This window comes from Ctenopharyngodon idella, chromosome 1, assembly GCF_019924925.1.
Source record: "Ctenopharyngodon idella isolate HZGC_01 chromosome 1, HZGC01, whole genome shotgun sequence".
NCBI lineage: Eukaryota > Metazoa > Chordata > Actinopteri > Cypriniformes > Xenocyprididae > Ctenopharyngodon > Ctenopharyngodon idella.
The window spans coordinates 14,617,281-14,750,626 of NC_067220.1; the positions used below are offsets into that span (position 1 = coordinate 14,617,281).

At 37.2% G+C, this 133,346-nt stretch overlaps 1 protein-coding gene and 1 long non-coding RNA gene across 7 annotated transcripts; both read right to left on the bottom strand.

Annotated features, from left to right (window-relative positions):
• Window positions 1-10,822: 10,822 nt before the first annotated feature.
• Window positions 10,823-18,433, bottom strand: pcdh18a (protocadherin 18a). Of its 4 annotated transcripts, none has more exons than XM_051905412.1 (4): window positions 15,482-18,433; window positions 15,142-15,197; window positions 14,069-14,238; window positions 10,823-12,113 (listed from the first exon to the last, which is right to left on the bottom strand). In XM_051905412.1, the coding sequence occupies exons 1-4, from the start codon at window positions 17,969-17,971 to the stop codon at window positions 11,455-11,457; spliced, it is 3,375 nt and encodes a 1,124-aa protein (XP_051761372.1). In that variant the 5' UTR covers window positions 17,972-18,433; the 3' UTR covers window positions 10,823-11,454. The 4 variants fall into 4 exon arrangements, with proteins under 4 accessions (XP_051761372.1, XP_051761381.1, XP_051761353.1 ...); XM_051905421.1 differs by having other exon boundaries at window positions 10,823-12,110; window positions 15,482-18,432; XM_051905393.1 differs by having other exon boundaries at window positions 15,142-15,230; window positions 15,482-18,432.
• A 15,110-nt stretch (window positions 18,434-33,543) lies between these two features.
• On the bottom strand, window positions 33,544-117,380 carry LOC127520617 (uncharacterized). Of its 3 annotated transcripts, none has more exons than XR_007932166.1 (3): window positions 117,186-117,380; window positions 114,925-115,018; window positions 33,544-36,217 (listed from the first exon to the last, which is right to left on the bottom strand). It is a non-coding gene; the product is annotated as an uncharacterized LOC127520617 (long non-coding RNA). The 3 variants fall into 3 exon arrangements; XR_007932165.1 differs by lacking the exon at window positions 117,186-117,380 and adding an exon at window positions 116,644-116,740; XR_007932167.1 differs by lacking the exon at window positions 33,544-36,217 and adding an exon at window positions 98,813-99,603.
• Between the last annotated feature and the right edge of the window lie 15,966 nt (window positions 117,381-133,346).

The window sequence follows — 133,346 nt, forward strand, 5'->3', positions numbered from 1 at the left end:
ATTCTTGACATTTTATTATTGACTTTTTTCTCGAAACATAACGACTTTATTCTCAAAATGTAATGAGTTTATTCTCAACATTTTATTTTGACTTTTTTCTCGAAATTTAATGATTTTTTTCTCGAAACATAACGACTTTATTCTCAAAATTTAATGAGTTTATTCTCGACATTTTATTGACTTTTTTTCTTGAAATTTAATTAGTTTTTTCTCAAAACATAATGACTTTATTCTCAAAATTTAACGAGTTTATTCTCGACATTTTATTATGACTTTTTTCTCGAAACATAACGACTTTATTCTCAAAATTTAACGAGTTTATTCTCAACATTTTATTATGACTTTTTTTCTTGAAATTTAATGAGTTTTTTCTCGAAACATAACGACTTTATTCTCAAAATTTAATGAGTTTATTCTCAACATTTTATTCTCAACTTTATTCTCAAACATAACTTTAATCTCGAGATGGTTTAATTTTTTTTATTATTGCTTGACCCTAATCCTCTTCCGTACTTGTAATGTGTTACCACGTCATAAGTTATATTACTTCTATGAGGCATATTTGGATTTTCTGCACGAGGGCGCCCTCCGACTTCCAGTATGAATAAAACATACATGTGTTTATAGCGCTCAATAATGCTCACACCACCCTATTTTGGGTAAAAATATGAATAATAATACTTCTCTCTAAAGAAATATTAAGTAAATATATGATAATTCATATGTTTTTCTCCAGTGTAGTGTACTGAAGTGTTCCTTTCAAATGATTTATAGCTATAGGCAGCCTGTATGTTAACAGTTTTCCCATAAGGTTTTCTGTAAAACTATTATTATTTTAATTATTATATATATTTTTTCTTAAATATTTTGTTTTTTATTTTTAAAAACAAAATAGTGTTATTACAATAGTAATCAGTTTTATTTTTGTTTAATATTTAGTAATGATAGGCCCGGTTTCACAGACAGGATTAAGCCTTAGCTCAATAGGGCATTTAAGTAGCTTTTATAAACATTCACTAGAAAAAAACATTACTGGTGTGCATCTTGAGACAAAACAATGGCACTGACATATTTTAAGATCTGTCAGTACAAGTTACTTTCAGTTACAACAGCTCAAACATGCATTTTAGTCTAGGACTAGCTTAAGCCTTGTCTATGAAACCGGGGGATAATATAATAATAATAATTATTATTATTATTCATATTGATATACAAGCACAACATTTTGGGCCACAATGTGCAGCCACAAGCAGGCACAACAAACCTGGTGTTCTTTATCATTTAAAATAATATAATTTTCTATAAAATAAAAAATTATTTTAACCAGAAAAAAAAAAAAAAAAAAAAAAAAAAAAATCACAATTAGATTTTTTTTCCTCAAATCGTGCAGCCCTATGCAGAAGTCAAACACAAACGCACACACATCCTATAAACACACCAAAGGCCATCATGGATAAATAATTGTTCCATTATCAAGAACTGATTTTATCGATTTATTTCCTCTACTTGTGATGTTCACCAACCAGGATAGGGTCCAAACATTTTTCAACAGCCCTACTTTTGGCTACACATTATGTTTTGGATTAGAGCTGCAAGAAGCTGAATATTGTCCAAGTTTCTCATCTCTGAAGACCTGCTGAACCTGTTTTAACACTTTTTCTGCTCAAGTCCACCAGTTACTTTCAGAACTAAAATTAAAATTCAGCTCCATACAATTGAGTGTGCTTTACCTGACAGCGACACGCACCCATCCTGCCACTGTCATCTCAGGATCGATTATATGGCAATTCTCCATCAACCCCTTCCTCTGATCTGCACACGCCTGGCCTGACACACAAAGAGCACAAATGTACCATTTCTGTTTATGCTCAATTGTCTTTTTTACACAAAAGTAGAGCAAGCACCTTACAGCTGTGGAGAAATCATAGTAATGAGTCCATCTGGATAGCAGACACAAGGCTGCAGGGTGAATAAGGACTGCGAGGTGTGTGCGAAAACATACACGATCAAGTATGTGCACACAAAAAACAGCTATCAAACACTCATAGGTCTGCTCGAGAGCACACACACTCAGTTATCAATCACAAACACGTCTGTAATAGTCCAGACAAACAAATGTCAGAGCTGACAGCAGCACGGTTAGGTTACTCATCCATCAGACAAATAATGCACTGCTTCACGGATCAGGTACCTGAATGAGAACCCTTCAATGGTTCCTGAAACTGGAACTCTACACACACACACACAAACGCAAAGCCATGCAAAAGTTTGGCTGCATTGATTTTTCAACAAAAGTACAGTAAAAACAGCAAAATATTATTACAACTGTTTCCTATTTAATCCAACTTAATAAATAGAATATGTAATCTATCTTTCTGTAACTGGACATTTGATTCATGACCTGATATCTGAGACATAGCCCTTGTGAAAATGTCCCCTCTGTGACCACTAGCCTAAATCTCCCATAAATACAGACTATATTGCACTGTTTAACATTTACAATCTGCTGTGAGACATGTTATGTGTTTTTTTTTTTTTTTTTTTTGTCAAATGAATGACAGCTTGCAGCCAAGACAGAGACAGGAGACTTAAACCACAAATTTGATTTCTATGTGCTGAAAAAGGAATGGAAAAACAATAATTTATCTATATATCTGTTCTTTAAACCTCCAAAACAGCCGGGTTCTTTAAAGAAATAAAAAAACGACAGGCTCTGCAGAGTAAAAATTAATCAGAGAAAGATGTCTAGTTTAATAACAGATTGATACAAAAGAAAAAGAAAAAAAAAAACTGACATGCATATAAAATACCAGTCTGACTGAGCTCTGTACAAGCAGATACAAGACACAACCCCTTCTTCACAAAGACCCAGAGGGAACTGAGACAGTTTTGCATAAGAAAGCAGAACCAAAGCTCCCATGTGGCATTGACAGAGCGCCATCTGCTGGTGACAGCAAACAAACTATGGCCTCTATCAGTCACAGGTCCCATCTGCCACTGATTTATAGCTACTGATTGGAAAAAAATAAATAAATAGGCTGATTAACATATTTCCATTTTAATTTAAGTGTATCCAAGCAGCTATTTCTTCTCTCTTCTTTCATTGTTAATTTTGAAATAATAGATATTAAAATTTATTACTTCTAGTATTATATTAGTATGCTGCATCAACAGGATCATCGGTGAAATAGAGTATTTTCCTTAAAACAAGTTCTTGAGAGTTTACTGCCTTCCTTATACAGGCTCTGGGTGACTCAGGTGTGCTGACATGTGAATGAATTCATACTCAGAAACACCATCCTCCGCCCTCGCTGGGTCTCATTTACTAATAATTGATTCAACGTTTTCTTACTTGTGTGTATACGCACATAAAGGTATTCTTACCTTCGTTTTTATTACTTAGCAAAACATGGACGTCGCTTAACCTCGAACTCCAAATGATTTTGTCTGGAACTGCCAGGAAGTTAAATGTAACTCTAGTGAGAGTTACCTGAGTAAATGTCGGTTATGTTAATGTTACTCAGTCGTTTTCTGAAATAAGGATGGGTTGTTTGCTGGTTGATAACTTTATCCCTTTTCACACGGAAACACACGGAGTATAGGCGGACGGAGGGGAAGTTAAAATTCTGTTATAAGACGGATAGTTCTGACCCTTGATTCTGATTGGTTGAGCCACGTTCGAACTTCGAAGCCGTTGTAAAATTCCCGAAAACATACAGCTGACCGCATTTCCCAAGTATCGCTGCACCCCTGAATGTGTATGTTGCTAAAAACCACTCTTAGCAACGTAAACATATGTTTGTTCTTTATTGATTTTGTTCATTGAAGCTACTGTAGAAGAGTATTGTGAGAGAGATATAGAGTGACCGAGTTTATTACCTGCATTCAAATTTAGCATTTTCCTCCTGAGTCCTTTGTTAATTATAAAAAATCCGTATGAATGTCCGCTGCGATCTTGTCCTTTTAACATTTAATGAGTTTTCCCCGTGCCCTGCTGACACAGACAGCACTAGTCAAAGCATTTGTCATTGTTCTGTTGTTCACAACAAGTTTCAATATAAAAGTCTTTGCGTATCATAAATGCATAATAAATGTAACTTCTGTTTCTGATCATGGTCAGGGACTAGTTTTTTTTTTTTTTTTTTTTCAGCGAAAGGAAGCCTTTTAATGATTTTACTTCATGAAAGTTGCATTGATACATATTTTTTACCTTTATTATTTGTATTGTGTGGTAACCATTTTATAAAAGCAATAAGCCCCGTGAAGCTGTGGTTTACAGTGAATTTATAACAGCTAAGGGGGTTCCTCCCCTCCGCATCGTGCCTAACAACGCCCCTTAGCTGTTATAAATTCACTGTAAACCATGGCTTCTTGGGGCGTATTGCTTTAATAATAGCTAAATTCTGATTGGCTCAGTACACTAGTCCTAGAAAATTATTGGTTAAAAGGAGCCAAATAAGTATGTGCAGGAGCATGTTCGTAGTATTTGTGGGGTTTGGTTCTTTTGTTATTGTAGGTTTGTAAGAATCTTTTAATGTATGAAATGATTTGGCGAAGTGATATAGAACTATAATGCGGAACTATAAAACTTCTTTAGCTTTGCATTTTGACAAAAAAAGAAAAAAAATCACACAACTTAAAACTTTTGTCAACCAATCTAAATGAAGCATTCAACAGCCCTGTAGTATAATGTATGTACACAATTGACAAAATATGTATGGACAAAATAATCTATAATATTTGTTATTTTATTATTTTTTATAAATAATAAATTACATGATTTAAATAATTAATTACATTATTATTTTTATTTATTTATTTTTTTGTTAAGAATATTATTTTATAATATCATATTGATTACAAAACTTTGTCACATTGTCTTTTTTTCCCCAATTTGAAAAAAAAAAAGGAAAGGACAACTGGCCTTCCTTGAAATCCAATTACAAGTCGATGCATCGAGACACATGTTTAAACTAGGTGTAAACAGCAATCTATTTTGGCTGACATCAAGACAGATGTTAATACCAGGTGTAAACAGGGCCTCTGTCGGCTTCTCACTGTCCCTGTTTTTGCTTCCATCCTCTCACTATCCCTGTCTGGCTCTGTTCTCACACCATCTCTAGGGAGGCCATGTATGTGTGGAGTGTTTTGATATGAGAACTCATTTCCCTAGTTCCAGTCAGCACAGGGAGACATATATCCTCCCTAATATGTACTGTGTGTTATCCTCTACGGGGCCCCCGTAGGCCCCGTAGGTAATTTCCATAGTGAATTCATCAAACACGACAGAGAAAAGAAAAGGATAAAGTCAATTCATTAGCCAGATATGATGACAAATACCTCCTCTCTGAAAAATAAGGTAATTCTCATTAAAAGTTCAGGTGCATTTTTGCTGATTGTGGTTACTCATAACGCTGTGAACACTACCGGTTACAAGTTTAGGATAATTAAGATTTTATTCTTGTTCAAAAACATATTATTAATGGTTTTGTAAATGATTTATCTGTGTACATCATTATTTATTATTATTATTTTTAAACCATGTGCCCTCATAATCTTTAATCAAAATAACTTCCCCTCCCTCTTGCAACGACATCTCTTCTCTGATGATGCGTTTTTCAGCACGAGGGCGGGACAACCTGTCAATCACATGAGATCACAGCAAACCACAACAATCCAATCAATTCCAATGGACAAATCAAGGCTTTACATTTTTTCTTGTTCGAGAAGTCATTTTTACTCGGATATACATCGCAATAGGGAAGAATATTTCTGTTTTAATATTTTGAAATGTAATTTATTCCTGTGATGGCAAAGCTAAATTTTCAGCAGCCATTACTCTGGGCTTCAGTGCCTCATTAACCTTCAAAAATCATTGTAATATCACTGAATGTACTCAATTATTATCAATTATTATTGGTGCTCAATCATTAATTATGGATCTTGTTATTATCAATGTAGAAAACAGTTTTTGCTGTTTCTTGAGCACCAAATCAGCACATTAGAATGATTTCTGAAGGATCATGTGACACAGGAATATTTTTAATTAAATAACTGCAGCATTGGTGAGCACTTCTTCTAAAAACATTCTGTTTATTCCAAACTTTTGGCCAGTAATGTATTTGTATTAGTGAAGGGGTTTTTTTTTTTTTTTGCCTTTTTTCCGCAAACTTTGGAAAAGGGTGTAAAAATACACTGATACAAATCTAATCTACTATTGTGGGTGCTTGCCAAGGTGTTGCTATGAGGTGTTCCGAGTTGTTGTTGCTAAGGCATTCCCTTAGAAAGCCCCACTAATAATCCTCACTCATAAATTATAACTACTACAATAAAACCAAATATATTATGAATTCTATGAGATGCACAGTTTTAAAAATATATATGCATCATACCGACATAACAAAATAAAATCGAACTCAATTCTAACCAAAGCCCAGATTTTGTGATGCATCACGTCATTTAGTAAAGAATCGAATCTGTATTGAATTTTTGTTAAAGCAACTATTTACATCCTGTTGGATTGTGAACACTCAGTCTATGAGTATAACAACATCTGACTGTAAACCCACGCTGAAAGAAAAGCACAAATACTTACCGTTTCTGAAGTTTATGAAATTATAGTGCACGTAAAAATTCCATTACACACTCCATTATGCAAATAGTGCTTCAGTAAATATGATTCGGTAATGTGGCGTTAATCTCTTTTATGCATGCCCATGAAGCAAATTACCAAACATTAATAGCACCAATTCAAGATTCACAACATGTGACCTCTCTCTCTTTCTGTCACTGTTTTTTTCCCTCTGTCTTTCTCGCTGAATTGTGGAATTGTCTCAGGTTATGAATACCGATTTTTGCAGAGAGGTCACGGTTTCTCACAGACCAATGTAATTTTATCTAGCAACAATTCTTCCTGCAGTAATGTGCATGAATAATACATATGCTACCTGTGTAAGCTAGTTGTAGGGCTACATTAATGTGTGCTAATGGCTGCTTGTGGCATTTACAGAGATGCGGCATCTTTGACATTCTTAAGTCTGGTAGGATGATGACACTTTTTGGTATTAATTCAAAATAATACTGTTTCATTTGATATTTTGAATAATTTTGCATAGGCTTGCCATGATAAATACTGACTGTATTCAGACAACAGGAGATAAAGATGTGAAATTTTATAATATTGACAGTTCTGTTTTAATTTAGAATGACCTTTTATGTCTGACTTTGTGTAACTAAGACACAAAAATCAGTGGGTTACACAACATACATCCTAAGTGTGTATTAATAGAGTGAATCAAACACTGATAAGTTATCCATATAACCGCATTTAGAAGCCACATTGGAAATTATCGTGCATTATCGCGTACAGGATCTTGAGCAATGAAAAAATGCTCTAGAGCAGTAGTTCTCAAACCTGTCCTGGAGTACCATCAGCCATGCACATTTTGTATGTCTCCCTATATCTGACACACCCATTTCAGGTCTTGCAGTCTCTACTACTGAGCTCATGAGTTGAATCATGTGTGATAGATGAGGGATACATACAAAATGTGCAGGGCTGGTGGTACTCCAGGACAGGTTTGAGAACCAATGCTCTAGAGCAGGGGTGTCCAACCCTGCTCCTGGAGAGCTACCATCCTGCAGATTTCAGCTCCAACCCCAATCAAACACACCTGAACCAGCTATTTAAGGTGTTCAGGACTGCTTGATCATTACAGACAGGTGTGTTGGAGCAGGGTTGGAATTGAAGTCTGCAGGACAGTAGCTCTCCAGGAGCAGGGTTGGACACCCCTGCACTAGAGCATAGCTCCAACCTGCGGTATTACCAGTTGGTTTGAACGCGTATACCGCACTGGTGTGAAAATTACATTGTAGCATGTCTAGTGCTGCAACAATATTCATTTCACAAAGAGGGCCCTATCATACACCCGGCGCAATGTGACGCCAGGTGCGATGCAAGTGTTTTTTGCTAGTTTCAACCCAACGCAGTTATCATTTTCACTTCCAGCGCCCATGTTGTTTAAATAGCAAATGCACTTGCGCCCATCTGTTCACCCATGGGCATGCTGGTCTGAAAACGAGGTGTGTTCAGGCACATTGTTGGCGTATTGCTATTTTGAGGCAACTCAAAAAGGACTGTGACATTGACCAACAAAAGCCTGTCCAAACCAAAACCCTGAAGTCAATGGCGCAGTATTTTTATTTATTTATTTATTTATTTGTTATTTAAAGGGTGCGTTAGTAATATGTGCCTATAGGCGGGTGCACAACGCGCGTACACTCTGCTTGTTACACACACAGGGATGTGCAGCAGCACGCAAACATGCCAAATATTAAAAATAAAAGGATTACAATGTAAAAGATTATTATTGTTTACATAAAGATAAAAATGCCTACATGTCATAATGGATAGTCAGTGCATGTATCAGAATTACTTATTTGCCATAATGATGAATGACATTGGCTAATTATTTGACCAATCATGGCAATACACATGTTTTTAAACTGACTTTTTAGGTTGAGGGTGTCTATATTCAGCCATGTAAATAGCAATCCGCCATTGTGCAAGCGCACATGGCTTTTAAAGGGCATTGGAGATGACACTCTGATTGGTTTATTGCACGTTACACCCAAAACACACCCATGACTCATTAAGAGACTAGGTACAACCCTTTTGGACCATGCGCCTGGTGCGCCGACCATTTTTTTCCATTGTAAACACTAGCAAAAGTGGATTCGGACATGCCTTAAGTGCACCTGCACTATGCGCTTCAGACCATGCGTTTAGATCGTTAAAATAGGGACCAGAGTGTGCTTTTCAGTAAAGCAACTGAGATGCAACATGCTTCACCATTTCCCTACATCTTCTCCATTGTGTGAATATGAGAAACTGAAGGGTGTTAACAGAACACAGATACCCACCACCCACAGACATAAAAACAAATATACACTCACACCCTATAAATTTGTATTCCTCACAACTGAAGTGTTAATTAATAAAAACGTGACATGACTACAGAATTTACTTGTTGATTTAATTAAGCAATGGTGTGAAAGTATTGGCTATGGTTTATGGCAGTGATCTGAACATCATTCCAGAAACAAAATCTTTCACATTGACTGAATCCACAATATCTTTATCTTTTGCGTAATGAGACCGCAAAGAAACCCAAAAGGTAGGAAGTAAGGTGGGAAAAGTGTTGCCTTTGACACACTGGGGTTCTTCATGGTTCAGTGTTGGGCCCACTAAGATTTTTTTTATGTTTTTGAAAGAAGTCTCTTGCTCACCAAGACTGCATTTATTTGATAAAAAATACGGTAAAAACAGTAATATTGTGAAATATTATTGCAATTGAAAATAACTTATATACAGTCATCATGGCTTAAATGACAGTAAAGTTCAGTTCTGTCATCAGCTTTACCTCAGGGTTACTTAGCAGGAAAACAGGAACCTCACACCACAGGTGACCCTCAGCAGAGAGGAAGCGAATTAAACTGACCCTGAGGTGAATTAACACCCCCGCTGCATACAGGAACCCAACTTAGCTTAAATGAATAGGGTGGCGCTCACTGTCTGCAGTATTCATTCCTGATGATTAGATATTGTCGGTGCTGCCGACACTTTCATGCTAAGCAATTTACTAATTGTGAGGAGCATGTTGAGGTTAACTGCCCTGCACTTACAATCATCACGTTTAAAGCATGGTTTATGGTCAAAGGTATGAGGAATAAGAACTCAAGTTCAAGGTCGTACAGTCAAAGCGGTTTCCACCATGTGAGATTTCTGTATTCAAAGTCCAGAGTGCCAAACATTTACACCATACAATTACACTAACATGCATAGAGGTGATTGTGTGAGAATAGAGCCTGCTCCCCACTTGCTGCAAAGAATAATAAAGTAAAATCAATGCTGAGTGAGTGTGTGTGTGGATAATGGCCGCTCTATGCTTTGGTCAGGCCAGCGTAGATGATTCCACACTGCATCACATCGACTGGCTGCACTCCAGATTACTAATCCTGAACAGCTGCCTGCTGTTAAATTATACACACCGACAGGTGTTAACCACACATACACACAAAACACAAGCACACACATATAAACATGAATACATAGATCATACATAAACCCACACACATGCATACATTAGCATATTATATATTGATCATGTATGAAAGATCCAGTGGCCCATGTCATATAATACGTGTATATACGTGGGTGCTAAACAGACACCACTGATAACAACATTTGGGAGGCATGGTGTGTTTTATGTAAAGCCATAATCTTTCTATGAGCTAATTACTCAGGGTTATAGCTAATTACTAGGAGTTATAGCTGGGTAACCAGGGCAGAATTACACACTTTCTGGGTTTGCAAAGACAACTAAATGAGGCTTGACACATCAGGCATATAATCAAAATGTTATTTCTAGATCAAACGTGTTTTTTTAAGTACTTAATCAGATTTTTATGGACAAACAGGATTTGATTAGCACTCCTCCTGTTGGACATGCCATGAAACATTTTTTTTTGGCTGCAATACCTGCTCTGCTCAAAAGGGGGAGCTCTTAGTGAAAGCAGCAGTGGCGGAGGTCCATGAAAAGAGATTCATGTTTGTTATAAGAATCACTGGCTAGATTCTTTAGGGAGTTGATCGATTCTGTCTGGTTCATTTCCAACAAGTTCCAAGGCTAACAGGAAAAGATGCTTTCATAATGAAAGCTTACGAATGTGGATTTGCCAGAGGGTAAACATAATTACATCTAAGACCAATAGATTTACTACAGGATAAATAAAGAAGAAAAAACAGACAGCGTAAAAGAGATATTTCCAATTTTTTAATGCAACATTATTGTAAAATCGTAACAGAAAGGTCTTCTGACAAAGAGTAAAATTCTTATAAGGTCCCAAGAAACATTTCACAGTCACTCATGGATAAACCATGGAAAGAGAACCATTCTGGTCAAAGTATTTTGGTGTTCACAATAATGATAACAGAGAATCGGACCACCAACAATAGTTTGTATACACTGTGAAATCTGTATCGATTAAAACATTCTTACACACACACACACACACACACACAAACACACACGCATTCATTTTCAAATATACAAACAAATCTTGGTTTAATTTTAGGTACATGCAGTGAAATACTGTATAAAAATAGACATTTGAATTGCTTTCTGTACAAACACATATATACACATATATAAATACGGTGTAAAAAAAACATAAAAGGTGTTTACAATCACATTGTGTTCACTTTTGTACAAAAAGACCAAAAAGTCATACCAAGTAAACAATATTAACCGAAAAGCTTCCACATGCGACTCAATCAAGGCTACAGCGCTGAACTCTCTCCCTTTCTCCTCCTTTAAATGATTAGTTCACTCTACGAAAATAGAGCGAACGAAAAAGAATGAGATAGGGAAATGTTCTTTAACAGATTGTTGCTTAGCTCTGGCGTACGTCCTGAAGCAATTTGTTAATTTCGGCAACCAGTTCGCTAGCGTCGACAACTTCGTGTCTCGTGTCGTTGCGTTTTCCCTGCCGCTGGCTGAGCACGCTCTCCAAGTCGTCCTCTTCGTAGTTCTCTGGAATCTCCTCCATTGCCGGCAGCCATTTTAAATGCGCCTGCGATGCCGCATGATTGGTTGAGCCATGTCCGCTATTCACGGCACCACCGGGATTCTGAAAGTGAGTATTGGCCGCCCATACGGCAACGCCCTGTGGGTAAGTAGGACCTGTAGATGACGCTTTACCCGGCAGGAAGCCCTTTCTGTTCTCCATGCCAATGAAGGAAGGGGGCGGACCGGCGCATTCTTCGAGCTCTCTGACTTCAGCGTAAGAAGTTGGCAAGAGACGTTGGAAGACGTTGTTCATTTCTGACAGCAGTGAGCTGCCACATTCCTCATCGTTGTCCTTTCCGAAGGTAGAAAAGCTCTTCTTAGCTGAGTCGACTGACTGCTGGTCCTCTTCGAGGACCTGAGGCCTGCTCTCTTCTCCGGGGATGTACATGTTCGCACGGTAATCCGAGGACGCCTGAGATGGCATCCAGCACTGGTCAGAGTGACCCAACACACGGCACTCCTCCGTACACAATCTCATGACTGCTGAGAAAAAAGACAGAGAGATATTTCTCAGTGGGTTTTTAGAAGCAAAATCAATCAAACTTGGATTTTAAACATTATCCCCCGGTTTCACAAACAAGGCTAAATCCAAGTCCCAGACTAAAATGTATGTTTGTGCTGTTTTAACTGAAAGCAACTTGCACTGACATATCTTAAAATAAGCCAGTGCCATTGTTTTGTCCCAAGATGCACACCAGTAAGGTTTTAAGGCACATTTATAAAAGCTACTTAAAAGTCCTAATTGAACTAAGACCTAATCCTGGCTTAATCTAAGCCCTGTCTGTGAAACCAGGCCTAAAACTGTCATTTTTATACTGTACTCGGTTGCACTTTATTTCGATGTTCCACTTTAGACATTCTTCTAACTATAAGTAACTTTGCAACTACATGTCAGCTAACTCTCATTAGAGTATCAATAGACTATTAGTAGACTGTTAGGTCAGGGTTGTGTTAGGGTTTGGGTTAGTAGAATAAGTTGACATGTAGTTGCAGTTGACATGTAGTTTTGCTGTAGCCTACAGACTAAGTTAATACATTTAAAAGTCCAGTTATGGACGACAAGGATAAAAGATTTTCAAGTTTTTCAACTGCGAATCTCTTGTCGTCAATTTCTGGCCTCCTAGTGATGTTAAATATAATCGGGGGTCTACACAGGGTGTTTATTTTGACTTTATTTTGTATTTAAACTGCGCAGCTTGGATGCAGCGCCCGTCAAAAATAGACTTGGCGCCTATCTTTAGCGAAGTGGCAAGGTGAGCTGCTTCTGGGATGCTTTTGGAACGTGAGTGTAAACACAAGGATTGATTAGAGTGGTCGCGATCGACTCTGGTGGCTGTGTCGCAGTCGTAACGCGCCGCAGATGTGTGCAGTGTAAATAAAGGGTGAGACTAAGTTCATACTGTACTTAAATGAAAATAAATCTCCTGAGCTATGAAAGAGCAACATCTGAGCAATGAAATTTCCTCTGGGCATGTGAAAAATGGCAGAAAGGAAAGTGAAGAAAACAAAGGGATGAAAGAGAATGGGAAAATGAAGAGGAATGATAAGGTTAGGAAGTTAGAGAAAGGATTTCGGAGGTGGGCGGGTGGGTTGGGGAAGGAGCTCGAGAAGCAGAGGAGATTGAGAGTTTGTCATTCTTCCATTCCAGTTTCTCTTGTGGAGGCTGACATCCTTTGTTAAGCTGGATTATTATTCATTACTTTGGCAATGCTGCCTCACCCAAATCAGATATGACTGAATTTGAATATTAGAGACAAAGCAGCAAGGGGAAGAAAACGAAGAGGACAAACTGGAATTGGGATGGAGGAAAACGCAACTGAGAGAAAATTACATTAAACTGCTTTGGTGAGGAAAGGGTGAAACTCTAATCGATGCACACAGGTTGCTTCTTTCTCTCTATAAAAGAGGAAGAGCAGGGCTGAAATAGCGGCCCTCTGGGGAGAGAAAAGAGAGTGTGTGTGTGTGGAAGGGGGGTTTAACTGCATTGTGAAAGCAATTACGGTGAATTTTCCTCAGTTCAGATTTTGAAAGCATAGGGCTGTCACTCAGAGAAGAGAATGAATACAGGGAAATAACACTTCAGTCCACGCCTCCACACACGCACATGCACATACACTGTCTTAAGCTACCGATAAAACAGATTGACACTGCAAAAGGTAGTGGTTACAAAAATAACATGATTTCAACCAAGAACCACATAATTCAAAGGCTTTTTCCTTAATTTTCTCCTGCATATTGAGTATAAAAGCACAGCGCAGGTCATTTAATTTATACCTGCACCTGTTCACAAAGTAATAAAAGTAAGTCACTGTAGACTGGGTGTTAAACTGCATCATAAATGCAATGTGCTCGATATAATCAAGCTGATGAATGTCATAATTCAAGGTGATAAAAAGGTGTGAAACCACATGAGAGACCAATCAGACTTAATTTCTCACCTGGGTGGAGACGGTGGTGTCCATCGCTGTGGAAGAGGTCTCCGAAGCCGTCACCTAGCAACCGGTCGATGGGCGAATCGCGGCCCATCTCGCAGTCGCTGTCGCCCGCATCACTGTCGCCACGCCCACTATCTTTCAGACTGAACTTATCCATGTCCTGGAGGGCGTACCTGCACACACATTCACACAAACAGTTACAGGTTGATCATGATGCTCTGGAGTATACAGTATAAAATATATACTATATAAAAAATTCTAATTAAATCTCAAAACACAATTTGAGAAACACTAATTAAATCTCAAAACACCCCCTCCCTCTATTAAAAGGTGATTTGAAGGAGAAATCAAACATGTAACACATTCAGAATGGCATTACATGTTTAATTGTATGAATTCAGCTAAAATATTAAACTCAAAGTTTCCCAAAAGCATCTCTATGCATTGCATACAGTCTATGATCATGCATATGCAAAGCAGGCAAGCACATGCCCCACCCATCATTTGAACTTGTACAGACTATAATCTTTATTTAACTATCATATAAACAAATCTATTCATTGATGTCTCTTTAGCACCATGCATTTACCTCACACCCAAATAATGTCCCTTAAATATTTTGATTTATATCAGCAGAGGCGTGCAGGACAACAACAACAACAAAAAAAGTAAAACTATCTAAAGCTAGTGTTTTTAAAACATCAATGTGACAATATAAATGCATCATTGTATGGAACAATGGTTTCAACAATATGCATGAGATAAAATGACATGATCCAAGAACAAAACGCAGATGAGAGGAAAGAAAAAAGGCACAGAAAGCAAGCTATGACCTCATGTGAGGAGCAGTCCAATCAGGATCTGCGAACGTGGGTGACCACGGCAACAGGGAAGTTCTGTCCTATTCTACCACAAACATTTTAGAATACCTATCATCCAATCCGATCGAACCAGCAGCACACAACAGGTTGAGCATCACTACCCATCTACTCTACCATACTATTTAGAGCACATCATGTCCATATAAGGAGTTGGAGCTTGGAGCGTAGTATTTGTTTGTTTGTTTGTAAGTTTACCTGTAGCTGCGAGAGTATTTGTTCCCTCTGAAGCTGGGCCGCGGCTGATACTGACCCTGATGGAGTATTGAGAGGAGCTGTGAGACTTGCTATAGCAAAAACAGATGACATAAATAAAAATAAATACTGATGGAACACGACACTCGTTCACACACGCACACACACGAATGAACAAATGAAAAGTATTAGTGCGAGAACAACACGCGATGACGTGAATGTTATGTGTACATAGGTGAATGAAAAGATGAGTATAAACAGATGGACAGAGATTTTACAAGCTCTTTATGAAGATTAGCATCAATTACACTGTTTAAATTGGCATTCAAAGACTTGCTTTTACCTCCACAGGGGGCGTGGCATGTGTAAGTTCCAGGGCGAAGTTCTCAGGGATGTGATTGGAGGAAATAGTGACCAAGCTGTTTAGCGAATGGCGGCTGTGTTGGCTCTGCCGGCTGCCCATGTGGGCCCGTTCCGGTCCGGGCGAGGAGGTTGGCGAGCGATGGTGCGCCCGGATTGGAAGAGTCCCATTTCCGGTGGGCATCAGGGTGATGTCACCCTTATGGATCTGCCGTGAGGGTTTTTTAGGGTGCTGTTGGTAAGTAGACTCAGCCACCCTGCAGTTGTATGAGCGAGTGTCCTTCTTTTCACGTGAGCAGCGAAGGGCAAAGGCCACCATGATGAGAAGTAGAACAGCGCAGATCGCCCCAAGGGAGATGATGATGATCATTGACACGTCTAGAGGGCCGTCTCCAGTTCCTCCACCAGTTAGATGAGGGTTCATGTGGTTCTCAATGTTTTCATAAAGTGAAAGTCTTAGTAGGGCTCTGGCACTTAGGGGTTGGGCACCATGGTCCTGCACTAGGATGGTCAGCTCCACATGATCCTGTGGAATGTCCTGCATGCTGACATTGGTCCGAATTTCGCATGTTTTAGCATCCATAGCGAAGTAACCTGCCTCATTGCCTCCTACGACAAAACACGAAAGGTCACCGTTGGAGCCGGCATCACGGTCTATCGCACGGACGACAGTTACAACGTCCCCGACCTCTGCGTATTTGGATACCGGAACATCTGCCGTGTGGTTCCACAGTTGAGGCATCATGATGACCGGTCTGTTGTCATTCTCATCCAAGACGGTCAACACAACAGTCACGTTACTACGCAGCGGAGGACTTCCAGAATCCCGGGCCTGGACTAAGAATGAGATCTGACTTGCGTCTTCACGATCAAAAGTACGCAGCGCATAAATGTCTCCGTTTGAGGGGTCAATGGTGACGTAAGTGGAGATGGAGCTCCCATGGATCATACTTTCAAGTATTGAGTAGCTCACTTGTCCATTCGGCCCCAGGTCTGGATCTGAGGCCTTCACAGATGACAGATAAGCTCCTGGTGAGTTGTTTTCTGCCTTGGAAATCTCATACCTGCTCTTCTCGAACCTCGGCGCGTTGTCGTTCTCATCCTGGACCTGCACAGTGAAGTGTTTGATGGTAGATAAACTTGGAGAGCCTTTATCTTCGGCTATAACGGTCAAGCTGAACTCTGACCTCTTCTCTCGGTCCAGAGTGACATTTGTAACAATCATGTAGTTCTTCTCATATGTCTTCTGCAGCCTGAAATGACCCTGACCGTGGAGACGGCACTCCACCTCTCCATTCAACCCAGAGTCCAGGTCATCTACTCTCACTAGAGCAACAAATGAATCTACAGGAGCCGTCTCTGATATATAAGCTATCTCTTCGTTCCCAGTGGACATCAAATTGATACTAATGTCAGGTTTGTTGTCATTCACGTCCACCACTTTGATTATGACTTTACAGTGTGCTGGCATTGAGTTGGGCCCCATGTCTTGAGCTTGAACATCTATGTCATACGAATTTGTGCTTTCAAAGTCAACTTTCCTCATTAGTGTCAAATGACCATTATCAGAATTAATTTTAAAGGTCTCTAAAATTTTAGGTGACACATGACTGCTAAAAGAATATACTATTTTCCCATTGGTTCCTTCATCTGGGTCAGTAGCATTCAGATCAATAAGCAAACTGCCTAAAGGGGAATTTTCAAGCAAATTGATCACATAAGATGGCTTCTCAAATACCGGATTGTTGTCGTTCGAGTCAGCTATGCTGATTTTCAGGAGCGTTGTTCCAAATTTTGGGGGAACGCCCCTGTCTGAGGCGGTGAGCTGGAGTTCATAGCTCGCTCGCACCTCTCTGTCCAGTTCTTTAAGCACAACGAGCTCCGCGTACTTGGCGCCATCGGTTCTAGTTAGAATATCAATCATAAAGAAGTCAGATGGGGTCAGAGAGTATGTGTTCAGAGAGTTCTCCCCGACGTCTGGATCGGTGGCGCTGTCAAGGGGAATGCGCGTCCCCACGACGGCGGTTTCGGAGATCTCTATGGGAATGACGGGACGCGCGAATTGTGGCGCATTGTCGTTAATGTCCAAAATCTCCACTTCGATATGGAACAGTTGTAGGTGCTCCGTGGGGAGGGTGAGGACGTCAAATTCGATAGTGCAGTTAAGATTCTTCTCGCACAGTTTCTCGCGGTCTATTTTGGTCCTGATGCTGATCTCTCCATCCTGATCGCGCACGGAGAGAAGAGTCGCGCTGCCTCGCTGCATGGCTCTAAATCGTAACGGAATCGAGCTCGGAAGTTTGGACAAAACATCAGCGACATCTTCTCGAAGTCTGGCGATTACTGTCCCCACCTTCTGCTCTTCGTAAACTTGGTATTTCAGAGTTTTAGCCGAGACGTGTCGTGCCAATGTTACGAGCACAGCAAGTTTGAGTAAAGTGACACAGAACACTGTGACCTTGCTGGTATCCATGTTGGGTTCCGACAGACACAGAAATAAACTATCAGAATGATTGTCGCTTCCTTTGTTGTGCTGGCTCAGTCCTTTACATGCGTTGTTATGGTCTCAAAACATCCCCAAACGCGAAAGAAAACGTCTTCTCAAAAGGGTCCGACGTCAAAAATGGGTCTTGAAAAATAAGCAGAGTGCAGGAGTATAAAAAAAGCAATAGCATTAAAACCAAAAGCGCATATCCCTCTGTCACTAAGGAGAAATCTGTTGCGCGTATCAAGAGACTGGAAGCGCAACCTCCGTCTGGAGAGCCTGTGTGCGCGTGTATCTGTCTCCCGCTGTCTGAAGACACTCTTTGACTGACTAACCCAAAATAGCAAAGCCTTCTTTAGAGCCACGGCTTCAGACAAAACGCTTCTACTAAATCAAGGGCTGCCCCTTCTCTCTGCGACTGACCATTCAACACAGAGCCACTATAGATCCCAATTAAATGAAGGGGAGAAAGGAAGTGGATAACTCCGCCCTTTAGGGTCTCTCTCTCTCCCCCCTCTCTCTCCCTCTCCTGAACGCGCTTCAACAAAGGATGAGAGAGCAGAATTTAAGAATAACTCGAGCTGAACTTTCCCTCTAGATGACTGTCAATACAATGTATTCACTTCTTCACCTCTGTCTTAGATTAAGCATCGTAGAATGTTTGTTTGGTGAATTTGTGTAGCTACAGAAAAGATGCATTTATAATATGACCTCATTTATGAATCTAAATGTGTTAGGTGAGACCCATTTTGTTTAAACATCTGTAACTCAGTGTTTTAAGCACTTAATATAAATATAACAATCCAAGTTTTTTTTTTTTTTTTGCTATAAAAGAAGAATAGTGCTGTTGTAAAAATGAAAAGATGCCATTTAGGGATCCTGAGATCATCCCCCTGGAGATAGACATCTGTAAAATAAGAGGAACTTACAAGGTGGAACCCATACGTTCCTTCAAGAGCTCCAAAAATCCTAATGGTATATGAGATATTTTCAAAGTTTCATAAACGTTCTTCAGAGGATTCTGCCAGTGTGGCAAACTTATAAGAACCACTAATCGGATTGTAACACCAAATGAAAACATCAACATTAATTATTATGCACAGAGGGTAGTCTGTTGCTCTGACATATAAAGGGCTGTTGTGCTCATGGGGTCCAGTTCCACCTTTCACTCCATGTACATTTCTGTTGCTTCTTCATCATTCCATAAAATAGAAAAAATAAACAATGAAATTTATAAAAAATTAATCATTTAATGCAAAACTGGAAGCAAATATAGAACTATAAAACATAGATTTGAAACATAGGATTCGAAATGTATATATAAAACACATAGGATTCGAAAAATATAACAGCGTCTGTGTTAGTCTCATGATCATGTCCAATGCAGGTCCAGTAGAAGTACGCTGGAAAGTGTTGCAATCGTCCCCATATGTTCAGCCACAAAAGTTCTAATTTAACATATAAGGCTAGATAAAAAGATTGTGTGGATTCCATGGATGTTATGTATACCAACAAGACACCCTCCTGATTCAGATACCAGTTCTTTAACATGATCAATACAGACATGAAATTCTACTTTCTTAACTCAGTTATTTTTTCACAAGTAGGTTTAAATCTTACAACTTCTGCATTCACCTCATGGGAATGGTGTACATCTAATTTCATTTCATGAAAAAATATTATTATTATTATTATTTTTACAGTAGTCTAGTAATTGTGTCTGATTTTTAATTTCCAACCTATTTTTGGTTCATTTTAAGCCAGCCATATAATATTTTTTTAAACAATAGTTGGGTTAAATAAAGCTGCCCAGCATGTTGGGCAAACATTTAACCCAACCACTAGGTTAAAACAACCCAATCGCTGGGATTGTCCATTTTCAACACAACTTGGATTGTTTTTAACCCAGCATTTTTTGGCAACAATAAGAATCAAAAGGTGAACATTTATTAATAAGCAATTTAATAAACGTTTATTGTTTAATTATTATTCATTAAACTTATTAATAAATGTTTATTTATTAAACATTAATAAATGTTAATTTCCAACATATTTGGATTCATTTTAAGCAAGCAATACAGTAATTTTTAAACAATATTTGAGTTAAATAAATCTCCCAGCAGGTTGGTCAAACATTTAACCCAACGGCTGGGTTAAAACAACTCAATCGCTGGGTTTGTCCATTTTCAACCCAACTTGGGTTGTTTTGAACCCAGCATTTTTCAGAGTGTAAATGGTTAAAACAGTATACTGTATGACATTCTTTCATTACGGGCGACTAATCTAGATTAATCTTTACATCAGCTGTCGAATATGTTTAGAAAAACTGCTTAAGTATATTTCTTAAATCCTTTTATTGTCACCCGCTTTCCCTGTTTGGGGTTCAAGTATTCTCACGTGCTACTGACTCGTCATCTGCCATATAGATTTAAGTTTAAGCTGTGTGTCGAATCACTTATTCTGATGAATGAGTACAAAAAACTCACGCGCACAAACAGCTCTGCGCACGTGAATAATACGGTTTTACACGTCTTTTGGTGCGATTCCAGCAAAATGTATTAACATAACATCCATGTAAGTGCTTAAGAAGAATTTGCACAGTCTGGACCGGGTCGTCTGGACCGGGTTACTTGCATTTGTGCTTGGGTCATGGTTAGCCTACTCTTTGAGAGAATGCCTTCTCTGAGTCTAAACTATAGAGGAAAATTAGTTCAGTTGAAAGTGTAAAAACGGGGACAATTCAATTGCTCTATCACGCTCACGGGCAAACGGATGAATAAAATACATTAAATGGCCTATTTCCTGACTCTCACTCAAATTCCCATGGTGATATTTTAACCCGTGGAAATGTAGCCAACCATATCAAACGCACAGAAGTTGGGCTTGGATTAATAAAAAGCCCTTTGGCGACAGATTTGACACAAATGCTGCTCCTCTTTTCCCAAGCCTGGAGTTCCATGTGCTTTAACAAATCAAGAGGGCCCATACTGAGACACTGGGGTATTCTAGCGACTGTTTGGGAAAGTGATTACCGGGGAAAACCAGAAGGCGCACGTTTGACCCCGCCACTTTCTTTTGTTTAGTTTATTCTTTTCATAAGACACCGTGTTTGCGAATCGTCTGCATTTCGCCCGGCCAATTTTAGCAGGGCGATTTTAACCAGGTTTGATACGGCCGAGCGCTCTCTTTGGCTCCGAAGCCTTAATGCAATTACCTCTGCTCTAATCACATTGCCTGAACAAAGACGTCAAAGTCTTTGCTGAATTTCGGGGGTTCTGGAATGCCCGCAGTGTTGCATGAAAAATCACACAGTCTAAAAGAAGTGCGATAAGTAAAAACAGATGCATGGAGGCTAATGCACTTAGACACGGTTTGGCTTAAAAAAAAAAGGAAAAAAAAAAGTCCCTCATCTGACATAACCTATTTAAACTCGCGAACAAAGCGATAGTAAAACAAATATTTAAGTTGAAAGCCAACTTATGGGGCAGGTGCAACTTTGACACATATAACATATTTCTAATGTCGTTTTTAACCTTCAAAAAAGAAGGTCTATAGGCTCAAATGGCATAATGAACAAGTCAACGAGCAAAGAACATCTGCATTTTTGGTGCCAGTACAACTTTACGACACCATACGGGACCACTGCGTCTCAATCTCCCTGACAGAGTCGCATCCCTCCATGTGCCATAAAACCAAGCCACGGATTCAACTTTTGTCATTGATATTCTGCCCTTTCCCAGCCAAACAATGGCCGCAGCAGGTGGAACGCAGCCCAAATGAGGTTGGCTTCCAAACTCGCGCTCGAACTTTGCTTTTGGTGTCGCTGGAATGCGCGTGAACGAGCGCGCGCTGCCGTTGTAAAGGCACGCGAGCATCTGTCGCCTCGTCTGTCTCATTATCCCTCATTCGATTAGCGCTTTCTCTTTCAAGGCGGGCTGCGTCTCGCTTTCTCAATAGACCCCCGGTCACAAAGGTCTCTGACAATGCACATTGTTATTCATACCGGGCCAAAGAGCAAACTTAGTCCTCTCCCCCCGGTTGGAACGGTACTTTTACTGCTTTATGAGTCGTTGAGCGGGATAACAAGACTCAAGAGCCTGTTTGCTCGCGTGATACATGTAGTGTTCGTTCTTAAGAGCACCATATTGAGCTTCGTGTCGCGGTGAGGGCGACAAATTTATTGCTTTTCTTTAACAGTAGCCCACTATGGTGATCCAGCCCTGCTATAAAACCACAAGTTAGTGTATGTACAGGCTAATTTGTGGAAATGATATGACAGCTGCACTCGAGGGCCACCCTCAGCTACACTGTGTTGCTAATGTTGCCAGTGAGAGTTTATGCTTACAGTGCAGAGAGAGCTTAATACTGTCCATTAATATTTGACTGAAATCAAAGTTTGCATATTGTATGAATGAAAAGCCTTGGGTACATAGTTCCCAAGTCAAAAATCCTTAAGGAGAGTGATACGGATTCCTGCTGAAAATCTATCATCATTTGGAATAAGAGCTAAAGTATGTTCTAATGGGAATATCTGTATAAACTGAAATTCCCACAGGATTTTTGCTCTATTGGAGAGCCTACTGTGAAATCTTTATCAAAACCCCACTTGTATTAGAACAATCTTCCACTGCTACAAAGAAAATTAAATTATATCAGGCACTAAAGGAATCATTTTAATTCTTTTTTTTTTTTTTTTTTTTTTTTTTGATGTTCAAATTTATCATATTGTAAGTGTTTTATATATTATATAAATTTATATAACAAAAAGCATAGCCTTGAGTGCTTTTTTGCAGTTACTACATAAAAATGATAAATGGACATTTTATTGCATTGGTAATCATAATAGTCCTACTGGGAACCATGAGTTCAATATCTAATTTTTCTTGTTTAATACTGTGCACTAAGCCTATACCAGAAAAAAATGTACAGTAGGGCCTACATCTTGTCACTGGGAAAAACCCCTAAAAGCAAGCCTTGAGGAACTAATATGTACTCTTGGGGTTGTGTGTATGATAACACTTTAGTTTAGGGTCCAATTCTCACTATTATCTAGTTGTTTATTAGCATGGATATCACTAGGATATTGGCTGTTTATTAGTGCTTATAAAGCACATATTAATGCCTTTTTCTGCATGACCATATTCTACAGCCCTTAACCCTACCTAATTCCTGAACTGAACAACTACCTTACTAACTGTTATAAGCAGTAATTAGGAGTCTATTGTGACAAAAGTCATAGTTTATAGTTAGTTAATAGTGAGATAATCACTATTAACTCGTAATCATAGGGGAACTACTTTAAGCCGGGGACACACTTAACGATTGTAAGGCCGATTATGAATGTAAATTGATGCATCCAGTCAGAGCCAGTTGCATTCAGTCGGCGATTACAGTCGGTGTTCAAAGTATTTAATCTGCTTCAGTCGAGGGAAACAATCGCTGTGTGTTGAGCACAGTCTTAGAATGTTTTAGCTAGTCGTTAAATGTGTGCCCGGCTTTAAGTGCTGTATAGCACCAAATCTTGGTGCTTCAGTGGTTCTTCACCAGTTCTTTGGGATGACTGAGGTGCTGTATAGCACCGATACTGTATACAGAACCTGTTAAGCCCCTGGCCCCTGGTTCTTCAGCGGTTCTTCAGTGGTTCTATGGGGTGGTTAAGGTGCTGTATAGCACCACTGCCGTACAAAGAAGCTGTTAAGCCCCCTTAAAGGTTCTTTACGAGCCAAAAAAACACTGCTGGTGCTATTTAGCACCATTTTTGTTTAAGAAATAAAATGCGATTTGGCACGTCTTATGGCTTCTACATAGCACCATTTGACAAAGGTGCTGTAGAGCACCTTTAAAGATATGATGCTACATAGCACCAAAAGTGGTTCCCCTATGATTACAAGCCAAGAACCACTTTTAGTGCTATATAGCACTTTTGTTTGGAGTATATATATATATATATATATATATATAGTCACACTTTAGATTAGGGTCTTATATGCCCTTGGGGTAGATAAGGCACAAAGGTGTATCTTTTGAAGGTACTGACCCAATGACAGGCTGTTGTACCACAAAGATTTTTTTTGTGGTATGTTGCAATCTATTAGTATCCTATTAGTATCCTTTAGGATTGAGTCAAAGTAAGTATTTCTTTTCTCTGTTCTTGCAGAAATAGGTTACTCTTAATTCAGATTTTTTTAAACTGAGAGTCAATGTCATGTACCTCCCTAAAGCCATCCACACACACACACTCATGCTGGCAATGAGTAATACCAACCTCTCAGCCCAAGTTCAAGCACCGTCACCCAGGACAAATCACACTGACACTGATGTCTGCTGAGGTGGCTCCTTCTGACTAGTGAGAGAATGAGAAGGAGAGAGGGAAAAAGAAATGCAAGATGGACATAAAGATTATAGCTTATTCTCTAATATGTGTGTGTATATATATATATATATATATATATATATATATATATACAAACCCGATTCCAAAAAAGTTGGGACACTGTACAAATTGTGAATAAAAAAGGAATGCAATAATTTACAAATCTCATAAACTTATATTTTATTCACAATAGAATATAGATAACATATCAAATGTTGAAAGTGAGACATTTTGAAATGTCATGCCAAATATTGGCTCATTTTGGATTTCATGAGAGCTACACATTCCAAAAAAGTTGGGGCAGGTAGCAATAAGAGGCCGGAAAAGTTAAATGTACATATAAGGAACAGCTGGAGGACCAATTTGCAACTTATTAGGTCAATTGGCAACATGATTGGGTATAAAAAGAGCCTCTCAGAGTGGCAGTGTCTCTCAGAAGTCAAGATGGGCAGAGGATCACCAATAGTAGAGCAATATCAGAAAGGAGTTTCTCAGAGAAAAATTGCAAAGAGTTTGAAGTTATCATCATCTACAGTGCATAATATCATCCAAAGTTTTAGGGAATCTGGAACAATCTCTGTGCGTAAGGGTCAAGGCCGGAAAACCGTACTGGATGCCCGTGATTTTTGGGCCCTTAGATGGCACTGCATCACATACAGGAATGCTACTGTAATGGAAATCACAACATGAGCTCAGGAATACTTACAGAAAACATTGTCGGCAAACACAATCCGCCGTGCCATTCGCCGTTGCCGGCTAAAACTCTATAGGTCAAAAAAGAAGCCATATCTAAACATGATCCAGAAGCGCAGGCGTTTTCTCTGGGCCAAGGCTCATTTAAAATGGACTGTGGCAAAGTGGAAAACTGTTCTGTGGTCAGACGAATCAAAATTTGAAGTTCTTTTTGGTAAACTGGGATGCCATGTCATCTGGACTAAAGAGAACAAGGACAACCCAAGTTGTTATCAGCGCTCAGTTCAGAAGCCTGCATCTCTGATAGTATGGGGTTGCATGAATGCGTGTGGCATGGGCAGTTTACACATCTGGAAAGGCACCATCAATGCTGAAAGGTATATCCAAGTTCTAGAACAACATATGGTCCCATCCAGACGTCGTCTCCTCTTTCAGGGAAGACCTTGCATTTTCCAACATGACAATGCCAGACCACATACTGCATCAATTACAACTGCAGCTGCGTAGAAGAAGGATCCGGGTACTGAAATGGCCAGCCTGCAGTCCAGATCTTTCACCCATAGAAAACATTTGGCGCATCATAAAGAGGAAGATGCGACAAAGAAGACCTAAGACAGTTGAGCACCTAGAAGCCTGTATTAGACAAGAATGGGACAACATTCCTATTCCTAAACTTGAGCAACTTGTCTCCTCAGTCCCCAGACGTTTGCAGACTGTTATAAAAAGAAGAGGGGATACCACACAGTGGTAAACATGGCCTTGTCCCAACTTTTTTGAGATGTGTTGATGCCATGAAATTTAAAATCAACTTATTTTTCCCTTAAAATGATACATTTTCTCAGTTTAAACATTTGATATGTCATCTATGTTGTATTCTGAATAAAATATTGAAATTTGAAACTTCCACATCATTGCATTCCTTTTTTATTCACAATTTGTACAGTGTCCCAACTTTTTTGGAATCGGGTTTGTATATATTATTATTATTATTATACACACACACATTAGCATCATAAAACACAGTCATCTTTTACTCAAACCTGTAGTTTTCTTTCGTCTGAGGAAAACAAATAAAGACACTTTGAAATATGTCAGTTTTTTTCCGTACAGTTAAAGTCAATGTTGTTTTTGAGATTTTAAAAATAATCTTTAAAATATCTTTTGGAACGACATAAGGGTGAATAAATATTGACAGAATTAAAAATTTTTGAATAACCTATTCCTTAAATAACAAGTATATTAAAAAAAATATGTGTGATTAATGATGAACATGATGCTTCAGTTCCCTGACTGGACTCCATTCTTAATGACTGACAGCTCATTTTTGGAGCAGTGATCACCATGGAAACAAATCAGACAACCATAAATGGGATACACGTTGATGGAGTTGTTGCAGTAATGTTTTAATGAAGGTATCAGAATGCAGATGGTATTAGTGCCAACATGTGCAGCAGCAGTTGTAAATGGGTCAGTGCCAGAGCTTGGCAGGCAGATGAGCTAAGTAGAGGAAAACAGTGTTTTAAAACGTATTCTTAATTGTTTTATGCTTCCTTGACACACATTTCAGTGGGCAATCCCCTAGTTAGCCCACAGCATGTATAAAACGCCTCCAAATAAAGCTGTTTTCTCAGGACTGTGTCAATATATAAAGTAATACATCTTTTACAGTCGTGTTAATGGCAGCCGAGGCCTTTATAAGGGTTTAGGTCTCAGTAGACTGTCATGTTACATGATTGGAAAAATGTTCTGCCTTTAACAGTCTTTTAAACAAATGAACCACAGATTTTTTAGGTTTGTAATTTCTGGTGACTGTCTGTTTTTCATTACCGCCTATATTCCACCGGGGAGACGTGAGCGGCCAAAAACGTGAGTTTTGAAACTACAGCACATGCTAGCCGAAGGCGTTCCAGCAGAGGTAGTTAAACAGCGGGGGCCCGCACTCTTCTGTGTTTCCCGTGTGAGCAAAGGTTCATGGGTTACATGTATCAGGCGGTCTGTGTATTCCGAAGTTTGTTAGAGGCCAGATTTACGGCTGTGGGTAAAGGAATGGAGAGCAGCTCGGCAGCGGAGAAGTGGGGCTCCTCCGGGTAAATTTGGTTTAGGGGTCCCTAGGTGGCTTGGACAAGAGACAGAGACTTTATCATCCAGCTGCTGCACATGTTTCTGTTTTTAGATCTTGTCCATGTGTGGGCTGTGCAGTGTGGGTGTAGGACATTACAGTGGGAGTCAGGGTAGACAGCATATTTAATTTGATGTGAATTAAAACAACGGATAGAAGTACTGTCTGTTCAATATTTTGTAATATCTTGAGGTCCTAAGTCAAGTTCACTAAAGGCCCTGTTTACACCTGGTATTAAGATGTGTTTTGGTCAATCGGATCACAAGTGGACGAGGGAGACGCATTCCCATTTACACCTGGTGTTTAATCTGTCTCTTTTGTCCACTTTCGATCACTTCTGTCCTGATTTCTTCGAGTAGAGGGTCTATGGGTGGGTAAATGTATGGGCTTTTTAGATCTAATGGATGCAATAAGCTCACACAATTTATAAACGCGACCAGAGAGGATGGAAAAACACACAAAGAGCAGCAGCTTTTGTTTGCTGCAAGACCACGGCAAACACGGTGAGTGGGATAGAAATCAGGAATGGTGAGAGAACATTGTGCTTGGTACATTTTTCATCTTCAAACCAAACTTGGGTCTTCAGCCGACAAAGTTTAAATCCTGTCTGGCTAGCGCGCTTCCCATAATGTTTCCGTGTTGGGTCAGTAGGCCATCTTATGTGGCTGTTCCAACGCAGTCGACCACATGAGCATCTACACTATGAAAGCAATCCCGTTGGATGCGTTTTCGACTACCTCTGGAAGTGGTTGAAAGTGGACAAGCTCGAAACGTTTTAGACCCTGTTTACACCTGTATTTAGCGTTGTCCACTTGTGATTCAATCAATCAAAAAGCATCTTAATACCGGGTGTAAACAGGCCAAGAACACCCTGGCTCATGAATATTAATGAAGCAGTAGTTGTAACTGATTGGCTGAAAAACAAATGGGCAATAGCCATATTATCACATACAGATTTCTTGTTCATTCATTTAGCAGACTCTCATTGCATTACAATACAAGTTGCTGCAACTTGTGTCTTGACATGGCTATTTATTTTTCTTTGCACTGCAGCCAAGCAAAATATGGTGGTAGACAAAGTTAAAGTGCACCTATTATGCTTTTTCTTATTACCTTTCATGCAGTGTGTAATAACTGTTTGTGAATGTAAAAGGTCTGCAAAGTTTCAAAGACCAAAGTGCATAAGAAATAAAGTTGTCTCCTAAAAGAAATAATTGATTTTGAACTACTGAAACGAGTCATCAGCAATTCCAGTCTCACTTCTCGTTACAAACCTACCTAAGTTTGTAACAAATTTGAATGCCAGCCTTTGCTCTTCATTGGCTGCCCACGAACAATGTCTACTTTTATCCACCCTTAAACACTGTAGTTGTAGCTAAGGCCTGGAAGAGTTGGTTTGTGTTGTTGACTTGTTGAGAAGATGCTGTTTTCAGCGCTGCGAATCCACTTTGCATGCACTTCAAAAGGATGAGGACTTGGGCTCAAAACGGCAAACCGACGCCATTATTACTGTTCATATCACTGTTTATACAAATGCTGAAGAAGCCTCCAGAGCTTTCGTTTCCGACATGCGCTGTAAGTATTAAATCACAACAGACTGGGCCATCTGACCAATCAGAGCAGAGTAGGCTCTTGGAAAGGAGGGGTTTCATTTATCGAGCTGTTTCAGACACTGTAAGAAAAGAGGTAATGTGTAATGTATATTATGAGAAAATTAAAGTTTTTTTTATTTTTTTATTGTTATCTTGGATTCATTATAACCTATTGTTGGAGACCTCCAAAACAACATTAGAAACCTTTAAATAGCATAATAGGGGCACTTTAAAAAGCGTTCCTTGTCTTACTGTGGACAATACATCAATGCACATTATTACAATTAATGAATAAAAATAAATAAATAAAAAATTAAATAAAAACTTGTTCCTCCTCTGAAATTATATTCTTTTTCAACTGATACCACACACATCATATTTCAACCCCTTCCTTTCAACCGCGTGTCATTAATAATCAAATCAATTCCCAGTGGATACAATCAAGCCCTATCCTACATGTTTGTGTCTTGTTTCACTAGGAATTCTCACACATTCGAAAATAAAATGAGCTAACATAATTTCATATTGACTCTAAGGGATTTAAGCCAGCTATAGATACAGTTCTTTAATATACTGTTTAAAATGAATAATTCTCCCTCAATAATAACCCATTCCTCCAGATGTCGAGAATAATTCCATTATTTAGTCTGATGTGTAATTTGTAGATATCTTAGTTTGAATCAGCGGTTGATTGGTTGAGATATGCTTGGCACAGTTCTTATTCATTAGCAGGATGTTTTTTCTTTCCAATACCAACAAACTAAACAGATAATCACCTGAGGCATTAAGACACAACTGCATAATGAGTCTCTTTTTAAATGTGCATCATACAGTAAACATGACCTGAGGGTCAAATACGCTTTGCTGAAATACTGTGTACATGAAATTTCTATATATTATGAAAACAAAATCACCACCAAAATAATATTTCCGTGACCCACAGAGAAGTATCTCAACGCATAATGTTTCTTATAAACAAAAGTTACATTATAGGCAACCTGCATCTAACATGACCTCATTAACGTCGGAGAATATCAAACAGTATTTCACTGTGCATAAACTACAACATTCCTTAAAAGCTATGAAAGTTAAGAAACTGAATGTGTAGCCCATGAAAACACTGATCATTTTCAATTTTAATTGCATGCAATCATATGTGCCTCAGTGACAGTTCTCTTGGAAAAACTGCATCCAAATGTCAGCATATCCAATGCAGATGTGGATAAAAATGGCAAGCGTTGAAATGTGCATCATTTACATCAAAATGCTTGGCAGAGGAACATAAACAAATCTTAAGCAGCCAGAACGGCACAGAGAGAACATGCATGTGAGACCACAGCAGCCTATGTGATGATCTGCAGCGACTGAAGGAGCTTCACTTGAATCACGGCTCTTACATCAGGTCCAACTAAACGTTTTATTCTGAATCGCTATGAGCCTACTGCCAAACCCGATCCAAAGGCAACAATTTTGGGAAACATGCATCTTTGATCTATTAAAACAAGCTCTTCCTCTTTTGTGTCTCTTCTTCTGGGGTGGTATATGGATCTCTCCTCATCTCGTTATCCATGGTGAAAAGAGAACAGTGATCAGAGCCCCCTTCTGCTCCATTGAGATTGGCATGCTAGATGTTGAATAACAAAGGGGATGAAAACAAAACACGGCGAGGAAGAAAACAAGAAGTCTCAAACAAACCTTTCACACATATGAGGACCAGTAAACCTGAAAGGCAAAGAAAAGGAATATTGTTAGTATTAGGTAATACTGGAGCAATCTTTCAAAATAACTGTGTAGCTACAATATTAATGGCACAAATAACTATTTTGCTTCAAAACACAGATTTTACATTAGACATCAAGCGGCGACTCAACACTGTATGAAATATGTTTAGCACACCTGTTGACCAAGTTGACCAAATGTCCTTATTTTTAAATTGCTTTGGTTCGGTTCTTTGAATGAGCATTTTGGTCCCCCAAAACAATAAGATCAGACTAAACTTGCAGTTGGTACTTCCGGTGGAGAGAAAGTTGGCTTGCAATGCTCTGAATTTCTTTTGTATCTGTGAGACTTGGCACCAGCCAAATGACTTTATAAACTTAAATATGAGTGCTCCACCGGGATATACATAGAGTAGATAGCAGTGACTTGTGTATTAGTGATCATAAGCTTCTCACTTTTAATTTAAATGTTCCATTTTTAAGATGTGCTCACAAAAAAAAGAGTCATTAGTTTTAGAAATGTCAAGAATGTTAACTCTCATGTCAGATATCAGAGCACTCTACAGTTGAAACTGTTGATCACTATAATTATATTTTGTCATCTGCTTTGAACGTGTTAGCCCCTAGGAGAGAATGTGTTGTTTCATTTATTAAATTATCTCCTTGGTACACTACTGAGCTCAGGGCTCTTAAGGTGAAAAGTAGGCAGCTTGAACGCCAGTACAAGAAATCAGGTTTAACTGTTCATAAGCTCATGTATGATGAACATTGAGTCAATATGCTTAAACACTTAAAGCAGCAAGAACAAAGTACTACTCGTCTATCATTAGTGATAGTGCTGCAAACCCCAACAAGATTTATAAGACGATCAACAGTATTCTTGCACTAATTAAGCCACCAATTTGTTCCTCTGTGCAGGAGTGTAAAAAGTTTCTTAGTTTCTTTATGGAAAAAAACTGAAAACATCTATAAGTCTATCAGTTCGGTCCCTTGCTCTGCAGTTCCTGAGACCTATCTACTTAGTTTTCCTGAAACTGCATTCTCCAGCTTTAACACTATTGACTGTATTTTGAAATTAGTGATGGCAATGAATACAACTACATGTACTCTCGACCCAATACCAACATCTGTTCTTAAGAGGTGTCTCTCTTTAATTAGTCCCCTCATTTTGAATATTGTGAACACCTCCCTTACTACTGGTAAATTACAGACCTATCTCAAATCTACCCTTTCATGCTAAGGTTTTGGAACGTGTTGTTGTGGCACAACTCGACTCACACTTGTCTTCCAAGAAGCTTTTTGAACCTTTTCCGTCTGGGTTTAGAAAGGGACACAGTACAGAGACAGCCTTGGTTTGAGTTATGAATGACCTGCTTGTCTCAGCTGACTCTGGAGCCTCTACCATCTTGGTCTTATTAGATCTTAGTGCAGCATTTGACACAGTGTGCCATTCTATCCTGCTAAATAGGCTGGAGAGATGGCTTGCTATCACTGGTACTGTGCTTAATTGGTTTAAATCTTACCTCACTGATCGTTCCCAGTGGTGTTCCACAGGGATCTGTCCTGGGTCCCATATTGTTTAGTGTTTATATGCTTCCTTTGGGGCAAATCATTAGGAAATATGGTTTGGGGTATCACTTTTATGCTGATGATACCCAAATTTACATCAGCTCCAAGTCTGATCCTACTGTCACCTCTACAATTCTTTCAGAGTGTGCAGGAAATAAAAACGTGGATGCACTATAATTTTTTTTAAAACTGAATTGTTCTAAGACAGAGGTTCTACTTATTGGCACACCAGTGGCTATTCACAAAGGTAGCAATTTTAACTTGATTGTGGATGATAGTGTCGTATTTTCATCTCAAGCTCGTAACCTTGGTGTGATTTTTGACACTGACACTAGACTCACATATTAAGAGTATTGCAAAATCTGCATTCCATCATCTAAGAAACATTGCAAGAATTAGGCCTTTCCTCACTCCGCCTGATGTTGAAATGCTTATTCATGCATTTGTAACTTCCAGGATTGACTTTTGTAATCCACTATTTGTTGGTTTACCTGCTAAATCAATCAAATGGCTGCATATCCAGAATTCAGCAGCACGTGTTCTTACATATACTTCATCACATCAGCACATCACAGGTGTGCTTTATAGTTTGCATTGGCTTCCTGTTCAGTCGCATATTGTACTCTAACACTAACATACAAAGCTATGCATGGAATAGCTCCTTCTTATATCTGTGACTTAGTCACACTGTACATGCCTTCTCAATCCCTTCGGTCAGTGGATTCTCTTCCCTATGGGGGAGAGAGCTTTCTCTGTCGCTCCACCCAGGTTATGGAATGCACTTTCTCTTACTGTTAGAGATGCTCCCACATTAGCCAGTTTCAAGAAGCTGTTAAAAACTCATCTTTTTAAAATTCCTTATATAGATTGTCATGATTAGTAATCTGTTGTGTTGTACTGTAATGATTATTTTATGATTTATAGTTTATTTGTATTGCATTATTTTTGTATTTCTGTATTTTATTTGTTTTTATTTGTTATTGTTTGTAGCGATTTGGGTTTTAGAAAAGTGCATTATAAATAATTTTATTATTATTATTATTGTTAAAATGGATGAGTTGATTCTCAGTGAAACTGTGCTACTCTTCACAACTTCTAAGCCTTCTTTCATCGTGTGAGCCATCACATGCAAAATGGTCCATTTAATTATTAAAATCTGTCAGACAAATATATTACATAAATATGACATGGACGTTTGTGATGTCTGCTAAACTGGCAAATGTGTATGCGTATATACTACAGTATTGAATTTTGACAAGTAAACTTTTACCTTCAATTGAAATCTGTATCTAAAAAGCTCAATGTGATAACATTCTTGTATAGTATACTAAGCAGTCAGAGTCAACAAAAAAGTGAAAGATTTTTTTTAACAGGGTTGACTCCCATGGTGGGAGGAAAAAACAAAACAAAACATATTTTCACCAGCATGGCTCACATAATGACAAAATATCTTTTCATTTTGGTAGCATTGGCCAATTTATTGACACAAACAGGTTTTGAAGCATAAACTAAATGTTATGGGTGACTTACATTTTTGTAGACATGCAACAGAATTGTTATGTCCCATACAACAGTTGTGACAATTGCACTCAGTTTAGAGAACGCTAAGAAAAACAATAGCCAAAATGCAGTTTGGTGTCTAACTGCATAGACACCAAAATGTGCTAAAAGTCTCATGAATTTTGATGGATTCATTCCCACGACAGCCCATAATCACATTATGGTCAAATTATTGCCATTTAGCATTAGATTCTGTTTCTGAAGGCCTTAATAGTGCTAATATTCCCTCTTCCAGCTCTCGTTCACAAAGTTCCACTATCACCATTTCTCAACTGTACGTTTCCAATCAGTCTGGAACACACAGGGCTAGAGCTGATAAGATACAGGCGATAAGACTCCATTTTGTTATCTCCACCTCCCCCCACGTTCTCCTGCCCTATTTGCCCACACCGCCTTACTGATTGATGAATGGCAGCTAGCATGGACAGATGCTAGCAGCTGATAGCGCTTCCATCACAGGCATGGCTGAACTCTCTCTACCTGAAGATGTTTCACAGAGATAGCATATGGAGGTGTTGGGCTATGATAGAGCTTGTAGTCTCTATTGTAGTTTCAGTGAAACACACATGCTAACAGATGTTAGCAGACTGATAGTATTAGCATCACTGTTGTCTAACAGCTGCTGATGAATTGGGGCAGAAGTGAGCTACTGTTAGCACTGGCACGGACATGCTTACTTCAGCACTCTCAAAACTAGCTGCATTCAATTGCAAGAAAGTCTTACTGTGAGATATAAAGTTGCAAGATTACTACAGTTATTTTTATTACTGTTAGACTAATGTGAAAACAGTAGTGGCCAAAAGTGATGTCCGGAGGGGATATTTGCTGTTAATGACACTTTAGCCTTAATTAAATAATAATACTATGAGGAGCATGATATACATTAGAAGAATTCACTACACTTGGCTAAAATGACAATTATTTGGCAAGAAAGGCAATCTCCAGCATATCATGGAATATGGGTTTTACAGTACTATGCAGAAAAAGCATAGAAAAACAAAAAGCTCACAGAAAATAAAGCATTCATTGACTACAATGTAATAAGTTATTAATATTTTGTTGGTTCTCTCTTGTTTTTGATTACAGCAGCCATTTTTTTCAATACCCACATTCCTGGGTATTGACTCACTAAACTTTGCACATGCGTCATGCTCAACTTCTTTCCAATCCTCCTTAAGTTCTTCCCAAAGTTGAGCTTCATTGGAAGACCTGCATGACTTCTCACAATTCAGGTTTATAATTTCCCAATGATTTTCAATGCCTTTAAAGGGAAAGTTCAACCAAAAATACATAATTTACTCAACTTGAGGGTGAGTAAATGATGACAATTTTCATTTGCAATTTTCATGCAACTTTATTGCATTCGTGGTGTGTTTGGGATTATTATCATGTTGGAAAATACACATTTGCTCTCCAAACAGATCTTGGCTACATTGTGGTCAGCAGGATTCCCAAGTATTGGTCCATTTTCAAAGTGCCAGCAACTTTGTAGATCCTTCCAACACCTGCTGCAAACAAGCGTTCCTAATACCATTATGTAAATGGATCCATGCATGCATCTGGTATTAAAACACTCCAGTCGTTTCCTATGAACATACCTGACACCATCCAATGCTAGGTTGTTAAATTTTGACTTGTCAGACTGCAGAACACGGCTCCAATCTTTCACACTCCAGTCCTTCTGTTTGGCAAATGCAAGGTGTTCTTTGCAGTTGATGAAACTAATAAATGGTTTCTTTACTGGTACACAACCTCTCAATCCAGCCTCTTGTAGCTGTTGGCTTAGAGTTCAAGATGAAATTGGAGGCTCCTCAGAATTGCACGTCTCATCCAGGTCTTTAGAAGCTGTTTTAATTTGGTCCCACATTCAGGTCATTTTCATCCTTCTGTCAAAATGCTCACTAGTCTCACTGTGCTTTGAAATAATACTGTGGAAACTGTGACTATTCACAATATCCAAACCGATTGACCAAATTTTGCCATTTTAACAATATCCTCGTGGATGCAAAGGACGGCTTCTTTGCAACCATGCTCCAGCTGGCCATTTTCACTAAAACTAAAATAACATCTAATAATATAGCATACCAGCCACATGGTGATTTATTGAATTATAGGCTGGGAAAAATGAGTGCAAGCTTGGTATGACCAGTTGGTTAAAAATGATGTCCGCACAATTCGGTGTTTCATTGCATCATGACAAATGATACAATTGAAACATGAAATGCGTACATTAATATATATGTTTGTTTATTCATTTATTTATTAAAATGGACAGTAGAAAATGGACTGTAGACAGACAGACAAAACACTAGATAGAATGTTACATTATTCCAGAAAGACCAAATATTTAAAATAATGAGTGATTAAAAATTAAACATGATTAGACACCATGTGTCTGCTGCGGTGCAAGGGTCACATCTCCTCAGTGTCAGTGTGTTTGATGACCTCCAGGCTTTGGAACGCTTTACACAAACAAAATCCTTTCACAGGTCTGAGTGGAGAAAGGAGAGAGGAGAGGGACAAAGACAGATAATAGCAGCCTTTTCCCTCTCATTTTTTTTCTCTTCCTCTGTGGGGGGTAAAGATCTTTCAGTCTAGCTTGTTGGAGTGCTGAGAGAGAGAGAGAGAGAGAGTGATTAGAGAAACCCACCGTTAATTAAAACGAAATAGAAAAGAAAGAGTGAAATTAAACCTGCTGCGATGAATACTCCATTAACTATGAAAAGTGACTGAGGGGGGAGAAAAAGAGAAAAAAAGATGCTGTGAAACAGACAGTCAATTTTCACATCTAGAAGGGCACTGTGACCCGGTGTTTTTTCACCCAACTTGTGGAAAATCGAAGTTGCAAATTAGTCCTTAAGAACAGAAATAAGCTGTTCTCCGCGGTGGAGTGTTAATGCTGTGACATGGTGAGCAGGTTGCTGTTAATTCTTTTGCCCCCTAATTACATCATTTGCTTGTGTTTTGGAGGACATAATAAGAAGCTACTATCTATCTAACTATCTATCTATCTATCTATCTATCTATCTACTTACTCACTCACTCACCCATTCATTCGCTCACTTACCCACCCATTCATCCATCCACCCACCCATCCATCTATCCAACATCCATCCATTCACTCACTTACACACCCACCCACCCATCCACTCACTTACCAACCCACCCGTCCATCCATCCAACATCCATCCATTCACTCACCTACCCACCCATCTATCTATCTATCTATCTATCTATCTATCTATCTATCTATCTATCTATCTATCTATCTATCTATCTATCTACTCACCCATCCATTCACTCACTTAGCCACCCACCCATCCATCCATCCATTCACTCACTTAGCCACCCACCCACCTATCTATCCATCCATCCATCCACTCTAACTATCCGCAGGGAATTAACTTTGACTCAAGGAAAATTGAAAATGAGATTGAATTAGAAAAATCTAAATCTACATTTCATTTTAAATCTGTTAGTGAGGTAAAATTAGATGATCACACACTTGACAGTAGTTGTCTGTTGAATATTGAGTTTCTCTGCGTCTAGAGATCAGGCCTCACCACGGTCCACTAACCTTGGAGCTATATTGCATATATCTGGCATCATCTCTTTGACATCCAAACAAACGCTTGAACAAATATTCCTACATATCAGGTAAACACTTGTTTTAGTTAGACAGTATAAAAGATTCATATCGTTAAAGCTCAAGAAGAAAACCTTTAATAAATTATGACAATTTAAAGGTAAAAACACTAAGAAGTTAATAGCTAGCCATGTACCAATCCTTCTGCTAACCCAAGATAAACGGAAGCATTGCTTTACCTAAATATGTTGTTCTACCTAAATGTATTGAACCATGTTTTTTCTCAACATCACACAGATCTCATCAGCAGGGTTTGATCTCTGTGTTTTCCATCTCTTTCTCTCTCTCTCTCTCTGTGCTGTCTCACAGCTACTTCCTCTTGCTTTCATCTGTGGCGCTGTCAGGAGACTGCTGCAATAGCTACATGTGTGTTGCGTTTAGCACCCTCATTAACCACACTTTTGTTTTGCCGCACCGTGTTCAGACTTTACACTTTTGAGAGAAACACAAAATAACAATGGAGGGGGCACAACATTCTTTGAGGGATTAAATCTTTTCTCACCTCTCAATTCACCGCCATCGGCTGAGCCAGAAATAAGGGATCATACAGACATAGAGAGGAAGGAATATATGGAGAGCTGTAGCACGGTGCTGTTTGATCTGATGAGAGCTGATGGAAATGGGTCAGGATGGGTAGTCATGTAGGGCTGCGTGTCTTTTTGCCCTCCGGTGTGTGAATGACCTGTTGGGGCTCGGTGCACAGGTTTCACACCCTTAGGGTGAGCACAAACTCCTACTATCTGTCAAATGCAGTCAGATGCCCAGCCATGCAAGAAAGCACAAATGTATGTTGTATGAAACAGCAACATCACTATCACACGTGTGGGGGGGGGTATCACACACATTAATCTTGAGTACCTATAGAATAGTATAGCATCCTTCATATCGCAGAAAAGTCTTTAGTTTTATCATATTTATAATAGATACATACGCTGTACCGAGTCTTTCTGAAAACAGCCGAGCGCCTGGAGAGGTGCCGTGTGAGCGGAGCTAAAGAGCGACGAACACACGCAGCTTTTGCGTAGTGATCGTCTGCAAGCTATCAATGGTCAGCTAAACAACTGTATTTAAACACACACAATACACCATCGCATTATCCATGGATAACTTTTGAATCACTATAATGAATATAGTGTATAGTGAATGATGAATAATGAATTTATGAATTCACTACGTTCGTGTTGTTTACATTATATGCACTTAGGCGCCTATTGTCAACAAAACAGACATTTGATGCAGTTTTACTCACCACCTGCGGTTCCGACTCATGACTGGGATCATTACCGCTGTGACCGCTCCATCTTTCAGTTTCAAACAATCTGTAAATCCAGCGTAAAAACTGGGCCTTGTTTATAAACCCATAAGCGCTGATCCTGAGGACTTGAGCAGCCACGGAAAAACACGAGATATTCTCCATTCATTTTAACCAATAAAAAAGTGATTGCAACTATCAGTTTCTATGTTTGTTTTAATAACAAATATCGAGAGTGCATCAATGTAATGTGTGAGCACAAATCTCTCAGCTCCACTGAACACTGGGTTCTTTGGGAAGCAAGGTTATCTTTCCCTCACAACCAAAAACACACTTTTTTGGTGACATTGTTGATTGGTGACATTGGTGACATTGTTGTCAATCTTTCTTGAGCAGGGCTGCCGATAACTTCCATAAACCCGAACGAAGCACGTTGATGGGCGTGCTCTTGCTCTCTCGCTCTGGTCAACGTGTGCGTGCGCACTGTTCCGGGAGAAGCGCCCGTACAAGGAATTCCGATCTTCCTGATGTCACACAGGCACATACTCGAAAAAAAGATCCCGAAATTTAAGAGGATTTGGAAGAGTATTTTTGGCACAGAAATACTCCATCATACATCCAACTCGTGTTTTGAAACTTTGGCCATGTTTAGCATGAGAATCCAACTCTTTAACAGTGTAAATAAGTCAGAATGCATGAAATAGCATTATACCCCCCCTTTAATGTTAAGTGGGAGACTTAGTAGTGTTTAATGTTTTGCTATACTAATTTAGAAGAGTTTCTGTTATGTTGGGTTTTTTAGGGGGTTACCATCATGGTGACAAGTGGAGCATGAGCTTGGTTTAAGAACAGATATATGTAAATGTATGTTAAATTATATTGCTGTATTCATTAGTAATTACTAGAATTAGCCAGTTAAAGCTAGCCAAGTTTCCATTATTAAAAATATTTAAGTTGAGATTACATGATACTTTAGGTTAAACATATGAATTAGCTTACTCAAATTTTCAAGTTAAGAGCAATTAAAATGTAGGAGTACAGCAATAATGTATGAGCCATTTCTGCTTACTTAAACTTTGAATTTCTTAACTTAAAAATTTTGATGTAACCGATTACCTCAATTTTTTTGAGTTTTGCTAACTTATTCAGGTTTACAGTGTGCAGTAAAAACCAATCATATGGTATTTCCATATTGATATTGATTTAGTGGGAGAGTGAGTTGTAAACTTGGTAAAGTCTCTGAATGACTGAATTAATCTGATTGAAACTGCTAACTCACATGGGCTGTGTTTAACTCTACTTTTAGACATACATTCGCGAAATTCCCTAAGCACTTCCCCTCGGGGGAATCCCTGCCACCATTTTGAAGTGCGTTCAACTTTGTCAAGTGGTCGAGGGAAGTTTATTTGGACAGACAGTCTATTCATATGTACACTTCAGGCAGTTCCATAGTCAACAATGCAACCCGATTGTGATGTTACAGCAGCAACTCGCAGTGCTCACACTTAATTTACCCACACACCCTACATGAGTCAAATGATGGAGGGAAAAGTATTTTACTGCTGTAAGTTAGGTTAATTAAACAGTTTAGGAGAGTTATGCTGAGATAAAACAGCATGGCTCCATAGCAGATTCCAAGTGATCAAGGGCTTAGGTCATTCCATTTAAACCCATTGCAAGAGTTCTGCCAGTAGTGGGTACTCGTGCAACGTAAGCAATGTTGTACATCTGAGTGAACGAGAAGGAGGAAATTTAGCAAGGGAAGGGCATAAAAAAGTGAACTTAAAGGCACAATATGAACAATTTTTGGATTAAAATATCCAAAAACCACTAGAACAATGCTATATATTTTGTTGACTTGTCTACTTACATTATCCCAAATGATTCCAAATCCAGAAATATCTGCAATTTTAACCAGTGTAACGGCCATGTCATTGCGTCGTCTGTCAATGATGTCATATCCGACGTACCCTTGATAAAAGCTCCTGAGCTCCTCCATGGGACTTGAGACCAGTGTGTCGCACAAGTGTCTCTCATTAGCATTCGCGCCACCGGCCTCGTTCCGCTCCCATGGCTCTCGGTCCCACCCTGCTTTATATCACAGTAACGTTAATAAAACGTTAATGCGTTAGCTCATCCGTGAACATGATTTATGTCCCATGGATTGCTTTCCTTTAGCTGTGGAGGTGAAGACGACAACTTCCATGATCCCAAGTTCATTCACGGCATCATCAAACTACACCTTTGTTATTGTTTTGTATAAGCGATCTCTAGCAGCGAAACTTACATACTTTGCCTTTAAATGCAGCCAAGTGAATTAAGTGATTTTTTTTTCAAGTGACTCATCAAAAAGAACCAGTCATTTCTTCATGTATCGGGCACCACAGCTCTTGTTATGTTCCTTGTTGAGTGTAGAAAATACTGGCACACATTCCAAAGAGATGATAACTAATGAAATCGCAAAAGACACTAGATTTTACAATATTTTTGCAAATTTCACTTGTTTTTTTTTTTGCACCATTTTAGTCACATTATGCATTTTAAATAAGAATTCAAAACCGATTATTTGTTTGAAATATTCAAGCAGCTCATTAGGGAGTTTGATTAGTGTGTGTGATAATGAAGCTAAAAATTCAAGCTTCAATTCTCCCTACCTTCTCTTTCCCCCATTTTGTGAGTTGTAAGAGCCAGAAATAAAATCAATTTCATGTGCTGCTGAAGCTTTAGATCTTTTTCATTACTCTCTATTCTTCTCTCTGTCTTCCTCGATCTTAGTGGGGGTCTTTCGATGGAGCCATATGGTGAGTGTGAGTGGATCGGGGTGGTTGATGGGTGTTTCACCCCAACACAAAAGCGGGGGGCCTGCTGAATGATGCCCATGAATGCATGAGGACAAGCGGGGTGAAAAGGAACCTGTGGATGTGTCATAAAGGAGCGCCGGGGGAGGGGCCCCATATGACATCACAAAAAATGGACAAAAGAGTTTAGCAGGTCTTTCTCCTCGGTGCACTCCACCCCCTGCCAGAAAGCACCAGCTAATTATCCACCGTACTGACAGGAGGGAGTGTGTATGCATGCATGCGTGTATCTAGACTGAGATTGAGCAGCCGGGTTCACATGCTTTTGGCTCCAACTGAGAAACGAAACATCTCCACCGCTGTGATGGATGAGGCTTTGTATGCATGTGCATGTGATGACTTGTTTCAGAATGTTGCATAAGATATGAGATGCCTCTGTTCTTCTAAGCAATCATTAAAACAATCTATGTTTTTACAGCAATAAAATGAAACTAGATTTACTGAAGAAAATGTGAGTGGTGCTTGCCTGCCTGTGCAAACCTCCCCATGGTGGTTGTGAAGGCCTGAACTCAAAGATAAGGACGATAGATGTTCTGAGTACATTGTTATGTGGTTAGTTAGGTGTTGCTAGGGTGTTCTGGGTGATTGCTAGGTGGCCGCCAATAGCAAACCATACTAATGTTAATAAGAATATACTGCGTGTTTGTATGCAATAAGTGTCCTGGTCTCGAATTGCAATGATTGCTAAGCAGCTTTCTATGAGAGAGCGAGGCCAAACAATGATCGTATTCAGTGGTCAAACCCCTTTTTTTCCTCCTCTGTCCAGCTCTAAAACACATCTGTTTTCACGGTACTTGACTGACACACTATTGCCAACACCCTTTCAGTCGTATCCCTCCCACTCTCTTTCGAATGATGATGTTGGGTATGAATGTGCTACAGCACTAGAGGGAGAACAACATTTGGTGAGGGGTTTGGGTAAAGGAGCTCCCCATTCATACACACATCATTACCCCTGCAAACATTCACTCTACAGATGGACTCTCTGAAAACACATACATACACCCTATTGTCCAGTCATATACATTCTCTCTCTCATTCCCTTTGTAAAGCTTTCTTTTTCATCTCAAATGAATTTATATCCCTTTTTAGAGTCAAATGGCTAATCTGAAGATTTAACTTATTGCAGAACTTTTCTTTGCCTTAGAGCTCTTTTCAGTTTTTCCCACAAACTGTATGTATTGAAGGATTTCTAAGGCTGGAACCCAAATTTCTCACAAGCTCCAAAGCACAACATTCCATGTGCACATAACTACTAGGTCTAGACTACAGGTCTGGTGTTCTTAGGAGTTTTTTAAAAGTATCTCAGCCTGCTCAAATTAAATAATGTACCATTTTCTTTGCATTCTAATAAAACTTTTACATTTTCTGAAGAAGGGTGCATGAGTGATAGATTTTCTGAATAGAATGTAAATCTTTGAATAGAATGTTCTTTGCCCAAGTCAAAAAGTCTCTCTTATATTCTGGTGTAGATATGGCACAGGTCCTTTCTTTAGTTTAAGTCTATTAAATTATTGCCAGGCAAAAAATATAAATTTGATTCTCTAGTACAAATGGTGAGTGACTAGTTACCAGCGTTGGGCAACATGAATAATACACTACCGTTCCAAAGTTTGGGATCGATAAGATTTAATTGTTTATTTATTTATTTATTTTTTAAACAATACTTTCAGCAAGGATACATTAAATTGGTCAAAGTGATATTTAGAATGTTACAAAATATTTATATTGCAGATAAATGCTTCAACATCAAATCCTAAAAAAAGTTTTACAATTTCCAAACTGTTTTCAACATTGGTTGTAATAAGAAATGTTTCTTGAACACCAAGTCAGCATATTAGAATGATTTCTGAAGGATCATGTGACACTGAAGAATTCAGCTGTTTTATCACAGAAACAAATTTATTTTAAATTGTAATAATAATTCACAATATTACTATGTTTACTGTATTTTTGATTAAAAAAAAAAAAAAAAAAAACACGCAGCCTTGCTATTTCAAAAACATAAAAAAAAAAAAAAAAAATCTTAACAACCCCCCAAAGCTTTGAATGGTAGTATACAGTATACTGTATATTAAATTCAAAACTGTTGAAATAAATTTTAAAAAGCATTTTCAATTAAATTCTGAATGGTGCACGACCATTTTAATAATACTGATGCCTTAAAAATAACCAATAATAAACTCTGTCTCATGTGTATTTTCATTGTGAAACAATACTTCCATCCTTTTAACGGCTGACACAACACTTTATCTCAGAAGATGAAAAAGAAAAATCCTTATTTTTTTTTTTATGTTTGCAGACCAAAACACACTTCAACTCCCTCAAGTCCCTCTCAGCGTCAAAACTTTTCAGGTTCTTTCTCTGAATGCATATCAAAATAATGACCATGCCTGGCAGTGAGAAGAGGCCTGGGCCATTGTTGGGGTTGTCAGGGAGGTCTCATTAAAAGGGACCAATGGACAAATGGGGAGCCTGTAGGCCTTTGTCTGAATGGAATACCCTCACATTAAACTTCCACTCCATCACTCCGGGACCCTTATGGCTCAGCAATCCCCTCCCAATGGACTCAATCTAAATCTGCTGTAGCTGAAAGGACCAGTGCAGGAATGAAATATTGGTCGCCCCTCCTAACCCCTTTTGTTCGGATGGGACAGTTGGATGATGAGGTCCGGAATGCTAAGCTGGAGGTTCTTTATTAGGTTCACTGATGGGTCATACCAACTTTTCAAGGGGTGATTTATACCAACTGGTGGCCTGTTCGGATCTATGAATGATGGTTTGGATTTGCGTGTGTGCGATTTGGGGCAGCAGCCAAAAATAGATTTGAAAAAGGAGAGTGCGATATGTTTCACCGCTCTGCCATGCTAAAATAAGTTGCTCTTTTCGGGGGTGCAAATGAACTGTCAGGGGTTCGGAGACAAAACTATTTCGGCAGCAGCAATAGTGCAGTGTTAACTGCTTTTGCTCCCTGTCCTTGCCTGACATTTACAGATAAAACGCAAAACCCTTACAAAAATAGTCATTAAAAAGGACCACTCTTTCAAAATTCAGCATTTTGAACTTCTGGAAATGTTCTGCCCTCTAACAACAAATGGTCTTTTAGTAGTTATTTTTAATTTACCCCCCTCCCTCCCTCCATCTCAAAGAATGCTGGGAAATTCTAACTTTACTAAATATAGCTGCTATGACTGTGATCGGAGTAACAAAAAACATGTGTGCATTTTCACTCAGTTTTTGGGTATGAAAGGATGTTGTTTTTGAGTGGGTGATGGGATGGATCCCATTCAGGAAGTCCCATGACCTTTGTGTGTCAATTTACACAAACTGTGAAATGAAAGTGAGTCTGTTATGCTGATGCATACTACCGGTGACCTGTTTGGGTTATGTGTACTACTTGTCAACATCAAATTGTCCACATAGTGATGTAAATGATTCACTTTAGGACAAACGTTGACACAGACAAGTGTGCGTGGGGCCTTTCAGCAGAAACCTTTATGTAATCCCAGATGTTGATCCAGGTCCAGCCTCTGTAGGGGGGGAAATGTGTCACCTCGACTTTCCTTTCCATTCCCTAAAGATATTATTGAATGCAGGCATGCATCACAATGAGAACTTGAAAGCATGGTTCCCGTACGGGTCCCTGCAGTGCATTACAGAGCCCAAATAGGCATTCCCTAGTATGCTGGCTCAAGCAGTTTACTTCACTTTATTGTTTTAAAGTTTAATGTATATTTTTTTGAGGATATCTTTTTGTTCTGGGTTAGGAAAAAAAAGCATCTGCCTTAATGGGGTCATGATGGAGCCATTCGTTTTATGGACATAAATGTCAGCAGTAATCAAAGTTGTTAGAGCGTGATATCAATCTTCAGCGTGTTTTGATATTTTGGTGCAATATCTGGATTTCTTTAGTAAGGAGAATGCATCTCTGTAATGTAAAACTAATTGAATTTGCGGTGGTCCACTTTTGCCAGAAACGTGAGGGGAGTTTTATGAGATAAGTCAGGTTGACATCATGCATTCTGCTGGAAGGAGGAACGCCCAGTGAAGACGCTGCATGGAGCAGATGACTAGTAGAAAGCCAGCAAAGAAAAATTAGGAAAACACTTCATCATCATTAGAGAAAATGAGCAGCAGAGAAAAAGGCAAAGTAAAAGAATACCAAAGGTGGGCCAAACATAACTATGTCTGCAAACTTGTTTTGCATTCAAAACTTGACAGCACATCCTGCAGAGAAGTGATATTTCTCCAAAACATAAGTCATAATCGTTGGACATTAACTGAAAAAAACATCTCCACCCAAGAGAGAGAGAGAGGGAGAGAGAGAACGATCTGTCATCTGCCAGAGCAAGCGACCTAACAAAACAAAACAGCAAATTCATAAATTAGTTATTCAGCCATATCAAATACATGTCTGCTGTCAAACTGCTGTCAAAACATAAATACGTTCCAATAAGGAAACGCTGTAGTGTTCAAGATAAACACATTTTCTGAGTATTTTCATAATTCCCCCAGCAAGAAGCTGTACTAATAAAGTCTACAATCAAAAAGTCAAGTAAGAATGCAGTTGTAAAAGTACACAAAAGAGATTTTAGTTAAAGAGATTTACTTGAAGAGGTTAGCAAGGTCCCATTAACCCCTGATGGCAAATGCTACAATGGAAGGCTGGACCCTAATTTCCCACATGAGCACCACAACACAACATTTAAGGAGCACGTAATATTATATTACAAATGTTTTAAAGAGGACATATCATGAAAATCTGACTTTTTCCGTGTGTAAGTGCTATAATCGGGTCCCCGGTGCATCTACCAAACCAGAAAACGTGAAAAAGGACAACCCAGTAAAAAGTTGTTTTGGTAAGCCTTTCTCTGCATGCATGTGAAAAAACGAGCTGTTAAGATTTTGCTTCCCTTGTGACGTAAGAAGGGGTTTTTATAATATTACCGCCCCCTGAATCTGTATGTTTCTAGCCACAGCACCGCCGTTGTTTTCGCAAGCGACAACGGCATACCAGTAACACTGGTCCTGGAGTGCAGCTGTCCTGCACAGTTTACCTACAACCCTGATCAAACACACTTGAATATCTTCAGGATTACTAAAGCTACGTGAAGGAAGGTGAGTTGGGTCGGAACAAAACTCTGCAGGACAGCAGCACTCAAGAACGACCGTACCCGAGCTCGTGATATGTCTCAGCTACGTAAACATTATCACTGATCTGTTAATGGCTATAATAGTAAACATATTCTCCATAAACTCTGAGACACTAACGACACAGTGGTGTAATTTTATTTATGAAGGGAATAAATTCATATACCATGTGCAATTCATTTTACACTAGACTGCTTTGCACATGAGGGTCAGTAAAACACAGGATTTGCACAGAAGTTGATTCTCAAAAATGGATCGATACCAACTGTTCATGATCCAATTTTATATATATTTCGTGATGTTGGCAAATTGTCTTTATGTTGCTAATGCACTGTTAAATGTGGCTAAAGTAACCATAGTTTCTTACTATATTTACGGAGGCCAGAGCCATGCCGTTATTTTCATTTTTAACCCGAAAACGTATAATTCATAAACACATTTTCATTCATATTGAGTCTCTCCAACAGTGTGTAGCTTTAGCCACATTAGCCGTGAAGCACGCTATCAAACTCATTCAGAATCGAATGTTAGCAAACATCCACAAAATACATGCCATACCTACGTGATTGGATATGTTGCATCACGAACAGTTTGTAAAGATCCATTTTGGGAGTTCTATTTGCTGTGTGAGCTTCTCCTGTATTATTTATGCCTCAGTATTTGAATTGCGAGCTTGGGGGCGGGGAGCACAAGCTCATTTGCATTTAAAGGTACACACACCAAATCAGCGCATTTTTTCTCCCACCCAAAAATAGGCAGTTAAAACATGATATAATAAAAAATCCATGGGGTATTTTGAGCTGAAACTTCACAGACACATTCTGGGGATACCTGAGACTTATATTAGGCCTACATCTTATAAAAAGGGGCATAATAGGTCACCTTTAACAATTTCCAACATACATACAATGCATTAGATGTAACTGATTATGTGTTAGGTAAAAAGGTTGTCCAGTACGCAATATCATTTACACTAGATCACATACCAGTTGCAGACGGGGCCTCTGTCTGAGTTTACCATAAAACACACGATTTTTCGGCTTGACTAGACGAGTAAAACAGAGACAAACATATTTGTTTGGACTTGAGAGAGAGAGAGAAACAAAAAGACAGAGAGAGCTAGAAAGTGAGAGAGGCAAATGTTTTAGCAGAGAGCAGAGAAAATAGCTGTCTGTGAATGTGTGATAGTGGGAGAACGACTGACAGTCCAGCCAAGAAAAAGAGCGAATGCGAGAAAAGGGACGACAGGTACATTGAAAAGTCAAAGGAAAAAAGACACCTCTAGTAAAAGATGTTAGAGGTGTTAGCGGTGATAGAGGAAAGGCAGAGCTGTCATAGTCTTCTGCCTCATTTGGGGGAAAACCGAAAGACAACTTGTGCTGGAAACACACAGACGTCAAAAGTAGATACGTAAACACTGACAAAGAGTGAAATGGAGGAAAATGAAAGAGACAGAAACCAGTAGAGATGCCTCCTTAACCCCATAGGCAGCTTTTTCTCTGCCTTTCTCTCTCTCTTGCTCAACGTCTCCTGTAAATTCAGCTAACACACTTCCTTTGATGTCTCACACAGATGGCAGAAATCCCCTTCCTCACTGCCTGCCTGCCTGTCTGGGCAACCCTTCACTGCCAAACTGAGGTGTGCCAGTGTGGGATCAAAACACTTACATGTAAAGAAAGGTAGCCTTTTCACAATAGTTTTCACTCAAATCGTTGTTTTGTGTCATGATGCAAGAGAATTGACTTCTTTATGTCATGTCAAAACCAGAAAAGTTCTTCAAGCCTCCATTTGACTCTGTATGTATGATGCAATATACAGTTGTGAGAAGGAACAAATTAAATTTTGAAAGCTTTTGTTGCAGACCTGGTTGATGTGAAAGCATTCTGCATTTGTACACAAGGAAAGGTGGTCTGGGGTAAAGTGGTACAGTTTGCAGTTGGTATGGATGCTATTCATCCTAAATCTCAATTAGACTCTTTCCATGTTCCTGATCACAATTATTATAGTAAAATGCATTTTTTATACTTACTTGTCTTCTGAAATGCCTTTGGAAAGCAGCTCACAATCTTTATATCTTTTGCAATACATCTAGTCTAAGGGGGGCCATTCACACAGAACATGTTTTTTGAGACGCAGGACAGTGTAATGTGGAAAAAAATTAGATTAGAGATTCGTTTTTTAAATGCTGAACTTTTAGAATGCCATGTTGCGAGATACAACAAAGCATACAGTACAGTGTAATTGATCAAAAAAAAAAAAAAAAAAAAAAATTCTTCATTGACATGACTAAAGTTGCAAAGATTTTTTTTTTGAAAGAAAATATAAATAATTAATATTTTATTATACTGTAGATGTTTTACCAGTCTTGTCTACTTCATAATCTTTGTTTTGCAAAACATCTGCGACAGCGTAAGGCAGGGGTGCCCAATCCTGCTCCTGGCGATAGACTGTCCTGCCAAGTTATGCTCCAACTCTAATCAAACACACCTGCCATTAATTTTCAAGTGATCCTGAAGACCTTAATTAATTGCTTCAGGTGTGTTTGATTAGGGTTGGAGAGTAACTTTGCAGGACAGTCAATCACCAGGAGCAGGATTGGGCACCCCTGGTGTAAGGTATGGAAGCTTGTTTCCACCACTAAATAAAAAATAAAAGGTAATTGTGACTTTGCAATGACTTCTTTTCTCAGAATTGCGAGATATAAACTTGCAAATGCGAGTTATAATGTCATAATTGCAAGATAAAAATCTACAATTGAGAGAAAGTCAGAATTGCGAGTTATAAACTCACAATTGCACGTTATAAACTCACAATTGCGAGATAATTTCCTCTCAATTCTGACTTCTTTTCTCAGAATTGTGATATATCAACTCAATGGTGAGTTATACAGTCCAATTCTGAGGGAAAAAAGACTTTATATCACACAATTCTGACTTTATAACACACAACAGCAACTTTATATCTCGCAATTCTGAGTAAAAAAATTGCAAATTCAGAATTGCAAGATGTAATGTCGCAATTATACCTTTTTATTTTTTATTCAGTGGCGGAAACAAGCTTCCATAGTAAGGAGCTATTCACACAGAACGTGTTTTTGCGTTTACAATATCCACATTTGGACAGTGGAATGGGAAAAAAAATGCAAGGTTTTTAAAAGTCGTGTTTTAAGAATTGTGTGTTTTGCGCAAGATGCTGCAAAAGCAGCAACAGTCAAATACAGCCATCATGTTTACATAGAAAATAAATGAAACTGAAAAAAATGAAAAAGCAAAAATGCAGTGGAATGCAAAAACACACTCAGTGTGAATGTCATCATAGTGTGCATGTAAAGTTTAAGTGGTATATCTAAAGCAACTAAAATAAGAAGAAGGGGAAAAAACAGTGAAGCTGGCATCAAATCATATTGATTCGTTTGGGTGGTGGAATTAAAATAGGGTTCAGACCAAGCAATCAAATCAAGTGTGACAACAGCCTAAAACTAAACAAAGACACAAAAATGGTTATAATGGCCCACATATGAATAGAAATATGGAAATAGATCTGTATGACAGGCTGTGGAGGACTGAGAGAGAGCGAGGCGAGAGCAAGAGAGGGAGGTTTGAATGCATCAGCCAAGAATTTCCCATGTTTATTATTAATGGCCTCTCTCTTAAAAATGACACTTCCCCAATTTCATCAAGTCACCGTCTCCAGGGCTGTTTATCACGTGTGTGTGTGTGTGTGTGTGTGTTTTTGTGCCTGCATTTCACTGTGTGGGCTACAGTGTGTATGTGTGTGTGTGTGTGTGTGTGTGTGTTTTCATCATTCTGTGCCAGAGGCTAGATTAATCCAATCTATCACCACCAAAACCTGTGCGACCTTCATATGTGTCCCCACTGAATCTGCAACTCTCTGGACCCTCTTTTGGACCCAAAAATAAAAGAACAGCAGAAAAAAGATTTTCATAATAGACTTTACACATGATGATGAATTGAGGTTGTGGTTAACTATTGCGGTAAACTACAAATGGCATGAAGAAACTATAAAACATTTGACACATACGTTTAACATACTTTTATATCTTATTTAAAATGATGTATAGACAAAAATTATCTCTATTCACTGAAAGAGGATGAAACAAAGAACAAGTGAACAAATGAAAGAAAAAGCAAACAACTGAACAAAAGTAAGAAACAATTGAAAGAAAGAGCAAGTAAACGAGCAAGTTAAAAAGACAGAAAGTAAAAATGGAAAAATCAAAGACAGAACAAAAAAAATAAAAAAATAACAGAAGTTAAAGTTAATAAAAACAGAATGAAAGAAAGAGCCAGTGCACAAACAAAAGAACAAGGTGATAAATTATAAAATTATACTCAAATCATCTATATTCACTATACTCTTCCTATAAGGAAGAGATAATGAACGAAGAAATGATAGAAAGTTAATTAATTAACAAAAAAGAACGTGCACAAGTGAACGAAAGAAAAGAAAAAAGAAAGCTAGCGAATGAATGAATGAAAGCAAGAAAGAAAGAGTTAAAAGGTTAGTTCACCCAAAAATGAAATTTCTGTCATTAATTACTCACCCTCATATCGTTCCAAACTCGTAACACCTTTGTTCATCTTCGGAACACAAATGAAGATATTTTTGATGAAATCTGAGGGTTTCTGAACCACACATGATAGGCAGCAACGTGTCTACAGTGGTTCAACCTTAATGTTATGAAGTGACAAGAATACTTTGTGTGCAAAAACAAAACAAAAATTATTCAACAATTTCTTCTCTCCCCTGCCATTCTTTTATGCTGCTGACGTAGTGAACACTAGGGTTGGGTACCGTTCGTTCACATTTTAACCAGTACCGGTACCAGTATCGGTACCTGAAATCGGAAACCTCTAAATTTCAACATTTTTTTAATTTATTTAGAATTTTTACACACTAGACAAAATAAACTGTCATGTGTGCACTGTAGTATGCATGAGATCGCATTACAGCAGTGAATTCAAGTCAGAACGCCGACTCATTGGCCAGCTCCTGCGTCAGCATCACACGCATGCGTCGGGTGCTCACATGTACAGCGTCGGCCAATACTGAGCCGGCGTTTGGATGTAAACATGGAAGCAAAGTGAAGCACTGCGTTCACTTCGTCAGCAGCGTAGGAGACTGACAGGGTAGAAAAGAAATTGTTGAATAAAGTCATTATTTTTGTTTTGTTTTTGCGCAGAAAAAGTATTCTCGTAGCTTAAGGTTAACATTAAGGTTAAACCACTGTAGTCACGTTGACTATTTTAAACGATGTCTTTAATACCTTTTTGGACCTCAAACGGTGCAATGACGTAGTGTGGTTCAGAAACCCCTGGATTTCATCAAAAATTTGTGTTCCAAAGATGAACAATGGTCTTATGGGTTTGGAACGACATGAGGGTGAGTATGAAAAGGAAATTTCATTTTCGGGTGAACTAACCCTTTAATGAACAAACAAATGAAAGAAAGAGCAAAGTACTAAATGAAAGAACAAAAAAGAGTGATTGAACGAGTAAACAAAAGTAAGCCTGCAAAGGAACAAACAACGAAAGCATAAAAAGAAAATAAAGCAGAAAGTATAGCATCTGTTCCCAGGCAGTATGTTCCTGCGAGCAGTATATTCAAGCAAAGGGACTCTCTCTCTCTGCCAGACCTTTAGGTCAAATGTGGACATAAAGCATTTGAACGGCAACAGAGAGTGTGTGGGATAGACATGTGAACACTTCAGAGCGTGCTTTATGCTTTTCCAGTCCAGGCAGGAGTAAGATTAAGAGGATATGTTAAATCTCTAAAGCAAAAAAAAAAAAAAAAAAAAAAAAAAAAAAAAATATATATATATATATATATATATATATATAAATAACTAGGCCTTAGGGGATATATGGAAAGCACAATGTTCATTTCCCTGGTTCGTTCTTCTACATGGATTATATTCTTTTCAAAGTAAAGGAAGTCTGCTAGCCATCGATAAAATTCCAGTGCCACTGCAAATGTTAGCAGCATCTAATTTAATTCAATCCGATGACTTTAAAACTTATTTTATTTCCCTGTGTTTGAGGTTTATTCATAGCAAACAATCAATAATTTCTGTCTCTGTCATAAATCGTGTGGATCTTTCATTGGCTTTGAGTAACTTTCAGTGAAAAATGTGCAATAGGTGCTTCCCTCTGTTCCCAAAATGTGCTGCTGCAGCAGTAAGTGGACATAGTGATTAGGTAAGAAAATGCTGTTCTTCAAATTCTTCCCCTCCATTTCTCCCAGAGAGCGTTTGTGGGTGACAGGAAGTGAGGCATTAGCATTGTTTATTTATCCCCCAGTTCACTCATTCTTTCTCCAAAATGGTTCCTCACATCTGGTGGCTATTACTCTGCCCGGACATCAGCACTCTGATCCAGAACCCTCGGCCACTCTTCATAGTGGAACATTAACCCAACGTGGACAGATAGCATCTCAGCACTCCAGAACCATTATGCTAATTTGATTTGTGATATGCATGGCTGACTTTGCCCATCAGATAGCATTAGAAACTACATGTCTGTAGTGAAGGCTAACGGATCTTGAGGGGTTTGTCGCTGGTACAGGGGTTGTATGAATTGGGAGAGGACTGGGAAAACTGGTGATTGTAATAGATGTGTGTGTGAAGGTATGTTTCATTGTGATTTCTGCCTATGGTTAGCCTCTAGCTATCAGAATCTGGATAGCATCTCATTATGGTTAGAGTTCTAATGGATAGTTAGTAGTCCAGTGTTCAAAATTTAGGGGGGCTGAGTGGATCCCGGACCACCCCATTAGAATTAAAGGAATAGTTCAGCCAAAAACATTTTCTTACCCTCATGTTGTTCCAAACCTGTATGACTTAAGGCCTGATAACTATAACTTACTGTATATTAGCATAGTCATTTGGGCCCAAAACAAGATTGGACCACATTTCTTTGTGGACTTTCATTGTATGGACAAAAAAAACAAACAAACAAAAAAAACACTGGGATATGTCTTCTTTTGTGTTATTTTCATTTGGAATGACATGGAATGTTCATCTTCGGAACACAAATTCCAAAGATGAACGAAGGTCTTATGGATTTGTAACAACATGAGGGTGAGTAATTAATGAACGAATGATTTTAGGGTGAATTAACCCTTTAAGGCCCATATAAGTACAAAAATTACCATTATTTGTTGAATTAAAAAAAGTGGAAACTATATGTACAATGACAATGTTATTGGTTTTAGCTAATCCAATTTTTCTTCAGTAATCATTATTAATGCAAATTTGAATAAAGGATAATAGGTCTAGCGTCTGTGTTTCTTTATTTTAAAGAAAGTTTTAAATCAGTTGAGCGATGATTCAACGACTCACTCATAACACGAACACAAACTCCACGCCTCCAAACATGTGTACTTCCCTATACTATATTGAAATCATGACCAATAATTAGCAATGTTCAGATTTGCATATTGTAGTATTCAATTACAGTAGTCATAAAACAGAAGGTGAGAAAATTACCTGGGTGACGTACTGCTTCTGTCAAGATTCTGAACACCCAATGGATACTTTACTATCCCATAGGACCACATAGGTGAGGATTTCTATAGTAAATACCAACTCATCACCACCTTCTGGTGATATAACGTAAACTGCAGAAACGTCACTAAACGAATCAATGAATGAATCTTTTTTTTAGTGAACAGATTCCAAAGAGTCACTATGAATTTGAATCAGTATGAATCAAAATCCTCATTACTACTGAATCTTTGTTGATGAGGGTGTGTAAATGAACATTAATTTCATTATTTTTACCTGAAACACGTAGCATTTTTTTTTTTTTTTAGCAAGGATACAACAAGTGACAGTAGAGATTTTTCGAATAAGATAAGGTATAAATAAGACATATCAAATAAATGTTCTTTAAACTTTTAATACAAGAATTGTGAGAAAAAAAAGAAAAGAAAAAAAAATCACGGTTTCCATTAAAATATTAAGCAGCACAACATTGATAATAATAGGAAATGTTTATTGAGCAGCACATCAACATGTTAGAATGATTTCTGAGTAATGGCTGCTAAAAAATGCTTTGATATCACAGGAATAAATTACATTTTAAAAAAATATATATATATTAAAATCATTATTTTTAAATTCTAACAATATTTTGCAATTGTACTGCTTTTACTGATCAAAAAAGACTGTAGCTACCAATGTCTGGTCCCTGACACAATTTGATCACCAAATCAGTCATTTTTAGCAGACATTTTTTATTTGCAAATAAGCAGTAAGCTTATTCCGGAGACAAATACCTCTGAAGTAACCTTCAAAAGTGTCATTTGTTCCCTGGTCTGCTGAGTGGGGATCAAATGTACAGCCCAGATCTTTAACCCCTAAGCCACACCACCCACTACTTATATGCCGGCAATCTAAACCACAGTTTGCTCTGTGGATGGGAAAATGGGAAAGAATTGGAGTTAGTTTCCTGGGAATGGTAGATCAGAGTCACACTCAAACAGGATGTTAGTGTTCTTTAAAGACATTCCACAAATGGCACTGGGACGTCTGTCTACATATACTCAACACTGCTGAAAATAGACCATATATGAGCAATATGTGCGAGCCTGTTCAGTTAACGCATGAATAAATTACAGAATGTGCGGGTAAAGTGCTTTATGATTAAAAGAGGGAAAGAATGAGTCAGTCAGTTGTAAGGAAATTTAGTAGCACACATAGATGGATGATTAGTTGGAGAATAAGTGCGAAAAATTGCAATGTAACCCAGATGAATTTGTGAATGGAAAAACAGAAATAGCCTTGAAAATATCAACTGCATTCCTTCTGTGCAGCTGAAATCGGCACACTGCCCTTGTTCATTAATACCGTGATGGATTTCTATAAGTTAAATATAATTGAAGCTCTGAGTTGCTTTAGTCGACTCCAGGGGCGAAAATGACTTATCTTTCATACTCAGCGGCAGCCCTCCCCTTGCTTTCTTTCACCATGTACATTAAATCAATGCCTGTGTTTCCAGTTCATGTTTGATTCATGACTGATGTAAATGGCCATATGAATATGTAATGGTGAATATGAATGATAGATTAGCTAAAGAAATAGTAGCATGGGCTTTTGAAGAGTTTAGAAATAATGTGAACAGTAGGGACACAAGGTCAGAGCCTTGGCTTACCACATTCACCTACATATTTGCCCTTGTCGACATAGTGCTCTTTGTGGAGCATGATAATAAATAGAGGATAGTGAGTTAAAATGTGTTATTGAGATTAAAGTTTTCATATGATATGCTGGGCTTTAGGATTCATTCATTTGATTCAAACACTTAAATTAGCTGAAGTCTTCACAGACAGATGTATATGAGAGGCATAGCTGAGCTAATGTGAGTGGGGAAAAAAAAAAAAAAAACTGTTTCATTAACAAAAAATGTTAACAAGGTTCATTAATTTTAATAGTTTCAGAAAAATATGTGAATATGAATTATTTAATAATAATTTGTTCCTAATTAAATATTCAGTTTAAACCCTGTGCCTCTAAGATTTTTCATGATTTGAGAATTTGAAAACAAAAACAACAACAAAAATTATGTCAACAATAATGACAACAAAAACAACTAATGATTACTGGGGGGGAAAAAAAATCTAGTTCAGTCATGAAACTCTAGAGGGGCACAGGCTGATAGGTCCTTTATACAATCTGTAAGCAATCACATCATTACAACATTGGCCTCTGCTGATCTTGCAGCCAATGGGATTGGTTATAGTCTAGTTCAGTGTTCGCTGTAGTCTAGTTCCTGAAACCCTCCGCCTCCCCCAGCTCCACCTGCCTATATCTGCTACAGGATTTATGCAGCAGCAGCATAGCAGATGTAGTTCGCCAAGACCTAATACATTAACATTGCCATATTCAACAACATGCTGAGACTATTTAGAGTCATAATTGAAATAAAATTAATACAACTGATTAATATTACTGAAATTTTAATCATAATACAAAACCTATATTTAAAACACTAGAACCGTAAAATTTACCCATGGCTGTTTTTCATATGTACATAACAGATTTTCAATAAAATATCCAAGTTTCTCAGTCATTGACTTTTACTAAAATCATGTTATTTACAATCTCCTGTTGGTTAAAATTGATTAAAAAACAGGGCATTTATACCTATAAGCGCCAGTGGGTCAAATTTACCAAATATGCCTCTATGTTTGCGCTGTCATTTTTGTGACGCTTATGTTTTAACGTTCTATGTTACTAGGCAACGCCTTTCACCCACTGAGATCACGGTAATCAGTTTCAGTCACAATGGATAAAAGAAGGTGATTTTATAAATGCCAAACAGATATTAGAGGCACTCAATGTCATGAGTTATGAGTGCTATTTATTCTAGTCTGCCCATTTCTCCAAAAAATATTTCCGATCTATGATGTAATGAATAAAATAATTTTTAATAATTATCCCAAGTTTATTGGTGTTGTTCTCTTATTTAAATTATACATAACTAAACAAATTAATAATTAATTAGGTGAAACTGTGCGCTTGAATTTGTCGTTGCATCATAGGATACATCTTATGCAGCGCAGTGAATAATGCTGCGTTTCAGGCAAGTTTTTGAGCCTGTAAGTCACGACTTCAAACCACGACTCACGACTTCGTAGCATTCCAGGCAAGTCACGCCAAACTGCCTGAGTGTAAACAAACCAGCATGGCGGACTTATGCTCATTTACAATTATTTCAATCGCCAAAGGTGCTTACTCCTTGCTTATTTGAGGGAAACGGATGAGGAAAAACAGCACATAAGGTAAGAGAAGCTGTTATACCTTTTATTTTACGTTATTTTACCGTGCGCTTGCATAAACACCACATCCGTAGGGGCTGCCATTGTTGTTTCGTGGGCTATGTGACGTCAGAGCTCGGAACTGAGAGTACATCGATCTAGTACGAGTTCACGGGTGGGAAGTCACGGGTTTGACTGCCTTTCCAGTGCACTTTCACGGGTAGAAGGTTGGGAAAAACACGGGTTACGGGTTGCCTGGAACGCGGCATAATTATTGCTCTTTATTGCCAATTTAGGGTATTTTAGTAATTTAAATAACTTGGGTTATCTTAATATGTGATTAATGACATTTTATTATAATATTACAGCACCCAAGTATTTATTTCCTTCTAATTCTCGTTGTCATTGCAGGCTGGTTTAGCCTATATTCACCAAAAAGTGATTAGTGTAACCTGCTTAAAATAGCATAAAAAAACAGGACAAAAACATAGTTGATGATCAAACATTATTTTTTTTTTTATGACTCTAGAGTCTAGACATTACTTTATGAAGACAGTGGCACAATACAGTAATACGTTTTTTACCCATATCAAAAAGGTAGTCGTGTGTGTGGGTAAATTTTACCTGCTGGTGGTTTTAGGTATACAACAACCCCTTGCGGTTCTAGTGTTAAAACTTAACTAAATCCTGGTGATCTATAACTCAAATCTTTTCCAATATGATTAAACACTTGTAAACCAAACTGACCAATGTCTAATTTGCATTATTGTTCATTGAGATACATGGTGCTCAACATTTTTCAACATACCACATATGCGGAATTGGAATTATTGAAAATAAAATGACTTTCTGTGTAGTCCAATTCACCATCATCCAATGTAAATGATGTACCAGAGAGATTTTGCAATATTCCAAAGGGAAAAGCTCTTAGTAACACTTCGGCAAGCATGCCATAACTGTGGCTTCAATAGAGTTGAATGAGCAGGTCAAAATAGTTGTAAATGATCTTTTTAAAATGAAACGGCAGATAATAAACTTGACTGTGGGAAAATGTGAATCTGCTTTCGGAACTGCTTCTGACTACTGATTGTTTTTTGCACGTCCTCTGGATTAATGGGAGTGAATGGAATGTTTACCAATGACAAATGAAATTTTGCAGCTCAGCAGCTGTTCATGGGGATGGCAGTAGCCCTGTGAAGTGTTCCACACACTCAAAAACTCACATCAGACTAACATAAGACATGCATCATGTGCTACACTAAAACAATATACCCATTCTACATGATCTACCACATTTAAACTTCAAAGACACCATTAGAAAGTATCAAATTGAAAAGAAAAAAACGAAAAAAACTACATAATGTATTGTTTATGACAAAAAAAGTTATTAAATATGCTTTTTGTATTTTTCTTTTTTTTCTTAACTTTTACTAAAAGAAGGCATGAAATATTTGCAAGGCCATCAGGCAAACCTAAAGGAACTTTAAAAAATTCAATTCTTTTATTTAATCTCAGTCATCATGTCATTCCAAAACTGCATGACTTTCTTCCACAAAAGGAGAAATTTTGAAGAATTATTAAGAACTGGTGTTTTTACGCTTCAAAAAGGACATAAAAGTACACAACTTGCACACCATATTCTTTAAGTATAGAATATAGTTGCACTTACATATAAGTAGTCTACATATAAATATGTAAGCGTTCTGAATATATTGTCCTCAACCTTGGCTCTACTTCATTATACGAGAGTTCATGAGAGAAGCAGCAATGTTTGATTCATGAACAAATCATATAGATCAGTTTTGTGAAGTGAATTAATGAAAATAATTAAAAACAAAAATTGACTCATGAATTGGGCATTGTTACTACTGCTGATATACTTTTCAGTCCTTCATGAAGCTTGAAAACAACAGGTCCATTCATTATGATTTCATGGAAATAAGTGACACATACATTATTAACACTTTCTCATTTTCATGTTCCACAGAAGAAAAAAGTAATACAGGCCTGGAACAACATTATTACTCTAATAGTACTGTAAATGATGACATACTATTACAGGTCAGTGCTGCACATTTTCAGAATTGGCAGAATTTTCTGTAACACTTTATTTTGATGGTCCATTTTGAACATTTTGTTGACTATAAGTAACTTTGCAACTACAAGTGAACTAACTGTCATTAGAGTATTAGTAGACTGTCTGCTTAATATCTGCTAACTCTTTATTGTGATGGTCCCCCAACAAACATTCTACTAACTATAAGTAAATTTGCAAGTACATGTCAACTTATCCTAACCCTACCAGTCTACTAACACACTAATGAGAGTTATTAGACATGTAGGTGCAACATATAGTCAACAGAATGTGTTAAAGGGACCATCAAAATAAACTGAAACTGAATTTTCATTTTTGGGAGAACTATTCCTCATTTTTGGGAGAACTATTCCTCTAAAACTTCTTTAATAGTGTGTTCTGTAGTCTGATGCATCTCTGTGTTTGAGTCAGTACTTCTAACTACAACATGGTTCATAACTTCTCTTGTGTTTGAACAACGCTATCTCACAACCAATTCGTACGTATTTTACAAGGTGGCTAATGTACGATTTGTACGACCTCACTTGCACGAATTCATACGATTTGTCTATACCACAGTGACGGGTAGGTTTAGGGGCGGGGTTAGAGGTAGGTCATTTGTACAAATTCATACGAATTTGGAAACTCGTAAAATACGTACGATTTAGCAAAAACGTATGAAATCGTACGAGTGAGGTCGTACAAATTAGTATGAATTAGCCACCTCGTAAAATGTGAACGAATTGCTGTGAGATCGGGTTGGTTTGAACCGTTGAAACTATCTTATGCACACTCAGTTACGGTTTCCATTCCTTTATTTATGTCTATACATCCTGACATCAGCCTGTTTACCTGAATATCAGATGAATATTTTTCATTTGTGGAGCAGTGTGGGATTTGAGCTGCTGCCGTGGGTAAAGCCTGGAGGTCTAGGAAGATGAAGATGTTTCAAAATTCCTATAGAAGTCCAAAGGTAATGGCAGATTAGTTTGAATCCTGTTTGAATCATTTTACCCCACAGAAGGGCTTGGAATCATGGGAATCATGTGAAAACTAGTCCACACCAACACATGATAATGTTCTGGTTATTGTAAGCAGATTATGCTGCAGTTATGTTGTCTGCACTTTAAAATTTTCAGCTCTTTAAAGTCAGGTGTATTCTGATTAGCTGTTACTTTTTTATCCATTCAAAAGCTAAAAAGTGATTCCAACGATATTGGCTGCTTTCACATTTGGCATTAACATGTAATAAACATGTAATTAAAAAAAAAAAAAAAAAACGAGTTTCAAAAGAAACCACACTAGCTTTTCTTGGTGTGTTCATGAGAGTCAAATTCGTGAACAAATCATTCTTCTGAATCAAAGCTAATTAATCCAGTTCACAAAACCCATCTTAATAATTCATTAAACTGCTGTAACTCTTAAGATACAGAATTGAAGGGTGTGCATGAGAGGAAGAGAAATGGCCAGTTCTTTGGCCATGGCCATGCTCTGCTTTGCCTTATTAGTAATTATGAACAGCTGTTTGTTCATTCTGTGAGTTTGGGCCGCAGCCAGTGCAACATATTAACTTGTCACGCATAAACGATCACCGAAACAGAGAGAAAGATGGGGTGAGAGAAAGAGAAACAAACCAAACCAGCTTTTTTTCTTTGACGAAAGATGGTGTTTTAAGTGTAGTATCAGAACAAAAAGAAAGTAAAAAGGAAACATACTAAAGAGAAAATTGTCAAATTAAGTGCAGAAGTATGTTGAAAGACACAAACCGAAGCAAAACGACACAAATAGTCTTGCTGGAAGGAAACAGAGTGGGACTGTGAAATAGAGAGTGACATTAAATGTTCAACATGTGTGCATACATTACTGTACCGCTCTCTCGCCATACTTTAAATGTGACTGACTCCATCATCTCCACCCCTGGCAGCATTGACAACTAAAAGTCCAGCTGTACTAGCAACATTGTAGACCTTAGACATACAAAGACACACAGACAGGGCTGGGAAAGAAAAAGCACCACTGGCAAGACATTGGCTTCTAACACAATGAACCCTCAGTCTCGCATTTGATCAGAGAAATACTGCAACAGCTGGCAATCTCAAACTCAGCCTTACATACACAAAACACACACACACACACACACACACACACACACACACACACACACACACACACACACACACACACACACACACACATAAAGAGAATCCAGCTTTTGTTCTTTTCTTAAAATGTTCAAGGCTCTTGTTAAAGACTGGGTTTAAGGAGGTTTTTAGCAGTGATGGGATTAAGGGTTTTTATGTAGGAAACCAACAGAAGCATCAAGCTTTTTAAGGAGCTTTTAGACAAAATGAGTTTCAATTTTTCAATGAGATGTGACTGACCGTGTGTAATTAAACAAAAGCCAAAAGCTCCATCACAAGTGTAATCATGCATGAAATGAGACAGAGAGAGAGAGAGAGAGAGGTCATTTAGTAAAAGAACATTTTGGTGCATTAGAGCAACTGTCACACAAATCGACAGTGTTTAGAATGATACTTAAAGCAGAAGTACATCATGATGTGCTTCTCAAACTAAGTGAAAAATTGCTGCTTACGGAAATAAATATTTGTTGTCATTCACCACTATCTGATAAGGATGCTGTGCAGTAGTAGTTTACAACAGTAAGAGGTGTTCTTAAGATGTGGATTAGACTCTATCTAAAATGAAGGGGAAAAAATAAGATAAATAACTCTACTCAAATATGGAACCTTACTGAAATGAGTAAACATGCACTATGTGTCAAAATAACCCAGTTCTATGCCTATAAATTTTTTAGTGGCATAAAAACTGATTCAATGCCAACATAGAATGACATCTTAGGGTGTGTTCACACTTGGCAGGTTCAGTTCAGTACTAGTCTCAGCCTCAGACATGACACCCACGGACCATTGGCTGAACGTCTGATGCATATGGCACACTTAACTGGAAACACTTCAGGAGTTTCGAAGTCGTCATCTGGTTGGTTGAATTCTACAGGATGTCCGGGAGACGTGTGTGTCGCATTATTTGATGGTCCGTCTGGAAACAAATGCCGTGACGTGGAAGAAGAATGCCGTCATGTTCACAACTGTGACAAAGAGCGCTTACCAGGATCAACTAAACACTGGATTTTCAAAAGTATTTGAAGTTCGCAGCTCCATTGTTGCAGTAAACTTGCACAACATTCTTGAATGAATAATTTATTAGATACACGCCAGTCTGTTATTGTAGGGACAGCGTCTTTACATTTTCATACCCCTAAACATGACGTGGAACAAAACGAACTGTGATTGGTTGTGCTACATGTCAGTGAAACGTCCTCTTGGGCGATCCTTGGCCAATGAAAGCTGCAATAGAGTCCAGACCTTCTGCCGTCAGTCTGAAGGTCTGGCTACGCGAGACTAGTTCGGTACAGGCGTCAGAAACGGCGTCTCCTTGCAGCAGATCTTCGTTTGTGTGTTATGGAGAAATTCCTGCCACTGTTTTGACTCCTTTACACATTTTATCTCAGCTGGTCAAAATGCCATCATATTACGCACATATAACGAGCGCATTTAGCCCAGCAATGTTTTGGATGTTTGCTAAGTTCCATCGCAAAATATCTTCTTTTTTTTTTTTTTTGTATCTTTAGCTTCGGTCTTAACCCAATTGACAATGTGAACGGTAAGCGAACCAGGACTAAATGTATTATTTTCTTTTTTGGTCCAGACCAAAAGAACCAAGAGAACTGAACTACAAATGTGAACACACCCTTAGTGGAAGTGGTGTTCATAACTAGAATTGCCTACTACCAACTCCACTTTTCACCAAAATGGTAATCTCCAATACATAACACTTTTGAATCCCACATAACAGTAACAAGTCTTACCCTTTGCTCATCTCAATCAAAACACAAAATAACACTTACTGTAATTGCAAAATTTCCATGAGTATTACTGTCGCTTTTTCACAACATTAATAAAACTGAAAAAAAAAAGAAAAAAAAAAAGTCGTCTTCAAGCAAATGGATTACGAAAAAAAACAAAAACAAAAAACATCAATTTGAGAAGTACAACAACTCAGAACTTAGCTCATCCAATACGATTAAAGAGTTCTTAAGAATCAACTATTCGTTTGGTAATAACGAACACATTAACCCTGTTTGCTGTATAGCCAGCAGCAGTGTTAAAAATTCAGTGTAATTGCAAATTCGGGTAGCTTACCAGTCTCTTAACAGAAATAATCACTTATCACGTCTTAATTTTTTTAGACACAATACTGGATGCAACTGCTACCAAAGCAATGAGTCTACAAAATTGCTAAGATCTGTTTGAGGATCTTTTGATTGTGATCTTATTAAGTATTTTAAGTTCCTGTGCAATAATTTATTAGTTTCTTTGATCGTTAGCTTGTTCTAATCAAAGACTGATTATTGCAACAAGACAAGCTGAAATGTTTTTGGAGGCAGTTTTTTAATTAGCACACAAGACGCTCTGACATGTGAGGTCCAGTCTATGCACTCAGTGTATGGCTCGAGGCTACATAATTAAAGACAAACAACTAATAGCCTACACACTTCCAGATGAACACAATTTGGACCAAATGTTTTTTTTTTTTAAGATGAACACATTGTGGAAGGAAAAGACAAAATGAATGAGATTTAGGAAGTCAAAGCGAGAGAGATCTGAAGAGGTTGAGAGTTTATGTGTGAATGGAAGAAGTGACTATACAAGGTTTCCCATGATTCCCATGAACTTTTCGTCCCCAGTGACACTCTACAGGTCAGCCCCTCATCCTCTTGATTTATAAATATCCTTACTCTAAACAGCATGTAATAGTACACTCTCACAAACACACTGACTAAAGGCCAATGAAATTTTCCAACCAATGTATATTTTCTCCTATTATGGAGAATGATGACCTCTGTGACAGGAAGTCAGAGTGTGAGAGGAACAGACATGAACTGTTGTGGGATTGCACAGCATTCCTGTAACCCTCGGTACTCTGCAGACTATATTGCCTCTTTCCGTTTTGGTATTCCCAAGATTTTTTATTTTTTTCATTTTTGACCATTTCCACTGTTATGTGTACCGTACCATCATTATTTGGAATCAATCCCAAAGGATTCAATTGGATCAATAAAGAATCATCGCAGAATCAAATAAGATCCTACTGGATAAACTGAATTTCCCATTTTTCCAGCTTATTCTTTAAGAATTTCAGCTTATCCTGTAGAATCATGTTTGATTCTTCTTTGATCCTATTAGGATTCTTTAGGTTCCAGTGGAAATCCTGTGCAAGCTGTCCTGGGTTATTGCTTGGAATGCACTAGCTCACTGAATTTAAAGTGAAGTATACATTGCATACTGCCTACTATTTTTGAAAAATACAAAAAGTAAATATTATACAACGATAAACATTTCAAACAATTTGTCACATGAACTCACCCCGTTGTATGTTTAATACAGTGAGCAATGTCCAGTTTTTATAATTGTAGTATTTTTTTTTTTTTTTTTAAATATTTGTATTTTTTATATTTCTGCTTAGCTTTATATTTATATTTTAGTTTTAGTAATTTTAGTACTTCAGCTTACCTGTTTTATTTAACTTATTTGCCATTTCTTATTTTCTTTTTTTTGTTTTGTTTTTCATATAATATATTTTATTTTATTTCAGATTTATTTAAATAAAAAATGAACAATTTTAATAGTTTTAGTTAACAGTAACAACACTGAACTGTATCAGGCTTTTTGTTTTTGTGTGTCTTGATTATTATGTTTCCTCCATCTGTGCGACTGTTTGTTGTGTGTATTATTGCATGAGGACAACTTTAAGACATCTATCTTCAAAGTAGGACCCGAGGCATTGGATTGTACCAGACCATAGGGGCAGAAAGCCTGAGGAATCCATCTGTCATGCACATACACACACATGGTCACACAAACACTAAAAGAGGAAATGGCCGGAAGCATTACTCCATACAATGTCTCCATCTTGCCCCAACCACTACCTAACATGTTTTCCAATTTGGATGATCACTAATGTACTCACACAGCCATCAATATTTTACTGTAATCGTCTCCAATGTGTAAAATACTGAAATAGTTCAGCCTGTTTCTCACACAAAGCTATTGTAGCTTCACAAGACCTGGAATATAGTAAACAAGCCATATGGACTAATTTTATGATGCTGTTTTGACATTTTCAAAGCTTGGCAGCCCCAATCCTCATTTTCTTCCATTATATTGAAAACAGTGAACAGGATGTTATTCAAAAAAATCACAATTTGTGCTCCAAAAGTAATAAAGTGTGGTCTGATTAATGAGGGTGAACACATAATGGCAATTTAGGTCTCTTCTAAGGCAGCATGCTAACCAAAGTGAAACCTATGAAACCTCATAAGAGACTTTTGAGATTTGAAATGCTCTTCTTGGGGAACAACTACATTAATCTCACTTTAAACTCACGGAAGTCTTGACTAATGCTAAGAGTTGATTCCAATACTGTCTAAAATTACCATGTTGCTAAGTTAACTGCTTGATAGTCTAAGCACAAACATACATAGCCCAAATATGGGCCATACCCACCACTGCTGTCCCCTAGGTCCGGACCTTTTTTTTTTTTCGAGGTGTATATAATAAAGGTTGTGAAATAATTGCCTAATATTAACTCTACTTTGGTGATACCCGGATATACTGCACAACGGCAAGATTACCGACCTTCTCATCTGAGCTGTCAGCGGTCATCAATGCAGGGGCGAGCTAGGAGGTGCAGGTCATGCTGGGCCACCCCGCTCACGACTGCCACTTCTGTCTCTTTTTTTTTTTTTCTTGACTAGAATTGCGTTTATACAGACGCAGAACCATCTCTTTACGACCACAACAAACGGGACACTTTTCAAACGCGCATTCTTCGCCTTAGCACCAGGCTGGTAGGCTACAGGTGATGACGAGGGAGCTTCACTTGAACAACAGTGAACTGCAGTCAGATGAGATATTGTCAGGCTATGTCAAACTCTGAGTAAAACTCAGAAAAACGAACTTGACTGTCCAATCAGCCGTTACACTGTGCACGTGGCGTGCACTCAAGAATTCCACGCGCGAATGCGGCGGAACACTTCATTATAAATAAAGCGCAAAAGAAACTACAAGCATGCACCATCGTTGTTCTGTTGTAAATTAAGTATATACAATATATAGAATACTTTTTTTTAAAGACTGAATAAATAAATATAATTGTCTCAACAAGCTACCTTCCACTATGTTCTATAACCTAATGTGATTTGACACTGTGGTATGCGATAAAAGGTATCTTTTCCATGTTAATCCGATTTTTTTGTCACGATGAGCGACAGGACAGGAGATTCTATTTGGAATTGTTTCTATTTCTGCGATGTTGTGGCTGACATTTCAGGGAATGATTGTGTTTTGAATAGTATTAAAATGGTTTGAGTTTGTATATCATTGTGCGTAACTTTAAAGAGCCCCTATATGCTATTTTAAAGGTTCCTATTTTTGTTTTAGAGGTCACCTACAATAGGTTTACATGCAACCAAGGTCAAAAAACACTTTAATTTTCTCATAATACACATTGCAGCATCACCACTTTTCTCACAGTGTCTAAATCAGGGGTGTCAAACTCATTTTAGGGTCGGATTGGAAAAAAATAACCATGTGCGGGCCGAATTAATTAAAAAATAAATAAATAAAACTTCGTTTTTGCATAGTTTTTTTTTTTTTAGATAGTTGCAATAATATTAACCATATAAACAAATTAATTTGCAAGAAAACTATTACACTGCTCATTAAAACTGCATTTGTTTTTACAGCTAAAAAACTATTAAATTGTTATATGCTTTATTTAATTTTAATTTTTATTAGTGATGCACCTATTTTGATTTTTCATGGCCAATTCCAATTTTTTTTAGAAGCAAATTGGCCGATTCTGATACTGGTTGCAGATTTTTTTTTAAAGCAAATTTATTTGTTGTTTATTTGTTCAAAAAATATGTGTAGCTCTTTGATATTTGAGGCAAACACTGCATTTTTTATCACAATTCCAACCAAGATGTTATGTACATGAGCATGAGCAGTTGTTTTTAATTTAAATTATTGTATAATTTCAAGATTAACAGCAAAAACACCAAGGTCTGACTTTAGCTTTGTGAAATTATGCTACATAAGACACTTGCAGAAAACAATCAGCTGACGGACTGAATGAAAATGAAAATTCACTCTCTGACAGTAGGTGGCGCTTATGGAATAGCAGTGATATAGCGTTTCCATGGTTACCGCTGTACACAATGCAGCGCTGCGTCGATAAATAGGCTACTACTTTACGGAGATAAGAGGAAAAGCCATCAAAACTTTTCTGAAGACAGTTCCCTTCAGAGATACATTCATATCAACCCCAATTTAATATTTATATTATTCTTCCTATTTTTCGCGAACAGTGAGCTTGTGCATGGTAGAGTATTTTCTCTGCTGGCGCGTCTGTTTACCTCTTCCGTGTCCGTGTTCAGCGTGTGCCTGTATTAACGTCCTGTTTACAGACATCGTAAATATTTCCACACAAATTACATTTTGGGAAATTGATACAAAGCACCTTGTTTGCCAGCCCGGAATAAAGATTGACCAAAAATAAAACTAAAAAACGTTTGGATTTATGACCAGTGGACTATTGCATCTCTATTTTTTTTTTAATTTTTTTTTTTTAATTATAGTTCAAATTATCCCGCGGGCTGGATTGGACACCTTTGTGGGCCGTATTCGGCCCGCAGGCCGTATGTTTGACACCCCTGGTCCAAATGGTTCGATAAAGTATTCAGTCTTTCTAAACCTCTCCTTTCTGAGAGCCTAATCTGCTCTGATTGGTCAGATGGCCGAGTCCGTTGTGATTGGTCTACCGTTTGCAGTGCGTGTCGGAAAGTAAAGCCCATTCCCATATCTGAATCCAGAGGCTTCCTTAGCACTTGTCAGTGATACGAACAGTAATGATGGCGTTAGTTTTACCGTATCAATTCGAGCCTGAGCCATTATCTTTTCAAAGTGAATGCAAAGTGGATTTGCTTTCACAGTGCAGAAAACAGTGTCTTCTCGACATGTTGACAAGACAAACCAAACTCTTCCAGGCATGAGCTACAGCTACAGTTTTTGAGGGCGGGTGAAGGCAGATGTTGTTCGCGGGCAGCCAATGAAGACCATAGGAGAGCGTGAGCAAATTTGTTACAAATGTAAGTTTGTGCAGGAAGTAAGACTGGAATTACTGACGACTCGTGTCAGGCAGTTCAGAATTGGTTCTTTTATTTGTGAGACAGTAACTCCATTTGTCGTGCACTTTGATCTTTGGAACTTTTGCAGATCTTTTACATTCGCAAACAGCTATATAAAAGTGTTAGATGTTGGCGAAATCTTATTGCATATTATAATGTTAATCTTCTATGAAACATTCTATGAAACACTAAATATTAAATCTTAATGTGTTCCTGAAATCTGCAATATATGACGCAATGCACACGACTCTTGTTAGGATCTGAGCCAGTTTTATCCACCATCTCATCAATATGCTCGACTGACTGCAGGGTCACGGGAAGAAGACGCAGCCTCATAACTGATCTCAGCATGCAGGTGAAAATCCAGAATCACTTCCAACTTTATGTAAGACCATAAGGAACTACAAAGCAGGCTGGCTTTAGTAGATCTCATGCCACAAAGGCAGAGATGAACATATGCTATTTCAACACAGCTGATGCCGTTATAGTGTAATCCCACTGAAGGAGAAATCTCTCCTCTTTCTCCCTCCCTCTGTCTTTCTCTCCCTCACTCTTTCTCGGAGTTGCATCAGGCTTTCATTATTCCGAGTGCGGGCACGCCTGTACAAATACAATACCTGATCCGAGGGCTGCCCTCACATTTAAACTTCACAATAAGACTCTCTCCCCTCTTTCATTTCATCAGTTCACACCCTACAGAGGCGGCTCATTAACTAACGCTTTCATCTCGTGCAACCGCGAAACTACAAAGAAGAGATGGCGAAAGTGACAGAAAAGGTTACGAGCAAAATGTCAGCCATTTCTGATGGCGAAATGTTGTGCAATTGAATCACATTCCATTCAGTGTGTTTTAAAAGATCGTGTTCTTGCCTATGTGTGGCTATAAAAATGATGTAAAAGCTGTTCGGGAGCAAAATGAGTGGAAAATGGAGAGGATGTTGGGTCAAACTGCAGACACTATGCAATAAATGAAAAGGCTATATTCTACATGTTTTGTATTTTGTCCTCTTTTAGCCTATTTATATTATTTCCCTATATCAAAAATATTTATTTACTGTAGTTGTACATTACCAGTTTTGCACCCTTTCTGTCTTAGAAATAAACAGAATATTTTGCTACTCTACAATAAGTTTCAGCCTCGGACATCATGACCATGGATCGTTAGCTAAACGTTTGATGCATAAGGCACACAAAATGTCCTCATCTGATTAGTTGAATTCTACAGGATTTCCGGGAGACCTGTGTGTCGCGTTCTTTAATGGTTTGTCTGGAAACACCTCATGGAAGTGTTGTGTTTACAACTGTGACAATGAACGCTCATCAGGATCAATTAAATGCTGGATTTTCAAAAGTAAATGAAGTTTGCGCTGCCATTGTTGCAGTAAACTTGCACAACGTTCTTGAATGAATAATTTATTTGGATGATTTTACATGTCGGTCAGATGCCCTCTTGGGCAGTCCTTGGCCAATGAAAGCTGCAATGAAATCCCGACCTTCTGCCGTCAGTTTGAAGGTATGGCTACGTGAGACTATTGTACAATTAATATTTTTGTATAATGACTCCTAAACTATATAATTGTCATGCCTTTTAATGGATTTCCTGCACAATAACAGAAATACAGTGCCTTGCGAAAATATTTGTACCCCTTCCTTTTTTTTTTTTTTTTCACATTTTGGTACATTGCTGCCTTATGTTAACTCCTTAGCATTCCTGTAAAATGTATCTAAAATGCCTAAAAAAGGCATACCCAAAGTAAACTGCATGCTGTTCTTGAACCATTTGGAGTATATGTACGGTTTTGGTCTCTTTTGAAAGGCATGTGTACTGCGGGTGGTACAGTGCAATGCTAACAGGTTCCACTGTACTGCCCACGGTACGACTACTTTAAATTACTTTTTTTTTTTTCCACATCAGTCTACACTCCATGCATCATAATGACAAAGCAAAAACATGAAAAAAGTGAAATAATTACATTGCATAAGTATTCATACCCTTTTTTGGGACACTTCAAATTTAGCTCAGGAGCATTCCAATATTGCTCGTACATGTTACTACACTTCGAGTGGAGTAAACCTGTGCAAATTCAATTGAATGAGTATGATTTGGAAAGGCACACACAGCTGAAAATGCATATCAGCCATGAGGTCAAAATAACTGCCTGTAGAGCTCAGAGACAGGATTGTTAAGACACAGATCTGTTATTATTGACAGATCTCAATAATCCTCAATAATGAAAGAAGTCTGGAACAACCAGGACTCATCCTAGAGCTGGCCTCCTGGCCAAACTGAGCAATCGATGGAGAAGGACCTTGGTTATAGAGTGGTGACCAAGAAGCTGATGGTCATTCTGGTTGAGCTCTCATATATGGAGATGGGAGAAATTTACAGAAGGATAAACATCACTGCAACACTCTACTTATCTGGACTTTATGGCAGAGTGGCAGGCTCGAGTCTGTCCTCAGTAAAGACACATGAAAACCCACTTGGAATTTGCAAAAAAGCACCTAAAGGACTCTCTCAGATGGAGAGAAACAAGATTCTCTGGTCTGATGAACCATTAAGTTCCAAACATAATGTCTGGAGGAAACGAGCACATTACCTGCACAATACCATGACACTAAGTGCACAGCTAAGACAATGCAAGCGTGGCTTATAGACAACTCTGTGAATGTCCTTGAGTGGCCCAGCCAGAGCCCAAACTTGAACAAAATCGAATATCTCTGGAGAAACCTGAAAATGGCTGTCCACCATCGGTCCCCATTCAACCTGACAGAGCTTGAGAGGATCTGAGGAGAAGTGACAGAAAATCCCCAAAGGCAGATGTGCAAAGCTTGTTGCATCATACCTAAAAAGACTTGAGGCTGTAAAGGTGCTCCATCTAAGTACAGAGTTAAGGGTACAAATACTTATGCAACATACTTATTTCAGTTTTTCCTTTTTAATAAATTTGAAAAGTTGTCACAAATCATTTTTTTTTTTTTACTTTGTCAGTATAGTGTATGGAGTGTAGATTGATGTGAAAAAAAAAAAAAAAGTAATTTAAAGTGGTTTAACATAAGACAGCAACATAAAATGTGAAAAAAATGAAGGGGTATGAATACTTTTGCAAGGCATTGTATCTTCAACTAAAATCACTATTTCATGTCCATTGACTGTCATCTATGGCAATTGATTTACTACATAATAATAAAAACAAATAATTAAATAATAAAAATTGCAATAATATAAATAATTACATAATTAAAAAAATATTAAACTATATATTTTTTTAACATAATTCAATATTTCATGTACATTGACTACTGTACCTGACAATCGATTTCCTATAAAATATGATAAATAATAAAAATGACAATAATTATAAATAATAAAAAATACAAAAATAATTTAAACTCAAATCAATATTTCATATTGACTAGTCATTCCTGTCAATTGATAATAGACTACATAATAATAAAATAAATAATTAAATAAAATTTTCAATAATAAATAATAGATTTAAAAAAATAGTAAAATTTCAACTTAATGCAATATTAATATTAATTCAATAACTTAAATCAATATTTCACATTTATTTACTGTTGTCACTGACAATCAATTTCCTATACAATAATAAAATAAATGATAAATAATAAAATAATAAAAAAATATATAAAATAATTTCAGCCAAATTAACATTTCACGTCCATTTCTTTACTTTTTCACATAATAAGAGGCATAATGTATAGTCATCCAGTCATTGAAAAATAAACCCCTGTATGCCGATACAATACCCATTCTCACTCTATTATCTTTTACAATACCCTCTTGATCACTCTTGTTGAAGTTTATTTTGCCATATAATCAGCCACAGTATGATGATGTGTCAAGCTTTAGATTTCTAAAATTCACATATAACAGGACACCAATGCCAATTGAGGTCATAAATTAAGATGCATTTCTGGTCAAATTCACTTCTTGACTCAACCCATGTGTCTACACAGCCTCCAACCCTTTTTTCTCTCAAACAGAGTAGTAAATAATGACCCCTGGCTGACCCTACCGAGTCAACTAACCCACCATATCATTTGCCTTTGTCTTTCTGTTGCAACGTTGATCACCAAACCAGGGAAGCCCAAGTAATAACAGAGCGCAAGAGAGAGAAAAGAGGGGCGGGGGGGATCTACGGCCTTCTCTCCGACGTTCCACTTTGTGATGGTAATGTAGTCGGTACTCAATGCAGGGCTGCCTGTCTGAGTGATTTTATGGTTGTTATAGTGTGTGTTGATATGAATGGAGTGTGTTGAGAGCGTATTATAGCGAGAGGCTGAGAGTATGTGTGTGTGTATGGGCGGCTTGATAATGTTAAGAATGTTTGGTTGCCTCTGTGTCCGTGTGTTAAGAGCTGTGTAGCAGCCGTACAGATGGATTTAACAGCACGTTTATTGTGTACGAGTGAAGCTAAAGGGATTAAATAGCGCAAGGTGAACTCATGTGAAGCTTTCATAGACCTAAACGCAGTGTGTGTTGGAATATCACAGGGAAATTTAAGTGGCCCTCATCTTTTCAAAACAACAACGGCTTCCTTCAGACAGCTTCCGCGTTAAAAACGGGAGACCTATTGCCAAAAATAGAAAGCTAAAGCATGCTGGGTTATTTTTATTTAAATTGATACAGATATATGCTGATCCCCTGATACAAGTTCACCGCGGTAGAACTTGAATACGAATTTGCTCACTCCATTCAAAGGAGTCTAATGTTTATGTATGGAGACCTGCAGGTATGAGTGACCCGCTCTCAGGGGAGTTTATGGTGTTTGATGTTGGAGTCTCCATGGGATATGGGTACATTTTGTAAGAGCATTTTGTCACAGTTTGTTTCTGAGCATAATTTTCCAGCCTTAAGTCGGAATGGCATTGCTGCCGGGAGGAAAAAAAAGAGGGTTTAAGTTCTACAAAGACACACACACACACACACACACACACACACACACACATACACTCACACACGGTGCAGGTGTTTGAGGTGTAACACAGAATTAAATGCACCTTGTTTATTTTCATTTCCTCAGAGAAGCAAAACTCTGCCTGTCATTCTGTGCCTCTATCTTTCTCTCACACATGCACATCATTTCAGAAGTTTTATGCTATTTATGTGAAGTTCAGCTTTGATTGGCGGCGCACAGGGTCTTTTATTTGCTTTATTTGATGTGCTGTGGAAACAGAAATCGTACAATTAGAACAAAACTGTTAGATCTCACAGCGAACTAACCTAATATCACGTAAACAACAACAGAATCATAAATGTTAAGGCATGAAAATATATAAAAATGCTTCTTTGAAATGCATAAACATAAAAATCACTTAATTTTGGCATCATTTACTCACTTTACTCACTATCATCTTGTTTCAAACCTCTATGACCTACTTTCGTCTGTGGAATGCGAAATTGAGATGTGGTTCAGTGCGATTATCAAATTGAAAAACTTGCAATTTAAAGGGATAGTTCATCCAAAAATGAAAAATATCCCATGATTTAATTCACCCTCAAGTCATCCTAGGTGCATATGACTATCATGTTTCAGATGAACCCAATCGGAAATATATTCAAAAATATCCTTAGTCCTCCAAGGTTTATAATAGTTGTGAATGGGGGGCTGCGTTTTGAAGACAAAAATAATGCATCCATCCATAAAAAAAAGTAATCCATACGACTCCAGGGGGTTAATAAAGGCCTTCTGAAGCAAAGCGATGCATTTCTGTAAGAAAAATAAAATTCAAATAACTATATAAATTCAAATAACTAGCTTCTGGCGGACGACCATATGCAGAATGCGCAAGTTGACTAGCACCAAATGAGTAATCCTCTGACGCGATGTATGACGCAGGATGTAGGAGTATTGTAAGCTTAGGCGCCTCACGCGGTTCAAACTAATAGGGCTGTGCAACAAATTTAAGCTCCTCTTCCCTTATATTGAAATCCTTTGTCATTTCTCTTTAAAAATGTACGTTTTAGACTTATAATCCATGACCGGTGATTTGTTTTGCTGTATCCTCTGCGCATCCGCGTTCGTCATTACGTTGCGCGTCAGGTTAAAGATACTCTTCTGCCGCAAATCGACTTGCGCATTCTGCATACAGTCATCCGCCGGAAGCTAGTTATTTGATTTTATAAAGTTTTAAATATGGATATTTTTCTTACAAAAATGCATTGCTTCGCTTTAGAAGACCTTTATTAACCCCATGGAGTCGTATGGATTACTTTTTTTTTATGGATGGATGCATTATTTTTGGCTTCAAAACGCGGCCCCCCATTCACAACCATTATAAACCTTGGAGGACTAAGGATAATTTTAAATATATCTCTGATTGTGTTCGTCTGAAAGAAGATAGTCATATACACCCAGGATGGCTTGAGGGTGAGTAAATCATGGGATAATTTTCATTTTTGAGTGAACTATCCCTTTAATGAAATAAATATATTTGTTGCATGTTTCAGTGTGAAGTAATGAGAACCACTCATAAACCAGAAAATATTCTCATTTTCATTCACATGCATTCAAATGGTGGATCAAGACACACAAGCCAGATTTGACGTCAATGATGTGGCATATTTGGTGGAAACACAATGTGATTTGAGAGCTACAGCATAACTTTCAGTGTTTATCTTACAAAAAGCTATTAGATTGGCTTCAGAAGACCCAAAATATAGTGAACAGAGTCAAATGGATCACTTTAAGATGCAATTGACCCTTTGCCTGGAGTTTGATTGACAGGCGATCTAACCAATCATAACGCCGAATCCACCATTTTGTCCGACAAAGCAGTCAGGGGAGTTAGTAGATTAACGTCTCTGGACTTGAACTTGAAAAATGGTGTGTACCGACGTCTATCCACGGTTGAAACAACATTACTTCTGATGTCCATTCATGTTTATTTGATGCTATAAAGTCATTAGTAGGAGGAGATGATCGGTTCACGAGCCGCTTGAACTGAGGAGCTACAACAATCTGTCTCGACACATTAAAGAGCCACAAAACGGTATTTATTGTTTAAATTTCTTTAAAAATTACAAAATTTGAAATTTAAGACTTTGTTTCATATTAAAAGTAACCTGCTCTGTCTTGTCAGTCGACGCGTTGTCAGTGTCCTCTTTGCTCTGCGATGTATTTTTCTCTGCATGAGAACATGATGTGTGGCGTGAGAGTGGCATGGCTTGTCGTACATAGCAACAGTAACTTAAGGGGGCAGGTCTTTGCGAACAGTCAATTATGGCATTTTCTTGTCATTTTTTGAGCTGTATGGAAAAGAGTGGTCTGGACATTCAGCAAAATAGGAAGGTTTGGAACAAAATTGCGGTAAGTAAATTATGATTTTTCCTTATTTGTGAAAAATATACATTTAAAATATCGCACAGGTTTCTTGCATTTGTGCTCCATGATTTAGTAAGCAATATTATGCCTGTATTAGCTGTGTGCTCAGAGTGAAATTGAATTTTAAAGGAATACCATTTTGCTTCAAACACAAATTGAGGACAGAGAGAATTCTTTGCTTCAGAGAGACATTTTGTTCTCCTTCAAAGGGCACTTCTTTCATTCTCACTCTTTCTTTCTCTCAGGGAGAGAAGGTGAGGTGGAGATTTTCCCAGCATGCATTATTCATCATCTGTGACCGACACAAATTGAGCGGCGGCGACTGCTGAGGGCCTGCCAGTGAATGTGTGTGTCCCTGCCTCAAACCAAAACAGAGCCTGCTGACATACACATATACACACACACACTCACAAACACACTCAACAGCACGGTGACAAACAAGAGAATCCATGCCCATCCTCTTTGTCCACAATCCTAAATCAACGTATCGATCCCTGGAGAACCCACAGAGAGTTTGTAGAGATTCTTACAGACACATGCAGACACACACGACAGACATGGGCACAAATCTCCACGAATCGATGCATCTTGTTCACTTAGTATAAAAACATATGAAGGTTTAACACAAAGAAAAATACAGCACAGATTAATTAGTCTTTTTTCTTCAGCAATGTATTGATCTTCTTAACTCAGCTGGTTTCTCCTTGATTAGCGACTTTTTTTTGAATGATAACCTATTTTCATTTATAATGATTATAACATTTATATATTTAAGGGAACCTCAATATCCCAGCTAAAGATGGTGATAGGCCCTTAGAACAAAAATTGACCTTTAGAGCACATTTTAAGGTATATATAAACATATTGAACATTCTTGTTCCTTATAATTTTAACTTAAATACCTAGAATTTAGGTCCAAATGTAATGATCAAAATCACTCAAAGTTCTACTCAATTACAATGAGAATGTTTAGAGTCTCAGGCCCAGTTTACACTAGTGCGTTCTTTGTTTTAAAACACATAAGTTTTGCTATGGTTACGGCTGTCGTTTACACTACGCCAGCCTTTTCGAACCTCGAAAACTGAGACTTTCGAAAACGCTGCAGAGCCCGTTTTAGTTTGAAGACGCCGTGGTTGCATTTCATTGTAAATGTACCAAAACTGAGACTTTTGAAAACGATGGTGTGGCTGCCCACGTTCGCTCTGCGTATCCTTGATGACCGTGTAATGGCTGCCCACGTTCTCTCTGCGTATCCTTGACGACCATGTAAACAATAACATGGACACTGAACTGCAATCTATGCTGGCTTTGTTGTCATTTTTAGCAGCCATTGTGCAGTTAAACTGCATATTTTTAATACTGCAGCTGCCTACATGCGCAAGAGGCAACTGTTTACACTTGTACGCACATGCCCAGTGTGTTTGAACAGCCATGTGACATGCGTTTTTTGGCCGTGTAGTGTAGACGGAGATTGTTTCTGAAACGCTGTGAAAACGCCAGTGTAGACGAGGATCGTTTTCATTTTAAAATGCTGTTTTAAATCAAAAACACACTACTGTAAACGTGGCCTCAGTCTGAAATCTTACCTAGGTAAATACAATACAAATGCAGTAAAAGAAATTGCAATTTGTAAAAATACCCTAATTTTTGGGTTGATTATCTTTGGTGGGGGACCAGATCTTTCACTGAAACTTCACAGAAAGTCCTATGTAGTAGTATCGTACTGTAAAAACTTTTTTTTTTTTTTTTTTGAAATTCTCTTGGTTACAGAACTAGAACTAGTAGAAATCTGGGGAAAAGCGTTATTTATGCATTTTGAGAAATAAACAAATGTAATATAAGCATAACAAATAATAAAAATCAACAGCATTTTAACTTATGCTTAGAATGTAAAAAAAAAAAAAAAAAAGAAAGAAAGTGTTTTACAAATATATAGATAAATATTTTTAATATTTTTATTAAAAAAAAAAAAAATAATAAAAAAAAAATAGGAAAAGTTCAAATGTTCAAGAAACCAACTTTTTAAAGAAAAGCCTAAATGAGATCTTTAATATCTTAATTATTTCTCAGAGGCAGCGATGAGATTAAATAAAGAGCATCAGATTTTCCTTTTGAGATCTTCATTTTAATCTCACATCTCGTCAAGAATTCCAGATCTCAACAATGTCTCGAACTGTGCACAGAATTCAAGATATCAAAGTCTGCCATGCAATACAAATGTCAAAGACTGCAATATGAACTCAAAAATATCTCATCAAATCCATTCAAGTGATCTGAGCAATGTTATCCACCTTAATTTTACAGCTCTATACTCTTACTATATGCCGTGTCTACTGTTACTTCTCCTATCTAAGGAGAAAAATCTGTTGATAATTAAATGAAACATAATTAAGACCTCCATTAAGTCTCACAACCAAAGAAAGAGCCTCTAAGGAATAAGATTTTCCTCTGGATAATAATGTTATCTTGGAAGAATCTGAGGCAAAATGTTTGAGTTCATAATGACATTTCCAACTTCTGATTACAGACTTTGGTATCTTAGCAAATCAGAGATTAAGCCATTGTTAGGATCTCTTCTGAAACTGCAAAGGAGAAACATGTGAGATCACTGGATTCTCCTAGCAAACTGTCCAATAGTTTCTGTTAACCTTACTGTTGTAAGGATAACAGAACTCAGAGAAACAATTGAGAATGTGATCCCCCCTTATTCCCCTACAATAAATCACACTTTAAAGAATTTCTTAATATATATCATAGTTTATGTCATGACTGTTGCATCCGCTCAACAACAGTTGAAGTGTTTGCTGCGTTTACTGTTACAGTTTCAGGACTGTGTTTAGCACAGATCCTTTAAGTCGATTTGCAGTGTTTGATTCTGTTGAAATAGAGGGAGATTAAAAGAACAAACTCAAAGCAGCTCACACAGGAGGCAGCCTGCTTGCTGCTTATTAGCATATTACCCATAATTGAGCGTTTCTACGGAAACAAAGTCAGAGTAATTGGCAGTCTAGCCAGTCTTCTAAAAAGGCTGAACTCTGAACTTCTTTAAACGCAGCCGTCTCTGTTTTCAAAGTAACACACGCGCATACACACACCATCGCAGCCAGATGGGAAATATATAATTTCAGATATCAGCACCATAGAGTTATTGCATTTTAACTGAAATTACTGTGCGTGTGATCGGGAATAAAAGGCACTTTAATGTGTGTTCGCGCTTCAAATGGCGTCATTTTGTAACCTTAACATTCTCCTCGATACAAACAAGCGAGCACGCTCAATTTGACGCTTTGACGAATTTTACACACCAGTCAGCAGGAAATGTCAAATAAAACATGCTTGGATGTAGAGAATAAATTATAACGCTCAGTAAAAAAACAGACACCGTTCCAGTGTTCATAATTCGTAAGTTGTTGAAGGATTTATCTCAGAGGAGCAGACGGCATTAACGGCCACCACCTTCCTGACCTGCGCCTCATCGGAGGCTGTGATTGGCTGAGGAAGTAGGTAAGCCTTTTTAAAGGACTGAATGATTGAATGACTCTTATTTCAGGCTGAGAATCAGTTCCTTCCAATCTGAAATTACTCTCATGGCTAAAGTAAGACATATTAAACTGACCCAAAATCAGATGGAGGACTAAATTACCAGAGCTCTGCAATTACACTGATTTCCATGAACGTTTGCAATGTCCTTTACTTTAAATTGCAATAGAAATAATCATTTGAAACAAATGGACGGAACATACTAATGCTAATACTAATGCTAAACATATGAATATCAAAGCTATAGGAACTGACCCATTTGCACTAAAACCAGCAGATAATGAACTTAGCTTTGCCAGCCAGCCTCATTTTCTCTAATCCTCAATGTGAGCTTTCCGAGATAACCTTGAAGGAGCTTGAGATATTCCAGAGTGCCAGAATTCCCAATTCTCCTGACAGAATTCCCCAGGCCAGTCCTTTCTTCCGAGCACCTGAAATGGCTGCAGGTCTTAACTTTATAGTTTCTGCCTGTCCACATGACAGGATCCCTGCAGACACACACACGCTTCACCTAAGAGAGAGCAAGAGGGACAGAAGGACAGATTCAGAAAACAGAAAGAACGATTCTTCCCAAACAAATCCTCTGGGGACCATAAGGCTGTCCCTGCCATCTGTGTGTGTGTGTTTTGTGTGTGTGTGTCTGTGTGAGTATCTAGGCTATAATTATCAGCCAGGCAGGGAGTGCCCATACCATTGGCCAGTGTACCCAGGCAATTCCACCCTCATACTCTACTCACATACACAGTATTCAGCTCAGTGACTCCATTTGGCCCAGCGCCATCTTGCCTGTAACCAATGCACAATTGTACACACACACACAGGGTGAGAGCCCTATACACTACAGCCAACGCTAACACACATCTATTACTTTAAATACAAAAAAAAAAAAAAAAAAAAGGATATGAAATACATCATTCAATTCCTTTAAGTGCCCCAAAACCCATTTGGACACTTAAGACACACTAAAAATGTATGAATGTTTTTGCATTATATAACAAAAGATCAAGTGCCATTTATTTTAAAATAATATTTTAAATAAATATTAAATATGTTAAAGCGAAAGCACTCTTTTCAAGGAAAACAAGTCATTTTTTACCATGCCTTCATCATTTTTTCCGTCAAATATATTATATAATATATAATGTATTATAATATATTACTATATATATATATATATATATATATATATATATATATATGATCATTTTAATTTATTATAATTATATTTAAATGTATATTTAAATTATATATTGATTTAATTATTATACTTTAAAAAAATACATTTATTATTAAAAATTTAAAATTATTGCATTTTAAAAACTAATAACCTAAACAAAGTGAAAATTTACACACCTGTTTCACCATCAAAATGGAAGAATGTTTCGGATTTTATATATATATATATATATATATATATATATATATAGTGCCATTTATTTTAAAAATATTTTATTTCAAAATAAATATTAAATATTTTAAAGTGTAAATGCAATTTAAGCAAAACACACACACACACACACACACATCTCTATCTATCTATCTATCTATATGTGTATATATATATATATATATATATATATATATATATATACACACACACATTTTTTTTTTTACCACACCTTGAATTATTTATTATTATTTATTTTCTGTCCCTCATTTTTGCCGCCATTTCCACCAAAATCAACAATTTTGCCCTTAAAAAGATTTATTACTAGTTAGTGTACTTGGTTGCCAAGGAAACAACAGTGTCAATGTAGAGTGTGCTTGAGATGAAATATGAGATTATATGTGAAGAAAACAAAGACAAATCAAGGTTAACATCACTTGTGAGCAGAATATTTTCATTTTTTCAGTCAAGCTGTAATGTTGTTAAATTATGCAAAAAGCTAAAACATTATTTAATTGTGTTTATTTAGGATACATAAAATGTTAGCTGAGCAATTAGACAAAGGAGTATGTCATTAAACCATTAAAATATCATTTCCACCACATCATAGATGTAATGAATGGATAAATGAAACCAGTGTGTTTAAAAAGTCTGTTTTAAGGTTTCAGAACATATATATTAGGATGTGTGCTGACAAAGTTAACAGATCAAAAGGAAGTAACAGAAGGAGGGGAACAAGAAAGACAGAATCATGGAGGAAACCACATGCACGGATTGAGCGCGCGCCGCACACACACACACAGTGACGTGTGATTCTGCTTTGCTGACGCATCAGTAACTCTCCCCATGCCTCCTGGCAGAGATACACAGAGAAACAAACATACATGGTCACACACACACTTGCTCTCCCATTCAACATGAACACAAACTCACTTATGCACACAGAGCCTTGATTTTAATCAGCACTATAGCAAAAACCATAAGCAATTGTGCATATGTAAGCAAAGTTAAACACACATAGAGGTGCTAATTTACCTACTGCAGGTGACAGCAGCAAACATGCACACAGATTACACACGCAGATCTTAGATGTGAGCTCTGAATCACGTCATCATGCTATATAAGATCATATTTCACAATAAAAACAAACAGGATGTAACTGAAGCATCCACTACAGCCAATCAGGAAAGAGAACAGCATGTTTATGTCACAGCATGAGCCATCAAGGTCACGTATTTGAGGGGAATTCTAGGAGGAACGGAAAGATTTAGCAGGGATCCGTTTCCATGTGACACATCTGATAGTGGCAGGAGCAGCCAGAGGGAGCAGGTGGTCGAGACTAGCTGCTCATTTCACACACACAACAACACGCACACACATACACACGCTTCACGGAAATCAGTCGTAAGTGAGGTTGACAGCGCTTAGCCTGCAAGGCGCAATGGTCAGAATAGAACTGTCTATTCACATCCACAGACGTAACTTCAACAACTCCCCCCTCCGTCGCTTTGCCGTACCCCACGCAGTCTTGCTCATCGCTCTTTTTTTTTTTTTATTATTCGTCTTTTCCACACGGACTATGCCCCTCACTTTCCCTCTGCCTGTGTTTTCCCCATGCTGACATAAAAAGGTAGTAAACAATTTCATGCAAATCAAAAAGCAACAAAGAAGGATTTTGCTTTTAAGCAAAAGAGAGCCATTCAGCAGGGAAAAGGCTGTTTTAGTAGCTACCTCTCTCTCGCTCGCTTTCTCTCCCTTTGAATGATTCCCTGTGGGGTTGATTCTCTTCAAAGGCATCATTTTGTTCTCCATTCAATAATTCATTACCAAGCAATTCTTCTTTTCCTTTCATGCGGTATCTCTCAAAGCACTTGATTGGTTCACACACATCAGGTTCATTTTTTTTTTTTCCATGGAGGCACGTACATTACCAATCAAATGGCTTTTCAGAAAAGGAAAGGAGAATGATTTTGATAAAACTCAAATCATCATTTGCGCTTTCATATTATTAAAGCATATGTTTCTCTAAATTGAATTTCAGAGGATATCGAATGGAGGTATTGTGAATTGATGAGGGAAGTATGATTTAGATCAGTGTAATTTACCATAATATCAGTGAAAGTCATTTAGAATTGAGCTGCGACAGAGAGCAGACGCATTTTGAGTTTCTAATGCATCATAAGTAGTAAAACTTGTTACATAAAACAATAGTTAAACTATACATCTTTGTTGTCAAGAGGGAAACTGGCATTTGTATCTTCAAACCAAGCAAAGAGACGGCTCACTGAAGTGCCTTGAAACGCGCAACATTATTCAATGTGTTGATGTAATTTCCACTGAAACAAGAAGACGGGGCGGGACATATCGAACAGATCCTCCATATTTACACTGTCTGAATCATTCCCTATCCCCTATATAGTGCACGATGTGCCATTCACAGTGTAGAAAATAGTAAATGTGTGAACAAATGCGTGACCGATTTAAGCTGCAGCTTCAGGGTCTGTTTATAATGTAGGGGGTGGGACGCTTTAGATTCTAGAGAGCATTTGATTGGACAGAAAATCTGATGAGAAGCTGAAGTGCGCTGTGATGTCATCAAAATCGTTGATCCATATTGGCAGAAGTGAGAGACTGTAAGTTTTGGATGCTTATATTTTCTAAATGCAAATTCTGTCATTGTTTTGAAGCACAGTAGCTTGTAGAAAACAGCATATTCAAACTAAAAGCCCAAAAACTTGATTTCATGGGGACTTTAATGATCACACTAAAGTTTAATTATGCAAAATTATTTTAGACTCCTCAACAATCTAGCAAAATCTAGGTTATAAATAAATAAATAAATAAATAAATAAATCTGGGTATGATCGTTACAGTCAGACCCTAATTGGATTCAATACAATTCACCAAAAAAAAACCTGATAAAAACAGCACCCTTTAACATTAACACTTCTTACACTTTACAAAATAAATATATAAATTTAAAAAAACATGAGAACATTTGATTTTTAAAACTATATTTAACAACATTTGTTAACAAACTATGAATATTTTAAACAGTATTGTAACTACTTTATATAACATTTTTTAAAACATTTTTTAATTTTTTAAACAGAAAAACTGTGGAAAAGCACTTCTTATGTGTTCTTTCTTGAAGCTCAAATAATACAGCATTGTGCTAGCAACGGCAAGATCATGGGTTTGATTTTTAGCAAACTGAACATGTTTTTGCGGATTAAAATGTCGGCTAATGCATAAACAGGGTAGCTGAGAAAGTTGAGAAACTGGCATAAAATACATCAAAATGTGGTAACCAAACAGTTGATGGGCCTCATTGACTTCCATAGTATTTTTTCCCATATATGGAAGTCATTGGGGTCCATCAACTGTTTGGTTACACATATTCTTCAAAATATCTTCTTTTGTATTCAGCAAAAGAAAGAAAAAACATACCGGTTTGGAACAACTTGTGTTTGAGTAAATTATGACAATTTTTATTTATTTTATTTTATTTTATTTTTTTCATTTTTGGGAGAACTATCCCTTTAACCAGTATTTCCAACTCAAAAATCACAATGGGTCAAATTGACCAGCAACATAATATAAGAGCTAGAGTAATACCACTTAAATTTGAGTTTACTGTTAAATATTAATTTTAAATTTAATTCAAAATTCAAGTTATTCAAAACAGGTTTTAAAATATTAATTAAATGGTAACACTTTACAATAAGGTTCATGTTTTTTTAACATTAGTTAATGTATTAACTAACATGAACTAACCATGAGCAATACAACTGTTACTGTATTTAATGAAAATACAGCAATTCATTGTTTGTTCATGTTACTTCACAGTGCATTAACTAATGTTAACAAATGAAACTCTTGTATTTCAATAATGTATTAGTAAATGTTGAAATGTTAACTAATGAACTTTATTGTAAAGTGTCACCGATTAATTATTTTAAAATATAGATTTTTTTTTTTTTTTTTTTGCAAGATTAGGAAATATATGATATTTTGGTTCTTAAATGTATATTTTAATGATGATGGTTTTTAATCATTTTTATTATTTTTTATAATAACTGAAACCTCAAAATTCTTTTTTTTTTTTTTTAAAATACTTCAATTTTTTTCCCGCTACTTTTACCGAAATATAAACATTTATTCCAGTACTTCTGTTACTCTTTGAATGTTAGCAATATAAAAATAATGTTATTGTGTGGTTGAAAAGACTTTCATGCATATAAATGACAAGAGCTCTCTCTGGGTCAGCAGAAGCACAAACGCAGATTTGAATTTTGCAGTTCGATTACATCACGCATTGAACTTTCAAATCATGGCGGTTTGATCAGATGCCTCAGGGACTCGCCTAGAATGATCACACTGGTTTGATCATCCATGTCAAAGGGTTAAATCTCTCTCCTGATCTCTCTTTGCCTCTATCTTCCGTGTCTTGTTCTCTCTAGGGTAGCTGTAAATGCTAAACTTAACACTGCACTTCAAAGCGTGCATGCTTGCTGGGTGGAGCGTTGCTATGGGAAGCGCAAACTCTGTGATGTCATCATCTCTAGCCAATAGAAGCGGGATCCATCAGCACAGTCGAGCTGGGCCTAGCTATATATTAGCTTGTTCTCTAAATCACCAATTATGTGAATAGGCCCATTTTTGCATGCAACACATAGTGCCGCCCTATTTGTTATGTGTCAGATTAAATTGCTTTTGCTGTTCTCTCGTCTTAATGGAAATGCCAGGGTCGCCCTGAGAGAGAAAGAGAGAGAGAATAGGAAAAAGAAAGAGAAGCAGAGAGAGAGAGAGAGAGAGAGAGAAAAACTCCAGCAACTCCCAAACGAAACAGTCATGGTCAGCCGAGTGTGAAAATACCAAATTGACTATTTGACTTTATTTCAACTGTTTTTGCTCTCACACAGCCTCATGTGTGTGTGTGTGTGTGCGTGCTCGCTTGAGACAAACAGAGAGAAACATTGAAAAGCACTCCACATTCACCGATAAATGAGAGGTCTTCCTATTCGGTCAAACTCCCTGCTGTGACCAGTTATCCTGCGTGACTGTCCTTAGATCACTGCTGATGTATAAATGACCTCAGACATGAAATATCAGTATTGATCCGGGCCGTTCTGATCTATGTGTGCAGGAAATTGTGAGTTGTAGATGTGCAACATCAACAATTTTTCAGCAGATCTCATTATACAGGAGCTGTCCGTGCTATCAGCTGACAATCAGCCCAGATCTCCCGCCCCACTACAGGGTGAATGATGTCACTTCCTTCCCAAAGGGCAAATTCATTAGCAGACCTGGGATCAAAGATCAGTATACATGCATAGAAAGACATGTTGGCAACAGAAAACAGCAGGACAACACTGGTGTATGCGTACTGTATATATTTATTACGGAAGCCCGTTTCCACTTCCTTCCCCAAATAGAAAAAAAGTTTCAAATTTTACAGTTCAAAGAAATAAATCGCAATTGTGAGATATGAAGTCACAATTGTGACTTTACAGTATATCTCACAATTTTGACTTCAGATGTCACTGTGACTTTATTTCTCATAATTGTTATTATTTCTTATGAATGCAGCATTTTTTTTTTCTCACAAGTAAGACTTTATGGCAACACTTTAGAATAATGGTCCATCATTAATAGGTAACTATATGCAATTATGCAGGAAGTAATGCAGGACAAATGAGTAGTACCATATTAACACTTCGGCTACTATTAATAACTAACATGGAAACAAGCTTAACTAATCAGTAAGTAATAGCAAATTTAGGACTGAGACAGTTCCTTATTAGGTCATCAATAGTTACTGAATGAGATTAGCCTCATTAATAACTATCAACTATGACAAATTATAAAGAACTACCAATTAATTACTAATCACCAGTGTTGGGGAAAGTTACTTTTAAAAGTAATGCATTACAATATTGCATTACTCCCTAAAAAAATAATTGCGTTACTTAGTTATTTTTTATGGAAAGTAATGTGTTACATTACTTTTGCGTTACTTTTTCTCACCTGGGCTGGGCTTGCTTGTTTGTTTTTTAATAACAACAAAAAAAGTTCAATTTTTGGCAAATGTAAAGGCCCTTTCATACCAAAAGTGAAATGAAAAAGCCTCAGGCTGTGTTTATCTAAAGTCATTTTTGCTTAGTATGGTTGAATTGGATCATCGAAAGTCAACAGCAAAGACAATTGTAACCTTATTTGCAACCTTATTTCTCATAATTGTCACTATTTCTCATGAATGTAGCTTTATATCTCACAATTACGACTCAAAAATAAAGGTGACTTGACTTATGACTATTTCTCATGAGTGTGACTACATATCACAATTGCAACCTTATTTCTCACAATTGTGACTTTATAGCTCTTTATATCTCATAAATGTGACATTCTCATGAATGCAAATTATATATTACACAATTATGACTTCATTTTTCCTAAATGTGGCTCAATTAGCTGGCAATTTATATTAAATTAGATTATACTATAACTGTATATTCTTGTTGGCCAAAGATATAATGTTGTTGGATTTTAAGATATAATATCTCCAAGGTGCAATTATTTCTTGTATACGTGACTTTATATTTCATATTTTCAATTATTTCTCAAAATTGTTGCTCTACAAGGAATAACATTGCACTTGTGAGATTTAATCGCACCTTTATATGTCACAATTGAGACTTGCAGCAGAAACAGGCTTCCATGATGTACGTGTTTGTTTCTAAAATAACTAAGGCTCGGTACACCTGTGGTTTCCCTGTTGTTTAGCATCCACAAGAGCTCTAAATTAGGGCAGAGTCTGAGGTCAGAATTCTCCTGTGTTCCAATTTCCTCAGAGAGACTGTTATGTGCTGTAATCAGGGCCATTCCGGCTCAAACAGGCTCAAACAGGAGGCAGACATCACAGTAACACACAGCCCTGATGATACCTAAGCCTTTCATCAGTAGCATGGCAACTGGCTGCCTGCAACAACCCCGAAAATGATAACACCTCACTGCCTAAAATTTGGGACGTGCAGTTGTGAGCATGCGTGTGCCTTTTTGATACAGAAATGGTGAAGGTGTATGTATATAATTTTATTATATTATATGCATGCACCTATGACATGATGTTTCCATGTATTGGAGGGTGTCATTGAGATCATTGGCAACATCACAGAGCAACATGATGTCTTTGCTGTGTTCGCCCCCTCTTTTATCATCCCTTTTAACTTGCCTCTATTTCACAGACTGAGGCAACACACACACACACACACACACAAATGTCTGTGCTATGATATTCATTAGAAATGGGTGGAACACTTCAAAAACTTTGGAGACATTTCTTTAAAAAGTCAAACAAGTTAATGATGTACAGACTCACCAAGTCACACATAGACAACGAAATATAAAAGAAATAAATAAATAATGATGCTAAATCCAACTAAGACCAGCCTAAGCATGTAGCTGGTTTTATGTGGTTTCTTTTAATAGTTTTATTCAAAATTTTAACACATTAAATTGATCAAAAGTGTATCATACATCAAATAATCATTACGTTTTCACAAGATATTAGGCAGTGCAACTGTTTTCAACATTGATGATAAAGGAAATGTTTCTTGAGCACTAAATCAGCATATTAGAAATGATTTCTGAAGGGTCATGTGACACTGAAGACTGGAGTAATGGCTGCTGAAAATTCTTAGCGATATATATATATATATATATATATATATATTTATTTCTCAGGCCAAACATCATAACATTATGACCACCTTCCTACTTCCTAATTTTGTATTGGTCCCCCTTTTGCTACCAAAACAGCCCTGACCCCTTCGAGGCATGGATTCCACTAGACCCCTGAAGGTGTGCTGTGGTATCTGACACCAAGATTTTAGCAGCAGATCCTTTAAGTCCTGTAAGTTGCAAGGTGGGGCCTCCATGGATCGGACTTGTTTGTTCAGCACATCCCACGGATGCTCGATTGCATTGAGATCTGGGGAATTTGGAGGCCAAGTCAACACCTCAAATTCATTGTTGTGCTCCTCAAACCATTCCTGAACCATTTTTGTTTTGTGGCAGGGGCATTATCCTGCTGAAAGAGACCACAGCCACCAGGGAATACTGTTTCCATGAAAGGGTGTACATGGTCTGCAACAATGCTTAGGTAGGTGGTACGTGTCAAAGTAACATCCACATGGATGGCAGGACCCAAGGTTTCTCAGCAGAACATTGCCCAAAGCATCACACTGCCTCGGCTGGCTTGCCTTCTTCCCATAGTGCATCCTGGTGCCATGTGTTCCATGTGTTGGATCGGACCACACGGGCCAGCCTTTGCTCCCCACGTGCATCAAGGAGCCTTGGCCGCCCATGACCCTGCCGCTGGTTCACCACTGTTCCATCCTTGGACCACTTTTGATAGATACTGACCACTGCAGACCGGGAACACCCCACAAGAGCTGCAGTTTTGGAGATGCTCTGACCCAATTTGGTCCTTGTCAAACTCGCTCAAATCCTTACGCTTACCTATATTTCCTGCTTCTAACACATCAACTTTGAGGACAAAATGTTCACTTGCTGCCTAATATATCCCACCCACTGACAGGTGCCGTGATAATAACAAAATAATAATATAAATAATAAAACAGCAGCCTTGGTAAGCAAAAAAAAAAAAAAAAAAAAAAAAAAACATTAAATCTTCAGGTAGCACATCATTTCAGTTGGTTCCACTCCAACTGATCAAAGGAGTAAGAGATTGAGTATTTGAGGCAAAATATTCCCCAAATATCAAAACAGGTCCTTAGCTTTCAATGATTTGGAATTCAACATCAAGCACTTTTGTAACCGGCATCACGGTAAGTCAAATGATGAGATGAAGAAATCCACTAATGAGCCGTCCCCATCGGTCTGCTGGTCTCTTTTTCATAAGGTAAACTTTAATGCAGACAGGAACAGAGAAAACTTGAACACACCTAAGGGGCATTCAGTGTAACAAGCTGTAAACTGATATTTCATTTGATTCTTAAAGCCTCTGATGACTGCATATTTTCTTATTCATCAAATGTAGGCGGGGTGGGGTGAAGCCATGCTCTTTTCATTTTTATCTTCTGTCTCACTCCTTCGCTTTTAATGAACATTACTCTCCTAGACCGTGCGTGACTCTCTCTCTCTCACTCTCTCTGAATTCATCACGTCTCTCATTAATCTCCTGGCGAAGGAGCACAAAATGAAAACACACATAAAAACACACACTTTCTAAAGAAGGAGATGGTTTAAGAGTGTTTAAATTTGCATAAAACACTCCATCATGCTGGGTTGGCTAGTTGCAGAATGACAGACACGTCCTTAAAATGGGCAACAAAATGTAATTAACAAGCTAAAACAGTTCAGTCAAAGTAATGCCTAGTGTTTTTTTGTTGACCTCTAGCCTTACATAGTTTCTAATGCATGTTTCACTCAAAACCAAACATGCTCTCATTCAGATGTTTTATTATTTATTAATTTGCCATTTAGCTGACACTTTTAACCAAAACACACAAGGAAGATCCGTAGGAGAAATGTGATGGTGTCTTGCTAAATGGTGATGATTCAATGGTGAATGGTTAATAGAACCTCTGCAGGGATTAAGCCACTGACTGTGTTGTCGCCCCGTGTTGGCTGCATCTTGTCCAAAAAACTGAGCTTAAACACACCAAAAGGGCTACTGGCGACTGTCAACTAGCACATTGACAGTAATCATTCAAAAAACCTTACTGACCATAAACTTTTTTTTTTTTTTATCAAAATTAAATCATGTAAGAAACAGATCAAAACTCCAAGGAACTATAAACAGATGCCATGAAACTAAATACCGACCGCAAACTTTTAAATGGTTCTTTTATTTATAATATTTACTTTGGTGTACATTATTTTTATTATTATTTACCTGTATAAAATTTAAAAAGCATGTCATTGAATGCCACATAACAGATCTGGTTTGACTGCACTGTTAAAATATCATTATCATTAGTTTCCCAATTAAGGAGCAAAAAAGCCAAGTGAACAGAAATTATATTTATGTTAAATACTAAATAAATGCTTTAGAAATTTGGCATTGAAACTTTATTTACGTAAATCACAAACTGCTGCCAATCAGCAAACAAGTAGCATTCATTTTAATCATTTTCAACATCCCAGTAAACTGAAGTAAATAGACCTTGCTATGGAAATTATACAGCGTCGATTCCAGTCGCATTGGAATCGACACTGTATAATTTCTGTCAACACAGTCTCTTCTGTCAACAAAGGACTCGAACTGTGCGTCAAAAGCACTGTGCCAAGTCGCCGACAGTAAACGGATCCCCCGTTCAATTTTTGAAGCACTAAATGGTTTTGGAACTTTGTAAATCATTGGCGTGAAAGTAATATTGCTAAGTCTTATCTTCATGAATGTAAATGTGATTACATTTTGAATCAGATGGAACAGTGTTTGTGAAGAACTGCAGCACAAAAATAAGAAATTTCACTGGCAAAAAAGGTCCATTGTCAAAATGATCGGTGAACGGATAAGAATCAAGTCACTAATATAAATCAAAATCACCTTTTTTTTTTTTTTTTTTTTTTTTTTTTACATACATTACTTAGCATTAAGGTTGTAATAAAAAAATAATAATAAGAATAATTTCTTGAATTATACTTGAAACTTCAAGGCATTTGCCATATGGAAACTATACTGTAATTTGAACAGAACTGCATCTAAAAATGGGCTTATCATTAAGTTGAAACATTTCTGGTTTAAGCCCACATCGCTTCTATCTGAATACAGAAAGATACAAAAATTGTCATTGCAACACATACAGATACATACACAGGTAAAAACTTCACTGCATACCTTATATATAATAGTTTAGACCACTGATATGACTGCAGATGTCATCTTAATTAGTTCTTTAGGTGCCACACTGTTGTTTAAGTGGAATAAAATTACCTTTAAAGGGTTAGTTCACCCAAAAATGAAAATAATGTCATTTATTACTCACCCTCATGTCGTTCTACACCCATAAGGCCTTCATTCATCTTCAGAACACAAATTAAGATATTTTTGAATAAATCCGATGGCTCAGTGAGGCCTGCATTCAAAGCAATGACATTTCCTGTCTCAAGATCCATAAAGGTACTAAAAACATATTTAAAACAGTTCATGTGAGTTCAGTGGTTCTACATTAATATTATAAAGCGACGAGAATACTTTTTGTGCTCCAAAAAAAACAAAATAATGACTTTTCAACAATATAGTGATGGGCATATAGTGATATAGTGATTTTTTTGGCGCACAAAAATATTCTGGTCGCTTTATAATCTTAAGGTAGAACTACTGAACTCGCATGAACTGTTTTAAATATGTTTTTTAGTACCTTTATTGATCTTGAGAGAGGAAATGTCATTGCTGTGAATGCAGGCCTCACTGAGCCAACGAATTTAATCAAAAATATCTTAATTTGTGTTCTGAAGATGAATGAAGGTCTTACGGGTGTGGAACGACATGGGGGTGAGAAATAAATGACATTATTTTCATTTTTGGGTGAACTAACCCTTTAACCACCAGGCTATACAACCCCTATAATATGTAAGAATACAAGTCCGCCGTTTTATGAACACAGGGATGAAACTCCACCAATAAAAGTCAGTAAATGACTGAAGCAGATGGAGATATGTGAATTTACTATTCAGAGATATGAGGAAAAAAAGAGGGTGTGGCTAAGATTGAAAACTTTAATGGCTCACTTTTTACAAGCACACTGGTGCTTCGTGAATGTCGGATTTCATTTTCACGTGGATCCGTAAGGGAAATCACTTGAGATGGAAGCAGATGGTGAGCCTTTTCTCTCATGCAAACATCAGCACATCCTCTGAGACGGCTGACTGCGAATACCCATATAGATTTACGACCAAATGCATCAGTTACAAACGGAATACTATGCCTCAAGGCATTTCAGATCCAGAATCACTGATAAAGTCAGTTAAGAGCGTGTTTAACTGGTAATTTGGCCTCATGAGACTTACACAGGAGAGGGCTGAGCTCTCTTCCTATGATTTCAATGGAACATGAAGTCTGTGCATATTCCTGGTCTAGAAGAGGGGTGCACACAAACACAAACGGCCTCTCAGCAATGACCTGTGAGTCAGCCGTATGTGTGCGATGCATCAGACTGCTCAGAGACAGGACGAATGAAGGACTGGGACACAAGCATTGGTCAGCATCAAACACTTATGTGTGTGTGTCACATAGGGTCTTCATCACTTATTAACATCAATCTAACTGTCTCCAAGGGCTGTGACATCAGATCATCCCCCCGTGGGCCCTCTCTGAGGGAAAAGTTATTGCTCAGATGTTGCACTTTGAGAGCTCAGGCATTTTAATGGAGTTCTCATGTATGTTTTGCTATCAAGTATCAGTTTGGTTTCAGACATTTATCCTAAAATTCCTTAGGATAAAAAGAAGACACTTGTAAAAGGTGCAATATGTAATATTTTCTGTCCGCTAGAGGTCGCTAGAGGCCTATTCAAAACAAAGGCGTAGCTTGATGACGCCAAGTTTGAGCGCGGAATCTTGGGACATGTCGTCTACACCTCAACGGCCGGTGGAAAAGAATTGGGATAGGACTCGGGAAGAAATCATGTTCATGGATGCGATTATTAACGCTACTGTAGTATGAAGCAGAGCAGGAGCGAGTGTTGTGGGAGCTGGAGCGATTGCGCAACACACGCCGTGAGCAGCGGAACTTTTATTATGCCACAGTCGCCGGCGCCGCTTCCGCTTTTCCGGTCATGAGTATGAGGTAACACAGCTCTGTTTATCATATTAGATACATTTGAGTGTGTTTAAAATGTTATAACTTTACTCTGTGAGCTCGCTCAGTAAGCTAGATCGATATTAGAATATCATATTAAATGCCGGATGGCTTGTGTTGATAAATGGCATGCAATTAATTTTAAAACATATTGTATGATGGAGAAAATGCTGTATTACTGTTACTAAAAATAAAGCTGCATCTAATTATGCTATGTTAGCTACTTGACAAAATAGTGTTTTTCTCTAAGGCATGGTAAAGCATGGTACTCGCAAAAAAATCAAGAAAATTAGATTTAAACAATAAGACTAAACGTGTTGAGCTATATAACAATAATTAGTTTTCTGTCTATAAATATATCAAAACAGATGTTCCTTTGTCTATTAAAACATGTAAATATTAAAGCGTCTTTGGTGTTTCCATGGTTTCTACAAAATAAAACCGGAAACTGAGGGTAACGCGGGTATGACGCAATTGACAGGCGACTCCTCACATGTCCCGGAGCCTTGGTTAAAATTGCAATTTTCTCACGATTTACAAATAGTTGCAAACATTTGGGATATTGTAAATACTCAAGTGAACAAAATATATAACACTGGCCTCGTGGTTTTTGGATATTTTACTGCAAAATTCTTACATATTGCACCTTTAAGATACAATAAGGAGAAATACAGATTAATGTGCCAGAGCTTAAATTATTAACATATCGAAATCTATGACTTTTCATTGCAGACTTCAGACAGAATTTTTTTTTTTTTTTTCTGTCTAGGTAAATTTGTGTCATTTTAATAAGCCTGCATTTGAAAATGGCCCAAATAGATTTAGGCTACCCAACTTTCTGGGTAAAACAATATTTGCTGGTTAAATCAATAAACAGATTCTGATCATGGACTGCTCAGAACAACCACTCTAGTAACTGTGTCAGGAATGAGCCTTTATAAACTATAAACTAAAAAAAAAAAAATACTTTAAGTATTCCTTAAATGTCACATAATGTTATAATTATATCACATATGCTAAGAGTAATTTATTTCAATGTGATGCACACAGCCACATGACCTTCTGTAACGCCCACATCCAGACATTATGATCTTAGTAAAAATGACAGAAATCTCAATCCTTTCTGAATCAGCACATGAAACAGACGTTCTCTGTTAATAATAGTAACTCGTTATTTAGAAAGTAAATGTTATTCAGACAAATCTGAACAGTGTGTGGCATTATTGAGATCTCCACTGCAATTCTATGGGGGTTATAGGCTCAGGAGAAGCAGAAGATTTACACAAAAGTCTCCATTTACACTTCATGTAATCTAATTGAAGTCTAGGAGACACAATTGAGATGTTAAAGAGATTTATTTGGAGAATTTGTCTCTTGAGCCACATTTCCACCGTAGGAACCTTCCCCAGGAACTAGGAACTTTGGGGTGGTACTCTGTGTGTTTCGACTGCAGGGGACTAGGGTCTAAATAAAGTTCCAGGTAAATATTTCCCACTCAGAAAGCCCCTTGCTCGCGAGGTAGTACTTTTTCAAAGTTCAGGAAATTTCGGAGTTGGGACATAAGTGCTGATCAGGTTGATTGGTTGAGTTCATGCAGCGTTTTGATTGGTTAACTCACACAGCATTTTATTTCAACCACCATTTTTAAAAGTCTGCTGTGGTGTGTGCAGTAAGAGTTGTTTGCTATTCAAATCAACAATGGAGTTTAAAAAAATATGTCCGATGGACCGACAACGAGGTTCAGGCTTTATTAAGCTTCTGCGGAGGATGAAATCCAGTGGGAACTGGAAAGTCACGCACAGTCCTACGTCACCGGATTATCTTCACAGCACTTTAGTTTTGGTGGAAACACAGCTTTGCAGGCTCAAACAGCAAAATAAATAAATAAATAAATAAATATATATATATTTTATATATATATATTTATACATACACTGTATACAAAAAACGTTCATATTGCAAATATTTCATAAACTTTCCACATGTATTGTTTTGATTTTAATATGATGCATTGTGGTGTGTTAATTTTTGTCAATAAGAGCTTGATTTATTTCCTCTTCTTGATTGCTTCAATCACCATCTTCATTCCACTCCCTCACAACCTGCTTGCTCCACAAAAACACAATCTGACTCTAATCAGAGTACTGAGACAAAACGTGTCAGGGCTGCATTTCCCAAAAGCATCGTAAGCCTAAGTTGATCGTAGAACAATTGCCACCAATAGTCTCAATCAACTTAGGCTTACAATGCCTTTAGGAAACACAGCCCAGATCAGTGAAAGAAAAGCAACATTAGCTCTGGTCCAAAACCTACAGCCTAGGCAGCTGACTTTTAGGGAAGCATCATGACTAAAAAAAGAACTTCACAAGTGACTGATCAGAAAATCTCTACAGCAACTCAAACAGAACACTCCTCACATGAAGCAACAGAGTTTGACATTAGCACATTGCTAAGCTAATAACCTCAATAAGCATAAAAATATAAACACACAAATAATGGTTAAAATACATAACATTTTTCTTGCCACGCCAACCATCTTGGACTTATTGGCTTCATCCGAATATGCATACATCCCTACTATATAGAAATTGAAAAACAGTAGGCTATGTGAAAAAAGTAGTATGTCCAAATTCAAAATAGGCAAAAAGTCCGAATGACCTACAGTACTACTTCCGACAAGATTCTGAAGTGCACATCCAATGGACACTTTACTATCCCATGGGAGAGAAGTAGTGAATGGCAGTGAAGAGACACAACTGATGCTGTAAGGCACGTGACAATACTAACATGACAGATGTAGTAAGTTTAATGTAAGTACTTTTTCAAAAAAAGGTCCTACTCATAGAGTATGTGATTTCACAGAATTGTTTTTTTTTTGTACTGAGCTTGTGACAATGCATTCTAGGACTGCCTTCAACATAAAGTGTGCATGTGCATACCTTAAAACTTAAAGCCAAAAGAAATTTGAAAACATCTGTTTGAAATGCATCCTTGATGCCTTAAAATGCTGTCCAGGTAGACAGCCTAGTAAGTTGTGTAACAAATGCTAAACTCACCCTGATCCTATAACTCTAAACCAAATATTCCACGTCTCCAGAGAAAACGGCTGTCAAACACTGGCATGTATAAAGAGTTCGACTGATTTTACAGTCGTTAATTCAGTGTTAACTTTGAACACTTAAATGTACCAAATCTCCCCTCGCATTTAGCAAGTTCTGTTCCGACAGTGTCTCTGACGGGTCCATACAGTTGTTAAATGGGGAATAAGGGCGTACAGGGGGCTGCCTGTGGCATACAGTATGTGAGCAAATGCTCAGGGCGGTGTTAAATGGCGAGGTTTAGAGTCATGATTCTCATAGCCAACGTTGGCAGGGGTCTTCCTTCCTGCTGGCTTCTGTCCAATCTAATCACACACCGAAAGAACTATTTCTCTTAGTTAGGTGTCAAGGTTAGCATTTTGTGCTTTCCTCTCTGTGGTGTTTAAGAGAAAGTTTGAGGGAGTATAAGTCATTAGTTCCCAGAATCCACTGCACAGATGCCTTTCAGTCACTTCCTGTATTACTCTGACTTTTATCAGAGATGGTTGATTAAAGGATAAAGGGTTGGACACAGAACGCTCCTGCAGCAGACAGGGGTTAAGTGCCTCGCTTGAGGGTATAAGGCAGTGGCCAGAGGAAGTGCCCACAGTGTGAATTAAATCTTTCCAATCATGTCATGGCGCTCTCACAGACTTAGACGACCTCTCCTGAGCTATGAACAGATAAGATATTGTGACATAATGCATCAGCTTCAAATACAGATGTAATGTAGTAGAGAACCAGGCAAGAGTGTTTCGACTCACTCTTCAGGTTCAAAAGGGGACATATCATGGAAATTTTCATTACACTTTTTGAACCAAAAGAGTTAACTGTACTAAGTCTGTCAATAACACAAACTTGTACAAAATGTAAATAATGTGAAACTACATTAGCACTGCAAGGAATAAAATGTAGAATTTGGCCATTTACAATTTTGTTCAGCAAAAAAAAAAAAAAAAAAAAAAAAAAAATACATAAAAATGTTCAGTAAAAATATTTTCAATATTTACATTTATGTATTGTATGTATTATGTATAATTTAGACCAAAATAATAATTAAAATAATCATTTTAATTAATTAAAAATGTTAAAAAAAATGTTAAAAGTTTTATGTTTTTTTTAAATGTAATATTTACACAGTAGTTAGCAATGTAATTTGCACAAATTGATACATTTGAATAAAATTGTACAAAAATACATGCATGTATTGTAAGGAGCAAGAGTGAGCATTTTATCATATATATATAAATATATATATATATACAGTCAAACCAAAATTTATTCAGACACTTTGAACATTTCATTCATTAATTCAGTTTATTCACTATAGTTAAAAAAAAATGTAATGAAAAAATTTAATAAAATATGACAAGATCTCAGAGTTAAACTGTGTCAGAAAAAAAATATCTTAATTATGTCAGGAAACACTTAAGCAAAGCATGGTCAAGTGTTTGAATAATTTTTGGTTCCAAATTTTTATCAGTTTTACTGGTAGTCCGCTGCATGAAGTATTTTTGATTTTTGGGTATAGTATGTCACAGTTTACTTTATTTTGCTATCCTCACTTACATAAATGAACTATAGTGTCCTGCACCCACTAGTAAAAATATATCAAAAATATCAAAAATGTCAAAATTTTTGGTTTGACACATAACATATATATATATATATATATATATATATATAATGTTACCTTGCTACTGAGAAAGTTAAATAGTGTGTATAGTTAAATAAATGGCTTTTATATTTCTAGCAGCATTACTGCCAAAAACCTGTATAGTAAAATAGCCAAAAACAAGATTTTATAACATGAAGGTCATTACAAATTGAATATTTAAGGTTTTACAAACAGGGACTGATATCAGAGCGAATAAGCCGTAGTGTAGTGATCTTATGTTTATGTGGAGTGAAGACTCTGTGGAAGGTGAGCTTCTATCAAAAGCTCTCATAATAGCTTTCATCCTCTTGAAGCATGGCAACAAGCAAAAAGCATCCCTCATTCAAACACACTTTATTATTGAAATGAGCTCAAAGGAAGCAAGATTGCTTAAGTGGAATCAGGCCAACAGTTGATGGCTGTGTGTGTATGTATGTGCGTGTGCGTTGGCTCATTACCCAGTCTATAATTTGAGATGTTTTTATGATGAAAAAGCCACTTGGTGACAATCAAAGAGCATCTGAAAGCCTGAGCACACCTAATGCCTTTTCCACTGATTGAGCTACAACAAGGAAACATGGAGATCGATAGGATAGCAAACCCAGAGAGAAAAGAGGGAGAGAGAGGAGATGAATTGAGTTGAGAACTGACAAATCCATAAACAGCAAGTGTTGAGTTGAATATAACAGAATTATCTTTTGTATAATAGCCTGTTTGAAGTGCTTAGCTAAAGAGGAATATGCTAAATAAGAAAAATAAAAAATAAAAACAGCTGCTTAAATCAATTGCAACATATAAAAAAATGTGGCATATATATGACACATGACACATACATGATATATCACAGCCAAAAAGGGAACATCTGGTGAATTGTAGCGTGTATAACAAAGAGATAACAAACTGCAGTGCTTAATGTTTACCCTCATCATAGGTCATTTACTGGAACAACCACCTTAGAAATTAATACGAGGAATGTTTATCTTTATTACTGACACCAAAAAGATTAGATGTTGCTTAGATGGTTCATTATCCCAGCAATTTAAGCTCAACTAATGATGATGTATGATGAAAGGAGAGAGTGAAATGTCGCCCGCTGAGAGCAACAGATCTTCACGGCCTCAACTGCATCTAAGGGAAACATCAATAGAGACTGTTTCAGAATTTGATAATAAAGAACATCATTTACAAGTTTACAAAAAAAAAAAAAAAAAGATTATAGCAGCAATGGGGCCGGGGGGGAGTGAGGAGGGGATTTTTTACTAAGAATCAATTATGCTAAATGAAAGTGCAGTTTGTTTGTGTTGTTTCAGCACCCGGTTCACTAAAGGAATTATGCAAATCAGGCAATGACACAAACACACCCACAAGATCTGTGCCCAATGTGATTTGATACTGTTTGCTTGCAGTGGTGGCTGCTTCATAAACGGCACAATATATTGATACTATATCGGTTATTGGCTGATATTACAGTTTTGAGTAGTCATTATTGGATATATATAATGATTGATACTGGATCTTTAAAATTTTAAGGCAAAGTTCTTTCTTTGCCCCTACAGTCAGGTCATGTCAATTTATAGGCAGTAAATAGATGCTATTTACACTAAGTGAAAATAGCAATATACTCTATTCATGATTATATTTATTAAAATTATTACGCTGCCTTATTGGGAGAATAAAAACCCTCCCTACACCTACACCTTCCCCTAACCCTACCCAATAAATATTTTTATTATTAAACACTCGTTAGGCAGTTTATTTCCACTTTTAGAATTAAAACATTATTTTCATTTTTATTGAAAATAAATGCCTTTCTAATGTGATATGTGAAGGGAAAATGGAGAAGAGCGAACTCGGCAAAAGGCAGTTTCGAATCCGCGTCGATCACGTTTTAAAAGACAGATCTGTGAGCCTTACTCACTACTCCTGCGCCACTGAAGACTGAGTTCTGAGAGCTTTACTCACCCTCAAGTTGTATATGACTTTCTTCTTTCTGATGAACACAATCTGAGATATATTAATAAATATCCTGACGCATCCGAGGTTTATAATGGCAGTGAGCGAGGATCAACGAGTATGACAGGAGCTGAAGAAAGTGCTTCAATCCACATCCATCCATCATAAACGTACTCCACACGGCTCCGCGGGTTAATAAAGGCCTTTTGAAGTGAAGCGAATAAAAAAAATATCCATATTTATTAAGTGCAATTTCTAGCTTCCGCCAGACCGCCTTCCGTATTCTACTTACGAAGAAAGTGTAAAACTCTTCACTTCAGAAGGACTGTTTATGATGGATGTGGATGGAGGCACTTTCTTCAGCTCATACTCGTTGATCCCACTCACTGCCATTATAAAGCTCGGATGCGTCAGGATATTTATTAATATGTCTCCGATTGTGCTCATCAGAAAGAATAAAGTCATATACACCTAGGATGGCTTGAGGGTGAGTAAAGCTTGGGGTAATTTTCATTTGAAAGTGAACTAATCCTTTAAAGCAAGCAGCTTTACAGTATTAAACATGAAAAAGAAAGAAGAAAAAAAAAAACAGTTAATGTCGCTTTCACTTAGATTTACAACTTCAGTTTCTATGCATTCAGTATCCAGTGTTTTCATGATTTTCCTCGTGTCTGACCTCGACAGACTGAACAGAAGAAATGAACTGGAGAAAATTTCCACATCAAAGAAAGCGGAGTTTCAGAACTCAACAGCCTTACACAATTGCCACGGACCAATGGTAGTTCGAAGGTGTTTACCAGCTAGAGCAAACTTTTTCGAACTTTATTTTGGCCTGATTTTGTTACAATTATGTCACACCAGCTTGCTCTTTGATTTCTCATATTGGGGCCTTTAATTGCTCATTATTACATGTAGTTACATTTATTTTATTTGTTTAGGGACAATGCATGTTAATGAACTTTAGTATAAAATACAAAATGTTAACAAGCTGGATTATAGCAACATTGCTAATTTACATCTGCAGTCCCTAAGCAAATACACACAAAGACACATACTCAAATATACATACAACACTACATAAAACACAAATAACCCAGACACATTATATAAAATTTCTACGTAAAATGTTTACACATCTGATTCATCATAAGCCACTTTTTAAGATGCTTTTTAAAAGTGTGACAAGTAGAACAGTGTCTTATTGACTGTGGTAAGCAATTCCAATATTTACTCCCTATTACAGACAATACTTTCTGTCCAAAAGATGGTTGCCCATATGGCACCTCACAATCCCATCTATTGGTAGACTTAAATGTAGTACCAATACCATAACCCGTCCTCTGTTTTACAAATTCATTTAACGGAGATGGGGCAAGCCCATGCCAGACCTTATAAACAAAAAAAGCATATGTAGTTCTTCAAATTTTCATAACTCAATAAATTGTGTGTGTGTTTTTTTTAGTTTTTTTTAGAATGTACAGTAATGAAATGAGTTTTTTTTTTTTATCCAACACTTTTATCACTTTATTATATTTAGATCCAACACTCACATTTTTTCTTAAAAAAAAAAAAAATAATACAAAATAATATGACGTGTGTTTAGCACTTTTTAAAATGACTATGAATTTTCATATTGTACATTATTGTTGTGTAATGTTGTGATGCCTAAATTCATTTTGTACAGAAAAGTACAGAATTATAATATCGCCATTTATCGGTTATCAGTCATTAAATGAAAATAATTATTTATTGGTATCAGCCAGAATTCTAATACCAGTGCATTCCTAATGTTTAGTGAATTTTCATGAGTGAGTAAGAGTCAAATCTAAAAAAAACAACAAAAAAAAACCTGACACAACTCATTGACCTGTGAAGCATTCTCCAGGTCAGCAGATTATAGAGCAGAGTTTAAGCTAAAAATGTGCAAACAGTTTAACTTTGATTACAGCCAATGAGCTCCCCATTAAAACCATTAAACTAATTACAGACTGTCTCCTTCAGGACAGGGGATCCACAGTCCACTCTAAAACACAAACACACACACACACACTGATTCAATGAAGCATGGAATGCTGGGAAATAGAAAAAACAAGGTAACAGAGTGCCTTTGTGCAGGACAAGAGTTTAAGTTCACAGTGTGTTCATTCAAGCATGGCGCTTTGGAAATGATTATATTAGTGCAGTTTCTGAAACACTGGATTGTTTTCTGAATAGTTGAGCACTAATAGCAAAAGTAGTTACATGTGTTCGTGTCGAATATAATAATCTTCTAAAACTGATACAGGACAGGATGGAAATGAAAGTCATGTGCAACACCAACACACTACTGTAATGGAAACATTTTTTTTTTACTACTTCAAGTATGTGAAAACATGCATATGTTATAGGGCTGGGCGATATAGCTAAAAAATGTATCACGATATAATGTTTCATATTGTTCGGTATTGATAATTATTGAAAAAAAAATTAATAAACTTTTTTTTTTTTAAAAAGGACAGTAGAAAAAAAAGTTTAAATTTAACCAATGCATTTTTAATTAAGGCAAACAACAAATAATTTTAGATAAAAAATAAAATGTAAACAAATCTTTCTTATAATTTATATGAATATTAAATAAATAAGCAATAAAGAAACTTAGAGCTGCACAATTCTGGATAAATTGAGAAACTTTTTTGTTATGTCAAACTAAGATCACGATTCTGATTGACAACTAAACGAAATAACGTAATTTACTAGAGGTTCTGACAAAATATTAATTGCTGCAGTCTATTTTAAAATTTTTGATTATTTGAATTAATTTTTTTTTTTTTTTAAATCTGTTTGGATGTATGATTCAATGACTCACTCATAAATACTCTTGTTTCATTCTTTGTATTTGAAAGAATCTGTTGAACGAAGATTCAATGTCAAATACAATTTTTAACACTTACCTGTCGCCACCTGGTGGTGAAACAATGTAATCGATAAATGCATCGTTTTCAGCGTGATTTGCTCAATTTTGATCGATAACAAACATTAGTGTTTATATATGAACTATAAACTTTTATCTCAGTATTTCTGTGATAATTTGAATATTTGTAACACAGAAATAAAGATACTGTGTGGTTGAAAACATTGTGCAACTGTTAATACCGACATGACAACTGCTCTCTCAAGACGAACTTTGAAGTAAATCAACTGTAAGTCGTAAGGAAACCATGAAACTGCCACACAGACAAGCTGATATGTCATGTTTTATTCACAATCTCCTCGTCGCCGGCAGGAACAGCACTCATTTTCATGTGTTTGTATGTTCTGATTTCAAGTGGCGATTGCGCAACTGAACTCCACAGCAACTTGTTTGCGTGTCACTCGTAGCGCGTCTGTTTGGGACGGAGCAAGCTTGAGAGTTGTTCATGCAACCGAACTTCATGTCTGTTTACATTTTAACGCGTTTAAGTGAAACTATATCGAGAGTTATATCGAACATTTTTTCTATCGGTATCGACGTACCGTCGATAAATATCGATACCGTTTTATCGCCCAGGCCATACACAGATCAGGGAAAATGATTAATCACAAACATTTTAATGACATTATAATTTTCCTAGTAATTACACAACATTAACACACGAAACTAACAGCTCCAGTTTTATAGGAACCCATGTGGTCATTATTTCTGTATTTCAGTAAAGTAATACTACCTACAGTTTGGGTAAGATCTTCTTCAAAAAACTTCTACTCAGCAAGGATGCATTAAACTGAGCTAAAGTGACAGTAAAAACATTTACGATGTTACAAAAGATTTTTATTTCAAATAAATTCTGTTCATAAAAGAATCCTTTAAAAATATTACTATTTTAACTGTATTTTTATCAAATAAATGCAGCCTTGGAGACTGCACACTGTTGAATGGTAGTGTAAATGTTACATTAAAAGTTACATAAAATGATTGCTCTGCAAATATATGTTTTGCTTTATTTTGCACTATGTAAATTCCAGTTTGCATGTGCTTTCCCAACAGCTGTACATTTCTAGTTTCCCCATCTGGAATGTAAAGAAAAGTTCCTGAAGAAGGAAAAAAAAAAAAAAAAAAACTGTAGTAGATCAGTATACAGTATGTGTTCACAAAAGGGAAGGTGTAACCACAGCAGACATGTCCTTATAATGAAACATGACAGAAATTCCCATATGATCTGTGGTCCTTATCTGATCCAAGGGATGTCACTGGGTTTTGGAATATCATATGGAAATTCTGTCCTTGTGATCATGCATTAAACCTTGTAATCCATGATTTTTTTCTGACAGCAGCTGATGAACAGCATGTGACAGTGTGGGTTGAGTATGGGCTGATCTTAGACCAGTATCAATGTCTCTGAATACAAAACTGAGAATTATGAAAGAAAGATGGTCTTAAATCGTATGTCACTTCCAACCTAATCTAAACAGACATGGCATGCCTTGTTAGTGTCTCACTGATGGGTTTCAAATGTTCTTGTAGCAATGAAAACCACTGAGAGGCCACAATCACAGAGGCTCTCGGTGATGTAAAGCATATGGCCCTAAGTATGTCAAGCAGAATTACCACCAGCATGTGTGTGGGGGTGTGAGAAAGCGTGAGGGGAAAAAAAAACGAGAGAGAGAGAGATTGATTTTTGTAAGCACAATGTCAGAAGCAGTAATATAACTCTTTAGCCTTATGAAAGGGCTTCTTGTCTCTTTTTTTCTCTTCAGGATGGCAATTAGTCCAGCCATTTCATCACCTCATCACTTTAACATGATTGTATGAATGACCTTTTTAAACCACTGGTCATTCGGCAAAGACTGCACATATATATTCACCTTTGCTTCTATCTGAAACCCTTCACAATTGTAAAGTAAGCTGTCTGGAACGTATAAACACACTCGCACACCCCTCTCAGCTCTTGTGGCTACACATTCAGACACTAATGGACACCTCCGTGCTCAATATACTCAATCTACAACCCACAGTACAAAGAAGCATTGTAGTAGAGGTCAGAGAGAGGGCAGTGGAACAAACTACACACACAACAAACAACCCACCTTATCAAAAACACTTGACTATTGATTATTCTAACATTAACAAACATCTATAAATAGAATATATTGACAGTTCATTAAAAGGGTTAGTTCACCCAAAAATGAAAAATCATTTACTCACCCTCAAGTTATTCCAAATCTGTATGAATTTCAGTTGAACACAAAAGAAGACATTTTGAAGAATGTCAGTAACCAAACAGTTGATGTACCCCATTGACTTGTAGGAAAAACAAACAAACAAACAAACTATGGAAGTCAACTGTTTGGTTACCGACATTCTTTAAAATATCTTCTTCTGTGTTCAACAGAAGAAAGAAATTCATACAGGTTTGGAACAGTGAGTAAATGATGACCAAATTTTCATTTTTGGGTGAACTGTACATTTAAGGTCTGTTCAAGTTTGATGTAACAAACTGATGTAGTTGTTTATTTAATTATTGTTATTGTAAACTATTACAAATCATTTTTGGTAACTTAAAGCTGAAATAAAAAATATATTATACTATAATTGTATATAAATAATACTAAAATAACACTGGATGAAAATACAGTTGCAAGAAAAAGTATGTGAACCACTTGCAGAATCTGTGAAAATGTGAATAATTTTAACAAAATAAGAGAGATCATACAAAATGCATGTTAGTTTTTAATTAGTACTGTCCTGAGTAAGATATTTTACATAAAAGCAACAAAACAAAAAAATAGCTGAATTTATTAAAATAACCCTGTTCAAAAGTTTGTGAACCATTGATGCTTAATACTGTGTGTGGTTACCTGAATGATCTATGACTGTTTTTTTGTTTTTTGATGGTTGTTCATGAGTCCCTTGTTTGTTCTGAGCAGCCAAACTGAGCTCTGTTCTTCAGAAAAATCCTCCAGGTCCTGCAGATTCTTCAGTTTTCGAGGATTTTTTGTATATTTGAACCCTTTACAACAGTGACTGAATGATTTTGAGATCCGTCTTTTCACACTGAGGACAACTGAGGGACTCAAACACAACTAATAAAAAAGGTTCAAACATTCACTGATGCTCCAGAAGGACACGATGCATTAAGAATCAGGGGGTGAAAACTTTTGAACAGGATGAAGATTTTTCATTTACAAATTTTTCTTATTTCGTTTAAATATTAATTTTTTTCATTTAGTACTGCCCTTAGGAAGCAACAGAAGATACTTACATGTTTCCCAGAAGACAAATTAAGTACAATTTACCTTGATCATCAAATTCAAAAAGTTTTCAGCCCCCGGCTCTTAATGCATCGTGTCCTTCTGGAGCATCAGTGAATGTTTGAACCTTTTTTAACAGTTGTGTTTGAGTCCCTCAATTGTCCTCAGTGTGAAAAGACGGATGTCAAAATCATTCAGTCACTGCTGGAAAGGTTTCAAATATGCAAAAAATCCTCAAAAACTGAAGAATCTGCAGGACCTGAAGGATTTTTCTGAAGAACAGAGCTCAGTTTAACTGCTCAGAACAAACAAGGGACTCATGAACAACCATCACAAAACAAAAAAACAGTCGTAGATCATTCAGGTAACCAAGCACAGTATTAAGAATCAATGGTTCACAAACTTTTGAATGGGGTAATTTTAATAAATTCAGCTATTTTTTTGTCTTATGGATTATATGTAAACATCTTTTATGTAAAATATCTTACTCGGGACAGTACTAAATAAAAAATAACATGCATTTTGTATGATCTCTCTTATTTTGTTAAAATTTTTCACGTTTTCACAAATTCTGCAAGTGGTTCACATACTTTTTCTTTCAACTGTATTCTAGGGATGTGCCAATATTAAATGTTAATCGATTACAACAATTATTTTAATGTTATGGTCGATAACCAATAAATGGCCAAAATTACACTAAATAAAAACATTAATTCTCTAAAATGCCCTAAATTTCACTAAAAACTAAAACAAATTGCTTAAAAAGCTAATGAATTTAGGCATTACAATTATAATGTTTAGTATGACAAAATGGATATTCATGTTAAGATTTGCTAAAGATTATATTTAAAAGTGTTATTAATTTTGTCTGTTTAAAGATTAACTATTAGCATTAAATGACAGCAAACATAATCTAAATGTAAAAATAGGGAAAATGAGCAAACAATTAAATATCCAATCTTGACAGAAATATATCCAATGCTCGTTCGTTCGTTCAATCAATCAATCTTCATAATATTGTCTGAAAACTTATATTATGCATCCTTAGACTAAATGACATGAATTTAAGAAATATTTTGACCAAAACTATTCTCACAGGGTCTGACCCCATGTGTAATGCCTAACAAAAAAGTATAAAAATGTAAAACTGAGCATATGTATAGGGTATAGGCTAAGCTAGCAGACTAATCAGCTAATGGTACAGAAACTGAAATTAAACCTTCTTCTATAATATGATTGTTCATGTACTGTATTTGGTGCCTGTGTGAATAGACTTTATCGATAAACCCAGAGCGCAACTAACACAGGTACAGAATATACGTGTGCCTTTAAACACACAGGCAGGTGTGAGCTAAAATTTTAACGTGGCCATTATTTTAAAAGTATAATAGTTAATATTTCAGGATAAATTTTCACATGTTAAGACTGAAAAGCTTAAAAAAATGACTGTAGTTACATAAGATTAGATCTTAAGTAGGACTACTAAAAATATGGGATTACCAAAACCCGATTCCAACCATCTAAGGCGAGTCATATCAGATCATGAAAGAAGAAAAGTGTGAGCTATAATGTAAATGAACTATTTGCCCGGAGTTAGCTGATTAGAGTCATTTTCTGGTGTGTGATTAACTTAGTCGCTATGCAGTATTACTGCAAACCAGACAGATACATATATAAGTGTGCAGTATTAGCCACAAAAGGATAAATTGGATAGCAGTGGAAATGTGGCTGCTCCATGCTTTATTACCTAGAGTCTATTTCAATTTGCACCTTGATTGATGTTTATGAAATCATCTGTATGACATCTCTCTTTAGGCTGAGGAACATGTATATAATCGTTTGGACGCTAGTTGATAATCCGTGCCAAACGAACGTCACTTTGCACAGGCCTAAACATTCCTAGCGCTTCTGCTGCATCAGCGTGGAGATTCATATCTGACGCACGTCCTGCGTCAAACAGCGGTTGTTATCCGTCAGCGTTAAGAGTCTTGACAGGCGACGCTTGTGTGCTAAGTGGCAAGCTAAATGCTTTAAATGTAAATATACTACCTCTGGCACACCGTCTCATTTCCAAGCCATCCTTCATTTCACTTTGTGGCTTCACGGCTTTATGCAAATCGCTCTCGTCTCTCCTTTTCATAGTAATGGATGATTAGTATGTTATGGAAGAGAGTGTGTTTGATGGTGTTCGTACACGACGTCCCTAGTGTGTGCGTGTATGTAGATGAATGTGTGTTTTGGTAGAGTTTGAACATTCTGTCCCTCGTGTGCATTCTGGTCGCCATTTTTGTCCCGTTGTTGTGATTCTTATAAATCCAGGCCCGGGGGACATCAAGCATTCCGTTTGTGTCCTATTTCGCAAATCCTGCTTAAAAAAACAAGTTGATTCTGGAGTGTTTCTACCTCTCCATTATCCAGTGGTATTTCTCTGTCTTGCGCTGTTTGTTTTTCATAGTCTCTTCGTGTCTGTTTCAACAGTTTATCTGGTTTTCACAATTCTCTACTTTTTGTTCAGAGTGTCTTTCTTCCTCTCATGTAGCTTTGTGGTTCCCTGGGAGGAGTTTAGATGAGGACTCATTCAGAGACGTGAAACAGCCTGTGACTGTTAAGCAGAAGCAGACATTTGAGAATCAAGCCCTCTAAGGAGTTTATGGACCTCTATGGACGTCTTTGATTCTCTCTCGGTGGTCAAATCAAAAGCAAAATGTAAACTGACCCCATGTTTGTATATATATTTGGTGTTTCCTAAGCCAAGTATCGCTATTTTAAAATGACACAACTTTTCTTTTCCGCCAGCCATCACTTAAACAATAGACAAAACGGCTATTTAGATGTTGTTTTAGTAGACTCACATTCAAGTCTGGCTCCACTCTGGTATTATGGCAACTTTTCAAGATGGAAACAAATCCTGGTGGGTAAAATCATGTCCCCAGACTACATTTCTCACTGAATACTCTGAAATACTGACAGGATATGGGTACTAGACTTTAAAAAAACAAACTATCTTTCAGTCTACTAACAAAACAAGTTTACTTACAAAGTTCACTAACGCACACATTTCCATAACATCAACCACAACACTTCAACCACATCACAAATTATGCATTTAATTATCTGGTGGAAAATACCATTTTAAACATTTTTTGAATAAAATATAATTTGTCTTGCTAAAGCTAATTTTATAGTTCATATTTTACATATCCAGAATACATAAACAATAACCTATGTTAACACTTTTAATAGTATTTTGTCAAAATTACAGCTTAGCTGGAAATGACAAGCAATCAAAATATTCTCTTAGTGAGTGTTATTTCTTCAATATTTGTTCTTTCAATCTTTTAAAATACCTTAGATTATAATAATGAATACTTCAGAATAGATTTTCACATTAAGTTTCAAAGAACCATCTATAAATGTGCACTACCGTTTAAAATTTTTTTTATATATATTTTTGAAAGAAGTCTCTTATGCTCACCAAAGCTGCATTTATTTAATCAAGAAACAGTAATATTGTGAAATATTATTTCAATTTAAAATTCCTCTTTTCTGTTTTAAGATACTTTAAAATGTAAATTATTCCTGTTATGGCAAAGCTGAATTTGCTTTCTGTGTCCTTTAAAAATCATTCTAATATTCTGATTTTGTGCTCAAGAAACAAGCTGTGCCGCTTAATATTTTTGTGCAAACCAAGATGCAGTTTTTCAAGATATTTTAAAAAGAACAGAATTTGATTGAAATAGACATCTTCTTTAACATTATAAATGTCTTAAATTATTTCTTTAAGAATTTAAAGCTGCAGTCCGTGACGTGTGGCGCTCTAGTGGTTAATAAACAGAACTGCATGCGTCTTGCAGAAGAACATTGTAGCTGGAGCTACTTCTCTCTATTTATGTCTTATGTCTATTTATTATATAATTTGTAAATTTTGAAGACAAAAAAGTTACAGACAGCAGCTTTAATGCATCCTAGGTGAATAAAAGTTTTGAATGGTAGTGTGTACATAAAGCCATTTTTAATACAAACCCGATTCCAAAAAAGTTGGGACACTGTACAAATTGTGAATAAAAAAGGAATGCAATGATGTGGAAGTTTCAAATTTCAATATTTTAGTCAGAATACAACATAGATGACATATCAAATGTTTAAACTGAGAAAATGTATCATTTTAAAGGAAAAATAAGTTGATTTTAAATTTCATGGCATCAACACATCTCAAAAAAGTTGTTGCCATGTTTACCACTGTGTGGCATCCCCTCTTCTTTTTATAACAGTCTGCAAACGTCTGGGGACTGAGGAGACAAGTTGCTCAAGTTTAGGAATAGGAATGTTGTCCCATTCTTGTCTAATACAGGCTTCTAGTTGCTCAACTGTCTTAGGTCTTCTTTGTCGCATCTTCCTCTTCATGATGCGCCAAATGTTTTCTATGGGTGAAAGATCTGGACTGCAGGCTGGCCATTTTAGTACCCGGATCCTTCTTCTACGCAGCCATGATGTTGTAATTGATGCAGTATGTGGTCTGGCATTGTCATGTTGGAAAATGCAAGGTCTTCCCTGAAAGAGATGACGTCTGGATGGGAGCATATGTTGTTCTAGAACTTGGATATACCTTTCAGCATTGATGGTGCCTTTCCAGATGTGTAAGCTGCCCATGCCACACGCACTCATGCAACCCCATACCATCAGAGATGCAGGCTTCTGAACTGAGCGCTGATAACAACTTGGGTTGTCCTTTGTCTCTTTAGTCCGGATGACATGGCGTCCCAGTTTTCCAAAAAGAACTTCAAATTTGTCTGACCACAGAACAGTTTTCCACTTTGCCTCAGTCCATTTTAAATGAGCCTTGGTCCAGAGAAAACGCCTGCGCTTCTGGATCATGTTTAGACATGGCTTCTTTTTTGACCTATAGAGTTTTAGCCGGCAACGGCGAATGGCACGGTGGATTGTGTTCACCGACAATGTTTTCTGGAAGTATTCCTGAGCCCATGTTGTGATTTCCATTACAGTAGCATTCCTGTATGTGATGCAGTGCCGTCTAAGGGCCCGAAGATCACGGGCATCCAGTATGGTTTTCCGGCCTTGACCCTTACGCGCAGAGATTGTTCCAGATTCTCTGAATCTTTGGATAATATTATGCACTGTAGATGATGATAACTTCAAACTCTTTGCAATTTTTCTCTGAGAAACTCCTTTCTGATATTGCTCCACTATTTTTCGCCGCAGCATTGGGGGAATTGGTGATCCTCTGCCCATCTTGACTTCTGAGAGACACTGCCACTCTGATAGGCTCTTTTTATACCCAATCATGTTGCCAATTGACCTAATAAGTTGCAAATTGGTCCTCCAGCTGTTCCTTATATGTACATTTAACTTTTCCGGCCTCTTATTGCTACCGGTCCCAACTTTTTTGGAATGTGTAGCTCTCATGAAATCCAAAATGAGCCAATATTTGGCATGACATTTCAAAATGTCTCACTTTCAACATTTGATATGTTATCTATATTCTATTGTGAATAAAACATAAGTTTATGAGATTTGTAAATTACTGCATTCCTTTTTTATTCACAATTTGTACAGTGTCCCAACTTTTTTGGAATTGGGTATGTAAAACTGAATTCCAGCCATCGGAGGTGTGTCATATCACGTTCCCTTTGAGCTTTGAGAGAAAAAAAAAAAACATCCAGGTGATGCGAGGGTAAAGAGATAGTTGAGTCTATATATCATCGGAGAGCTGAAGGCTTCAGCATGGCACAAGACCAAAGTGTGTATATGTGTGTATAACAGAGATCTCCTCTAATTTCCCATGCATGTGAACTGTATTGATCGCACCCCAGGCAGTTCTTTAAACCAGCTAGTTACTGCTACCTGTAAGTGTGTGTGTGTGTGTGTGTGTGTGTGTGTGTGTGTGTGTGTGTGTGTGTGTGTGTGTGTGTGTGTGTGTGTGTGTGTGTGTGTGAGTATGTTATAAACGTGTGTGCGTCTGTGAGTGTGTATTGACCCGGGGTGTTAGTTATAGCCTTGTCCTCTGAGTGCTGACCAGACAGAACTGCCAGTCAAACTCAGGGTATGCCCAGAGCAACTGCTGATTAATTCACCCATCTCACACAGAGAGAAAAAGACAGGAAGAGAGTAAAAACGTAGAACCATGAAAGTGACTGACAGTTCTTCATACAAAAAGACGAAATATGACAGTAGAAATTATACCTGTAGAGACAAATAGATGAAGCTGAGGCACACTACTCAATAGAGACGACTAAAATGGCAGCAAGCGAGCAGGCGAGAGAGACAGAGAGAGAGAGAGAGAACAAAGGAAGAAGAAAGAAAGAGGGTCGAGTCAGTGGGGGGCTGTAAGCTGACAGAGCAGTTAAAGTGTAGCCAGAAGCTAAGATTACCTCTGATCACCGGTCTCATTGCCCCTTACAGTTATCGTACAGACACCTGACACACACACAGACACACACACACACTAAATATGCCTGTAACCAGTGTTATCGGTGCTATGAAGGATTATGCAGAGAACATCAGTATTCATACTAAACATTAGTGAATACAACATACATACAATACGACCATTCAAAAGTTTGGGGTCAGTACGATTTTTCTTTTGAAAGAAATTAATACTTTTATTCAGCAAGGATGCATTAAATTCAGCAAAAGTGACAGTAAAGACATTTATTAAATATTTATACTTCAAATAAATGCTGTTCTTCTGAACTTTTTATGATCAAAATAATGTTCCACTGTTTACACAAAAATATTAAGCAGCACAACTGCTTATATATATATATATATATATATATATATATATATATATATATATATATATATATATATATATTAGCTAAAATGATTACCATAAAATTCATTTCTTAAAACTGCAACTTCCTTGCAATTTTCCACAACTTATGGGCAGACAACTTATGCATGGATACTGTGATTTGGGATGTACTAATTCTAGTCTTGCATACTATTAAGACAGAAAGCCTATCCACCTAGAAAAGTACTGTTGCTCCACTTCAAAAGGACGATTTAGAACTTCAATAACAAACACATTTACTGAAATAATGGTTTATCAAAACTACAAGCTTCATATTTCTGCTTTAAACCCTCTGCCTTGCCTCAGAGACTTCCAAAGTAAGCACATTACTGTGAACACATTTTACAAATTTAGGGAAACAGAAATCTGAAATACAGTCTTAAAATATTTGTTAACATTATGTGGTGGTACATTTTTGGAGTAAAATGGTTGCCTGTTTTTGTCTTGCTATGGATAATTTAATATTTTATGTAACCTATACACAATTTACATTTTCACACATTTAATAGTAATTTGACCAAAAAAACAAAACAAAAAAACACTTGGTAACAATTTACAATGTTTACACATCTGAGCAAACTATGAACAATACTTCTACACCATCGGTTAATCTTAATTTTAAAGTTCATGTATACATCTACTGCATTTAAAAAAAAAAAAAAAAGTTTTATCTGTTAACAATGTGCTGTGAACTAACATAAACAATAAGAAATTTATTTTTATTAACTAACATTAATATGCTGCTTATACACTGCTTGTCATTAGTTCATGTTAGCTAATGCATTAACTAATGTTAATGAATGGGACATATTGTATAATGTAACCAAAAACTTTTTTACAAGTAAAATGTTGTGTTTTGTTGTTTGGTATTTCCAATTCAGCAACACGCCACAAATGTAGCCCATAGACCATAAGCTGTACTTAACTCAGGATAGTCCTGTAAAAGACTGAAAGGGTAGAGTCACAAGCTGCATTAGTCTGTCGTGTGGTTGTGGCACAGAAAACCAGTGCGAGATTTAGTCAGAGAAGGTTTAGTTCTCCCCAGGTGGATGCCTCCATCTTGCCTCTGATGGCTTTGTGTTAATGGAATTAAAGTGAAACTCCAGGAATCCTCTATTCCGCCTCAGATATGCAGCTCGAACAGCTCAGCTGTGCTAAGCCCATCCTTATGCCCTCAAATCAGCTCTCTGCCACCTTTCCCATTCAAACAACCTCCTCATCCCTGTTCCCTCACTCCCTCTCTTCCTCCCTCTAACTCTCACTTATAGTATCTTAGTCCCACTTAATACCTTCTTTCTTTCCTATGTTTCTGCCTCTAGTGCGTTTTCCCCTTAACACTCTCTGATCCTCAGCTAATACCTAATTCTTTCCCTCTTTTTCCCTTTTTTATCTCTTTCTCCTTCTCAATTCTTTCTCTCTCTGCCACCTTGGCTACATTCACACAGTCAGTGTTTGGGATTGACATCCGTACTTACTAACAGGTGTGACTCTCGAATTCTCCCATGACAGTCCGTACAAACAACCAGTGTCAAGCCCCTTCTTGATTAATGCGATAGTTGTGAATACCACCTGTAACCAAAGTAACAGTTATAAAAGTAAATATCAAAGATAGCGACTTTCATAACACAGGAAAGTAATTTGAAAAAAAAAAAAGACAGCTTTTATTTAGGAGGGACGCAATAAATTGATCAAAAAAGTAACAGTAAAGACATTTATAATGTTACAAAAGATTTCTATTTCAAATATGGAAAAAATGTATCATGGTTTCCACAAACATATTAAGGAGCAAAAGTGTTTTTTTATCATTGATAATTGTAAAACAATATTTCTTGAGCACCAAATCAGCATATTAGAAAAATTTCTGAAAGATCATGACACTGGAGTAAAGACTGCTGAAAATTCATCTTTAAATATTTTATACATTTTTTTAAAAAATATATTAACATAGAAAATAATTATTTTAAATTGCACAGTACTGTTCTTACTGTATTTTTGGTCAAATAAATGGTGAACATAAAGGCTCAGGTATACTTCACTTTGACCGAGTTCAGCACATGCGCAGTACAATTTTTTTCTATACTCTACCAGACATCGGAGGGCAACACTGAGTTGTGTCGTCAACAGGACATTCACTGGGCCGGATCGGAAAAGAAAAATAGTGCATCCACCATTGCAACATAGTTCAGAAGATACACCAAGAGAACAAGAATAAAAAATGATGGATATGCTATGTACTTTCTGATCTCTTTGTACAAACGCTCGTCAAGTTCATTTTTGAATCGCTCTTTCCACACTCTTCTTCAACAACTACACACTGTGCTCAGTACTGTGCATATTACCACCTAGTAGACTCTTCTGTCCTGCTTGCGCATGCGCAGTTGCATGCGCACCGCCCGCGTGGTCTCGAGATTTGGGCTGCACACGGATGGGGTGTGCGGACGTAGTACACTTTGAGGCTGGAATACACTTTTGTTGTTGTGAATAATTTCTAAACAAAACAAAAAAATCCTGATAATTTGCAAAACAGACCATATTAAACCCTAAACTCCTTTATCTATTTGTAACAGTATCAATATTGGCGATCTCTCTCTCATTAACCATTTCAGTCGTATCAGACTCTTGGTGATTCTATGGCCATCTCTTGCCATACGCAAGCAATGATTTTTTTCGGGGTAGGTTGCCAGGTCTTTCCCCAATACTCTACATTACATGGCTTGGGACTCACACACACACACATTCACACATACAGACAATTAAGCATCTCAAATTCACCTATACTGCATTTTTTGGGGGGATTGTGGGGGAAACCAGAGCACCCAGAGGAAACCCATACAGAAAGGACTCCTGGCTCAGCCAGGACTCGAACCGAGGACCTGTGAGGCGACAGTGCTACCCACTGAGTCAATTTACTTAGTAAAAAATATGTAGCATTGCCCATTCCAACATCTAAAACCCTCCGATGATGACACACTGCTTATACCTCGATTTCTATGAGTTACCAAAACTCCACATGAAAAAACACAAGTCCCTGGTTGCAGAATTCGGCTGTCACACTTGCATATAACCGAACCGTGTGTGAACCTAACTGTATTTACCGCACTAAAACATGACTGACAACTGAATTCTGCTGTTACGTAGCCCTTTTTCCCCATCACTCCATGTTCCTCTCGGTCCAATTACAATCCGATGCTCACCTGCCACGCACCTCCCTTCTCCATCTTTCTCCTCGCTGTCTGAACATTCTGCCAGCTGGGTGTCTTTGTGCCTGTTTAACCGCTAACTGCTTAGGCTCCCTACAGAGATAGAGAGAGAGAGAGCTGCAGGGGTGGAGGAGTTCTCCGGAATACTAAAACACGTTCCTGTTTACCAAGCCCGACCGCATCTGAATCTAGAGCAACATGCATCAGGTCAATAGCTTTTTAATATGCGAGCAAACACAGATAGTTCCCTGTCATCGGCGCTATTTTAAAGATGGTGGCAAGCGTAAATATGAAGATGTTAGAAACTGCTGCCTAGTTTTAGCGAGAAAAAATTCTTCCGCAGATGGCTTGATTTTCATTTCGAACCAAAACAAGAAATCCCGATAATTTAGAGTACACACAAATCTGCCCTTCAGAACATGAGCTCGTGAGCAATTACAAGTGTTTTCCCGCTTTTCCTTTTCCGCAAGCTCTTTCTCTCTTCGCTCTCCCAGGCCTTTTTTCTGGTTGTATATTTGTACAGCTGAGAGACTTACCCCGGTTCCTCTAATTGAAGGCGAATTTTATTCAGCAAGCACGCTCATTCTGGGGCAGCATGTGTGAGTGTGCCGGCCGTGTATAATGATGTAACCGTTGGTAATATGCAGCACTTCCTTAGCCAACTCCAGATGGCAGAGTTCACCTCCTCTCCTCTGTATGTGAATGTAAAGGGACGGGCGGCTATCCCAGCATGCTCTGCGACTGGAGCTAAACAGCATTGCTCTGTGTCAGTTCCGCATGAGAGGGGTGACAGCGCTGATGAGTGTCCTTTAGAGGCAGTCGTAGCTGTGGTCAGGACTGGGGAATGAGCTCTTTGATGTGCTGTGGTGGGACGCGGTGATAATGGACCATTCTTCAGACGACTCTCACACACTTCCAGAGTTCCATTTGATATGCCGTGGAATGGGGAAGTTAAGATGGCCGTCAAGCTTCATGCCCTGAAGTGATCCCCTGAGCGGCCTGACTATGTGTGTGTGAATGAGTACATATCAAGTGAATGTTGGTCTGGGCAGCTGGTCTTCCTGAGAGGTTCAGATCTAAAGGTTAGTTCTGGTTTAATCCCTTCTATTGAAGACTTTAATACGGTTTTCTCAAACCCATTCTCACTCCCAAGACATCAAAAACTGAAGCATGGTCAAACGCCTTTAGCGCCACTATTAAAACACTAAAGGTACCCTAGGCGTTGCTATATCGACTAACTAGGAACACGATTGCTTTCAATGAGAAACCTCTGGTGTTGATACACAGACTTGAAGGGCATGGGAATATTATAATGAAATTATATACTGGGGTATAATGTTGTCATTATGACATATATGTTGTACCAGGTGAGCTAATGAGCAAGTTTATACAACACAAAATCCATGTATGGAGCTGGTTATGCAAACATCAATATGTAGTTTACAAATATGCACTATGGTAAAAGTGTTTTAGTTCATAACACAGTATTGTGAAAGGAACTGTGTGGAAATAAGTCTTTATTAATCAATAATCTGTGCCAATTGTGCGAAAAATAACAAAAGTTGTTGGTGTTTAACTGCCTCTATTGGCCATTTCAGCTGGAAACTGCAGTGAAATGTTTTGCAGAAATGTAGCCAGAATCAAGTATTTTCAATGAGCATGGGTGGCCCATATTCATTCATCTAGTTGTCTCCTCTTCTCTAGTTTCCTCTCATCTGGTAATAAGGTGATGATACACGGGGCAACTTTTTGAGCAATGTTGCCGGGCAATGTCGTCAAACGATGATGCTTGGGCACTTTCCCATTGAGAATGGGAAACAAATTTTGATCTTAAGTATACAGATAGAAATTTGTTTCCCATTCTCAATGGGAAAGTGCCCAAGCATCATCGCTTGGCGACACTGCACGGCAACATTGCTCAAAAAGTTCCCCCGTGTATCATCACCTTTAGGGCCATAACCACCATAGACATTGAGGAGGACAACTCTCCCCCAATAATTAGAAATGGCCAAATTGTCCCCCTCCCAATGTTTGATATTATTGATGCTGCTCTGCTGTACTTCATTATGCATCGCTCTGTTTGTTGTTAGGATGACAAAAAAGTTTTAAAAGTTACATTTTTAGGATGGTCTGCCTCAGCGGCAGAATGACTGAGCTGGCCAATCAAATCAAAGAAGGCGGGGCTTACTGTTCACAGAAGACGAGTGTGAATTCCAAAGCAACGCTTTCGTATTAGCATTGAAAGAGTACGTGGCAAGTAGCTAAACATTTGATATTTGACGACTGTTTTATGATTGAAATATTCAGTGACTGACAGTAATATCCAGTGATGCAAACTACTCAACATTTTTATGAAATTTTGCCATTTTGAATTGAAAACATGCTATTATTTGATTAATATGATATGATTAATGTAATGTATTTCATAACTGAATGTGATGAGACAAGAAACATTTAGCGTTTTTGACATATTAGACATACAAATAAGACTGAATTCTATATTTTTTTAAAAATATTATTTGCAAATACTTTAAACTGATTACTTAATAACTACAATAGACCTGGAACTTTTACGTTTCTTTTGTGCCCTTCAAGTGGAGTTGGAAATATTGTATTTATGAATTCCAAGCTCATGAATGACAGAGCAAAGTTGAATTTACGAGTGGACAACGCAGAATTCAGAATGATATACGAGTTGGACAGTTAGAAGGGGCATGTCGATGTGAAACCTTATGGAAACACTGATTTATAATATAGACATCATATAATATAGGACTATCTACAATCTAAAATACATATCTGATCTGCAGTGAATTATAATGAAGGATTTTGCAAGTTATTTTAATTGTACATCCTGTACAATCATTTTCATTATTTTTTAATTCAAATGTAGTTAACTGGGTTCACAATATAATTCTTTTGTTTTATTTAGGCTACTTTTGTCTTTTGTTTCTGACAGGAATGTGTGACGTCATACAAGTGAACGCCCAAGTTTTCCAGGTCTCCTCTTTTATGTCATCTCCTCATGTCCTCTCATCTTGCCTTGTCTCATCTTACCTCCACTAGTCTCATTTCGTCTCCTCTTATCTCCTCTTATCTCTTCTCATCTTGTTTCATCTAGTCTCCTCTTTCTTTTCTGAACTTGATTTGTCATTTCTCTCTTCTCTTACACTTTGATGTAATGATGTTCCATTTAATTATCAAAGTGTAAACAGTCTGATTCATAGTCAATTTAAATTTGCATCATGATACTTACACATTACCATACACTTACGTCTTCATTAACTTGCTAGTCATGTCATTCCAAACTTGTTTGATGTTCTTTCTTTTGTGGAACACAAATTTAAAAAATGTCTGTGTTTTTTGTCAAAATCTAAATATCTATAGAAGAAAGGAAGTCATACACATTTGAAACAACATGATGGTGAGTATATGATTATTAAACTGGCCACAAAGTCAGAAAATGTTCACAGCCTGGGGACAGAGCACGCTCACAAACGTTGAACAGCTGCCTAAACAACACACTGCAGAGATCCCATCCTATTGTGATGGTATGTGTGTGTGTCTGTGTGAACACAATGAGAAATAATAAGAGTATTACAAAGCTATTTTGGGCATGCAAGCAGGCCATGAGGGAGAGTTTTAGACATATTATCATTTTCTTTCAGAAAGGTTTTTAGGAAATTTACTCAATAACAATAGAAAGAGAGAGAGAATGAGAGACCGAGAGAAATCTCCCAGTGACAGAGAAAAGAGGATAAAACACACTGTCTTCACTGAGATGCATGCTGATTGTACACACATACACACACATGAAGGTCAAAGTCAAGGTAATACCAGGAAAAAAAAATAAAATAAAAAAACAAATGGAGAAATGAACAGCAGCTAATGACAGCGGGGTAGGAGGTAATCAATGAAATCCCAATATAATCAGCAACTGCTGGGTAATCACAGATAAAGAGGAGGATTCTGGGTATGAATTCATCAGAGGAGGTGCAGAGCTCTTGGGAGAAACTGGAAAGTGTGTCAATGAGCTCATGTGTACCAAACCTTAATTTGATTATACAGATATTCAACTGCCATTGGCTATCACAGTCCTTGGAAACAGAATAGTAAAGCGAGTTTATGTGTGGATGAGAGTATTCATGAGACCTGTAACAAGAAGAGGGAAGAATTTCAACATGGCTGCAGGAAAAGCAGTATAGCTCTTCACCTAGCACAAAAAAAGAAAAAAGAAAATTAGGAAAAAGGTATTAAAATAAATTACATTTTGGCAAGAAAGTGCATTTAAAAAAAAAAAAAAAAAATCTACTCAACCTAATGTTATTCCAAACCCATAAGACTTTGGTGAATTAGGCTTTTAATTACATATAAACACACATAGAGTGCTCGATCGATATTTAGATATAAATAAAAGCCTAAATAAAATCTGTTATCATGTAAAACGATCATATCTATTCTCTCTCTTCACAAGACTTTTAAGCATTTGATTCATTTGGATTCAATTTAAGATGCCTTTATGACCTTTTTGGATCTGCATTTTGGTTACCTGGACTTTCCATTGAGAAACATAATCCTCTGCGGTTTCAATAAAAACATCTTAATGTGTGTTAGAAATATTAAAGGTGCACTATGTAGTTTTTCCGTCCGCAAAAGGTCGCCTATTCAAAACAAGGGCGTAGCTTGATGATGCCAAGTTTGAACGTGGAATCCTGGGACATGTGGTCTTCACCTCACAGCCAGTGAAAAAGAATCAGGATAGGACTTGGGTAGAAATCATGTTCATGGATGCAATTATTAATGTTACTGTAGCATGAAGCAGAGCAGGATCAAGTGTTGTGGGAGCTGAACGAGGTCGCTGAAGCGTTTGTTAATGAGAGACGAACACAACACACGCCTCACGAGCAGTGGAACTTTTATTATGCTGCAGTCGCCGGTGCCGCTTCCGCTTTTCCGGTCATGAGTATGAGGTAACGCAGCTCTGTTTATCATATTAGATACATTTGAGTATGTTGAAAATTATGTTATAACGTTACTCGAGACTTATAACGAGACTGTGCATTCGCTCGTATCATATTAAATGCCGGATGGCTTGTGTTGATAAATGGCATGCAAATCATTTTAAAACGTATTGTATGATGAAGAAAATTCTGTATTACTGTTACTAAAAATAAAGCTGCATCTGATTATGCTATGTTAGCTACTTCACAAAAAAGTGTTTTCCTCTGCAGCATGGTAAAGCATGGTACTCGCAGAAAATCAAGAAAATTAGATGTAAACAATAAGATTAAACGTGTTGGGCTATATAACAATAATTAGTTTTCTGTCTATAAATGTAACCAAACCGTTGTTCCCTTGTCTATTAAAACATGTAATATATTAATGCGTCTTTGGTGCTTCCATGGTTTCTAAAAAATAAAACCAAAAACCGAGGGTAACGCGGGTATGACGCCATTGAAAGGCAACTCCCTCACACGTCCCAGATCCTTGGTTAAAATAGCAATTTTCTCACGGTTTACAAATAGTTGGAAACATTTGGGATATTGTAAGTACTCAACTGAACAAAATATATAACACTGGCCTAGTGGTTTTTGGATATTTTACTGCAAAGATTTTACATATTGCAGCTTTAACCAAAGTCTTATGTGAATAAATGATGAAAGATTGGAAATCTAAACATGGAATTTTCTGTCGTCAGTTTGCCTCATGTTGTTACAAGCATTCATTTGAGGAATAAAAACAGACATGTTCTCAAGTTGACCACTTTTACAGTGTTTTGTTGAGTTTGAAGAGTTTTTCCATTGTACCGAAAATAAACAACTATTATTTTAAACCAGGAAGACTTCCTTCAATAATCACCTTCACATGAAAGATTATGCTGGCTAAAACAGTTAAATTTCAACATAAAGTACAGTACATGTGCCAGCAATACCAGCACTAACTGGCTTAAATCTGTATTATGAACTCAATATTCTGTTTCCTTTCTGCCACTTTCACCAAGCATATTATTTGCTCCCAAATACCAACTGAATATGACACCATATGTCAGAGAAAGACTGTGTGTGTCGTGTAGTGAGTTTTTATGTATTCTTGCCATTTTCTAGCTTGATATGTGTGAGCTAGTCTGTTTGCACATGTGTGAGTGTGTTAGCGAGAGAAAATCCAAGTGAGCATGTGTGTTTCTGTCTCCAGAGTCTGACTGTAATAACATATTTCCAAAGATGACATTTAATCCATGCAAACAAATCACCACGGAGACCATCAGCGTTCCGCCAGGCTTATCCAATGAGCAGGAGCGTATCAACCCAGGCAGGAGTAATCAAAGCTAATAGATGACTGGGAGAATGGAGCAGGGACAAGCGGGCATGGGCCACTCAACCAATCTCATATTCCAGCCATGAGAACCGTCCTCAGAGACAACAACAATCTATATCCTCATTTTCAACACTCAGAGAGGAATTCAATTGAAAACAGCAAGCCTCATTTTGCTAAATCCATTTCAATTATATTTAGCATAACATTTGAAGCTGGATCTATTTAGCAACTGGTGTGTTTTGATGACAAATATGGCATTTGATGTGTTGGCCCAAAACATAATCTATGCAAGTATATGAATCAAGCCACTACATAAGCTTGATTACAGCCACCAGTGCATTCCGAATATTCAATTATATATGGACATGTATACTATTATATTACATACACTACCATTTAAAAGTTTGGGTTCTGTGTTTCTAAAAGAAGTCTCTGATGCTTACCAAGTCTGCATTTATTTGATCAAAAATACTGTAAAATCAATAATACTGTGAAATATTCTAATTTAAAGGGGTACTTTACCGTTTCAATAAAAATTGGCTGCCTATGCAGTTGAAAGGCGATTTAAAAAGGAAAAAAATAAAAAAAAATAAAATAAAATCGGTGCTACCTTACTATATACACAAAGTTCTGGCATGAAACTCTAATGGGCAGGCTAATAGGTCCTTTAACTCAACCTGTTCGTAATCCACATCATTATTAGGACACAGATGATTGGTTCCTGCTGTATCAGTAGCCAATGAGCTTGCATGCTCAATCTTCAAATACATGAGTAGCATCTGCCTTAGCAGTGCAGTGCGCTTCAGAGACCCTCCATCTTCCCCAGCTCCACCTATATAGATCTGCTACGGGTAATTCATGTACGCTATATTGTACAGCAGCAGCATGTCTTACTTGCTCACAACAGCGTGTCGTGTATGTATTGGCAGTAGCAAGTCCCGTACTTGCTCTGCAGCAGCAGCGTAGCAGATCTATTCCGCCAAGACCAAACATATCAACACTGTCATACCCATTACCATGCCAAACACTCCAAGAGTTGTCATGATAGAAATATATAAAAATAATTTTGCCAAATAGGTGGGAAAACTTAAACACCCATAATGCACTGGGCATTGCCATCCAGTGCATTCGCACCAGTCTGTTATGGATAAGCTTACCAGAGTCAAATACCGCCTTGCTTTAGTAGGAAATACTTCTTAGCAATCTTTTAATTATAATGGTGTCAACTTGTATCCAGCGTGGATATAGGCAGTGGCTGAAGGCTGCCAAAAATCATAACTATGAAAAACCTCCATGTTTGTAGTCAACATTTCATACTGGATGACCACAAACACTGTTTTAGGCCAAACAGAGAGGGAAAAAACTGAAAGAACCTGCCATTCTGTCAGTACTGCCCAACCCCTCAGAAGCAAAATGCCAATGTATATGAAAGCTGTTGCCATAGTGTTCCATTTTTACCATAATTCTGTTTAAATAGCAGACAAAGTAAAATACAATTTTCAGTAATAAACCTACCCTTATAATAACTCTTCTGTTAATAACCATCTGTCGATCTGACTGTCCGTGGGCGGGATACAAAAATGCTAACGTTATCTAACGTTATCTGCGTTTTGTGTCATCTGGTGGACGTTTGCTGACAAATACAAGTGAATTTCTCGGTCCAGGTAACATAGAGAATGAGAAAACATTGTTTTCTCAACTACCAACATTGTAACAATACAAATCAAGTTGAAAATGTAACTGATATATATTTTAATATATTTTAAAATGTAATTTATTCCTTTGATGTCAAAGCTGTATTTTCAGCAGTCTTCAGTATCACATGATCCTTCAGAAACCATTCTAATATGCTGATTTGGTGTTCAAAAAACATTTCTGATTATTTTTCAAGATTCCTTGATGAATAGAATGTTCAAAAGAACAGCATTTATTTGAAAAAGAAATCTTTTGTAACAATGAAAAATCTTTACTGCCACTGTTGCTCAATTTAATGTGTCCTACATAATCTCAATGTAAACATCATAAACAGAAATTAGTGTGCACAATTAAACATCCAACAGACCAATCTGATGAATAAAAAAATACTGGAAAGCACTGGACAAGAATTTCACATACTTGCATAGAGTATTGACGTGCACGCTGTCATGCCAAATTAAGCTCAGCAATGCAAGACGCAAAGATTGTTCATGAGTTATCAGTTCAAAACATGACAGCACCAGCACAAGAAAGGAATGAAAAAAATATTTTCTGGAAATCAAGTCCTGCTTTGTTTTTGTGCCATCTTTACTACAGCAAGGTTAATGGTATATTTAAAAAAGCTTTGGTTTCTGGTTTCTAAGCATGTAGGATACACTCTATGGTCTGTCAGTAAGAGGAAAGGTACAAAAGCCTCATTTTTAAGTCAACTGAACAAGACCTTAGGAAACTCTCCCTGAGAAAGATAAAGGGAGAGGAAAAGGGAGATGCTTGCTGTTATTTTGTTTGTAATGCCTTCAAAAGAATTGCAGAACATCAAGGAGGACTCTGAAGAGACTGAAAAAAGAGAGTGAGTGAGGTAAAGACATGTTGATATTAGACGAAAGGTAAAAAGGAAGATGAAAAAGAAAGAAAAAAAAAAAACACTGACAGCATTGAGAAAAACAACTCCCGTGCTTTGAGTGGTGCTACCAAGACGGGGGACTTTGAGAGAGGTTTCCCCTCACATGAGAAATGCATGTGTCATATGTGTAAAAGGAGTGAATCGGTGGGTTTGGGTTAATCCAGAGCCAGCTGTTCACTTCCAACGGCACAGGCGGAAGCAGGAACAAGCTCCCTGACATTTGTGTCTGATTGAAACAAGCAGCCAGAGACTGAAGCCTGACATTTGAGCTTGAATGAAAGTAACGTATTACAAATATCTTTCTGGCTGACTGAAACAGGAGGAATCACATTCAACATGAGTCAAGATGAAACTACAAAGAGAGGAAGTCTCAAAACAAAAAAGTGTCAACTTGAGTAAAATATATAACCCTCAAAATGCAAAGGTGACATCTTTATTTCTCTCTATTTATATCTGTATTATGATTAATAGTATTTTGTGGTGAAAAGACATTTTTGGAGTAAAAAATGGCCACCATTTTTGTGATGCTAAGGCTAACTTCATAGCTAGCATTTTATGTATCCCAAATACACAATTAAATAATATTTTGTGACTTTTTTCGGATAATTATGATACACACACACACACAATTGAACACTTTATCTATATACATATTTATTATCATATGTAATATACATATATTTTAATTATATTTAAAATACAGAAAAATGGTCAATGTTAAACAGTAAGTGTGTTATAGATTGCAGCAATGGTAATCACAAATTCAGAATGTTTAAATAAATAAATAAATAAATAAATGTTTACGGTACTCTGTTTGGATAAGTATGTTCATACTTTTCTTAAATGTACAAATAATTTGATAATGGAAAGTCTGGGACCAGGGCAAAACAATACCATCTACAAGGCATTTGAGAAGTAGCAAAAAAAAAAAAAAAAAAAAAGATAAAGCACTGGTAAAAGTTTCCAAAACAGTTTCAATGTGACCTTCATATAACATAAATAAATCTGTTTTAATAAAATTCAACCCTTGGGACATAAAAGTGGTTGAAGTTGAAGAAACAAGCATATGTACATGTAGCTACATCACCGCACACACATACGCACAGAATGTAATTTGAAAAAATGAAGAGCGAGAGACGGAAATAGGATGTTAGTCTGTCCTGAGATGAAGCTAAATGGTCATGACAGCTTTGTGCCTTTGATGCCCCTCTGAATCGTGCTTCAGGCTTCAGAGCCCCTGAAGGTCTGAGTGTGTGTGAGCATGCAGCCAAGTGACCACCAGACTCTGGCCACTGACAATTGATGATTTCTGACAGCTTGCTCATTATTTAGATGTAGAAAGTGTGTATCTAGAAAAAAAAAAAAAAAAAAAGCCATGATTCAAAATGGCAAATAAGTTGAAGGTGACTTTAGATATCAACATTTCCTTGATAAAAATAACTACAAATCACTTGTTTATTCAGTTTTTGAGAGAGATGAAAGTAAAATGTTTTGACTTGATGTCCATTTGCTTCATGAATGAACAAGATTGTCCAAAGTTTTCACTTGAAACACTATTACATATTTAAGGCAACAACATCTATTCCCTAATTAAAGGGGATCAAATTTATTAAAGGAGTTAATTGTATGGCCTCAGCAAATGTTAAATATAGCGCATAAGACCACCTTTATGATAGTTTTATAGTGCTTTTTGTAGGGCTGGACATTGACCAAAATTTCACGATTCAATTTCACAAGCTTGCAATTCGATTCCATGTTGATTAATTGGGCCTATCAGGCACAGTACAAATTTCCTCAACGAAAAAATCTCTCTCAACTATTGCTGTAAAGTATACAGGGAACCCCAGTTGGTACATTACCAATATTAAATATTAAAATTAACTGATTTGTAGGCTATTTAAATTTAAATTACACATAAGGATGTTTTTATAATACTAACATTATAATAATATTTTTTAATTACATAATTATGTTTCCACTCATTTTTGAATAAACATTTTAAATGGTGGCTGTCATTAAAACATGACAGATTTATTCAAACATACATTAAATATTGAACAGGTTAAGTAAAATGCAATGAATATGCAACATAATGCATATATTTAGCAAAATGCTCTTCTCTAGAGTTGATTTTGCATTTCGTGCAATTCGCTTGAACTGAGGTGCTGTCACGTCACATCAAAAAGCGGCAAAACGGTATTTATTGTTTGAATTTCATAATAAAATTGACAGAATTAACAAAGAACAAAGCTTACTGCGATTTATTGGATGGAGGGAGACTACAAAGTTTTGCTCATTCATCAACTGAAAACAGCAAACTGAAAGATTGATTCTTTGGATTTAAAAATCGATATTGGTATTTCAAAATGAGAATTGATTAAAACTAAGAAATCAATTTAACCCAGCCGTCATCATTTTCAAGCTTGATATTGCCCCCTACACAATAATTATATGGATAATAACAGCGATAATAACAACTTTTGTGAAAAATTGGAATAAAATAAATTCAAGTAAAAAAAAAAAACAATTAAAAAAAAGAAGGAAGCACATACATTATTAAAAATTAAACTAAATAAAATAAAATGAAAAACTGAAAAATAAAAGCTTACTCTCCATCACCTCTGCCTCAAACCACATGAAACACACAGACACACAAGCCTGGTTCTCAACGCAAAGCACTTGACACCACCATTGAATGTAAGTTCAATATGAGTTTCATAACGGCAGCAGTCCTGCTCTGTTTAACCCATCTGAATGTCTCCTAAGACCGAGAGACAAAAAAAAAAAACCTCCAACTGAAGTGACCTGAGAGGCAGCTTAAACAAACTCCCAATAAAATGGGGGGGAGGGGGGCAATTGGGGAAAAAAAAGAGATGGAGGGATGAAGGAGAAGGAAACACTGCTGGTCTGTGATATAAAATGTCACCAAAGGGTCTGTGGAGGTGATGTGGCTGTTGGCCCTAATAATCTCTCTTTCTCTCCATGTCAGTTTGTCATTTTTCCTCTCCCTCTTTCATTCTCTCTCTCTCCTCTCTCTCTCTCTCTTGCTGGACGATCTGTAATTATATCTCTTTGGCCTGGGGTCAGTCTGCGAGGTGACATTGCTGATGTCCTGCTGTATTTCTTTCTGGACACTTGTGGTCTTTAAAAAGCTGATTCAGGTTCAGCTAAAGCTCTATTCGGGCGAGATTAGTTTTCTAAATGACGTTTGAGTCACAATTATTGACACCTCTGAGCTAAGCTCTGTCACTTTACAATATGTCTGTGTCGTAATTTAGTAAAGTATATCCATAAAAAGGTAAGACAAAAAAGACTTAGAAATATATAGTCTGGTCAAGTTAAGTTGATTGCAGCTTAATTATTTGCAAAAATAAGACACAATCAAAGAAAAATATTTCTTAATATAATGACAGTTTTTCATATTAGTTGATAAAATTAGTATATATTAAGGCTAGTGAGTAATATTTCCACAGTTAATTCTCCCATCAGCATTAATTTGGGATCAGTAGTATGTGGTATGTAAGATAAACACAATTATAAAACTGACCCCAGACCTGTATTTGTTCTCCATAAACAACATTCGACACATTGATATCTACATGAAGGCTAGTTCAAACAAAAAAATCTCACATTACCCGAACAGAAATAAATCCAATTATTGTGACTAATTGTCTGAAAATTAAACCAAACATGAATCATACTAGACTACAATCTATTCACAATTAAAAGTTTTTAACTACAACTACGTACACACATTTTTGGCAGTATTTATCTAACACAAAAACAATGCAAATTAAACATGAACAGCAGCATCTGACTTAAAATTAAAGCATTTTGTAACTTTCTATACTATTATACTGCATATTACTACAAAAATAAATAACATGCATGCAATAGAGAGCTGAATTTTTAACCATCTGAACAAAAATGTATTAAAATGAATTGGACCTTCCAAAGAGGCCCTCTCCCAAATGGCACACTTGATTAGCAATTGTAGTCTTGGCAGCCTTGTGCGTGTACCCGTCAAGTTCATAAGGTCATTGGGCGCATTTGTGATTTTAGGTTTCAGAGGGGTGCTCAAGAGCACACCCTTTGTGCTTGCTATGTGCACTAGCAGCACATTGAACTACAATCTGACAGTCTTTGCAGCATTACATTGTCAAAGCGTGGTCTCAAGAGGAGGACCACAAGGGCTTTGGGTGGCATTCGGCAAGGCCACTGAGAGATCTGATAGCCTTGGTTCGCTCAGGCTGTAAAGTTGCACTTGAAATACAATATTACAGAATATTACGAAAAACATTTCTTTTTCAGAACTAAAAACTTGAAAAAGACTGCCACAATCTTAAGTGTTATTCAGAGGTTAACTTCAATGGTTTCTGCAATAAAAGTCGCTACATGCTGGTCCATTATGTTTAGTAGAGGTTGACCGGTATATCACCAGTGCCGATATATCAGGCGATATTTGGAATTTTTTAAATATTGGCATCTGCCAATAAGTTTTTTTTCTGTTTGACCGATGTGTCTGACTTTTTTTTTTTTTTTTTTTTTTACATACTCTGTTTAACAGTCCTATCTAATATGTTATTAGATAGAACTGTTAAAGTGCCCCTATTATGGCATTTGAAAAGTTCCTATTTTTGTTTCGGGAGTCCCCAATAACAGGTTTACAAGCATGCAAGGTCAAAAAACACTTTCATTTTCTTATAATATGCATCTATTTTTACCTTATTTGCTCTACGACTCCCAAATGATTCGCTCAGCGATTCATTTTTCCAAACCCCTCCTTTGCATCACGCTATTCTGCAGTGATTAGTCAGATGCCTTCTGCTGGTTAACACGGAGTACAGTATACAGTGCTTGCATCACTTACATTGTATTATAATAATGATGGTGCTCCACTATGTTCTAAAAAAAAAGACTCAGAGAGGAAATAAGTTGTTTTGTGTTTATATTAGCGAACCTAGGCCAAAGCTCAGTAGTAAACACACAAACAGTCAAGGTATATGCATTAGCCCAACGCAAAAATGTATTGATAAAGCACTGCAGTTGTACACCAACGTATAGCTCTATTCTTTATCATAACTCCAAGTAATAACAACGACAAACATTTGACACATTTCTAGACAATTGCGAGCGAACACATATTGCTGTTAGCTGGTTAGCCGGAGACCTACAAGCTGCACAGATCATACACAACACACACAACTAATTACGTATTGTGCATGCTACAGAGAACACAACAGCAACAATTATTAATCATACACTTACAGGTTGTGATTCGGAGGAGGAAGAAGCTAGTCCAAATAAACTGGGTACTGACCCATCCTTCAATAACAACCGGCTTGTGAATCCCTCGTTGAACGCATTTAGGTTGAAGAAGCAGTCGTCAGTAAAATGACGGGAACACAGCACAAGGTTCGGGCTATACTGCTGTGGTATCATTGTAAAGATGAACTTTAACCACTGATTCTTCACGTACTGGCAGTGTTTGAGAGGTTTCACATTTTCCCTGGTGTCTGCGCGCACAATAATGGGCGAGCAATATGCTAATGTTTCGTTTTGATGTCACAACGAAACAGCTTAAGATTCGTTTTACAGACGACTCGTTTAATTGACTCAGAGTCGACTCTTACTTTTGAGAGACAATAACTTTATATACGGTTCATTAGTTAAAGCTACAGTCCGTAAGTTTTGCCTCTTTGTTGCCATCTCCGTTTAAAACCTGCAATTGCAGTTATTTGCAGAGTTATCATCGGCACGGCTCCTCAGCACGGATGAATCTAATGTTTGCTGTCAGTCGCCACATCGGTGTGGATACTGTACTTCGGAATCACAGATTCTACGCCTTGGAAATATGACCAAAATAAGAATTTTCAGTGGAAAATGTCATCTGAACAAGTAACATATCTGCCACTTTTGTTCTGACCAACTGAGAAAAAAAGGCATTACAATAAATCGCGCTGCCCATGGTGATTAAATCTAACGATCGCTTAGCTCAGATAACATCAAACCGTGCAAATTATCATTATTCTTATACTTTGTTCTCAAATTGTTAATGTTAACAACATCAGCATTGCGTGACTGTGTATTTAGTGTGTATTAGCGTTACCTGTAGATTTCAATTTCTGTAGCCCATCCACAGTCCGGAGACTTTTGCTTTTGACTACGGGTGAATCTCCAGTTGTCACTGATTATTGTCATTTGGACCTTTCTGGATTACCATTCGCCATCAAAATGATAAGTTTAATTATTGCAGCTGCTGTGATAAAAAGCTATAAATGATCCGCTGCCTGCAGCATCCTCCACATGATATAGCCTTCTAACTGGTACTCCTTTATGTAAACAGACGTGACGTAATGACGCAAAGATGAACGGCGGCATGCTCAAATTTCCCGCGGAAACCCACCTGTACCACCAGAATTATAAAACATTATTACAAGCTTACCATTATGAATTGGGCTAAGGTAAGGAGATAGTTTTGAACACCGGCTGGTTATGTACTTGATTTTGGATCATTTTTAACCAAAAAAAGTTACGGACTGCAGCTTGAACATTAGTTAACTACATTAGTTAACATGAACTAATAATGAACTGCACTTCTACAGCATTTATTAATCTTTGTTGATGTTAATTTCAACATTTACTTATACATTATTAAAATCAAGAGTTGTATTTGTTAACATTAGTTAATGCACTGTTAAGTAACATGAACAAACTATAAACAGCTGTATTTTTATTAACTAATGCTAATAAAGATTAACAAATAAAGTAACAAATGTATTGCTCATGCTTAGTTCATGTTAGCTAATACATTAACTAATGTAAACAAATGAACTGTAAAGTGTTACTGTTTATTTTACAGGTTTATTTTCTAATTCATTTCCAAATTATTTAGTTCTCATTTATTAAATATTAAGTAAAATAAAAATAAATTATAAATATATCGACTTTATATCGGCCACCCTGCTCTCTAAGATAGTGGCACTGGCCATCAAAAAAATCAATATCAGTCAATCACTAGTTATAACAGCTCATACTCACTTAACACCGCTGTTGGAGAGCAACTAACTAAAAGCAGTGAAGCTACAAACCTAATTTTCAGTAGCATTACATACTTGTTTCACAATATAGTCAATTCTCCAATAACAAAAACTTGGATAAAGTAGCTTTTTGTAACTGGAGAAGCAACACTGTTGTAAAACAGTACCTAAAAATGTTGTTAGGTTTGTAGCTTCACTGCTTTTAGTTAGTTACACCCCAACACAAGTGTTAAGTGAATATGAGTTATTATAACACTAAACATAATGGACCTGCATGTAACGACTCTTATCGCAGAAACCACTGAAGTTAACCTCTGAATAACACTAAAGACTGTGGCAGTCCTTTTCAAGTTTTCAGCTCTGCTGCAAAAATCAATTCTAAAATCAAATATGAAAGATGAAAGACCATGCAGTAATTGAATGTGTGTTCTCTTGGCAGTTGCTGGCCGATCTTTCCTAACACATTTGCTCTCTGCTTGGAAGGGCATTGGAAAACTGAAAACATTCCTGCTGGAATCCATCAATAAATCCACCGAGTGAGCGATTGCATCAACCAACTGGCTGCATGTTTATTTGCTAGTATGATTCACCGTGTGCATTAGTTTGTGTGTGTGTGTGTGTGTGAGAGAGACTGTCAAGCCCCAAAAGTCATCATAGCTAAATGTAAAAAGGTCAAATTCACTTGGACCAAGTGTTCTGAAGCAACTAACTTAAATGTTGTTTTTATATTTGAAGTTCAGAGA

Coding starts and splice junctions, on each gene's coding strand:
- pcdh18a (XM_051905393.1), bottom strand. CDS start 17,971: ATGGATACCAGCAAGGTCACAGTGTTCTGTGTCACTTTACTCAAACTT. Junction 15,231..15,481: donor ATGCCACGCCCCCTGTGGAG/GTAAAAGCAAGT, acceptor TTTTTGCTATAG/CAAGTCTCACAGCTCCTCTC. Junction 12,114..14,068: donor ACACCACCGTCTCCACCCAG/GTGAGAAATTAA, acceptor CTTTTTTCTCAG/CAGTCATGAGATTGTGTACG.